General features: G+C 42.5%; 1 protein-coding gene across 2 annotated transcripts; it reads right to left on the minus strand.

Annotated features, from left to right (window-relative positions):
- Positions 1-23,050: 23,050 nt before the first annotated feature.
- Positions 23,051-67,465, minus strand: LOC147444199 (uncharacterized). 2 transcript variants are annotated; one of them, XM_086526903.1, is made up of 11 exons: positions 67,219-67,465; positions 26,642-26,893; positions 26,487-26,528; positions 25,479-25,599; positions 24,910-25,004; positions 24,672-24,756; positions 24,057-24,185; positions 23,901-23,979; positions 23,774-23,821; positions 23,572-23,679; positions 23,051-23,501 (listed from the first exon to the last, which is right to left on the minus strand). In XM_086526903.1, the coding sequence occupies exons 1-11, from the start codon at positions 67,359-67,361 to the stop codon at positions 23,443-23,445; spliced, it is 1,161 nt and encodes a 386-aa protein (XP_086383029.1). In that variant the 5' UTR covers positions 67,362-67,465; the 3' UTR covers positions 23,051-23,442. The 2 variants fall into 2 exon arrangements, with proteins under 2 accessions (XP_086383029.1, XP_086383030.1); XM_086526904.1 differs by having other exon boundaries at positions 26,642-26,890; positions 67,219-67,464.
- Positions 67,466-144,179: the final 76,714 nt, after the last annotated feature.

Consider the following 144,179-nt stretch of genomic DNA (forward strand, 5'->3'; position numbering starts at 1 on the left):
TCAAGCTCTACACATCTTGGCCACAAACGAGCATCTCAAACATTCTTCATCTATCACCCTGCCAGGCCATATTTAGAGTCCTTTCTAGACTATAAAATCACATAAAGCATACATCTCCGTTGCCACTTGCTGACCTAACAGTTGTTAACATTATTCATACGTTGACAAAAACTCGAATAACTATGCAGATTTGCATCTTTCACCCCGTGCCCGCAAAGCGGCCCGACATCCACCCCCTCTAAACGTGTACATCCTTTGGTATGTGCCAATCTTTAGAAGTCCTCCAAGGCGACATCATCATCAGAAGACGCACCCTCATCATCTAAATCCCTCTCTTCAGACACGTAGAAGTCTCTACACTCAACCTGAAGCTATGTATCCCTTTTCTTATACATTTTGACACGTTTTCCAGCAATTGGAACCTTTATCTCTGTATCGTCCAATTCGCATAAATTGTAGGTAGCATTAGAAAAAGCATTTTTGACCACATAAGGGCGTATTGATTATCTAAAGTGCTATCATAAACAAGAACCCAATCCTCTTCCTGAATAGCGCTTGGTTGCAGTCTGTGTCGTTTATCAAATGCATCCTTGTTCTTTAAACGAGCATTTCTCAGTTTTTCCTTTGCAGTTTCCACATCTTCATTTCTCCTTTCCAGTTGTTGAATCCTCAAAGCAAGTAGATGACTCGCGGAATTCTTTAAGTACTTGTAGTTGGGTTACCCTATGACAAACCACTCGTTGAGGGGTTCCTCTTCGCTTCTTTGGATGTTTCCATAAAAGCCCGTCCTATAAAAAATATCCATAAGCCTTCTTACGGATTCACCAAAACTTTTGCTCGATCCAGTCCTCCTGCTTCTCCAGTGTACTCAAATATTTCCCAATCAGCAACCATTCACCTTCATATTTATCTTCTGCAAAATACTGTAATGCAAAAACCATGGTTTTATATTCTACATACAATTTTGAAGAGGTAAAGAACCTTAAGCCCACGTCTTCATTTTCTGAAACCATAACCTCTTCATCCTCAAATCTGGCCCTGGACAACATGTCAGCTACCGGATTATCCTTACCTGCAATGTGATGAAACTCGGGATTTAATGACTTTATATATGCAATCCAACGTAGCATAGCTATATCTGGTGTAGAACAACTTTTGATCATCCCAAGTAATGGCAAGCAATCTATCTCCACTATTACAGAAGCACCAATAAAGTACTCCTTGTCGCACCTTAGGGCAGTTGCTATGCCCCAAAGTTACCTTTTTACTTGCGGATATTCTCTCTAACGAGCACTTAATACTTTGGCACCAAATCTGATAGCATATCTTTTCCCCTCCTCGTCATCTTGTCCAATAGCCCACCCAATACTTGTGAGACTCGTGTCAACCGTCACAATGATTTGCTTTCCACTTCTGTAATCTACTTTCCTTAAGGCAGGAGCCTCTTGTAACATCTTCTTCAGTTTTTAAATAGCCTTCGTGTGTTCTTCTTTCCAAACGAATTTTTGTTCCTTTCTGAGCAATTGGTATAACACCTCTACAACATGTGAAAAATGGGATAACCATATCAGGTAGAAAACACACGCACCTAAAAATCTTTGCACTTTTGTAATTGAATTGCATGTCTCTTTCATGTTTTGAATAGCATCCACTTTGACAGGGCTGGGTCTTCTACCATATGGTCCACATAAGTGGCCCACAATCAAGACTTCTTTTGCCCCAAACATAGACTTATGGCATGAGAGTGTAAGGTTGACCTCTTCAAGCCTTGATAATATCCTGTCACAATCAACAATATGGTTAGCCACAAACTATTTGCACCCCATCTTATCCTTGGCTTCATCTTTTTCATCCTCTTCACACCCTTTTATTGGCACATCGTCAATGAAAGGCATGGTAACCTGAGGAATGAAATCCTGTAACACTTCATTCATCCCATTCATCATGTGTGCAACTGAATTAGTTGCACCCTGTGGCAAGGTACACATCCTTACTAATCCCAAAGGAGTACGCATGGTTGTTAGATCCCTGCTTTCCATAGCTAGTTGAAACTGATCATAGCCCGAATACAAGTCTCCCATAGAATAGATAGCTCTACCTGCAAAGGCCTCCGCGAATTCATCAACCATTGGAACTGTTCCAACATTTCTGATAGTTACCTTGTTTACTAGCTGCATATCTTGTATAAACCTCAATGTACCATTCTTCTTGGGAATCGTAAACCACCTGTTAGAGTAAGGAGCACAAGAGGGCTCCAAAATGCCCATCTTAATCTTCTCATTTAGCAATTCAACCAACTTTGGAAGATGAGCCTTCGGAACAGGAATAAGCCGTAAATTCCAAGGCAAGTGCGGAATAGTACATATCACCATAGGAGCTACAACACAACCGATCTCACCTGGTTGGAAAGCAAAAGCCTTCCCATGCTTCTTTAACATTTCTCAAAAACATTCTCTCTTCTCAATTTAGAAAATCTGCATCACCAATCTTCAGTTCCTGTAGAATTTCTTCAGTAAACGAGTGCCCAATTTTACCTAGATTTCGGAGGATAGGTTGTTGAGACGCTTTCTCCATAACTGTATCACTCTCTTTTGGCAACGGAATTGGCCACTGGTCTGACCTTCTTTGCCATTGTTTTGTATTTTGTATTCACTTGTACCTCTTCTGCATCTAACTCTTCTTTGAATTGCAAAATAAAATCATACATGTTAAGAGAATTTACATTAACCATATTTACCCCAGCTTGACCATTAAATTGTATGACTGCATCGAGTTCTCCATTGTATCCACAAATGCGTATTCTTCAAAAAAAAATGAAATTGCTTCATCTGGATCTAGTATTTCACTTCCTTAAAGTATGCCTTAGACATCGCAAACATGTTTCCTCTCCCATTTACGCAAATCATTAAATTTTCTGTAAGATACCGAACCCTCTGAAGCCAATCCCAGAAATCCTGAAGAAAAAGTCTCTCTGTAGACATCTGTTGTCGAACACTTTGCAAAACCTGGCGAGAATCCGTAACACGCTGAATTCTGTGTTTTCTGCCCCGAAAATGCGCCAGTTCACCTGTACAGCGGTCCCCTCGCGTCCCCAAACCTCCTGGGGGTATTAGGGTCCGTTTAGGGCCGAAACCCTAAACCTGCAAAAATACACAGCAAGCTGTAATTCCCTGTTTTGGGCTCCGTTTCGCATGCCGATCGCATCTGTAGCAAGACCTCGAGCTCCCGCACCTGTAGGGCTACTTGTCCTTTGAATCGGACGAGATTTTTGACATGAAACCTCTCCGAATTCACCTGTACCGGCAAGGGATTAGCCGCTAGCTAATCCAGTACCTGTGCAAGAGGCTCTTGCCTCGACAATCGCGCATGAACCCACATAACTGTACATTGGTCAAATGAAAAGCCCACTAGTGGGGCATAACATACTACTCGTAGGGGAGAGAGAGAGAGAGCAATGCGTAGCGTGCAGGGCATCACTCCTAGCACCGCACTGTACATAAGAGGGAAAGGAAGCACTCCATAGCTCTTAACCTGTGTGACAGGTTGCAAATGAGGCCTCTCCCATCATGAAATTCGGCGCCACTTCTTCTTGCATGAGGAAAGTGCACAGAAATGTGCCACTTGGCGTGTTTACAAGCCATTTCCCGTTTTGGGGTTGCCGCCTAAAAATATCTTGACAGGTCGCCCAGTTGACTTCGTTTGCAGAGTTGTAAAATGTTCCCCTAGTCATACCGGAGGTAATGACACGAACACATTTCATGGCCCGAAATAGTCGTTTCCTAAATTTTAGGAAATGATTCCATTGGGCTCCCTATGGTCATCTGACCATCTATCCTCATTGGGACCACATCCAAAAGTGCAATGTGGCCCAACTGTCGGATACTTTCTATTGGTAGTCATACCTTGACTTTATTGAGTTCACTTCCTAGTATCCACAAACTTGCTAAGTGCGACGGGGGGACCTATGATGTGATCTTGCTCTGAGCCTAGACATCCTCTTACCATACGAATTCCAGTGCCGACCACTACCCATCTGCCGGTGAAACTACCGTTCACATTGGCCATACAATGTCCGATTGTTTGGTACTTCAAGAAGAGGGTCTCAAAAATAAAACAAAACCCATTGGTAAGAAACCAACAACTAAAGTTAGCAGTTGCCACGTCCTCGTGACATAGTTAGCAGTTGCCACGTCCCCGTGACATACCCCCCTATTGAAATCACAAACGTCCTCGATTGCATACCATAAATACACGCCGCTAATGATCTTGTGCTTTCAACACTCTTTTATCATCGCATGTATCCGCAAGAAAGGTCATAACACATAGATACAAATGACTTAATGAGGCCTTCATATTTTTGTCATTTCCATCTATTACACTGGATTCATATGTACATTTGATGTACTAGCTCTATCATTACCCCTCCTTTGCCCACGTTGGGTAGGGACATAAGTAGGCTGTAACCCAAAGGCTTCAAGGTAAAGTTGCAATACATTTGGTGACTCTAACAGTTCATGCTCTTCCATCCACTTTGCATCCATAGGCGGATAGTTCTTGAACTTCACCAAATAGCGTCTTGCAACTTGTCCTTTAACTTTTATGTCCTTATGTGCCAAAACTTGCTCAAGTACCAGGATCTCATCAAGTTCCTCAACTTCTGGCTGATCCTCATCCCGCATATCTTCTGGCACATCACCCACGAAGGGTCTTAGAAGACTCACGTGAAACGCATTATGAATCTTGCACGCATCAGGCAATTTCAGCCTGTAAGCCACATCGCTGATCTTGTCAAGCACTTGAAAAGGCCCATAGTAACGCATGCTGAGCTTAGGAAACAGCCGTTCCTTGCCCTTCATCTTCTTTAACCTTGCCTTTCGAACCTTAACAGAACCCAATCACCAGGTGATAGTAGCAATTCACGACGGTGACGATCAACAGCCTTTTTCTGCTTTGCCTCAGTCTTCTCCAAGGCAACTTTAATTTTCTTATACATCATCCATGTTCTCAACATATCGATCTGCCTCAAAGATCTTGTCCTTTGTATGCAAAATAGGAGAAACCTTTTTGCCGCCTTCAACAATCTCAAAAGGTGCTTTGCCAGTAGACGAATGCACCGTATTATTGTACGCATACTCAAGCATAGGCAAATACTGTTCCCACTTGCCCTTATTATCTGACACATAGCATTTCAGCAGATCTAAGACAGTAGAATTAGCATCTTCTGATTGTCCATCAGTTTGTGGATGAAACGAAGACAAGAACTTGAGCGTAGTGCCCATGTTCTCAAAATATCCTCTCCAGAACAAACTGGTCATGCGAGGATCACGATCACTGATAATCGATTGTGGCATACCATGGTACTTAAACACATTGTACATGAACAAGCGTGCCTTCTGATCATATTTTATCTTCGTCCTGACAGAGATAAAATGGGCCTGCTTGTTGAATCTGCAGATAATGGTCCATATACCATCATTCCCTGTTGGCGTTCTTGGAAGATCAAAGATAAAGTCCATAGCAATGCTTTCCCATGGCTTATCCGGAATCGGCAATGGTTGTAACAACCCTGGTGCCTTTTGCTTGTCAAACTTGACCTTTTGGCAAACTATGCATGCTTGCGCAAAGGCATCCACATCTCTCCCTCAAGGTAGGCCAACAGAAGAATGTCTCTACCGCTTTAACTGTTGCATCAATGCCACAATGCCCTGCATACGGTGGGACATGACTCTCTTCCATGACCTTATGTCGCAGTGGCCTAGTGACACAAAGTCTGCCATGCATCATCATAAAACCATCTCTGAGGAGGTAGTGCTCGTGATGTTGCCCCTCTTGTAATTGTTCAAAGATCCTTGCAAAATCTTCATCAGCAGTATATTGTTCCTTCATGTCATCTAACTCATGATGATAAGGAATTGACACAGCTGAAATTTGTGGCTTTCTTGATAACGCATCAGCCACAACATTCTTCTTGCCTTCCACATACATAATCTGGAAGTGGAACATGGAAAGAATGTTTGCCCATCGCATATGCTTTTCGGATAACTTTGACTGTGTCAAGAAGTATCGCAAGGTCTGATGGTCTGTTTGGACAACAAAATCAGCACCTAAGAGGTAGTGCTTCCAGCTAGAAAGCGCATGAATCACGGCCAAGAGCTCTTTCTCATAGACTTGCATAGTCCTCTCTGGCCCTTGCAAAATTCGGCTTTCATAAGCTACTACCCGTCCATCTTGCATTAGCACTGCTCCGATGCTACTGCCACACGCGTCACACTGGACCACAAATGACTTCCTGAGATCTGGCAAAACAATAACTGGATCTAAAATCAACTTTTCCTTTAAGAGACTAAAAGCTGAAATCTCTTTTTGGGTCCATCTGAAAGTGACCTCTTTCTTTTGCGAAGCGTGAAGAGGCGATGCTATCTCTGCAAAATTTCTAATAAACCTTCTATAGTAGGAACACAATCCCAAGAAGCTTCTGTCATCGTGCACAGGCTTCAAGTCTGGCCATGTCTTGATAGCTTCGACCTTTGCGGGATCCATTCTGACACCATCCTTTGAGACTATGTGGCCAAGAAAGTGGATCTCTTCGAGGAAGAATTCACTTTTCTTAGGATTGACAAGTAACCTGTGACTGTGCAGCTCTTCGAACACAATGGTCAAGTGACGCCTATGCTCCTCTTCATTCTTCGAATACACTATCATGTCATCGAAGAACGTTCCAAAAAATTGTTGATGCGAGCGAAAAATCCGGTCTATCATTTTGTTGAACGTGGCACGAGCATTTGTTAGCCCAAACGGCAATCACTAGAAACTCATAAAGACCAAATGTCGTTCTAAACGCAGTCTTGTGCACATCCTCTGGCCTTATACGAATCTGATGGTTCCCACTCTTAAGGTCTATCCTACTGAAAATTGCAGCACCCTCTAGACGATCGAGAATATCATCAATTCTAGGAATAGGAAACCTATTCTTGATGGTATTCTTATTCAACGCACGGTAATCAATACACATGCGCCATGAGCCATCCTTCTTCTACACTAGGAGCACTAGGGAGCAAAAGGTTGAAGAACTAGGCTGAATCAGCCCCTTCTCTAATAACTCCTCAACCTGGCCCATAATCTCTTTCTGCTGCGCCGCACTAACCCTGTAGGAAGGTCTATTTGGTGGGCTACACCCTGGTACCAAATCTATCCGATGGTCCTCAGGTCTCTCTGGCCGCAATTGTGACGGTAATGAATCAGAAAAACAATCACTAAACTTTTGCAAAAATGCTGACCTTTCTTTATCTAACACAGATAAATTTGACTGATCACTATCTGAGACATCAAGTGCAAAAATCAAGTACACAGAAAGATGATTATTTATTACAGAAGTGATAGCAGAAGCAGATACAATAGGGACCGACTCTCCTTTAAGCTTTACATCCAAAATGTGAGTTTTGCCCCTATGCTGTACAGTGATCTTTTTGTTGTAGACATCCAAGACTCCATGCACTCGGAACATCCATGGGATCCCCAACAAGGCGTCACAACCTTCCAGCGGCATGATGTAAAACTCTTTTGTGTCCACATACGACTGAATATGCAGACGCAGATTTCCAATGATGAGAGTAACACACTCTGAGTGGCCAGGGCATGCCAACCATGCCTCTACCGTGTACCCCATCTCTTCAGCTTTGATGCCCAACTTCATAGCTAGCTCTGGTGAGATAAAGTTGGCTTTGGCGCCAGGATCAAAGAAGATGAGTGCCGTCTGATCCCTAACTTTACCCCATGCCCTGCATAACTCACTGGCATCTGTGCTGGGCCTGTCACCCACCATGTCTAGCACTAAACCTGTCGTGGGTTTAGGCTTCTTGCCTTTCTGGTCTTCTTTATCCTCTGAGTCAGCTGGTCTTTTCCTTTGTGGACAATTGATAGAAAAGTGACCAGGCTGCTTACATATAAAGCATTTGTTCTCAGCCATTAGGATCTTCTTTTCCTCGAGTGACTTGCGCACAAAAGGCTTCCTTTTCTGTTTCTTTGCCTGCGCTCCAGAAGTCTCGGCTGAATCCTTGTCTTTGGTGGCCTTTTCTGACCCCCGTGACGCATCAGGAGCCGTTTTCACAAAGGGCTTCTTCGCTGAATTTTTCTTTTGCTGCCCTCCTTTGTCGCTGCTCGAAAATCCATTGTCCTCTCCTTTCAACAAGGTAAGACCAGTGTTCGCAACTTCCATAAGCTGAGTGAGGGTAGCCACTCTGTTCTTTGTACAGTAATCGCGAAGCCCTTTAGGCAACCCACAACAGTACTTCTCTATCTGCTCTGTCAATGGCACAAATCTGTAGGAGGTCACTGAGAGTAACGCTTTACAAAACCTCCTATTGTACTCCAGCAAGCTCTTGCACGAAGCTGAAGTACGTTGGTGCCAATCTGTCATGACGTCGGCTTCAAATTCATTTGACAGCCAAGCAGATGCAAACATTTGCTTGAAGTAAACCCAAGTGGCGGGTGCCTGCCCTTGCATTAACAATGTCGTCCACCATGTAAGCGCATTGTCCTTTAAGAAAGTGGCAGCTTTCCTGACCTTCGAGGCCTCTATAACATTCCCTCCCGCATAAGCTGTATCAAACTGCTGGAGGAAAGTGAGGGCCTTTGTCTTATCCTCGGAACCACTAAAGGTCCTGAACTTTACAGCTGCACCACCTTCTTTGTAAGCCTTCGGCGTCTCTAGTGCCCCCAAGTTGTCATAAGGGATGGTTTGCAACATGGGCACTGTAGTAGGCATGATCGGCATATCTTGGCCATTCACATTTTGCGTCAGAGGTGCGATATTTGGCTGCTGTCCAAAAAAACCAGCCATGCCAAAATGACCCTGTGGCATCCCAAACTGGTCCTGGTTGCAGTGAAAACCTTGCTGCATGCCGATACTACCATACATGGGGTTTGGCGTGATGCCTTGCATACCCCCGAAAACTGTTCCGGGCATGTACAGTTGACTTCCAGGCGCATAACCAGCCATACTTTGGAACACTGATCCACCCCCGAAATACCCAGGATGTACCATGGGTGGTGGAAAAACTGAGTGCATGGCTTGGTATCCACTTCCTTGTCCATTCAAGACAGTATGCTGGCTCTGAAAAGTGGCGGGTTGAACTGGCATAACCTGTGGAATAGGCGTTCTAGCCACCTGTTCAAGCACACGAGGAACCTGTTTTGGAGCCCCTGCCTCCGCAACATGCGAGTGTTCCCTTTCCTCCTGAGCCGCATGAAGTACCTGGGCTTGAGCATCAACAAGCTCCGTACGCGTCGTAGGTTGCCTTTTTGTTGTTGCACTGGTGGCGCTTGCAAGAACTCCATAAACCTTGGATTCTACACCAGCTAAGAAAAGACGTTCACCGCAGTAACTAAGTGAGTCTTGAACGCATCATCCTCAAGTTGCCTAGTCATAAAGCCTTGTAATACTGGAGGGACATTCACATTGACAGGAGGTACAGACTGACGTGGCCATGAGCTCTCGCCAATCTCAAAAACCATAGAGATCTCTTGCTTGTCCATTGAAGAGAAACCCTCTTCCATAATGCCCTTCCCCTTGTCGGCCATAGTGTAATCCCCGTGTTCCTGAACTCTATGTCTTTACCCAAAACAACCGAGGCTCACTCTCTGAGGAAAAAGTGACTGATGTCCCGGCAACGGAACCATGAAACCGGCCTGTGGGGCGGTAAGCATTGGCTTTCACCCAAAATTCTTTACTTTAGGCACACACAGAGTATTTTGCGAAGGTAACCTGTAACAGGGAATTAACACCTAAGTACACACACGGCTCGGAAGCTAGCATGCTCCGAGCACACGCCGACAACCTGTAGGCCCCAAAATTGGCGCCCCTTTCGGTATTTCTTTATTCTTTAACAGAGGGAATAAAACCTGTGATCTCCTACGAGCTACCCTGCACAATCTAGGCTAAGAAACACCTGTTCTGGCCCGATTTCAGCAGCATAACTATACTAGGACACTTCAAAGTCAGTATCCCCACGCAATAGGTGACTTTCCCGATGCATACGGACACTTTGCAAAACCTGGAGAGAATCTGCAGCACGCTGAATTCTCTGTTTTCTGCCCCGAAAATGCGCCAGTTCACTTGTACAGCGGTCCCCTCGCATCCCCGAACCTTCTGGGGGTATTAGGGTCCGTTTAGGGCCGAAACCCTAAACTTGCAAAAATACACAGCAGGCTGCAATTCCCTGTTTTGGGCTCCGTTTCGCGTGCCGGTCGTATCTGTAGCAAGACCTCGAGCTCCCGCACCTGTAGGGATACTTGTCCTTTGAATCGATCGAGATTTCTGACGTGAAACCTCTCTGAATTCACCTGTACTTGCGGGGGATTAGCCGCTAGCTAATCCACTACCTGTGCAAGAGGCTCTTGCCTCGGCAATCACGCATGAACCCACATAACTTTACATTGGTCAAATGAAAAGCCCACTAGTGGGGCATAACATACTGCTCGTAGGAGAGAGAGAGCAGTGCGTAGCGTGCAGGGCATCACTCCCGGCACCGCACTGTACATAAGAGGGAAAGGAAGCACTCCATAGCTCTTAACCTGTGAGGACAGGTTGCAAATGAGGCCTCTCCCAGCATGCAATTCAGCGCCACTTCTTCTTGCATGAGGAAAGTGCACAGAAATGTGCCACTTGGTGCGTTTACAAGTCATTTCCCGTTTCGGGGTTGCCGCCTAAAAATCTCCCGACTAGTCGCCCAGTAGACTTCGCGGCAGAGTTGTAAAATGTTCCTCTAGTCATACTGGAGGTAATGAAGGAACACATTTCGTGGCCCAAAATAGCAGTTCCCTAAATTTTAGGAAATGATTCCGTTGGGCTCCCTGTGGTCATCTGACTATCTATCCTCATTGGGACCACATCTAAAAGTGCAATGTGGCCCAACTGTCGGATACTTTCTGTTGGTAGTCATACCTTGACTTTGGGCCTTTATTGAGTTCACTTCCTAGTATCCACCAACTTGCTAAGTGCGACGGGGGGACCTATATGATCTTGCTCTGAGCCTAGACATCCTCTTACCATACGACTTCCAGTGCCGACCACTACCCATCTACGGGTGAAACTACCGTTCACACTGGCCATACAATGTCCGACCGTTTGCTGCTTCAAGAAGAGGGTCTCAAAAATAAAACAAAACCCATTGGAAAGAAACCAACAACTAAAGTTAGCAGTTGCCACGTCCTCGTGACATAGTTAACAGTTGCCACGTCCCCGTGACACAAACAGTTAGAAATTGAACTGCTTTCTTACCATCACGACTTATGATTCGAGCATACTCGGATCCATCATCCAAAACCTTGGTTTCCATCCTCACCGTCGTAATGTAAAGCTGCCCTAAGATGATTGAAGATGTAGAGTGATCCTACATGAAAAAAATTTGTTCATCGCTTACATCCCCTATGGTTATTTTAACATTAGGGCATGCACCATACAAATCCCCTAATTGTGCATTGGCAGCTCGGATAGGCCACCCATGTTCCACGTCAACATGCCACTTTCCTTTCAAGAACAAGCTCTTTGACCTAAGATTTACTTATGACCCATGATCTACCAATGCAACAACCGGCTCTTCCAAATCACATACCTTTATTAAAGTTTCAGTAGTAGCTCTGGCTCAATGATTCCTTGTAAAATGACTGCGAGGTATATATTCTCCATACTCATCCTCATGAAATCTGGCATGCTTTACCCATCTCGAAAGCTCATCGTTGTCCACTATACTTTCCCATTCATCTTCAACTAGTTCTTCTTCATTAACACTACCCATAATAGCTTCAATTTGTTCATAAATGCTCTGCACCCCCTTGTGTCTTGGTTGGGTCGTTTTCAAGCCCATACAATATTTGATGCTTTCTCTTCATGAGATCAATAATACTGTCATGAAATTCCCGCTTTGCAATACCTAGGATCTCGCCTAGGGTAAACTCCACCCTACCATGCAGAATGGGTTCCTCAAGTACCTTCTTCACGTCAGTAACCTGTTCAATATCAGATCTCAACTTATATAAAGGACCTCATGCTTTTCCTGCCTTTTTCTCCTTCTCAGTCTCATCCATTGAGATGTCGGGTGAGATAGGAGGTACTCCTCAGCTAGAATCTTTTCCCTTTGGTACCTTTGATCTTGTCGTCCTCTTTGAAGTTCCTGCCACATCCTCTTCCCTCTTTCGCTTCTCTTTTACAAAAGCCTCGTTGTTTTGAGATTTAGCTATGTATGCATATACTGAGAGGGAATCTACAAGGTCTTCCCACCCAATAGTCTTTCCAATACAATTTCCCACTTGACACAACTGTTGATACCCAACTTTTCCTTTTTTCTTTGTTTTCATAGCATACGGCCAGAAGGCCCCATTCCTATAAGAACCTTCAATTAGTTTTTCATGTCCTTTGTTCTTAGTTCTTCCATGCTTTTCTTCATACCACCTCTTTCATATTTTGTCTTTAGAGGTAACCCTGTTTCTCGCAAGTGTATCGGACCATCCTTCCAAAAAACCACATCTTTACGCTTGGCTTCAGCAAACTCCTTGCACTCGTTCCTGAAATGGTCAAGACTGTCACACCACATACAGTTCTGACTCCCACTTCCTTTTTGCGGACCGCTTTGTCTCAACCGGAAAGTTGAACCTTTCTCTTCAAGCTTCGCAGCTTTCAAATTAAGGTTCAATTCCTGAATCCCCTTCACAAGCTTATCCATGAACGACTCCTCTAGCTTCGACATCTTCTCCTTTATTGGCACAAGAACCTCGTCCTCCTTTTCTCCCACATCTGCATTCATTCCAACTGACCTATCCAATATTTTTTTCCGTTTCGCCACCATATTAACTGCTTCAATCACTTCTTTCCAGTCTGATTTTAGCCCCAATTCCCCCGTGGGATCCTCGAGGAGATCCACTAAGCTTTTTTGCAATTTTGGATCTGCAGCCTCCACAAAAAGTTCTACTTTCTCCAAATTAAGAGCAACTCCCTCGGTTGCAGACAATTGGGCAAATCTCTTTTCAAATTCTCTCAACAATTCAAGAGCAGATAGCCCCTTATTATGTTGTTGCACTCACTTCAGAAAACTCTTCTTTGTAACGTGCTCTTTATCCTCAAGAAAATATTCTTCCTTGAGAGCTTGTTTAAACGATGCCCACGTAGAACCATGTGCAGTTCTCAGTTCCTCAATCCGTGCATGTAGTTCAGGTACGACAACAAGTACAAAATTCTCCACTACAGCATGCTCCTTTGCTCCCTTGTCTTCCATAACCTGTTCATAAACTTTGCAAAATTTAGAAATATAACGACCTTCAAAGCGCCCCAATTTATCTATCACTGCTTGTCTAGCTTTACGAATTCGAGCTTCCATTTTTCTTTCCGAACATTGAGTCATCATTTGCTGATGGTGCATATATTGTTGATACATAAGTGCAGCAAATTGCTGCATTAACTGTTGCATGCCATTATCTTGGCCTACCAACATCATTGCTTTCGTCTACCCCGGTCTCGTTTCACGTCGGGTTCACCAAATTGTCGGAGTGCCCGTCTCTCTGCGATCAACCGGGAAAGCGTCGGGCTTCTGGTTGTAGACGGAGATTCAATCTAGGTGCAAACCAAGGGAAACTAGTGTGGTTAGGGCCAATTTATGATATAGAGGCGTTTAGAGAGAATTGCAAGAGGATAACACAGATCGAAACAGAGTTAATTGGCTGTAATTCAACTTAGAACAAATAGTAACACTTAATTTAAGCTAGCAATCAGAAGACGCTTCCATTAAATAGATATCTGTAACCCTTGATACAAATCGGTTGCATACGCCAACGTCGGTATGCCTATAGATTTGAAATCCCCTTATTCAGATATCCCAAGCCCGCTGAAAACAACCCTCATCTTGCCAGAAAAACTTCATCCTGCTCAGCCCTTCTCGTGCTTCCTTCTCTTCAATATCCCTCTGCTTTGCGAGCTCGAGTCAACTTCTGAAAACTCCTTTCTTCTTTCACATGTTTGCTCCCCTTCCTTGCATCAAGCTCTCGAGAAAGAGAGAGAGAGAGAGAGAGAGAGAGAGAGAGAGAGAGAGAGAGAGAGAGAGAGAGAGAGAGAGAGAGAGAGAGAGAGTTGGTCTCCTTCTGCCCTCCAAAAAACCCCCGCTCCTTCCTCTTTGTCCCCCTCCCGAAGAACTCCCACCCCTCTTTCTGCCTTGACCAAAAGAAACGGCCTTCTCCTCCTCCTTCCTTGGCTCTCCAACCTCGAATTCTAAAAACAAAAACTCGCTTCCTCTTCCTTCTCGGTTCTCTTCAAGAGCTCCCTTCCAAAACTATACGGAAAAACTGTCCAACTTCGGGCGCATGAGGACTCCCCTCCTTCTATCTTTGGCTCTCTCGTTCCTATTTTTAGCCCGTCCCTCCTTGGCGTGTGACGGCCTTTATTTCTATTTTCGGCCTCTGGCTTGCCCCCGAACTTCCCACACGCTCTCCCTCTTAACCGGGGCACCGACGGCGCCGTCGATACTCCCACTTTCCCTCACAAAAGATGTTTGATCCCAAGGGCGTGTGAACCGCACGCGGCCTACCATGTCATCAATCAAACCCCGTCCACTGCCGATGACAACAACCACCGCAGGCAAGACGGCGTGCCGTCGACAGGCAGCACCACCATGTCCCACAGCGCTCCGCCGCGAGCGGAACCCGCAGCACCAAACCCCATTGTCCACTAGCTCACAAGCTCCTACGCCTCATCACTGGCTATAGTGGACGCCTCACGTAGCTCAAATACTCCCAAGTTTCCAACTCGCGCACGCATGTGGGTTCATCCTACTGCCACATGGCGCTCCCCTGTTGATTACCTCTCACAAGGCCTTGTAACCCTCCATGCACTTCAAGATTTATTTTTAAAAAAAATCTTTTTCTTTTCCCTTACTTCCCTTGGCTGCAATTGGGTGCTCACCGATCCAACGATCGGGCCGTCGAACCCCGGCGGAATTCTTGGTTCCCGGCTCGAGCATGCCCAAACCCTGCCACCTTTTTACTTTCCCGTGCACTCTAACCGAGCCAAGTAAACAGAAAAAATTCACCAACTACCACCCTATCGGCAACTACCGCCACCTTCAAACTTCCATATCTTGCTTGTCCGGTCTCCGTTTGAGACGCCGTCGCTTTCTGCTAGCTCCGTACACCGCATAGAAGGCATAGAATCCTTAGCAAAGCTCCAAAATCATTAGATGACACATCTATTGAGGCAACCAACCCGACTCAAACCTGGCCCCCGCCAAAACTTTGATTGCTGTTAACTCGACATCCGGGACTCAGATTGACGATCTGAAAAGACTGACATGCTTCATAAATCAAGCACTACACACCCATAGCTTCAGATTGGCTCTGAGCACCTGTCATCAATTGGCTTGTCCGTCTCAAATCTGCAACCATCTCCAACTTCAAACTCAAATATCTTGCAGTCTACAGCTTCGTTTGACGAGTCGTCTGGACTTGTTCCTTCAGCACTTCAAGCTCTACACATCTGGGCCAAAAACCAGCATCTTGGACATTCTTCATCTATCACCCTGCCAGGCCATATCTGGAGCCCTTTCTGGCCTATAAAACCACATAAAGCATACATCTTCGTTGCCACTTGCTGACCTAACAATTGTTAACATTATTCATAAGTTGGCAAAACCTCGAATAACTATGTAGATTTGCATCTTTCACCCGTGTCCGCAAAGAGGTACGACAACGCAAGAAAACGCATACCCTTTTTATGAGAGGAAGTAAACCAGAAGTGCTCTAGTATGCGCGACATGAAGGCCCGAAGACAATGGGGTGGCCAATGCAACATAGGTAGGAAAATTTGCATGTATGCACCAAGATGGACTGCACTATTCTAATACAATAATTTTGCATTGTTAACTGACCAAGCCAGCAGATATCCAAGATGTCTCACAATTTGATGAAGCTTCACTATCTCAACTAGCCATAATACCGAGTGCCAATCCATTTGATGCAACGGTACAATTTAGATTTTTAGAAATTCGCTTGCAAACCTGCAACCAACTCATAAACATGTAGTGCTTCCATGATACATTGAACATCCTCAGGTCTATTTCTAGGACAAAACATGGATTCATCCGCATAAGCTTGCGGCACAAAATGATCACGAGATGGCAGTTCCAATTGATGTAAATGACCAGATGCCGTTAAGAAGTCCACATACAACAACAGAGGATGTGTAGCAATAGGATACAACATAGCATTCAAAGGGCAAACTTGCCTGACCGATCTACCGAGATCCCATTACCGAGTCATCTCACCATCAAGAATTCCGACAGATTGACTATTCTCATAAAGAAAATAGACCACCCGACACATTCTGGACCCAAAGCCCAAAGCCGTCATGATCTAAGCAATGAAGTCCCAATGAATAGTGTCAAATGATTTCTCTATATCAACTTGCATGATAAGTACATCTTGTCCAGTATATTTTGCATACTCAATTCCAATGAAAGCATTAGTGATATTATCCATAATTTTCCGACGAGGGATGAATCCATATTGAGCCGGATATATGCCAGAGAACAAATATCATTAATACAAGCAGCTATCATTTTCGACAACAATTTGCAAATGATCGGCATAAGCGTGATCAAACGCCAATGTGAGAATTATTCACATGATGTTTGCTTGAGCAACAATTTCACTAGTCCTTGTTTCCACGATTGCGGCAGAGATTGTGTAGTCCATGCATGATTTATCATGAAAAGTGGAGGCTTCTTAGGGGACTCCCAAAAGCGAAGGAAAAATTCAATCGTAAGATCGTCCATCCAGGAGATTTCCGATGACCAAGATGCAACAAGCTATCGTGCAGCTCAGTCTCAATAAAACTAGCCTCAAGGGTAGCTGCATCATTCATTGTCAATATAGGATGTGCATACAACAACAATAGTTCTCTGACTTGCAAAACCTCACTTGAGGGAGCCTCAGACCTCGCAAAAACCCGTTGAAAATGATCCACCATGAAATCCATCAATTGAATTTTATTGGTCGTCCATTACCTACTATCAACCTTAACCTTTTTGATAGATACAGATTGCCTCGAATGATACAAATGCTTAAAGAACTGCTTTGATGAACAACCTTTATCCATAAAGACATACTCTCTCAATCTTAACTTCCATTTTTCAAGTTTCCTCCTGTTATAATGCATCAAAGAGGCTGCACATAATTTCTCTTGTTCCGATTGAGTAAGTTGTCTAGTATTTGCAAGACTTTCTAAGGCTTGAGTAATCACCTTATCTTCCCGCACTTTGTCTCTCAACCGGTACATGTACCATGAACCATAATCCTTTATGACTACATGAATCCGCATGACAAAACGATACCAAGCCACATCCACATCCATAAACATATGAGAGATAAGTGGAGGAATCATCGCTTCAATCAAGTTTTGGAATGCCGTGTGTGAAAGATATGCATTATTAATATGTAGCAACCGCTTACGGGGAAGCGCGAAGTCTGCATCCAATGCCTCAAAATGGATCAAGAGCCAAAGAGGAAAATGATCATATAGCGTAAATGAGCGATCAATCCTCATATCACATGCAAACATATCATATTGCTGAGTGCCCAGTACATACCACCAATCCAATCCTACTCTATATCCTCAGTGAACATCATGAGCAAAAGTATACCTCCGCTTCGAGGAGTGAGTACTGGAGAAAAGATCCAAAAAACCTGTGTTATTGACCATAGCATCCCAGGAAGAACACTCAGAGTTCAACATATGCGAATGGCCAGTTGTATTGTCCATGTTTGTAGGCGCATTATTAAAATCCCCGTACCAAAAAGCATGCAAATGCTAGGAATATTTGACCTTGGCAAAGATGAGATAAGGCAACATAAGCATAGATATCAGTGAATTGCAAAATATTCCCTTGCAGAGACATTGAACAACCATCCAACGCCCCGCCGGGTCATTATGAGCCAATACTGGGTCAATTCATGACAAATACTGGCTCCAATTCATGACGCACCATCATTAAAACACCCGAAAAAGAGCCGGTACCAGCATAAGAAATCCAAAATCTCGCATAATACGATGATTGACCAACTAAGTCATGTTGATTATACTCATGTACTATATCTGCCTTTTTTGTATGTACATAATGTCATATTAACTTCCACTTGTCGTGGTTGCATAATCCGTGCACATTATACGTAAAACATCAGAGAGGAGAATGCATCTATACAATATTTACAAGAGAATCATGAAGCACAATCATCAAGTAGAATTGCCCATAGGCACATCCGCCTACATACTAACAGTCAATAAAGCGGATTCCATGTGCGTTCCTTGCGGGAGATTTTGATGCATCAACAACGACACAGATGTCGACCCAAGCAGAGCATCTTTATATGAGATAATCACTCTATCCCACTTTTCAACTAGCGACTTATGATTATGAGATGCAGATGCAGAAGTCCCACCACCTCTCCCATCCAAAGCAGGTACATAATTTCTTGAGACACGCAAAACTTAAGGCTTTGCATTCTTCTTGGGAGTTTGCCAACCATCCGTGGAATCTGCAAGTTTGGCTTTACCTTTGGTATTAACCTTCGCAGCAAGCTGCACATCATCCAAGCTCTTAATCGACTCTTTACCATGCCTATCTTTGGCCTCACAAACGAAGAGGAGGGAGAGGCAACATGAGTTCTAGCTGTAGGAACAGTAGATGGTGACAATTTGAACAAAGACTCTTGGCATTCAAACTGCATATGGCCAAATTTGCCACAGCTAAAACATGCACCTGCAAACTTCTCCCATTTGAGTTTAAATGGCCTTTTGCCTACCATTGGATCACTAGAGTCAACCATAATTCCTGACGGCGTCAGCTTGTCCATATTCCACAACACGCAAAATCATTGAACTTAGTATCCAAGTTTGAGGGGCATATCACTTTGCCAAACTGAGCAGCCCGAGGAGACAAGAAATGCTTCCAAGTCCGTAGAAATCCGACTATTTCCACCCAAATTGGGCACCAGTGCCGCATTAAACTCTAATAATCTTTAGTAAGCATCCATGGCAATACATGTGTCATTTGCATGTTGAAAAACAAAGGCGACATTTCCAACAAACACGAACGAGCGTCCATGTTTGCCAGTAACACCTCATAAAACGCGCAGGCACCAAAATACACCCCTTGGACTGCTTGTCTTTTCAATAGAAAATCAACCCATTGACCTGCATCTTGTGTCGAGGGCATCTTGCCAGGGAAAAACAAAATAACCGCATTCATAGCATATTGTGCAACAGGCTCTATAAGCTGATGAACCAGAATAACCACTTCAGTAGCGGGTTACTGGCCTTCCGTGGCATTCCGAGCATTTGCAAAATCCTTCGACAGACACTCTTTAATGATGTTTGCAACATCCGTCGAGGAAAGATCGACCTGTTTCCTACGCTTATATGCAGCTTCTTCTGCCATGACCAACCAATACCGCACTTTTTACAGACAAAGGTCTTCCTCAATTAGAGAGTACTACTTGAAACACACTAGACTATCACTCACTTTTTTGGTTTTATCAGATTTTCTTTGTACAAAACCAAAAAGTTGTACATGAACGTGTTTTCGATCTGCAAAAATTTGAACAAAAGAGTGTACCACAAGTGCTAACAGTTCTGAAACCCAATTCACTCCACCAACAATTCATTGGGGGGAAAACACGGGAGGGTAACTCTGCACAAGCTAAATCCATGCACGCTGACAAGCCAAACTGCAATCGGAGCAACACACCTTTAGACACGTGTACACACACACACACACACACACACACACACACACACACACACACACTTACTTTGTAAATCTTTGGGATTAATTTACAAGCGGGAAACCTCAGGGCGAGGAAAACCCATAGAAAAGAGCCAAAAAAAAGGCGTGAACATTGGAGTTTTCATGCTAAAAGCATACATAGGCAAGCTGATGCATGTTTGAAGTGATATCACCCGCTTCCCATGCAAAACGTAAGGATTGCCCAAGGGAAAGCTTAAAAAATTAAAGTGGATTTGCATCAGCACAAGCAAACATGTAGCTATTGCGTTGATGCCATAGGGTCCAATATGCCCAAAATCTCACCCACACAGTAACTTGATGGTTTTCCATACACACACACACACACACGCTCACTGGCTGTAGCAGCAGGCCACGCAGGTCGCAGACGAGAAACCAGGTGCGCAGCATATAGCAGGGCCTTCTGCGGCGGGCGACAGGGAGCATGCACAGGTGAGGTGAAGACATTGCTGGAGATCACACAGGTGGGCAGTGGGCGCCACACACACACACAGAAATGAAATGAAATGTTATATTAACGTCTTCAAAAGGCTAGAATGACCTATGAGACCAAACTGATACAAAAGTGGTAAATCTGTTACAATGTCTGGGTACCTTAGTACTAAAGTACTAAGTGTGAAAAGTGTGAAAGTGTGAAAATAAATGTGAAAAACTAAATACAAAGTATTAAATAAACTTCTTAGGAGCATTCTGGGTGTCTGGCTAGAATGCTTGTTGTAGTCTCCTCCGGTGAAGTGTGCTTCTACATCTCGGTCGTGGTCGTCTCGATTTCCTAAGCTCAATCGCCCTGTCAATGAGGGTGCCTTTGGTATGAATGTGGGTACTCCTTTGTGCTGGCTGTTAGCCTCTTGCTTCCCCTTCCACTCCTGCTTCTCTCGATCCGAAGAAATCTGTGATCTGCCTCTGAGGCTGTAGTGCTCTTTGTCTTCTCATTAGATTATCCCTGTGCCGATGTAGTTCCAGTAGGTACAAGCCTAAGCATCTTTGATCTTGGTATTGCATGACTCTATCTAGAGGTCCAAAGCCTTCTTTAAATAGGCAATGGAAATACCCACGTATCTCATAGTATACGGTGCAATGGCATATGTAGTGTAATTCTGTCTCCGGCTCCATTCTGAATAACTTGCAAATTCTGCTCTCAGGTGGGATCCCCCTAAATCTGCCAAATTCAATTTCCAACTGGTGTGAGGATGTACGAATCTGACCAATAGCACATCTCAAACCATGAGACAGGTGGGTATCCATGTAGCTCGGGCGAATCACAAATCCATCTTCAGATAGCTGTAGGAAGTTTTCTTTGTAGTCGGCCATCTTCGTGCCCTATTCTTGTGTAGGGTCTACCCATGTCCTCTTAGTATCCAACTGTATAAGATCCTGATGGATGATTTTATTAATCTCCGTTCGTGTAATTGCCAGTGATGGAGCCTCAAGAGAGTATTGGAAGGGGGGTAATCTTTCCATACTGAACCCGTGTCTCTGAAACCACGAGGACAGTTGCGCATACCAGCATGATGTATCCCCTTTCGTTGCTAATTGTCGAGAGGATTCGAGGGCCAGTCTAGTATATCGGCAATTATTTGTATCCCACAAACCATGTATAAAGGACATTGATCTGGTAAGAGCTTCAATTTCTATCGGAGGGGCAGCTAGTTCCGCTCGGGTAATCGCGTGTGGTATGGAGGCCTTGGCTCTAATCATTCGGGAAATCATAGATACCAAAGGTCTCTCCATTGACTTCCAATTATCCTGATCCACAGATGGTCCCCAAATCTGGACCCCATAAAGCATAGCCGAAGCCACCACAGTATCAAAGAGCCAAAGTTTTGTTCGTGGTTCCTGAAACTGCACTTGTGAACACATCCTCTCCAACCCTCCCAAGGCCGCAGAGGCTCTGGATAATCTAGCATCCGCTACTTTCTTAAGAGTAAACTTCGGTCCTGCAAATACCACACTAAGGTATGTGTATGCATCTATGTACTCTACTGTATCCTCGCCATATGCAAATGTAGGTGCCGATCTCCTAACCCACTGCGGTGTGGTGTTAAACACCATAACTTTGGTTTTACCCAAGTTACTGACAGTCTACTGTCCTCCGCGAATTTATGTAATGCATCTAGCTGCCTCTCCATCTGGTGATTCTGCTATCAATACAATATCATCTGCATACAACAACAAAGGGATCCATGACCCTGCAAGTTGAGCACCTCTGTCACCCTCTCTATCAATGTAATCTGATACCTCATCTATGTACATACCAAATAAAGTAGGGGACAGTGGGCATCCCTGCTTTACTCCAACGGTGGAATGAACAATGTCGGAATCCCCTTCTGGAGTACGTACATAACCAATTACCGACCCATATAAGGCCATGATCCCCCAAATAATCTCTTTGGGGACCCCTAACTCTTGCATCCTGCACATCAATCTAGCCCTTGGTACTGTATCAAAAGCTTTCCGAAAATCCACAAAGCAACAATACATCCTTCTCCCGTTTGCTCTTCCTTCCTCAATAATGGCTCTGAGCGTAAGAATATGATCTAAAGTGGAATAACCCCTTCTGAATCCAGCTTGTCCTGTTGCCCTTATGCCCTCATTCTCTGCCCATCTACTCAATTTTTGTTCAAGAATGGATGCATACAGTCGGGTCAATGTGTGACCTACCATAATGGTACGGTAGTTCCTTGGTATCATAGGATCCCCTGACTTGAAAATAGGTACGATAGTAGATAATTTCCAAGATTCATGTAATCCTTCACACGTGACCCGATTAAACAGACGAGCAAGGACTTCTGAAAGTAGATCCCTAGCATGGATCAGATGTTCTGCTACTAAACCATCATGATCATATACTCTTCTTGTCTTCATCTTTACCATTTCCGTAGTAAAGAAAGTACTAGTAGCAGGGCATGGCTCTAGCGGATCTAGTAGTGGAGGTTGTCCAGATACCATATATAATGATGTTACATATTGACCCCAAATCTCAGGAGAAGTAATCGTCGGAGGCGGTGAGTGCTCGTGAAATAAGCGCCAAGCTTCATGTGAGTCCTGACTCAAGAAGAGCTGATATAAATCCTACTCCAGATTGGCTAAAAATGCCCTTTCCTTGCGACGTACTATACGTCGAAGAGCAATCCGAGACTGCTTATATGTGATAATCCCGAGAGAGAGAGAGAGAGAGAGAGAGAGAGAGAGAGAGAGAGATGCTACACGTATGGTAATAGTACTGAGCTGAAGCCATGAATTCAATTAAAGCATTTGCTTATACACCTTGCGTGGCATGAAATCCCTTTAATATTGTGCCTTCTTGGCCTGCTAAAACAGGCCTTAGAGGAGAAGGGAGATAGGCATACAAATCTTCTTTTTGAGCTATTTTAGCCTGCCAAGGGGCACTCTTATGTGAGCTTCTCCTGTTTCAGAAGGCTCACATGAATCTTCACCTTGTTTCAAGAGCAGCAGAGGGCAAGCGTAGTAGCCAAGTGTTTCTGACATGGTTTTCATGTGTGGTTTATAGAAATGCCGCAAAAACATCAAGATGCTCCCTCCGCAGCTCCCATCGCACAACACCCAGTGTTTCCATGTCAAAAAATGTGCTGACACCACCACCTTAATCCAGCAGCAGCGAATCCACCATTGCGAGCACATGCTTGTAGTACTCCAAACCATCTGGTACGATCTAAAGTAAGACTCCAAAAAACTGCCGAAATCAACGGATTGAATGCTATGCAATTCTTACATATCAGGAGGTGATTTAAGAGGTGAAAAAGTTGGTAAACTTTCCGACGATCCAAAAAACCAGGTGCCCTTGGTAGCACAGCATGGTAGGAATCATAGAAGGCATCCGCTGCATTGACATCACTTTGCATGAGGAATGTGCACTTCCATTTAGCAAATTAATGGCAAACAACAAGACATGAAGTTCAAATGTAGTTACTTACAGAAACCTGGGAAACCCGGAACTGGTGCCCATTCCTGAAAAGCTAGGTCTAACAAAACAAGAAGCGATCACTCAGTGAACGTCCAGGTAAAGTAGAAAAGGACAAAATAGAGATTAATTTCAGTCACCAAATTCAGCATCCCCTATGAATGTTGCCGGATCAAACATGGCTACCTCTCCTTCTGAAGTTAAACCTGTATTTCCCATCTGAGTGGGTCATCCAAAAACAAATCTATAAAACTTGATAACTTCTAAGAGTGTGAGAGATGAATGAATAAGCTTACCCAGAGATCCCCATGCAGAAGACATGGCTTACAAGTGTAAGATCCCAAAATTCCTTCCACCCTCTTTAGCAGCATTCCTTCTTTTGACTGTAGCTCCGTCACCGTTTCCCCAAGTGCTACATGAACTCTCTAAAAGAACATGAAAATTTGAGCTCCAAAGAGAGCAGCTTTGCAGTACTAGAGATAGCTGAAGGAAACGCACACTTTCATGCACACCACATGAGATGGCTGAGAAAATTCAAAAAGCAGCTACAGAAACACGAACTCTCTTATTCAAATTAATTAGGATTAGCATGCAAAGAGCCTAGGTTACCATAGCCCATGAATCATGATTATATGATGCACATGAGAATCCACACTCCTAACTTACTTTTAAGACCTGATAATGCAACCCTTCCCTCATGACGCAGTAGTTCACCTTGTCGTACCCTCGTAAAAAATTGGCTCAATAGGAACATTGACAAAGAAGTTGAGATATTAAGTGTAGCTTTCAGAGAGACAACACAACACACAGATCTATCTTTGAAACCCTACACAAGTGCAAAACTCACATCTATTGTATCTTTTCAAACATTTACAATATCTACAAAAATTAACAAATGGTGAGGTTACTACCTTGAGCCTGTCTTTCAACCGGCTTTCCAGAAAAAATTCTGCCCACGAAGAAGCCCATCTATTTTCCAGTGGCATGACCCCCAGCCTGGAAAACCCATACATTCGGATCATTTGAAAACTTCTCATGTGGTTTAAATCATGTGGTTTAAAACCCATACATTCGGATCATTTGAAAACTTCTCCTACTAGTGTTTTCTTGAGAAAAATCAGTGAAGCAAGGTAATAATAATCTAGATACCTTGTGTCTAAAGAGAAGCCAAATAGATCCCCAACATCATACTGATGCAAAACAGCTAGGCTCCTTCCAAGTGCTTCTTGGCTCTTTTTCTGCATCTGCTCAAAGCATCAAAAAATGCTTCATTACAAATTTGTCAGGCATGAGAATAAATATGCTAGTAACAAAGGTCGTAACTCATGACAAATGATTAGAAAAATGATGGAAACATAAACTTATGATTGATTCTGAGAAGTTACTACGAGCAACTAAGATCCTCGAGATACCTACAATAGTCAACACAAAAGGTGGCACTCTAACCTTAGAAAGAAAACATCTTAAGCCAAATCAAGTTAGGGGTGTATCCATTTGTCGTAAGGTCCTTCTACACAGAAGTTAAGCTCTGTAGCTGACACTCGCTGACACTCAAATGCACAGCTTAAATGATACAAATATGACCAAGATGCTTGAGCCTACTATCTCTCCACATAATGCTCCTAGGTTACTTTCTGGAACCATCGTTCTTAAAAACTACTGTTAAACTTGACGAACCTGCTAGTTTTTCAGTAGACTGTCTCAAAGCAAGATGTTACCATGCCAAAAGGTCGAAACTGCAAGTGCTCCATTATAATGTAAGACCCACAATCTGGGAGATCCCCAAATCCTAGAGGTTGTGGAGCACGGATCGCTTGAGTTAGGTGAAGCTTCTGCAATCTGGAAAAATATGCTACGTACATTATGAAGGCAATGAATGGCAAAGATGACATGTCTAAACTTCACTACCATCATACCAAACCACAATTAAGCCCTGATAGAAGCACCTGGCTAGCTGCTAAACGCTATAAATGCCTGCTTACTACACCTTTTTGTTTTTTTTGTGTGTGCCATCAACAACTTCTCATACAACTATCGGTAAATGTCAGGCATTGTGTCATCACCACAAATCTACCACTCAAGTTTCCTACAAGGCAACCCATGGTATAGAGATCAAGAAAGATTGCACACCTGATAGGTTCCAAGGGAAAAAACCATGTACCCTAACACAAGATAACTACCAAGAGGACAAAGATGCGATTCAGAAAACTGCCAAATGCTACTTTTCAACAGATATTGCAAGTAGAATAAATGAACGCCTAATCTACCTCCAGCCGCCATACACATCAAACCCTGACAATATTACCCATTTAAGAGAATTTACCCACAACACGACATAACCCAGCGTAGAAAGCGTGCTATGCTATTGGATCAAGTTCCCCAGTCAAAAAGCTCTCCACGGCACCTTAAAAGAAGAGAAACATGTGCTGAAGAAAACTGAATAAGGTACTATTACCTAAACAATAGCCCAAACTGAAATTTTGAAACGTGTACCTTACAGGATTAGTGACAAGTAAATTTGTATGTGTATCAAATCTTTAAAAGCATTTTAGATTCAATAAGTTGTAAATAAAAAAATGTAGCAGGCTACGTTTTCCACTACCAGAACAGTGAGAAAAGAAGAAAGAGATTTTGATTGATAAAAAACCAATTCTCCTCTTTCTGGGACAAGCACAAAGCAATGATCAGGTGAAACTAGCAATTTTCACTTTGCCTAAAATACGCACCCTTCAAATTCACCTGCAAACATTTCGCTGGCTTTGAATGATCTGCGATACAGCAAGAAATGTTAATTGATGTCAATAATAGAGCTCTTCACAAGAGAACGAATATTTTAGTGTCCCTTGCAGAGATGTACATGGAAAGGAACAAGGTAAATCACCTGTTGACCTTGACAAAATAGCTTCTTTCTGTGCATTTAAATTGATAAGACTCATTGGTGCACCCACGAAAATGTATTGCTTTTGGCTTGCACACAAGGTCTCCACACCCTAAGCCCTTGAGATGAGACAAAACTTTGAAGTCTCCAGCATGTATCTGATCCCCACTTCCTCCAGACAAATCAGAGTTGAACTCAAACCATCCCTGGCACCAAATTGCTAACCCTTTTTTCCTTGATTGAAACTCCAATCTACTGCAGATAAGGCGTGATGCTAAATAACATATCAATTCTTATCACAGTGACACCAAACTGAAAACATTGTTACATTCAACCCGACTAGAAATAGCACAAACTAGTACATAACATAGTTGATACAAAAAGAAAAAAACTAAAATACATTTCAAAAGGCCTGAAATACTTTTAACTTACAAACTAAATGAGGACCTAAAATACCTGTAAATTTTACAAAATCAAGATGCATAAAGAAAGAGCTACCTTTCAAGCATATAGCAACACAAACACAAGTCAAAAACAACAAATTCTTAAATCCTATCTCTACAATATATTCATGCAATACACGACCAAAATTGAACCCAAACTTGGAAACTTCAGGATTTCATAACATATGACCTAAATTTCATCGCTTGTCCAAACAGGACATATGAGATTATCACCTTTATGATACATTGCTAGGACAACCCTAGTGACCTATGGCATTCACACAAACCAACCAACCAAGTTTCTATCACACTCTGGAGGTCACGTGTCAAGTGCAGCAGAAGGGTTTAAGGAATTTAGCTGAGATCTAGTACTTCACACGAACACAAGGTTCCTTTACTTCACTTGAAAGAATTGAACGCAATGAGAGAGAGAGAGAGAGAGAGAGAGAGAGAGAGAGAGAGAGAGAGAGAGAGAGAGAGAGATGAAATGTTATATTAAACGTCTTCAAAAGGCCAAAATGACCTATGAGACCAAACTGATACAATCTAGGTGGATCTAATACAATGTTTGGGTACAAAATAAAAAATGAAGTAAAGTAAAAAACTAAAATCATCATCATCATCAATATCCGAGGATGCCCGGCATTGGACGTTGTCATAGCCATAGTTACAGGGGACGGAGGGGACAGACCCTAGGGACGGGGGACGCCCGACTCCGGGACGGGGACGGGCGGGGACGGGTGGGGACGGATGGCAAAAGGGCTGCCAGGCCAGAACGCAGGCAAAACGTCCCCGGGACGGCGGGGGACGGCAGGGAACGGTAGGGGACGGCAGGGGACGGCAAGAGACTTTTTTAAAAATTTGAAAAATTGATCATTTCTAGTGGCTAGTTCCTCTCCAATAGCCATATGTTTGAACTTTGAAGCACCCCAATGGCTATAAAAGCCACCCTTTGGTCCTCATTTCTCGATGTTTTATAAGCACATTTGCGTCTATATCACTCATGTTATTTGGTCTAATTAGTGTAAATTTGTGGTCAAAGTGATGCTCTATGTGTGTTGCATGTGTGTAGGTCAAAAAATGCCAAAAAAAATCTTCTTTTTTTTTTGTCGTTCCGACCCCCGTCCCCGTTTCTTGACTTTTGCCGTCTCGTCCCCATCCCCGTCCCCGTTCCCGACCCCGACCCCGACCCGCCGTCCCATGTAACTATGGTCATAGCAGCTATAATACGCATACTTTATTTAGAATACGGGACGTCCCGTATTGAAACATGGAGGACGTCCCATAACGTTTTCTATTCTAGAGTTTTTTTGCTCAAAATGTATTCTATTCTAGTTCTCTTGTTAGTTGATCAAGTGTGTTTTAAAGCTTCATGGTGCTTGTTTATGTATGCTATGATTAAACATTGAAGAGTCATTGAGGAGGTGCATGACACGCTTCATTTGTCCTTTAATATTAAAGTATCATATCTAAAAAAAAGTTGACGTATTTTATTTTTTATTCTAAAAAATACGTCTAGTACGCGTATTGTACACCACGTATTAAACGTCCCGTCCCGTACCGTGGCTACTATGGACGTTGTCTGAGAATGTATTGCATTGGTCACTGAGTAGCATGTCAATGTCCGTCTCTGTAAATAGTCGTACTGGACGTCTCCCATGTCGTGCTAGAATAGTCCTAATCCTCTAATGGAGCCTCCGAAGATGTCGTGGTCGCCCTCGTAGGCATGGGCGTCTAGCTCTCCCGAACTCAATGGCTTTGTCAACTAATATACCTCTGGTATAGGTAGGCTATAAAGTCTGTTGTGAAGCTTGCTCATCTAACAGCCGAATCTCTACTCTAAAGAAGTCAGTGATCTCCCTCTGTGAATGTCTCCCACTGCCAGATCTCCTCAAGAGACTCTCCCTATGTCTGCGCAACTCTAGCAAAAAACAACCCGAGGCATCTTTGATCCTGATATCTTGTGACTCTAGCGAGTGGTCCAAAGCCCTTTGAGAATAGACAATGAAAGCGGCCTCGTATCTCATAGTGTACCGGGCAATAACATATGTGATGTAACTCTGTCTCTGGCTCTATATGACACAACTGGCAAAATCCTGGCCTCTATTCGTACTCTCCTAAATCTGTTAGTCTCAATCTCTAACTGATGCAATGACATGTCTGACCAATAACACATCCTATCCCATGGGATAAATGAGTGTGTCCATAAAGGCAAGTCTGATCACATATCCATCCTTTGTGAGTTGGAGAAGATGCTCTCTATAGAAAGCCATCTTCGTGCCCAACTCTTGTGTTTGCTGTATCCATGTGCTCCTGATATCTAGCTGAATCAGATCTTGACGTATGAGTCTAGTGATCTCTTTCCGTGTGAGAGATAAGGAGGGTGCATCCAAGGAGGCAATCTATCTACGTTGAAACCATGCGACTGAAACCATGATGTCATCTGCCCATACCAGCATGCTCTATCCCCCTATAGCCCTAGCTGTCAGGATGACTCAAGGGCTGGCCGAGCATATCTATCTCTAGGGAGGTCCCATAAACTATGCATGAAGGATACTGATCTAGTAAGTACCTCGACCACAAGAGGGGGGGCAGCTAGCTCGGCTCGAATAATCTCATGTGGCACTGAGGCCTTAGCCCGACTCATCTGAGAAATCATAGAGACTAAAGGCCTTTCCATATATATCCACCCATCAATGCTACCAGATCTTCCATGGTGGTCCAGTGAGGGTCCCCATATCTGAACTCTGTAGAGCATAGCTAAAGCCACTAAAGTGTCAAAAAGCCAGAGCTTTGTTCAAGGTTCCTGAAACTGAACATGGGAACACATCCTCTCCAATCCTCCCAAGGCTGCATAAGCTCTCGTCAGTCTAGTCTTTGCTGCTCTCCTCAATGAAAATACAGGTCCATTGAAGACTACCCCAAGATAGGTGTATGCATATGTATACTCCACCGTCTCCTAGCCATATGTAAATGTAGGTGCTGACCTCCAGACCCAATGTGGTGTGGTGTTAAACACCATAACCTTGGTTTTCCCGAGGTTAACAGACAATCCACTATCACGAGCAAATGTGTACAAAGCTTCTAAGTGACATAGCATCCCCTCCAGGGAGTCAGAAATCAACACAATATCATCAGCATCATATAACAATAGTGGGATCCATGTCCCTGCCAACTGTGCTCCTCTTATCACCATCCCTCTCAATGTAGTCAGAAACCTCATCCACATCCATGCCAAATAGTGTAGGAGATAGCGGGAAACCCTTGTTAGACTTACACCACTTTGCTGCTTCACAGGTCTAGGACATACTTGTACAGCTAGTATGTCTCTTGGCTGGCCACCCATAGTCTAGGTTATACCTAGTCCGGCCGTTTTGGGCCGACCGCCCACTTTTGTCCGGGCGCCCACATATATTTCGATATATCATTTTTTTGTTGGGTCGTGGGGATTTTTATCAGGCCTTGCCCTACCTCCCCTTGGGCACCTATTCATGGGGCCAGGGAGGTACCCACTTCCACATCTGTACTAAGGTTCTCTTACTCTGGTAGTCAATGGGGGGCTGATCGCCCCCTTTCCTACACATTTCGTTTGTGGTCTATTGTCTCTCTCTCTCTCCTCTTTCACGCTTCCGCACACGTCATTGTTGCTAAATTCGCTTTATTTGACAGGAAAATAATTCTAACTGAATTATTGGATTTATAAGTGAGAGGGTTTTCTCACTTGGAACACCAAGAAAAATAATTCTAAATAAATTATTGGAATTTTAAGTGAGAGGTTTTTCTCGCTGGAGACATTCGAGTACAGAGTATTTCTAGTGCGTCATTCAAAGTAGTGACAGAAGCACTGTGAACGGGAATATCTGTAAGTCCACCAGGCACGGGTACTTCTGATGCGTCACATCAGATGGGTGACAGGGAGCATCAGGAAGAAGTATCTGACCATCCGAGAACGGACATCTCTGATGCATCATAGGATGGGTGACATAGAGCATCGTGAAGGAGATTGTATCGTAAGTTTGGTAGGAAAAGACTAGGTGATGGGTATTCTTGACGCGTCACAAGGTGGGTGACGGGTGCATCGGAAATGGAATATCCATAGTTAGGAGGAAATTCCGAACTGTGTTGGAATTGTGCACAAGGAAAAGCAAGCACTTGAATGAAGATGGGTTCAGAGGAAACTTTGAGGAAAAACGGATGCTTTCTGAGAAAGCGGGATTGCTTTTTGGGAAGCGAATGCTTTCCCACGAGGAAGTTTATGTCTGCATTGCAACTGTGCATGTGATTGCATCTAGGGACACCTGAAAGCATTGTTTTTAACTTATAAGGTTTTATTGAGTTTTTGGGTAAATTCAGACTATTTTTAAAATACACCGGCCGCCCACTTAATAAGAGGGCAGCCATCTGATAAATAAGGCAACAGATCAGTCAGCGTTTCTTCTCTCTCTCTTTCTAGCAAAACATCACCCCAATAAATTTTATTTTTTATTTTTATTTTTTTAAAAGGAAAAACGGCCACAATCTCTACGCGAGCAGCCAATGCTCTGCTATCTTTGCCGTGGCTAGGGAGCTACAAAAGCATCACACGCCCTCTCTCAGAGGGAAGACCAATCTTTGCAAGGAGGAGATGCTACTGCAGATTTCAACCGTAAAGAAGACGTTGCTAGTGATGCCCATGGCTGCCCCAAGTGTATCCAATGTCGCCAGGACCCAGTGCGCGAGTTCCCCCACGAAGAAGTCCCTAGGGAGCGTGTTTCCATCGCGACAAGCTGCTGTTTTTCTCTGTTTTCAGCCCATAAACGTCGTAGACGGGGCTGATTTACTAGAAGGAACCCAAAAACACACCTCTTTCGTGTGTAGGATTGGAAGAGAGGATTTTCTCTATAGAGATCTCTTCTGGGGAATTGCTTTTCGAGAACAAAGTTGCGTTTCGAGCGTCGAAACTTTGAAGGTAACGATTTTCATGTTATGATCTCTAAGTATTTGTTTGCAGATGTACTTCCTTTTAAGTGAGGGAGTAGGAGCAGAGGAAGGCATGAGCCTCTGCAGGAGAAAGCGCTCTGAGAAACTAGAGCCAGATCAGCCCAAGGGTTTCGTACCCAAGTTTGGGAAGTAGATCCACGGATCGGAGAGAGGTAGTCTCTCGAGTTGTGATCCGAAAGTTGGGATTCCCAAGTAAGGACTTCGTGTTCGGGAAAGCAGAGTTGTTATGTGGGAAGAGGACTCTGGAAACAGAGTGGGAAAAGAGAGTGTTGCAGGGATGATGCCCTAAGTCTGGAAGGTGAGATCCGAAGGCGAGAACCTTAGTTCTCAAGGATTTGGAATAAAGAACGGAAGTTCCTTGGAATAGGGTTTTGCCCTAGGAATCAGAAGATGAGGCTTCCAGGAACCATCAAGTCTTATTCTAGAACGAACGTGGTAATACATTCAGTTCAAGTGCTTGTATAGACTTCTCCTCAGTAATAAAGATACTATTACGGGGGGGGGTACCAGCCCATCTTCTGGTCCCCAGTACTGTGTCGATCTTCTCACTCTCTATCTCTCTCTCTATCTATTTCTCTCTATATCCTCTGGCTTCAGTAATAAGTGATAAATCCTATTTATCCGAATGTATTTTATATTGTTTATGCGCTCCCGTTTGGGACACTCACTCTCACATGGTATCAGCAGCTTAGGCTTTCCATGGCCTCAGACAGTGCATCTCCGGATCAAGTTCTCCTCCCAAGATCAGCATAACCAACGTTTTCATGCAAATTCTGCCAGCGCTTTGCAAACAACAAGACGCGCGATGAGATCTGCATTTTTCGTCGCAAGGGATCCCCCTCCACCTGCGTCTTTGTAGATCAGGTCAGCGTTTTTGCATCAAGCTACTAGCGCTTCACTTTTAGGATCATTTCATTGCCGGAAACCTCCTCTGCTCCATCTACGTTTTTCAGCTAGATCTGCGTTTTTGGGTTTTCAGCCCATTTTCGGTGGTTTTATTGGTCACTTTGTGTCGTTAACACCTTTTAGGCACCTGTTTTTTCAACAAACAAAAGGTTTTTGGTGCCAAAAAGTGGAATGCAAATAGACCAGCGTTTTTGCAGCAGGAGGGCAACGCTCAGCTTCTAAACCCCGGATCTCGCCACCACCTACCTGGCTTTGCATCTGGTGCATTGCCGACGAGTATCCTCTCCATCTTCATCAGGTTTTAGCCACTACCCCTTGCTGTTTTCTCTGTTTTCAGCCCATGGGGCAATGATAGTGATTAACCACCCTTCCCATACTCCTCTACACCGCTTCGGACCATGCCGGGAGCGTACGAGCACGCTGAAAATCGCTGGACAGCAGCGTTTTCATCACCTCGCAATTGTGTTTTTGGGTGAACAGCAATCACATGGCTTGTGTTTTTCACAAAATGAAGTTACCTCTTGCCAGGACACCATCCGGTGGTGGGCCATGCGGTCTCTCAGTGACTGCTGCAGTACACGATATCTTCGACATCGGCTTGATCATCTACGGGCGTATGATCCTTGGGAGATCCATTCATTCCAACCATCATTCGGCGGTTGCACACTCCAGAGGGGGTGGTGACTTGTGGTTTGTTTTGGACACACCTATGCACTCATCAGAGGAGTTCACACGAGATATGGCCATGCTCATGGCATATGGGATCACAACATTCCCAAAGAAGACACCACCATCTTTGATGGATAGACACTTACCACTTGACCTTGACATGTCAGATCACTTGCTTACATAGGAGCATCTACATGGACTTAGGGAGAGAATCTTGGTTCTCTTCTTGGACAGGTTCATTGCTTGGATCTACAAACTGGAGTGGGACTTCAGTGCTTTGGAATCTCTTGGAGAGTTTACACGCAAGATGCCGGAGATTAGGCATCATTACGCGACTACATCCGGAGTCACCCGGAGCTTGGCATGAATCTCTTGGAGAGTTTACACGCAAGATGCCGGAGATTAGGCATCATTACGCGACTACATCCGGAGTCACCCGGAGCTTGGCTTGGATGCCAAGCTCCGGGTGACTCCGGATGTAGTCGCATAATGAAGCGGTTTGGTGGCGTTGTTGGCGCGGATTCTGTTGTGGTTGACACCGGAGGATTGGAGGCAGGAGATATACTTCTACAGTGCTAACTGCTTAGTCTCGCTTTCCTTGATTCGGAGAACGTTTACGGTTCAGATTACTACATCAGGCCTTCCTGGAGTTTTACACAGCTTAGCCACCTCGCCACACTAGGTTGCACGTTCATCGTTTTTCCCAAGTGGGTAGACGTAGAGGAAACTTGACAAAGGAATCCAAAACGAATACAAACTGCCCTAGAAGTAGTCTATTTTCTTATCTCTAGCGGCCCAAGTACGTCCATCCTTCAGCAATACTTGCAGCCCTCTACAAATCAGCCCTACCAAGTCCTAGAGATACAAATCACCCTTTTCATCCCATAAATCCCTAGTCCGTGTGTGTTCTTGTCACGTGTACATGGCTTTGTGTGCCACCTGGACATGCTTCATCGACTTCCAGAGCCAATTTTCCCCTTCTTCCTAGATAGGGATATCTAGAATCCTAGGAGGATTAGTATCGGCAATTTTGTGAGCTTGTCCACAGGACCTGCATGACCGGACAAGTCCATTAGATTAGGTTTTCCAATTTTGGAACCCTCTTGCATGAATGGTTTGTACACGCGTTTTGACAGATGTTATTACACTACGGTGGGCATCTGGCATCACAAGCATGTAGTTCTAGGATAGAAGAATCCAACAAGCCATTCCCCCCGTCAATCGGATTCCCGGATGGGTAGATGTGCGGCAGTTTCACCTGAAATTGGACCCACTGACTCAATTTTAATAAATCGATTTTATGATTTATTTGTTGGGTGAGTTGGTGGACAATTGCCCTACCTAGGCTTTAATAATTACTCAAGGCCTATACCTCACCTATAAAGGGAGCAAGAGAGCTCCCATTCTTGAGTCAAGTTGCAAGTGGAGAAAACACTTAGAAGAAGCAAAGGCCGGCCAGCGTTTTCAGTAGAGGGCAAGGCAAATCAGCGTTTTCGGCTTGCAACCTACCTTAGCGTTTTGGGGGCAAATCAGCCAGCCTTTGCGAATTCCAGCCCTAGCGCCAACAACTCCAACAGATCACGCCAGCCCGGTGTGGTGTGAGATCTTGTAGCGTTAGCCCGTCACGGTTGCGGCCCGGTACTTCGGCAGCCCATTGAGCCCTCACCTCGGCCATTCCCTCGCCATCATTGAGTGCTCCATTGCTGTCCATCATCGGCATTGTCAAGATATGGGTTTTCAGCCCTTCATTCCTCTCACATCAGGAGTGCAAATCAGCCCCTCGGTGGCCATCTGCAATCCCACATCGAGAAGGATCCAAGGTGCATCAAATCAGAGCCCCAGAGGTGCCTCATTCTGAGGAGTTACCGCGTCTACAATCGTCATTTGAGTCAGTAGAGTCTATAGTGAGGTATTGCATTGTGTGTACATTCCATTTACGCAATATAAAGCAAATACCACATCGGCAACGTTGTGGGGGGCCCTTGAGAGGGTTGCTTGGGACCCCATCGGGTGTCGCTCCTCTCCTCTCTCCTCTCTCCCTCCACCCATCTCTATTGCATTCTCTCAGCCCCTCTCTTCAGGGGAAAGTAAAAGTGTCACAATTGTGACTATGTTACAATATTACATCTACTCCTAGTTGCGGATACGCTAAGTGCCATGCCAAGGAGAACCCCTGGATGGTCATGACCCTTCGCTCAAGAGACGTGCCTCTTCGCCAACAGCCACACTCCTTCGACGACTGGTCACACCTCTTCGCTCTATGGTTGCGACTCTTCGTCCAATGGTTGCAGCTCTTTGCCGAAAGGATGTGTGTTTACTTCTAAAGTCGCGTCTCTTCACCATGAGACGTGTCTTTTCATTTGTGTCTCTTCGTCTCCTATATAAGAAGCCTATTGTACTCAATTTTGAGGCATTTAGAGGATTAGCACCACTAATCCTCACAATGGTATCAAAGCTAAATTTTTTCTTTGGACCCGAGGGCCAAAGGTTGTGAGCCTCTCACCCTCGCCGCTACACTCTCCCCCCTCCCCCCCCCTCCCGGAGATGCATGGCAGCAGAAGAAAGATGGTACATACGACCATATGAGGTAACTTGAATTTTATCACTCCAATTCTATATATAAAAGACAAAACACAGATATGTCTGTATGGCGTACCCGGTGAATGTCTACTGGTGACTCTTCGCGTGTCCCTTCCCTTGGGTGAGACCTCTTGAACCCACACTCCCACCCAATCATGTGAAAGGGCACGGACCCAGCAAGCAACCACACCTTCGCCCATGCTCGCACCCTTTCCCCAAGGAGATGTACCCCTTGGCGCACCCCTTTGTGGGCTGAATTTATGACATACGCTGGGCTGAATTTCATACGCTGGCTGAATTTTTCCTTGCCTTTCACTGGCTGCCCCTTGTGAAATTTTGCTGGCATGCCTCTTCGCTGCCCTTTATTATACGAAAAACCAGCAGCGCAACCCTTTTACGTACAACTCCAGAAACGTAATACTTTAAAAAACTCAGCCCAAAGTTTTTCATTTAAGTGACCGGCCAGCCCTTGGAAAAAAAATCCCCATGTGAACACATCTTTTAAGTGACCCTCTTGACCTCTTCAAAAATTCCCCAACTTACGTAAAATGACTGTAAGCCAGTGATTCCAGATTACACACGATGCCTTCTTTCATCCCTCCTCCAACGCTGGCAATCTTTCACCCTCTCTCCTGTGGCCAACAAGCAACATGTTCCCATATCCTTCCTCTCGTACATAGACACAATTCCGGATAAAATTCTACCCGTGTCACGTGACACATCCCAACCCTATGTGTCCGTGGAGTCGTGGACAAGCTACACCACAACAGGGTTCAATCAATTTAGATTAGCAATGATCTGGCACTTTTGTGAGTCTATTCGTAGACCGTGCATGCCCAGACACTTAGCATAGATGCATATCCTCCGGTTGCACACAGCATGATCATCGGAATTCCCATCAGAATCCATTAGCATCAATTAGGGGAATTTTCCAATACATTTAGCCTATTTTCCTATTTATTGGGATTTTCACTTATTATTTTTAAGTGACTTTCCAACAAAAGTAGGTAGGGCAATTTTGCTAAGTTAATATATAAGCAAACCCAAGTTAGCACTTTCTGGCAGAAGAGGCAACACGAGCACCTTGCTCAACAGGCAACTTCTCAGCAAGACCAACCCCGCGACTACTCTGGCGTTTTCTCCACAGAAGACCTAGCGTTTTTGCATCAGATCAGCCTTGGCGATTTGTGCACAGCAGATCAGCCCCGGCGTCGTCACGACACAGCAGATCAGCCTAGCGTTTTTGCATTTGCAGAACCCCCGCGACAGAAGAACCAATTTCAATCCCTGGCGTTTTTGGATTTCAACAGCAAATTAAGACCGGCATTATTCACCTAAAGTGTAGCAGATTCAGCCCGTAAAGACCATCAGTTTTCAGCCCTAAGAAACCTTATTTTTCAGCCAAGAAAACGCAGCCAAAACAGTCATTTTCAGCCACTGAAACAGTCCCGAAATTCAGTGGTTAGAAGATCTCAGATTTCAGCCATCGTCGTCGTCATCGGCATAGACCAAGTTGCATAGTCCTTTGTATACGCATTGTACACCTTTGTGCAATCAAGTAAACCACTCTCGCCGACGAGAGTGGGGCCTTCGGAGGAGGGTTTTACAACCTCTCGGGTGTCGTATCTCTTCTCTCTCCTTCTCTTAGTCTCATTCACTTGCACGCACAATCCACTCACTTTGTTCGTGACCACAGCACTCTACAAGACGGAAAGCTCTCTCTTTCCCTAAAGAACTTTTGGAGTGTTCTGCATTACTCAAGGAAAGAACCACAAGAATTTTTTTGCTTGTTGTGGTCGCACGAACCCAAGTTTACTTGGGCGTGGCGATTCCTAATTGTGTTTTGTTGAAGAGTGACAGGAATCCCAAGAAAGAAGGGCTTGTCTAGCCTCCCCTTGTGTCTCTTTTCACTCATTGAGAGCGGACCGTGCACTTAGCGGCCGGCCAATCGACGTGAGGTGGGAAAAAGCAACCTTGGTGTGAGCGCAAGGCCGCCAAGGGGTGCGCCCGCAGAAAAGGGTAGAACTCGGGTGAAGAGAAGATCCTTCTCCAACACGATTTGCAAGCGAAAGAAAACCTCAAGAACCCCAAGAACCCAAGACCCTCAAGAATCAAGAACCTCAAGAACCCAAGATTCTCACGAATCAAGGACCTCAAGAACCTCAAGACCCGCAAGAACCCAAGTTCCTCGTGGACTTAAGAACCAAGACCCCCAAGAACCCACAAGAACCCACGATTGCAGAATGGTCATCACTCGAAGCGGAATGGATACTTCGCTTAGAGGTGATGAGCATGAGAGAGACGAAGAAGAATTTTCCACACCAGGAGGTTTTTCCGACCCTTCCCCATCTACGACAAAGCTTGCACTAACTCCTATGGAGGCTTTGCAACAATTTTTTCTGAAACAGAAGTTAGAACGAGAAGCAAGAAATGCAGAAAGAAAAGTAGAAAGAGAGCGTGAACACGAAGAAAGAATGGCAGTCATAAAGCATGAGTACAAAGAAAGGAAAGCCGCCTTGTTGCAACTCTTTTCTCAAGTACCGGCACAGATGCAACAGAATCGGGAAAAGGAGACTCTCTCAGTCTCTCTTTCTCCACAGCATGACACACAAGATTTGCATGATTGTGTGAAGCATGATGATGATGATTTGATTGATAATGATTTGCATGATGATTTGAATGACAAGCATGATGATTTGGAGGACAAAGATAAGCATGATGATTTGAAGCACAATGATAAGCATGATGATTTGGATGCCAATGATTTGGATGACAATGACAAGCATGATGATTTGCATGATCAAGATGTGATTTCTCACAAGCATGATGATTTGCATGATCAAGATGTGATTTCTCACAAGCATGATGAATTGCATGAAGATAATATGATTGTTCACAAGGATGATGTGTTAGTGGATGCTTTTTCTAGCGAAGCTAACCTCGTTGTAGATTCGATCAATCACCAAGAATCGATCTTGGCTTTCGAGTCGAGGTCCAAAGAACCCCACAGGACGATTCGATCATTCACGACGAACCGATCTTGGCTCTCGAGCCTTGGTCCAAAGAACCCACACAGGAAGTATTATGTGTTCACATGATTGATACGCACGCCATGGAGATTCTTGAAGACGAAAGAAGCAGGACTCTAGACAAAGTTGAAGCATCAAAGGAGCTACAGAAGACTTTGTGTCGCTTTCGGCGCGGCCCAAAGAAGCAAGCGTTGCAGACCTTTATGAAGTTCAAGTACCGCTCGACCCACACAGCAGAGTGGGCCGGCGAAAAGTCCCTTCCAAGATTCCGGATGTTGTTGGCGATCTTCCTCGACGCCATACAGTTCGGTATCAGTACCTCACTTTGAAAAGGAGGGGATGTCACGTGACATATCCCAACCCTATGTGTCCGTGGACAAGCTACAACACAGCAGGGTTCAGTCAATGTAGATTAGTAGTGATCTGGCACTTTTGTGAGTCTATTCGTAGACCGTGCATGCCAAGTCACTTAGCATAGATGCATATCCTCCGATTGCACACAGCATGATCATCGGAATTCCCATCAGAATCCATTAGCATCAGTTAGGGGAATTTTCCAGTGCATTTAACCTATTTTCCTATTTATTGGGATTTTCACTTATTATTTTTAAGTGACTTTCCAACAAAAGTAGGTAGGGCAATTTTGCTAAGTTAATATATAAGCAAACCCAAGTTAGCACTTTCTGGCAGAAGAGGCAACACGAGCACCTTGCTCAATAGGCAACTTCTCAAAAAGACCAACCCCCGCGACTACTCTGGCGTTTTCTCCACAGAAGACCTAGCGTTTTTGCATCAAATCAGCCTTGGCGATTTGTGCACAGCAGATCAGCCCCGGCGTCATCACGACACAACAAATCAGAATAGCGCTTTTGCATTTGCAGAACCCCGGCAACAGAAGGACCAATTTCAGCCCTTGGCATTTTTGGATTTCAACAGCAAATTAAGACCGGCATTATTCACCTAAAGTGTAGCAGATTCAGCCCGTAAAGACCATCAGTTTTCAGCCCTAAGAAACCTTATTTTTCAGCCAAGAAAACGCAGCCAAAACAGTCATTTTCAGCCACCGAAACAGTCCTGAAATTCAGCGATTAGAAGATCTCAAATTTCAGCCATTGTCGTCGTCGTCGTCGTCGTCGTCGTCGTCGTCACCGTCGTCGTCGTCGGCATAGACTAAGTTGCATAGTCCATTGCATACGCATTGTACACCTTTGTGCAATCAAGTATACCACTCTCGCCAACGAGAGTGGGGCCTTCGGAGGAGTGTTTTACAACCTCTCGGGTGTCGTATCTCTTCTCTCTCCTTCTCTCAGTTTCATTCACTTGCACGCACAATCCACTCACTTTGTTCGTGACCACAGCACTCTACAAGACGAAAAGCTCTCTCTTTCCCTAAAGAACTAAAAGGAACCTTGAGCAATAAAGATCACTAATCTTGAGAAAAAACAACATTCATTCCGTTGCACCTAACAACCAGACAACCCTTCTCCGCGTTGGGTGATTGTGATTCCAGACACTCCCGAACCCGAAATTATCATTATTCTCGATTCACCGGAGCCAGAACCAGTTCCAGAGGGCGCTCTAGTTTCCGAGGGCGTTCCTGTTCCACAGGCTATACCCGTTCCAAATACTTTCCGCTCCTGAAGTACCCGTCCCAGAACCTGCACCTATTCGTTATTCCCTTTGAGGCAGAACCATGCCGAATTCTCAGGACCAAGGTGGTCAATCTGACGATGCCCTTACTCTTGTCAAGGAGCAGATGGCCACACTTTCCACAAGCCTCGCATCACTACACACTCGTTTGGATCAGATCCAGACGCAAAATAATTCTCGAAGTCGTTCTACGACTTCTCGCACAACTAATGTTGCTTCTCCACCACCACCTTCCAAGCTTCAATGGACAAACCAAACGAGCCAGATCCAATTGATGAGGTAGACAATCGCGAACTTTAATTACTTTAAAAAAAAATTAATGTTGCACAGAAGAAGAAACTGGACGTTAAACACCCTGAGCCCTATAAGGGTCGCTGCGACAAGCGCATGCTGGACCAATGGCTGTTCAAAATGGAGGTTTACTTATCAAACACAAATTTGGTCGAGAGTAAAAAAGTCGCACTTGCTAGTTCTTTGCTCAACAACACAGCATTTCTTTGGTGGCAACGACGAGTTGCTGATGGTAAACGCACACTTCTTGGGATAAATTCCGGCGTGCTATTCGCAAGGCGTTCGAACCTACCAATGCGGATTTTCATGCCCAGTCCTCTCTTCGCCGCCTGAGCCAGACAGGTTCCTTGGCCGCGTACATCACAGAGTTCCAAAGGCTAACTCTGGAGATAGAGACCCTTAGTCCCTCTGATAAACTTCACAGCTTTATCGACGGACTTGAACCCAACCTGAAGGACGATGTGCACAAGTACAACCCTACCACTTTGGATGCTGCAATAGCCTATGTGGAACGTCTTGGCGATAACCGGCACCCTACACGGAATTTTCTCCCTAGTGATAGATCTTCAAATAGCGCCCGCTTTTCACAACGTGATTGCAGAGAAAGTTATAGCCAAAGTTAGCAGCAACAATCTCAGTTCAAACAGCAAGCCAAGCATCTTATTCAACTTCAAGGTTCTACTCTTAAGATCGACAATCTCAAAGTAGATCTTCCTCAAATGTTTCTCCACTTGATCGTGGTAAAGGACGTGATTTTTCTCAAGATCGGTATTCCAATACTCAACAAGGCTCTTCGTCAAATGCTACTTCGACTTCAAAGAAGGAATGATTATGTATAATTTGCCGTGGTGACCGTAGATGGTATCAATGTCCAAAGAGACCAAATCCGTCTAATTTGAAAAGAAATTCCAATGCCAAAAACATCATCGAATTCTGAACAATCAGCTTCGGCTCAAGATAAAGGAAAATCAGTGGTCAATACAATTTATGTCTCAGAGGATACGACTGTTCTTATGAAGCATACCCAGTGCAATTCTTCAGTTTTGGAGCCTCTCTCAAAGCAAGTTTTGAGCCTTCTTGGAACTCTCAATGGTCGCTCCATCAATGTTTTGGTGGACAGTGGATGCTCGAATAATTTCGTCACTACTCAGATAGTTCAACAACTTGGCTTACCAACTCAGAAGACATCTCACTTATATGATGTGGAATTAGCAGATGGATCAACTTTAACTTGTGATGAGACAGTTCGACAGTTGCAGTTCGAGATTCAAACTTATGCAGATCAACTCGGTTTCAAAGTCATGCCTTTATCTTATTACGACATGATTCTTGGTCAACATTGGTTATTCCAATATGATCAAGCAATTAGCTTTCGAGAACATACTATCAATTTATTCAAAGATGGACGTGAACTGATTTTACACGAGCTTTATCATACGGAACAAGTGATTCAAGCCTCTCGTGTACTAGTCACACGGCATGATACAATGGAGTATGAAACGAATATGATCTTCGATGCAGATGTAAAAATTATTATTGATGAATTTTTAAATTCATTAACTTCTTCCAAATCAATTGATGAAGACAAAGATAATTTCAAGCAAGAAGTTTTTCCAAGTGATACTTCATTCCCAGACAAAGATAAGGACATAGTTGCACATTCTGAGTTAGAAGATGATTACGTTTTCTTTCATTCTTTGCTAGATGATGATATGCCAATTGTAAGTCATAAAGTGACAGTTTCTAAAGACGATTCTGAAGAATTTTAGGATTCATTATTGGAAGATGATTACAGTCTCAATCCAAAATTTTCTCTAGTGATTCATAAAGTTGAAGTTACCCTATCTGAAGAGTGCCTTGAGAAGATTTCCTCTTCACCAAATATTTCACAATTTTTGAAAGATTTTGAACCAAAAGTCATACAGCATATGAAGGATTTTGAAGGTCAATCCCTTGTTGCAGTCAACCTGATTATGCCAGATTCCTCTAAAAAGTCTTTGAACAATGCAATGACATAGGATTTAGCAGTCAAAGCAAAAAGGTTTCGCAAAAATCAAAGGTTCAAGACAAAGATTTCAGATGACTCAAAGACCGAAGATTTTCGAAGATTCAATCCTTCTCCAGAATTCTATCAACATCAGAAGTCATTTCTTTGACACGGCTCTCATTTTAAATGGGAGGGAATGTCACGATTGTGACTATGTTACAGTATTACATCTACTCCTAGTTGCAGATACACAAAGTGTCATGCCAAGGAGAATCCCTACGCTTGGATGGTCACGACCCTTCGCTAAAGAGCCATGTCTCTTCGCCAAAATCCACACTCCTTCGACGATTGGTCACTCCTCTTCGCTCTATGGTTGTGACTCTTTGTCCAATGGTTGCAGCTCTTCGTCGAAAGGATGTGCCTTTACGTCTAAAGTCGCGTCTCTTCACCATGAGACGTGTCTTTTCATTTGTGTCTCTTTGTCTCCTATATAAGGAGCCTATTGTACTCAGTTTTCAAGCATTCATTCAAGCAATCAAACTCACATTCAGTCTCTTGAGTCTCAGTTTGATCTTACGTATGAAGTTTTAAGTCTTAATTATAGAATTAGCACCACTAATCCTCACAAAAAGGAACCATCATTGAAGTAAACGGAATCACTAACGCAAGGAAAGAAGTTGAAGAATTTGAAGAAGTATAAAACTAGATCTTCACCATTTCAATTTTATTGCACCTGAAATTTGTATCAGAGTTTTGAAGATTTTACACTAATCCGCTAATCCCCAGAAAGTTCTTTTCTCTCATGTGTTTTTAGTTGTGTTGGTACCCTTCGGGGTATACTCCTCCTACTCTTGGAACAGTAGGCCTGCCATTGTGTGTAGAGCCGTGCACCTTGAGCATCGGAAAATAGCAACCAATTGTATACCGGGTGTTGCATGTGGGGTGCACCGACGAGGGGGTAGATAGTCTCCCGAAGATTAGTCTGCGACCTTCCTTGAACCAAGACTAAAAATCCTTGCATGGTCAAGACTCGTAGCGGTATGGAGACCTCCACCAATCAAGAAGGCGAGCAAGTGCCACCTACGGATCCTCCCATCCCTCCCCCAACCCTTCCTCCTTCGCCACCAAATCCCATGGATGCTATGATGCGGATGATGATGCAGCAAGAAGAGACACATCGACTAGAGCGGGTGGAAGCGGCGGAGCGTGAGGAGCATCGATTGGCGATCAAAGTCGAGGCTCGTAGATTGGAGAGGACAGCCATGCATGCTCTCATCACCACCTTGGCGGTGCGATCCTATACCCCTCCTTTGAAGCCCGATTATGACAAGCTTGCCAAGACCATCGCGGAGACGACCAAGGTTACACGATCGACTAATGACCCAATTCTCGAGAAGATCACGTTCACTAAGTATGATGGTAAGATGGATGCTATTGTCAGTTACTCGTGGTTGCATCAATTTACATCTTATTTTGCGGTTGTGAAAAAGTCTGATAATAACAAGGTTCTCTTGGCTTCCATGCATCTCACAGGTGATGCCATCACTTGGAAGGATGAGTAGATAGAAAAGGAGGAGGAAAGGAGGAGGAAGCCCATATGGCTGCCCATTCGGGGTCTCTCCTCGTTCCCCCTCTTGAGCTTAGTGAGGAGGAGTTTGAGGAGGATCTAAAGACTCGCTTCTTACCTCCACAATACTTGAAGCAATTGAAAGAGGATATTCAAGCTTTGTCTCAACAAGGTAAACCTGTGACGTCGTATGCTAACCATGTGTCGCAGTTAGGTGGACAATGGCGGAAATCGGATGAGCAAAGGTTAAGAGACCTTTCTCTTTGGATTGGACCACTCGATCAAGTTTGATGTAGAAGCCGGTGATCCAAAGACATTGCAAGCTGCTATATGCTTGGCTCAACCCCAAGAGACGAAGCACAAAAAGGGTAAGCTCAAGACGGCCTCAGGTAATGGTAACACGTCATCTCTCCCGAGGGCATTCGACTTCATCCCTCGAAGGTAAGTAAGGTAAGAGAGTGACCTATGCTTGAGACAGCATATGATATTCGCTCATGTTTGGGTTTGTGTCAAGCATACAGTTCTCACATCAAGCACTTTGCACATATTGCCGCACCATTGTCAGATTTGTTAAAGAGTGTCAAGACATCAGATTTGTGCATTGACCATAATGCATTACAATGACTAGAAATCCAAGCAGAAGAAGAGCATAATCCTTACTAGCAGACATAGCCTCAAAGGGCGTGTCCCGAAGACACCTATCAGACATGCGATCCCCATCAAACAAAGGCAAAGCAGGCAAAACGTCAACCGGCATGTGTTAAAGCTGTCTCCAAAACTGACGGTAATGCATACCCAACCCAAAACAACGAGCCGCAAGGGAAAACTGAAAAGTATAACCCGCATTATCAACGACATCCCCAACAACTCGCATTATCAATGACATCCCCAACATCTCGTACGCCACAACGAGAGAAGAAGTAGACATGGCAAGTGAGCGGTCGACCAAAGTAAGAGAGAATGCCTGACTCCAATGGAGGCTTCTCCAATGCTGCTGTTGACCAGACCATGATAAATGCACTGTAGCTTCCTTGCAATCAGAAATGAGACTGGAGGTGATAGGGCATCCAAGAACGTGCCCTTCCGTCCTGCCAAACACAACCTCCCAAAAAGTTCACTGCCAATGACCAAAGGAGGAGGTAACAACATGCCGACACAAGCAGACAAGCATAAGAGCCCACGACTAAGTTTGTTGCACGAGAGTCGACAGCAACATAGCTTTCCGCGCAAGAACATGTCGGTGCAAGTCCAAAATATTGAGATAGCCACATTGCTTTGAAGTGCAAAGTTTCTCCATCGACATCAAACGCAGGCCTTTTTTGTGAGTATGAGTGCGCCACAAATGAGTAAGAATCAATGACATAAGTGACGTGAGACAATGTCAAGGCTAGTACACTAACGGCAAATAGAACTGAACATAAGTCATCATGACACTCTGGATAATTCACAGCCGAACATGCAGTGGCCATGCACTACTACAAAAAAGGGGGTCTTCGACGCAGGTTTCGACGCACCCCGTCGAAAAAACCGTCGATATACGTGTTCCTACAAAAACGACGCTATACGTCGATATACGCATCGAAAGATACTATTATCGACGTATATTTCGACGGGCTTAGCGACGCAGATTGCGACGACCATAACAGAAAAAAAAATTATTGGACAGAGGACAGACAGCCTGGCCTGTGCCCAGTGAAAAGATGGACACAGCCACGGCTAGACTGTCTGTCCTCTGTCCAAGAAAGCGAGCAGTACCACAATCAACCGTGCTCCCGCAGAAATTTCGGCAGAGTTTCCTTCGTTTTTACATAAACTTTTCAAAAAAAACCATATCATGTATACGCCTCCTACATGCTATCCATATAGGATCTCACATGAGATTTAAGGCCAATGAAAGAAATGAAATGAACTTTGTGCAAAACCATAACCAACTTAAAACCATAACCATAACCAACTTAATTTGTGCAAAACCATAACCAAATTAAAACCATAACCGGCCATAACCATATTAATCAAAACCATAATGCAAAACCATAACCATAAACAAAACAATATCCATAAGCATAACCAAAAAGTTAAACATAACCATAAACAAAACAATAACCATAACCATGTCTATACAAAAATAGGAGAAATAACCATCTCTATACAATGACAATAACCATAACCATAAGAAAAACAATAATCATAACCATGTCTGAACAATAACTATAACCATATATGTCTATACAAAAAAGAGACACAGAAGTGTGTTTGTGTCTCTTCTGTGTGTCTGTGTCTCACAAAGCATATATATGAAATCCACTGATGACTAGGCGTCACAACCTGTACATAGGACAAGTCACAAAATTAGTATTGGTATTACTTCACATATACTTATTTAATTAAATCAACTCACACATAATAACGTCTCACCTCAATCGATCAGCGAGACTCTAAGACCTCCCAGTCTACAGGCTCTCCTGAAGCATCAAGATCATTCAATACTTCATAGATACCTCTGTGATATCCATCTGTCTTCTCCTGGCGTGTCGGGGTTCGATGCATCGCAAGATTCTCCGTTTATACAAAAATCAAAGTAATAAAAATACATGATTCATCACGTTTAAAAAAACGTCATAGCTAGGATTGAATTGGAAACTCACAAACTCATAGCGAAAGGTGTCGAAGCCTCTGCTGCCAAGATGAGATGTCCCCCAGTTTATCTGCTATATCTGCGCAGCCTGAGTCCTGACGCTGCTGTCTGAACCGCGTGTCCGCTGTCCGCTCATCCTCCCTGATCTACTCTCACGTCTCGTGTGGGATGCCCGAAGGCTTCGGCGAGCCGGTCCTGAAAACCTGCCGAGCTGCATCTCGTCAATGTTTCACGGTGTCCCGTACAACACCCTTGATCCACCTCCTCCGAATATGTTGCCTTTGAACCCAGAGCAAGCTGGTACTCTCTCATGATGGTCTCCACTATATAACTGATTTTGTCCTCATCCTGGTTAGGCCAAGGCGTCAGAATGTTGGTCGAAAACTGCAGCTCCGCGAGCTGGCGAATCCGCTGTCTCATCTCAGTCCCAACTCTATCCATATCAACAGAACCATCTACCCGTACAGTATAGAGCTTGGAGGCACTAGGATTGTGTGCCCCCCAAGGTGTGCCAAGAGGTGTGTCGAGAGGTGTACCTGGGTAGGACGGGAGTCGTGAGCGAGGAGGGGTCGAAGCATCTGTGGACCCTCCTCCACAGCAACCACCACCTCCACCTGACGATCGTCGAGATCGGCGAGTGCGCCTGTGCTGCGGAGATGAGGACGTACCCGCCTCTGCCGCACCCCTAGGTGTCGAAGCTGCCGTGATGGGAGACCTCGCAGGCGTCGTACCCGTAGGCGTCTCCCCCCCCTCATAGACGTCTCCCTCCCCTCATAGACGTCTCTTCCATAGGCGTCGGACCCTCGGGTGTGAAGCCCGGAGACGTAGTACCCGTGCCTCTGGCTACCGAGTACTGAGGCGTCTCCGGATGACGCCCAGTCAGATGGCAGAGGCATCTCAGTACTGGGTAGCCAGAGACATGGATACTACGTCTCCGAGCTTCACACCGGAGGCTCCGACGCCTAGGGGGAGGACACCTATGGGGGGGGCGCCTATGGGAGGAGGGACGCCTATGGGGGGAGGGGGACGCCTACGGGTACGACGCCTGCGAGGTCTCCCATCACGGCAACTTCGACACCTAGGGGTGCGGCAGAGGCGGGTATGTCCTGATCTCCGCAGCACAGACGCACTTGCCGATCTCGACGATCGTCAGGTGGAGATAGTGGTTGCTGTGGAGGAGGGTCCACAGATGCTTCGACCCCTCCTCGCTCACGACCCCCGTCCTACCCAAGCACACCTCTCGATACACCTCTTGGCACACCTCGGACACCTTGGGGGGCACACGATCCTAGTGCCTCCAAGCTCTATACTGTACAGGCAGATGGTTCTGTTGACATGGATAGAGTCGGGACTGAGATGAGACAGCGGATTCGCCAGCTCGCGGAGCTGCAGTTTTCGACCAACATTCTGACGCCTTGGCCTGACCAAGATGAGGACAAAATCAGTTATATAGTGGAGACCATCATGAGAGAGTACCATCCTGCTCCGGGTTCAAAGGCTGTTCCGAGGAGGTGGATCAAGGGGGTTGCACGGGACACCGTGAAACATTGACGAGATGCAGCTCGGCAGGCTTTCAGGACCGGCTCGCCGAAGCCTTCGGACATCCCACACGAGACGTGACAATAGATCAGGAAGAATGAGCGGACAGCGGACACGCGGTTCAGACAGCAGCGTCAGGCCGCGCAGATACGAAAGATGACCAGAGCGACATCTCATCTTGGTAGCAAAGGCTTCGACACCTTTCGCTATGAGTTTGTGAGTTTCCAATCCAATCCTAGCTATGGCGTTTTTTTAAACGTGATGAATCATGTATTCTTATTACTTTGATTTTTGTATAAACGGAGAATCTTGCGATGCATCGAACCCCGACACGCCAGGAGGAGACAGATGGATATCGCAGAGGTATCTATGAAGTATTGAATCATCTTGATGCTTCAAGAGAGCATGTAGACTATGAGGCCTTAGAGTCTCGCTGATCGATTGAGGTGAGACGTTAATATGTGTGAGTTGATTTAATTAAATAAGTATATGTGAAGTAATATCAATACTAATTTTGTGACTTGTCCTATGTGCAGTTTGTGACGTCTAGTCATCAGTGGATTTTATATATATGCTTTATGACACAGACACGCTTCTGTGACTCTTTTTTGTATAGACATATATGGTTATGGTTATTGTTCAGACATAGTTATGGTTATTGTTTTCCTTATGGTTATGGTTATTGTCATTGTATAGACATGGTTATTTCTCATATTCTTGTATAGACATGGTTATGGTTATTGTTTTGTTTATGGTTATGTTTAACTTTTTGGTTATGCTTATGGTTATTGTTTTGTTTATGGTTATGGTTATATGCATTATGGTTTTTGATCAATATGGTTATGGTCTTAATTTGGTTATGGTTTTGCACAAATTAAGTTCGTTATGGTTATGGTTTTAAGTTGGTTATGGTTTTGCACAAAGTTCATTTCATTTCTTTTATTGGCCTTAAATCTCATGTGAGATCCTACATGGCTAGCATGTAGGAGGCGTATACATGATATGGTTTTTTTTTTAAAGTTTATATAAAAACGAAGGAAACTCTGCCGAAATTTCTGCGGGAGTACGGTTGATTTTGGTGCTGCTCGCTTTCTTGGACACAGGACAGGCAATCTGGCTGTGGCTGTGTCCATCTTTTCACTGGGCACAGGCCAGGCTGCCTATCCTCTGTCCAAGATAAAAAAATTTCTGTTATGGTCGTCGCAATCTGCGTCGCTAAGCTCGTCGAAATATGCGTCGATAATAGTATCTTTCGACGCGTATATCGACGCATATAGCGACGTTTTTGTAGAGACGCATATATCGATGGTTTTTTCGACGGGGTGCGTCGAAACCTGCGTCGAAGGCCCCCTTTTTTGTTGTAGTGATAACCCAATCCACTTGTTGGGCATTGAGTAACATTCCATCCAATTGGATACCCCAAATGCCTCACAATCACATTCAGAGGAACAATCTCTCCTGGCCACAACAAATTATGCCAATCGCAAGAATTCAATGGCAAAAGATTCGATGGCGAAAACGAGTCGTCAGCATAGGCCTGTCCAATGAAGTTGCGACCCGACGGTAATTGCAGGCCATGTAGACAACCGGTAGAATTCAAATGATCCAAATGCATCAACAAAGGATCTGTGGTGATAGCATACAACAGTGCACTAAGAGAAACAAGGTTGTTTTCGTACGTACGTACGGTATGGTTCCGTACCGTACGGTACGTCCGTACGCACCGTACGATTCCGTACATACCCAGGACGAGGCCTTTAATAAGTCCACCTATCCTATACTGGTTATTATCACAACAGAGAATCAGAGAGTAGAACAGAGTCTCTGCACAGAGACCAAGGAAGGATTTGCCGCCACCGATAAGGTTCTTTCTCCCTCCCTCCCTCCCTCTCTTTGTGTTTGGAGTCTGCAAGGAGGCACTCTAGAGTCCTGACCTCGCGAAAGATTGTAAGTTTTGTATTCAACTTGGAAGTGTGCGTTAATTGTGTTGCAGAGTTATCTAGCGGTTACTTAACTTGTGGGGTGATTTTAAGTGTTTTTTGAAAGTTGTGGCTATGTTTAAGTATTGTGCAGTGTTTTTAAACTAGATAGGTTGTATATAAATTTGAAATTCTTTGTATTTTTAGCTTTTAAAAAATATACTACGAATTTTACGTACCTTATGGCCCAATCCATACGGTACAACGTACAGTACGTACCGAACACGTACCGAATACTACGTACCTTACAACCTTGAAGAGGAAAGCCCTCTCTAATTGAGTAACCAAGAGGCCAAGTGTCTGTCAGCTCACCGTCAAGGATCCCCGAAGACGAACTGAGAGCATACAAGCGTCGCATCGTGGCCGAAATGTAGTCCCACTCCACAGTGTCGAAAGCTTTTCAATATCAACTTGCATAACAAGTACATCCTGATGCCTGTACTTTGCGTATTCCGTGTCAAGTAGCACATTAGCCAAGTTGTGTAACTAATTGTTGACGTGTCAAAGCCTAAAGAATGGAGCCAACTTACAAATGTGGCCGAGAGGCCTAAACCCTAAGAAGAACAAGTAACAAAAGAGTCCTACCAACTTATGGGAGCCCCGTATGATAGGGCCCCAAGTGACAAAAGGATTAAAATAAAGCAAGACCCGCGCACACACAAAAACTGAAGACGTGGCAGATTTTCGAAAATTGCATTGGCATGATGACGTGGCAGGCTGTACAGATTTCCACGTTTTGCGTTGGCTGATGGCGTGGCAGCTGTACGAATTTCCGTGATTTACACTGACACCTTTTTGGCTTTGCTTTTGGACCAGATGCTTTTGAGTTTGAAGGCTTTTCACTGTAACTGCTTTTTAGGCCAAGGGCCTTTAAGTATGAGGTTAGGGCTCATTCTCTGGCATGCTTCCTGGCGAAGGTGTAGAGTCTGGAGTACCGGCTTGTACTGTGTTGATGCAATATAAAGAAATACCGAGAGAGGCGCCAAGGTTTGGGGCCAATACTCTCTGGGTGGAATTCCGCCACTCTCTCTCTCTCTCTCTCTCTCTCTCTCTCTCTCTCTCTCTCTCTCTCTCTCTCTCTCTCTCTCTCTCTCTCTCTCTCTCTCTCTCTCTCTCTCTCTCAATTCAGTTGTTATTGAAGTGCTAAAAGTCTGTTCAGTCTGTTCTTTTCTATTGACACATGGTGCCCGTCTTGTGACATGTCATTATTAATTTGACGAAGCGGTATGAAACCTATTGAGCTTAATGTATTCCTGCAAAAAGGTGATCCTTAATTATGTTCACTTACAACTTAGCCAATATCTTATACACGACAGGCATCAACGTAATTGGTCTCGAGTCCGAGAAATACTCACGAAGTGCCTGCTTGGGCAACAATTTAAGCAAACCCTCTTTCCAAGAAACTCGCAAATCTTGTTTTTCCCATGCCGCATTCATCATGAAGAGTAAGGGTTCTTTCGAAGTCTCCCAAACAGAGATTAAAAAATCCATTGCAAGTCCATCCCAACCAGGGGATGGCTAGTAGCCCAATGATAGCAACGCACTATGCAATCCAGAATCAGTGAAAGGTTCTTCAAGGGATAGTGCATCTTGAAAAGAAATAATCGGGCGCACATGAGAGAGTAGCAACTGTCGTGCTTGACACACTCCTAACAATTCCTGAGGAGGAGGAGCAAAAACTTGTTTATAATGCAAGACCATGGCATCAACAAGTTCCTGTTTAGAGGATGTCCAAGCACCTAAAGAAAGCTTGACATGCTTAATGCTCTGAGAAAGCCCCGTGTGATGCAAATGCTTGAAAAATTGCTTTGAAGCACATCCTTTATCCAAAAAAGCCCGTTGATTTGCCATTTTTCAAGCTTTCGTTTATCATCAAGTTGTATGCATACTCGAGCTTCACACAACTCCGATAATTCAAATTCAGATAAAGGCCAAATCTTGCAAATTTTGACAAACCTGCTTGGCACCCATAACATTGCCGCGAGTCCAATGTACGTATTGTTTGCCATAACCCTAAATAGCAGCACATTGCACTCGCATAATAAATCGAAACCGCGCAATATCAAGATCAAGATGCATGTGAGCAATCAAGGGAGGAACAAGTCCAACAATCATATCTTGAAAGGCCTCATGAGTAAGATGAGCATTATTAATAGGTCTATCACAAAGTGATTGCCCAAAGTACAAATTCAACAGCACAGGGTGATGATCAGACAACTGCATAGTAAAATCTATTTTCATATCACATATAAAGTCATCATACTGCTGTCTGTGAAGAACATACTATCTATCCAGACGTGCACAATACGAGTGATGAGAAAGCCGTGCCATCCGGATAAAGAGAACGCCACAAGTCAAGCATTTGTGCAGAGGCGAGGAGATGATCCTATGCTTGTCTCTCCACAAGCAACATATGGGAATTGCCTGTGGTGCTATCACCCACATCAGGAGTATTGTTCAAACCACCAGAAAGAAGTGCATTGTGTCACGTAACACATCCAACCCTATGTGTCCGTGGACAAGCTATAGCATGACCAGAGTTTAGTCAGTCAAGTCAGTCTAGAATAGCAAGTGATCTGACACTTTTCTGAGTCTGTTCGCAGACCATGCATGTCTAGACACTTAGATTAGATGCATATCCTCTGGTTGCACACAGCATGACCATCAGATTCCAGTCACATCCCATCAGTAGCATTTTTACAATGCATAGACCTACTTTCTCTATTTTTGACATTTTTCACTTATTATTTTTCAGTGACTTTTGTTGGAAAGTAGGTAGGGCAATTTTGCTAAGTTTGTATATAAGCAAACTAGAGCTAGCACTTTCTGGCAGAAGAGGCAACAGGAGCACCTTGCTCAACAGGCAACTCCTCAGCAAGACCAATCCCCGCGACAACTCTTGGCATTTTCTCTCAACATAAGGCCTAGCGTTTTTGCACCAGATCAGCCAGCGTTTTTGCACTTGCAGATTCCCGGCGACAGTAGACAGCACATCAGCCCTAGCGTTAGCACATTTCTCCGCAAGGTCAGTTTTCAGTCCTAGTGTTTTTGGTTTGCAGAACAACCCTAGCGTTTTTGCAGATCATTGCGACAGAATCAGCCATAGCACCAGCGTTTTCACTTTTCAGCCTTTAGCACTCGCAGATCAAGTCCCAAACCTCGCAGATCTCACTTTCCCGCAACAGTTCCTCGCCGCACGGTCAGATCCCGTGAAGTTTGCAGTTTCAACCCGGAAAACGGAGATTTTAGCATCTGCATTTTCAACACGTCGTCGTCGTATCATCCTCATCACCGTTGTCACCGACATAGAGTCAGAATTCAGCAGATAAAGATTTGCAGATTCAGCCCGTCTCGTCGTCGTCGACATCGTCAGCAAGTCCAAGCATTGTAGAGATTTGTGCAATCATAAGTAGACCGCTCTCACCATAGAGAGTGGGGCCTTCGGAGGAGGGTTTGACAACATTTCTGGTTTCGTATTCTTCTCTCTATATCTCTCAGTCTCATACACCTTCATTCACAGTGTTCATCCGCTTTGTTTGTGTCCATTGCACTCTCTCACTAAAGGAACGGAAGGCTCTCCCTTCCGTAAGTAAAAGGAACCCTTGAGCACAGTTCATAGCACTCATCTTGAGCAAAGTTCAACATTCATTCCGCTGCACCTTACACTGGTATCAGAGCTTTGGCAATGTTCTGTATCACTCAAGGAAAGAACCACAAGAACCACATAATTTTTTTTATTTGCTTGTTGAGGTCGCACGAACCCAAGTTCGCTTGGGCGTGTTGATTCCTAATCGTGTTTTTGAAGAGTGACAGGAAACCCAAGAAAGAAGGGCTTGTCCAGCCTCCCCTTGTGCCTCTTTTCACTCATTGAGAGCGGACCGTGCACTTGCGGCCGGCCAATCGCAGTGAGGTGGAAAAAAGCAACCTTGGTGTAAGCGCAAGGCCGCCAAGGGGTGCGCCCGCGGAAAAGAGCAGAACTCGGGTGAAGAGAAGATCCTTCTCTAACACAGATTGAAAGCGAAAGAAGAACCTCAAGAACTCAAGACCCACAAGAACCCAAGTTCCTCGAAACTTAAGAACCCAAGACCACAAGAACCCACTACTTCAGTGGATGGTCATCACTCGAAGCGGAATGGATACTTCGTGTAGATGTGATGAGCATGAGAGAGGCGAAGAAGAATTTTCCCCACCACGAGGTTTTTCCGACCCTCCCCCTTCCCCGTCTATGCCAAGGATTGCACTAACTTCTATGGAGGCTTTCGACAAAAGGATGATGGACAAGGAGTTTGCAGAAAGAATGGCGGCCATAGATCGTGACTACGAAGAAAGAGTGGCAGCCATAGAGCGTAAGTACGACTTGGAAGCCAAAGAAAGTCAAGCCGAATTGGATCACGAAAACAAAGAAAGGCAAGCCAAATTGGATCGCGAGAACAAAGAAAGAGATGCAGAATTTGATCGCGAGAACAAAGCAAGACAAGAACAGAGCGACCAACACATGAAAGAGTTCTTGCGACTCTTTTCTATTGTGCAGGTGCAGTTTGCACAGAATAAGGAAAAAGGAGACTCTCTCAGTCTCTTCTTCTCCAAAGCATGACACACAAGATTTGCATGATAATAAGCATGATGATTTGAATGATTATGATAAGCATGATGATTTGAATGATAATGACAAGCATGATGATTTGCATGATCAAGATGTGATTTCTCACAAGCATGATGATTTGCATGATCAAGATGTGATTTCTCACAAGCATGATGATTTGCATGAAGATGACGTGATTGTTCACAAGGATGATGAGTTAGTGGATGCTTTTTCTAGCGAAGCTAACCTCGTTGCAGATTCGATCAATCATGAAGGATCGATCTTGGCTCTCGAGCATAGATCCAAAGCACCCCTTCAGGAAGAACCGATCTTGGCTCTCGAGCCTAGGTCCAAAGAACCTTTACAGGAAGTACTATGTGTCGAATGATTCGTCAGCACGCAGTGTTCGAGTGTTTCATTCGTGATCGTTTCTTGTATTTTAGTCAGCGTCTATATATGATCCCTTTTCCTAGGCATGACATATTGTACATTGAGCACGTTTCACTCATGAATGAGCACAAATGTATACGGATTTTTCATGAAAAGCTGAAAAGTATGCATTCAAGGAAGTCACATTTCATGTCTCTTCCTTGGCACGACACAGTTGTAGAAAGAGCACATGAAAGTATGAGCACCAAGCGTGGGCATTTCCATTGGGTTTTGCCACAGTTGATTGATTTAGATCAGCACGACAAGATTCGATCTCATTGTTTGCGTGTGTGTGGTGAACAGGTTAGCACTCCGTCTCTTTGTTCATCTACATTGCATGCACAGTCTTTGAGGAAGACAAGATTTTTTCCACTCACTTTACATGGAATGGGTATGTTCATGTTTTTGTGTTGAAAGTGGTTTCAGGAATTTTCAGCCGTAGAGATTCTTGAAAAAAAAGAAGCATGACTCTAGACGAAGTTGAAGCATTGAAGGTGCCACAGAAGACTTTGTGTCACTTTCGACGCGGCCCAAAGAAGCAAGCGTTGCAGACCTTTATGAAGTTCAAGTACCGCACGACCCACACATCAGAGTGGGCCGGTGAAGAGTCCTGATGCTATTGGCGATCACCAGTACCTCACTTTGAAAAGGAGGGGATGTCACGTGACACATCCAACCCTATGTGTCCGTGGACAAGCTACAGCATGACCAGGGTTCCGTCAGTCAAGTCAGTCTAGAATAGGACGTGATCTGGCACTTTTCTGAGTCTATTCCCAGACCGTGCATGTCCAGACACTTAGATTAGATGCATATCCTCTGGTTGCACACAGCATGACTATCAGATTCCAGTCAGATCCCATCAGTAGCATTTTTACAGTGCATAGACCTATTTTCCCTATTTTTGACATTTTTCACTTATTATTTTTAAGTGACTTTTGTTGGAAAGTAGGTAGGGTAATTTTGCTAAGTTTGTATATAAGCAAACCAGAGCTAGCACTTTCTGGCAGAAGAGGCAACAGAAGCACCTTGCTCAACAGGCAACTTCTCAGCAAGACCAACCCCCGTGACAACTCTGGCGTTTTCTCTCGACAGAAGGCCTAGCGTTTTTGCACCAGATCAGCCAGTGTTTTTGCACTTGCAGATTCCTGACGGTAGTAGACAGCAAATCAGCCCTAGCTTAGCAGATTTCCCCGCAAGGTCAGTTTTCAGCCCTAGCGTTTTTGGTTTGCAGAACAACCCTAGCGTTTTTGCAGATCATCGCGACAGAATCAGCCATAGCACCAGCGTTTTCAGTTTTCAGCCTTTAGCACTCGCAAATCAAGTCCCAAACCTCGCAGATCTCACCTTCCCGCAGCAATTCCTCGCCGCACGGTCAGATCCCGTGAAGTTTGCAGTTTCAGCCCGGAAAACGGAGATTTCAGCATCTGCGTTTTCAGCGCGTCGTCGTCGTATCATCGTCATCACCGTCGTCACCGACATAGAGTCAGAATTCAGCAGATAAATATTTGCAAATTTCAGCCATTAGCATTTGAAGATTTCAGCCCGTCTCGTCGTCGCCCTCTCGTCGTCGACATCGTTGGCAAGTCCAAGCATTGTAGAGATTTGTGCAATCATAAGTAGACCGCTCTCGCCATAGAGAGTGGGGCCTTCGGAGGAGGGTTTGACAACATTTCTGGTGTCGTATTCTTCTCTCTCTATCTCTCAGTCTCATACACCTTCATTCACAGTGTTCATCCACTTTGTTTGTGTCCATTGCACTCTCTCACTAAAGGAACGGAAGGCTCTCCCTTCTGTAAGTAAAAGGAACCCTTGAGCACAGTTCGGAGCACTCATCTTGAGCAAAGTTCAACATTCATTCCGCTGCGTTTATTGCACATTGCGCAACCGGGTCCATGAGTTCCTTTACAGAAATACGGACTTCGAGAAGAGGAGGTAGAGCATTCCAGGCTTTCCGAGCCTCCTCAAAGTCCTCATACAAACAAGCTTTGATCTCCGATGAGGCCTTCGAGAAACTGCCCATGGATTTCCGACGCTTAAACACACACAACGAGTCGAACATAAAGCAGAAACACCTTACTTAAGGAGCAAGTACCTGAAAAACCAGCACGGAAAGAAGACTCAGATTCCAGAAACCTGCAGCGCTGTAGCTCTGAACTGAGACCGTACACAACTTATATACATCAAGTTGGACTTAGCTTTACTCTGTACAAAATCTCTGCACTATACGCAAAACACTTGCAGGTCTACAACCACGCAGGGCTACCCAACTGTTTGCTACAGCAGGAGGTGCCAAGTCGGAACAGTAGGGTGCAGACGCTACCACGCAGGCTAGCACTTGCAGGCCAACCTGCCACAGGACTTCTGAAGAGAGCAAGAGCAAGGACAAACACACCACGTCAGGCAGGGAGGTCGCGCAACAGCAAGATCGTGCTGGTAGATACACGCAGGCCTGCAGAAGGCTCACACCACACATGCTCGCGTCTCAGAGATTCGCGCAACAAAGGGCTCGTTACACACAGTTTTGCGCGCGCCAAACTCTCAGAAGTACACACCTCACGCTCTGCACACAGTGCACACACACATTGATCATAGTACATACACAATGCCCATACACAATAACACATGCAATCACATATTAAAGCTCTCAAATAATTGCAAGAGTAGAAATTAAGAGATAAGACTTGAAAGTTGAGCCATAAGTTATAACATTGAGCAAAATTTAGTTTTCGCTTGATTTTGGCTAACAAGACCCGCCAAGGCACTACAAAAAAACCGAAGGTGACATATACCATAAAGAGACTACAAAGGGGACAAGCCGCAATACCAAAATACCAAAGGTGACATATACCATAAAGGGATTACAAAGGGGACAAGCTGCGATACAAAAAGGTATGGATAATGGAAGGCCTAAAGTCTCAAGAGTCAAGACTCAAGAGCCACTAGGCTACGAAGCCTCCCAATTAGTAGTACTCGGCTGTATGTCATGCATATCCTTCCATGCCTCATCATCGAGCTCTACGTCCAGCTCATCCTCGACCATGGAGGAAGTACCTGGTGTCGGTGCCTATGTATCTCCACCTGCCTGAGGAGCCTCTTGCTCCAACTCCGACTATGTAAAAGGATTTGTCTGTTTAGTCGTACTTTTGCAAAGCATTTTCAAATTTGCGCTACCATCGACAAGATCATTTGCCTTCTCTATCCAAGCCAATTCCTCTTCTTGGAAGCAATGTGGCTAAAGATACTCCACAATTACTCCAAGCTGGACTGCCAAATGACCCCCACATCTCTCTATACTGTCTCAACTGATCCCTGACAATGCATCGCCCATCTCTGTCTAGAACCATCTTGTTTAATAACTCTGTAAATTGATTCATGACTTCTTTATTTGTCTCTTCCCCTGCACCTTGAAACTCTGGATCCACCATGTATGCTACCTCGTGTAAAGGAGAGGCATATGAATTCCACCTCGAGCTACAAAGCGCATGGATCTCTGTGTATCACTTTGCATCCGGCTCAAGTTGTGCAAGCTGCTCAATCATGCGGTCCATTGCCTTGCCAATGCAAGGGTCCATGCCATTCACAACCCACAAATGAATGACCAGTTTGACCTGTGCGTCTAGACTCTTGAACTCCCTCCAAAACTCAAGATCCTCTCTCTTCTCCATACACACAATCTCTGCAAGAGTCTTTGCGTAGGGGGAGGCAGTGAACTCATCACTGATGAAGACCCGTCGGACTGCATTTTGATTTTCATACAACCTACGCACAAGGAGAAAGTTGAATGCGAAGGGGATGTCTAAATACTTAAGGAGCACTTTGCCGCCCAACCTCTTCAGGTACTCACATCAAATGAAATTGTGATTGTTGATGAAATTCACAATCTTCACTGCATTTGCAATGACTGGTGCAATATTCTAGCTTGCTGATGTCTTTTAAAAGATTATTCAAGCAGTGTGCCATGCAAAAGCACATTGTGACATGCGGATAGTGGCCCTCTACAATAGTTGTTGCTGCCCTGTTTGATGACTCCCATCTGTGACAAAAGCCATTACATGTTTCTCCCCGATCCTCTCTATGGTTGTTGTCCACTCTGCGGCTAGGACGTCGGCGGACTTGCCACTCTCGGTGGTATCATGAGAATGCACAAAGTACATCTCTCCACTTGAGTATACAACGAGGCCATGGATGGATCTCTTCCTCGTATCGCTCCACCCGTCAGCAATGAGGGAAACGCTATGCTTTGTCCAATGCCGTTAAGTATTGAGCGTTGCTTACTCCATGATCGCCTTCTCTCGATCGAGCAAAGTGGTTCGGAGAGCCGAAGATGGTGGCACATAGCATGTGCCATACTCTCCTATCCATTGCACCATAGCTTTCCAATACTCTGACCTATTTCGATCACACGTGGAAGAGGTTAGTATCATAATTCATAGTTTAGAGATCATAATGGCAGAAAGGAAGAGAACGAAAGAAATGAGAGAGAAGATCGATAAAGTTTACCGAGCCGCGACAAATGGAATATGGTCCTGATAAAAGAATCCGGTAACGGCGAAATCCACCTCTTCCTTTCTTCTTTGCGTTCTAGGAGATGGCAAGGGTCCTTTGGCAACGAATCGAACCGGATGAAGACCCACCGGGTAGAGTGGAAGAAAAGAAAGTGAGGATCTTTGGGTCGATAGCTTTGCATGCGGACTTGGATTTATGGTTGAATTACCAATCCTTTTCCTCGAGCTCCTTCCTCTTCTTGGTGCTTACTTTGGTGCAAAATCTCACCTTATGTCTCCGCACTTGAAGAAAGTGTGCCCTCACTTTGTCATGGCCCCCTTTCCAATGGTAAGAGCATAGCTTGCATGCCAATGCGGGAGCAACTCTCGCCGCCGACAAGGTGCTCTCCAAAGTCACTTCATCCCACCGTGACCATTCCTTTGGCTTTTGAGTGTTGCCCGCATGAACGGAAGGGGTTGTACGAGAAGAAGAGGCCATGGATGATGCGAGAGAGAGAGAGAGAGAGAGAGAGAGAGAGAGAGAGAGAGAGAGACTTGTAGACTTGAGATTCAAGAGCTTCTTCAATGATTGAATCTTCAATGGAGAATGTGCGTCACGGAGAGAGAGAGAGAGAGAGAGAGAGAGAGAGAGAGAGAGAGAGAGAGAGAGGCTAGAGCTTGATAGGGCTAGGGGATAAGGCTAGAGCTTGTGGCATGTGCACAATGCATTATCACTTGTGAAGGTAAGGCGTGAGAGGGGTTGCATTTGATAGGGAAGAGCTAACTTTTTAAAAAAACTAACCTTCCAAAAATTTGCCCATTTATGACTGTTGGCTGAAAAATCATCCGTTGACCGGAATCTGCCAGTCCGGCAAACCGACCCGTCCCGTTCCAGTTTGGCATCTCTGTTTGGAACAGCCAAACGTTAGGAGGCGTTCTGGATAATCCCCCAACCCCCAGAACGCCGTTCCGACATTCTAGCCCCCTTGATAGGCATTCCTTAGTAACTCTGTCACCGGGACTTTTGATTTTTTTGGCACAGCCCAACGGCCCTGACATTCCTCCAAAGAAGCGCGACATTTGGAGGGCCTATATAAACAAAGTCACATCCTCCCAAACACCCATTTTGGCACTCTGTCTAGAGTCCTCACTAGAGCTAGAACTTGAGGTTTATCCTTGAGCTTTATTAGGTAATTTTTTTGTGTCCTTAAGAACATCTGTCATCCACGAATAGTTACCTCCTATAGGTGTCTATCTGCCAGGAAACAGATTGGGGTAGGGAGCATTCTCGTGGAGGGTTTAGGTGGTGCAAGTGCTTGGGGCTCATTTCGATTGTCTGAATGGAGCGCTCCTCATCACTACAACGGCATACTTGTATTTTACAATTAGTTACCTCCCCTGGTGTCTATCCGCCTAGAAACAGATTTGGGTAGCGAGCATCCTCATGGAGGGATTAGGTGGTGCAAGTGCTTGGGCTTGTTTCTATTATTAGAATGAAGCGGCTCATCACTACACCAGGGTACTTATATTTTACAATTAATTGCCTCCCCTTCGTGTCTCTCCGCCTTGAAACAAGTTTGGGCAGGGGGCATCCTAATGGAGGGATTGTATGGTGTAAGTGCTTGGGGCTCATTTCTATTGTCGGAATGGAGCGCTTATCATCACTATACCAACGTACTTGTATTTTAGGCCTAATTACCTTCCCTGGGTGTCTATCCACCTGGAAACAGATTTGGGTAGGAAGCATCTCCGTGGAGGGTTCGGGTGGTGCAAGTGCTTGAGGCTCTTTTCTATTGTTGGAATGGAGCGCTCCTCATCACTACACCGATTTCACGCTCTTTTTTGTTTTATTTTTTGCATATATATCACTTCCGCATCTTATTAATTGATTTTATATTGTATGTATGCGTAGGCGACTTGTGAAGTTATCATGGACGCTAATGCTTGCTCCCAAAACATCAATGAAGCTAGTCCTAGTCGCCCATCCACATGTGGTGAAAAATCAAACACAAAAGTTTCCACTGAAGGTAAGCGCAAGACCGCTGGTAAGGTGCAAGGGTCTGAGTGGCAATTTGTAGAGAATGTTAGATCATTTGTAGATTGGCGTTGCAAATTATATGACAAAGAAAAATAAGAGATACACCTACACTTTCTTGGGTTAGAGAACCAGGGATTTTATATTCATGTAATCACATGTTTTTTCTCATGATGACATTGTTAATTAACAAAATTCTCAATTCACAACCCTTCACATTCACAAAAAATGACCATGTGACCTGAAGGCTACCAAAGGGAGCAATCACTTTTGCCTATCGGTAGAGAGCCCTAGCCCGTCGTGTCCCTCCATGCAGCATCAACGACAGGACGAGTACCGCGCCCAACGGCCCAACGTGCAGCCTGGCGGGCCCTTTGGTTACTATAAGAAGGGGAGGGCCCCTCATTTTCACAACTCTCAAGCCCCCAAGCCCTCCAAAGCTCTCCTAGTGCTTGCCTACCTACTGCCTCTTGTCTTTTTCACAAGTAACAAAAAAAATCCACGGTATAATTCTTACAACTCTCAAGCCCCCAAGCCCTCCAAAGCTCTCCTAGTGCTTGCCTACCTACTGCCTCTTGTCTTTTTCACAAGTGAAAAAAAAAATCCACGGTATAATTCTTACCCTAGTCTTAGGTGCAATTTGTTTGATATGAATTTAACTTTAAATTTTTTTTAAATGTTTGCCTTTGAAGTGTGCCGATCTTGCGTTTCACGTTGGCATCGATCCTATTGCTAGCCGGAAGTATTTATATTGGGTTGGAGTAGTCATTAGTTTCATTGAATGATGCCCTACTTTTATAGGCTAGTTCAATGTTTGCTCTTGGCATCAGTCCTATTGCTGGGCTAGGAGTGTCGGTAGCTTCATTGAGTGATGCCTTGATTTTTAGGCTAGTTCAATGTTTGCTCTCGACATCATTCCTATTGTTGGGCTGAAAGAATCGTTAGCTTCATTGAGTGATGCACTAATTTTTATGCTAGTTCAATGTTTGCTTTCGACATTAGTCCTATTGTTTGCCATTAAAGTGTCGTTGACTCCATTGAGTGATACATTGCTGGTTAGCCTTTAAGTCCAAGTTAGAATTTATAAACATTAAAGACAGTTGTTTTAAAATTTTGAGCTATGTTGTCCTTGAAAACCATGAAACGTGTTCTCATTTTAGCCTCCTAGATGGATCCAGTGCAAACGAAGGAAATCAAAACAAAGATCGAGACTCTCATGGTCACGCATGTTTGTGCCCTCGCCATGCATGAGATTGCCATCGCTTTTTTGCCGACATAATTGTAGCAATTCGGTCACACTTCACAGCTTATGATGCAAAGACTATTCATAGGATTGTTGTGGGCAATATGACACAATGTCTAAAAGACTTGGGCATCGGTGCACCAGCAGCGGATCTAGCAAAGCTACAACATTAAACTAATATATGGCGTGAAGAGAGATCAAGATCTAAGAGAGCACACAATATTGATGTGCAAGATGTCCACAGCCACAAGGCTAGGACCATCTTTTATTCCGCAGTCACCTCTCAATATGCGGCAGTGTCAAGGTCTGATGAACAAGTAGGGACAGACCACGAGCATTTATTGCACACCCACTTCATGTCACAATGCGCCATCGGTGTTTACCTCATACCCGAGGCCATCAAGTAAGTTAGAAGGCTTAGCAAAGGTAGCTATAGAGTTGTATTAGAGTGCCATATTGAAGACGTCACTCGGTTGCCACCTTAAGTGCAGTATCTAGTGAAGGACTTCCTAGGAGATGAAGCGGAGAGGCACCACTTTTCTGCTCTATAGGCGAGTATGCAATTGTTTCACATAGGCATCGTAAGATGCATACCACAAACACACCAAAAGCCATGGTCCCTCACTCTTCTCTCACTTCAATGGAATGGATTTGGGCGACGTGTTGGAATTCATCCACCACCAAAGGGCAGATTTGCCAACATATTGGTGTCGCAAAAGGAAGCTCCTAGACACTCTCCCACAGAGGAAGAGATGGAAATGTCAAGCATATGCTTGAGTGGGCACCTTATTTAATGAATGCCTTTGGTGAAGACCATGGCGTATATGCACAACAAGGGAATCATACACTATGATTTGCACCAGTGGAACATCATGACAGATTTCACGAAGGAGGGTGCCTCGAATCAGCGTCATTGATTGGAGCTTGGCACTGCGAGTTGGCATTGAGCAGAAAGCAACCAACATTACAAACCTAGCTGATCACAAGATAGGCCTATGGAGGGCTCCTAAGCTTTTCAATCCAAAATCTACTTGTCCGAACACTAAAGCCAGTGATACATATGCGGTGGCTTTCTGCATCGAGCAATTATGTGATTTGTGCAAAGATTTTTCAAAGCATTACAATGTTCCTTGGTAAAAGCGGAGGCAAGTAGGGATAGGCATGATCGCCAATCTAGCGCGCAAAAACTATTTGAAGCCACCACCCACGCAAAGGAAGACTATGCAAAATATGAGTGAGCATTTTAATATGCTAAAGCTTAACCCAGATGTGTGTCTGCGGCCGCTAAGTGAGATGATGCCTAGATTCTAGAACGGATATGTTTTAGAATGATCCCAATTTATGACACCAATTTATATCTTATCCGATTTGTAGGCGTTGACGGATATGTTTTAGAATGATCCCATTTATTGTAAATAATTTTTTTTTAATAGTGATGGATTCTATTTCTATCTCTCTCATTCCCTCACTCTCTCAATACTTATGGTGCGAAGTGATTCAATACCGAAAGTGGTGTGGTGCGTATATGATTTAAAGTGGTGTGGTGTAATCATAAATTGGTTCAATTGATGTTTTTAAAGTTGACGACGGTCATGAGCTATCAATAGTGTGAGGTGAATAGTTTAGTGAATAATGTAAACCCAACATGGTGGTTGTGCTCTTGGTGTCAATTTATTCTATTGTACTTAATTACCAAGCAGTGGTATCACCTGTGGTCCGCATAATTAAGTGTGATGAATGTCGTTCAATTAAGACATTGTAAATTGTATTTTTATAAGGCATGGACGAACGCAAAAAAGCCAGAAAGGTTATATTGCTTGAGCACGTTACAACACTCGTGGCCCTGCTCTGCACCTGCTCCCGCAAGAATGCCAGAGAGAGCCCACGCTTCATATCTAAAGGCCCATGGCAATTCCAAAAGCAGTACATAAAAGGCTACAAGTCTAAAAGCATCTGATCTCCAAAAGCCAGCAGTGAAAGTAGCCAGCACATAATTCGGAAATCCGTACACCTGGCACGTCAGCAGCTGGTCAGTGCGATTTGCAGGCGTCCATACACTATGCCACGTCATCAACCAGTGGAATTTACGGACCCTCTGTACAACACCCATGTCACTAGTTTTTTTATGCAAGAGATTGCGTATGTGTGTGGGTGCTTTTATTTTTAGGTCCCGTTGGATGGGTACCATAAGTTGGTAAAACTTCTAATATTTAGCCCACTTGGCGAGGATCTTTAAGTTGTTAAGAACTTCGTCTTTTTCTGCTTCTTCTAGGGTTTAGGCCCCTAGGCCGAACTCTGCAGGTTGGCTAGGGTTAGGCTTGGGGAGCCCTGACCCCGTCGGATCTTCAATGGCTTGACACGTTGATAGCTTGTGACAACACACATGATGCACACCATGATGCTTTTGTAAGAGAGTTCACTCAAACATGTACAGAAGGAGCATTGGCCCAATCCTTAGGTGGCAGAAACAGGGCACGTATTGATGTTGATAAGATTGAGAGGAGCTCTCCCACATGCACGGCAAATCACATTGCCTTCTCATGTATCCACACACTCTTGGGTGAAAGTGCAGCAAAGGATTGCCGAGATAGAAAATACCCGCACTCTTATAGAGTGTTACATCTCCTTCAATGTGCTCTGGACTCACTAGTGGAAGAGAATGGTATAGGCGGTTGCGCAAGTTGGCCAAGTCTCTACTAAACAAAGATGCGCACCATAATGTTAGATGAGCATAGTGGGTTGATTGATAAAGCTTTGACACCTTTCAAGGCTGGATGGCAAAATTTTGAGTGCATAATTAATTTTGAAGGGTGGAGTGACATAAGGAAGCAACACATCATCAACATCCCTGTGTCGTCGTGTTTGGGCACCTACTTCTTGTGTGCAATGGATGCACAAGTGATAGGTGAGAGGATTGCAGGTGAGTTCATCGATGGCCATATATGATAGGCAATCATTAAAGTGGGGGCGGAAAATGTCGTGCAAGTAATCACGGACGCCTATAGGCTTCCTTTGACATGGTGATGAGTTCAATGCAACATAAAACGTATGGCACCTTGCAATCAAGCCACGCAACTCCACTTTCTTGTTATAAATTCAAGTCTCCCATAGTGAGACCCAAACAATGCAACTGAAGATAGAGGAAAATGCAGAAGGAAACAAAGCAAAAATCCCTTCATTAATATGACAGCACATCTCTTGCCACTTTTAATTAGTCAAAACCAAATCTTCTGGACCACCAATAGAGCTCCATATTACAGACAACACACCGCCACATGTGCTGGAGCACAGGGCAAGAAAAAATCAATGTTTGTAGTTCTTCTTCTTCTCCTCTCCTCTCCTCTCCTCTCTCTCTCTCTCTCTCTCTCTCTCTAAACTTAAGCAGCAGTATCCGTAGTCGAAGCCCAGCACAATGAGAGACCAAGACAACTCACAGAAAATTACTTGCTCACTACAAGTCGAACAAGAAGAAGAGAGACAAGAAGGGAAAAGGAAGCGGGGGTGGGGTAGTGTTTGTTGTTGTTGTTGTTGTTTTGGAGCGCAGCAACTTACTTAGAGGAGCTGGAATGGATGTTGAGCTGAAGGGACGTGCTGCTACGACGTTGGCATGACGAGAGCCAATGCGACTCTGCTGTTCTCATTTCTGCGGGATGAGGCGCTTGAAGCTTTACGAAGTCCAATTCCTGCCCGGGCATGGCCTGTCACACTGGGCCGCATGTGCCCTTCGTGCGTGAGAGCCTGCTGAATTACAACGGCTCTTGGAAATGGAAATGGTCACCCTCTGGACTAAGTGGCACGGGTCTTGAATGAAGACACGCCTGGCCGTCGGATGTTTAAAAAGTAAAACTCGCACATCCCAAGTGTAAACTCAGGCAAGCATAAGTATAAGTGAACAAGCATTCATTTCAGTGAAATAAACACGCACGATTAGCTCACTAGCGTACCACAACGCTCGTTTGAATTCGAATCCCTCGGGGTGACCCACCGCCATTTTTTTCGCCATCCGATCGCATCGAGATCTCCCCCGTTTGCCTTTCGTTGTTGATTCCATGGTGGGGTCTTCATTCAAGACTCCATGCCATTTAGTCACGAGTCACACTAGAGCATGCGAGAGAAAGTAGAAAAGATGTTGCACGTCCAATCAAATTGCAGGTTTAGCGAGGTTGGGTGGGCAATCTTCCTCACTATCTAACACGGGCATGGGCAGGAGGGGATCAATGGCCCACGCCCATCGGGTGCGATCTGAACCGTCCGATGTGGTTTGTGTAAATTCGGGAAAATAGGCAAATTCGGGTGCAGCAAAACTTGTAAATTCGGGCTGAGGGGATTCGGATTGTCCAATGCACATTTCTAAATTCCGGACATTTAGTAAAGTCGGGGCAAAAAGTAAATTCACACCCCAACGTCTTGAACCCTCGACCTCTCCACTTCAAGCCATGTGCCCTAACCACCACATTCTCATGCGTTTGTTGAAATATGGGGAATTTGAGTATGTGATATTGTAAAAGCGAACACATGTGTAAATTCAGAGCAATTTTGTTAATTTGGGATGTCTCAGTGCCACCAGATCTGACGGCCCACTATTGGTGCATCCCTGTTTTTCCCCTCCACCATTGATCCTGTTTGAAGCTGCTCGTGTGATATAGTGATGAGGGTGGGCAATTACTCGACAAATGAGGCCGGCATGCTTTTAGGAAAAGCGAACCGCTGAGGTGGACAACCAGGGCAGCGACCCATTGTGACAGGGAGATTTGTGGATGCAACGCCCGATCGGAGGACGAGAGGAAAAAGGACGTGCATGGTGCAACGCTAAACAAGCAAATAACATGCTACCAAGTTGTGCAGCTCTCTTTGCAGCATTCACTAGATTAGTAGATCATGAGCGGCTATTGAGCTTTCGAGCTGGTCACATGCAAATAAATGAGTCACTCTTGCTGCCACTTGGAGTTAGAGCATGCGACACCAATTGATCTCCTGAGAGAGAGAGAGAGAGAGAGAGAGAGAGAGAGAGAGAGAGAGAGAGAGAGAGAGTATCAATAGCGGCCACAAGATTTGCGCTTCCGTGCTCGGCAGACTGTAGGACTGTCAGCGATATTCCTTCAGCCTTCAAGGCCCTCGTGAGCTGTATTGACTACTGTGGCAAGTGGGCTTTAAGGCACGTATGGTAGCCTTTTGCACGTATGCCAAAATCTATGTTGATTTTGGCATAGTTACAAAAGGGTAGGCTTAGTAGAACTGACGAGGCTCAGTTATGCACGTGCGATTGCAATACAGGCTCAGTTATTTGGCTAGATAACTGATAATTGAGCCCCACGTGACCATTTTCTAAAGGGTTGCTTGGTTGCCTAACCTAGGCTATTCAAAGGACGCCTCAATACACCCACATGCATCCTCTCACTTCTATATCAATCTCTCTCACAAGTTCGCCCCTTCAAACTATTAAAAAGAAAAGGGTTATCCTCAGAGGCCATCATGTTGAGCTTGGGACTGCGTGAGCCTCGAGATGGAGTTCCATCATGCCTAACATTCTCTATTACCCTCTGTCATAAAATCTAATATCTAACCAACCCAAATGATTTTCTCATATTAAATTGATCACTTAATGTGGGAGAATAAACGGGAACAAGTGTTAAGATATAGATATGTGCTTATAGATCTATCTCAACACAGGGCCAATGGTAAAGGGGCCCAAATGAGAGATGGTCTATCAAAGAGCAAGGCTAACCAATGGAGCATAAGACCTTAGGATTAGCTTCATTGAAGACCTCCAATAATGTGTGTAAAAGTCCTTTGACCTTAGGTAAGCTAGGGCTGAGCTTGAGGCGGGAACTCGGCCCAAGCTCGAGGTGCTTGTCGTGCTTGAGGTGCTTGTCATGCTTGAGGTGCTTGTCATGCCTGAGGTGCTTGATTAAGGTGCTTGAGGTGCTTGACCTGCTACATGCTTGAGGTGCTTGACTTGCTACTTGATTAAGGTGCTCGAGGTGCTTTGACATGCTTGCCTGAGATGCTTGTGGGAACACCCCTAGTTCAAGTGCATTGTCATGCTTGATGACTAAGGTGCTTGAGCACCAAAAGTCAAAAGTATCCCTACAAGAGGGGGGGCGAACCCTTTTCCTAGGGGATAGAGAGAGAACACACACTCACACACACAAGGAAGGCCCAAGCTTGAAGAGGCAGCAGGGACACATGTCACGCCCCTACCTATGTTACCTTCATGAGATGCTTGAAGCCTATTGGTTGGCCACCCAAGGGGTCCAATAGTAATTTAGGATATTTAATTAATTGATTTAGCATATATCTAGCCCTCTCTCTCAAAGGGGAAAGGGGGACACTTGTCTCAAGGCTACCCCTACTGCTTGTAATGCCTCCTGCTTATGATTGGCTAGGCCTGGAGGGGTCCAATGAGCTTCAAGCATGAGCTACAAGGGGGGGTCGACCCAAGAAAGCTAGGGGGTTGCTTAGGGGGTATACTCACCCACACACACTCACAAACACTCTCATTGTGTGCTATGCAAAGTGCAAGAGCTCCCTCTCCAAGCAAGTAGAGGTTGAGAGCCTACACCAACACTCTTGGCTATGGAGTGCAAATCCAACCAAGAGCCATGCTTCAATGCTTAAGCTTGCCATCTCCTTCTTCTTCATTACTATGCTATTATGTATGCTAGCAACAAGAGTTATGATAAGTGAGGAACTAATTCTTTCTCCTACGAAATGTTTCATCTTCCTCTTCCCTACCCTCATTCCCTGCTAGCTCTCTCCACCTTCGAAGGTGTTTGAGGTCTTGGGATTGAGGCTTGGGATAGCTAAAGCTTTCTTCAAGTTTATGTTATGTTTGTGATGCATGAAGCTTTCCATCTTCATTGCATCACCTAGGTCACAAGGAACACAAAGACTATATTGTAACAAGTCTCTCTTAATGGGAGAAATCATAATACAAATGCCTATTGGAGGGGGCACCAGCTCCACATAAATCCGGTCCTCAACTGTTGTCATGTTCTCTAAATTCTCTCTCTTGCAAAAGTATTGTTCATGCCAAGTTAACTAATTGCTATGATTATGTTGCTATCTTCAATTATGTTCACCCGTTATGCTCACAAAGTTATTTCTCAAAAGTACTCTCATTAATTTCCGCTACTCTCAAGTTAAATAGGCCAATTACATTACATTGGTATCAGAGCATTTGGTTTCTCTTTTCTTGCTTAAGAAGAGAGGTCCTTAAGTAGCCTATAAATGGTTGATGTTGTTAATTATAATATGGTAAGTGGAACTGGGATCTATTATCGGTTTTGTTGAGCCCACTATGTGGGGGATGGTGCACACCTCAGGAGCTTTGGACTTAATAATGGAGTCTTTTTAGACTTGCCTACGGATTTACCATTATTGAGCCATAAGAAGTCCGAAAGGAGCTAGCCCTTGGCAACTCTGCTATGTTAGACCTACTCCTCTACTCTCTATAATTAACCACTTCGAGCCGTGGGTGTAGATAATTAAGAGCCGATTTTCAAAGGCTAAGAGGAGTGGCAACTAAGGTTTTGAATTGCCAAAGCATATACTAAGTACATACATAAATTTTGTTAACATGGCTAACAATAATCAAGAGAGTAGAATGAACATTAATAGATTTGATTTTGCACATGAAGGTGCTAATGATGATGCTCCCATGTTTGTGAATTATCTCGTCACTAGGTTGCAGCAAGCTATGGGCAACCCTGCTTTGCAAGCCGAAGTTACTCAACAACTTCGTGCTTATGGAATTTCCCTTCCTCTCCAAGAGGAGAGAGAGCTTAGGAGGCCTCTTGAAGAGACCCCCAAAAGAAGACTCTCTCCCATTCGAGAGGAGGAATCCAAAGAGCAAGAAAGCAAGGAAAGTTTAAGTTCCTCTGGAGATGTGGCTCCACGAAGATGGCGGTCTAGACAATCGCCTACTCCTCCCAAGAGGAAAAGATCAACACATAGTCCTTCTCCTCATCACTCTGAAAGGCAAGAGAGGAAACAAAGGAAGAAAAGGGCTAGGAAGAGGTCACCCTCTTCTCCTTCTTCTTCACCTTCCTCCTCTTCCGATGAAAGTTATGGCTATTCTCCTAGAAAATACAAGAGGGGAGGACATCGCAAATCATTTCCTGCATGGCGAAGGTCACAAAAGCTAAAGAAGTTCAAGGAGGGAGGAAAGAGTATCTCTTTTCTCACCTATGATGGCACCTTCGGTGCTACCGACAAAGTGTTGGCCTTCATCCAGCAATTTGATGCGGCCTTTGGAGATGAGGGCTTCACAGAGTCCTCCAAGCTACGCCATGTAGCTATGCACTTCCAAAAATCAGCTCGTCAATGGTGGGCTAGCCTTTGTGGAAATGGTGAAGCCCCAAAGACATGGAAAACTCTACGAGTTTCCATCATGAAGCAATTCCTTGCAAGCGATGCAAAGGACAAAGTGCTTACCAAATGGCCCACCTTGAAGCTCCTCTCCCATGAGTCTATCCACAAATATGTAGACAAGTTTTGGGATTTACATCTCAAGGCTATTGTCTTTCAAAAGATAGACTTTGCCGAGCAAAGGCAGCAATTCTGTGCGGGATTACCTGAAGAGATGGCCGAATACATCAACTCTCAACGGCCTGGTACTATTAGCGAAGTAATCCATCACACCATGGTTGCTTCACGCATCAATTTCCATGAAGGGGCTAGACATAATGTCAAGCCCATGGAAAACAAAGATAAAAATGATGCAAAGGGAAAAACCAATGTTCAAAATACTTCCCAAGCCAATTCCAACAACAACAACAATCGGTCCAAGGAGAAGGGAGTTTACAAAGGTAAAAACAAACTCTCTCCTGAAGAGCTTGAAGCTTTTCGCAAGGACCATAAGTGTTTCAAGTGTGGGGAGCAAGGACATGGCTATCGTTCTTGCCCCAAGAAGAATGCTCGCAATGAGACTCCTAGGACTTCTACCGTCGAAGCTCCAAAAGAAGATGCTCATTGCAAAGGATCATCACTTTCCTATGCTTGGGGAAAGGTAAGAGAGCATGATGCCTTTATCTTGTTTGACCCTGGCTCTACTCTCAACTTCATATCAATAGAGTTGGCCACCAAGTTGGGCATTCAAGCTTTTGAGATGGGAGATATAGTAGTGGCTGATGCAGCTTTCAAGGGACAACAAGCCTCCGTTACTCCCTTGATTGGGAAGCTGAGGCTTCATGTCCAAAGCTATGTCGACAAAGAAGACTTCTTCATCTCTCCTCTCCAACATGAGGATGTTATCCTAGGGGCACCATGGTTTGATCGCATGGCTGCCTACATGAAGTTCCCTGAAAGGAAAATCTACTTCACCTACAGGGGAAAGAACATGTATATAGATGGTGGTCGCACTATTCCACTTGTAAATCCTCTTGCTTTTGATAAGCCAATGAAGAGCTCAGTTTCTGCGTACATGATTTTTGTCAAAGAGTCTCTAAAAGATACTAATGTTTCATCAAATGTAACTAATGGGAATCAAGAAGAGTTAGACTTGTCTAATTTTCTAAAAGGATTCCAAGATGTGTTCATCGATGATATCCCTATGGACTTACCTCCAAAACGAGGGGATGATGACCATCGCATTGAGCTCCTTCCTGGAAGCTCACCACCTAACAAGCCTCCTTATCGAGTCTCACAAGCTCAACAAGAAGAGATCATGAGGCAAGTACAAGAACTGGTAGACAAAGGGATGGTGAGGCCTAGTTCCTCTCCCTTTTGTTCTCCAGTCCTTTTAGTGCAAAAGAAAGATGGTACATACCGTATGTGTGTGGACTATCGAGCACTAAACCATATCACTATCAAAAACAGATTTCCCATACCTCGGGTAGAAGATATGTTTGATAAGCTACAAGGCTCTACCTACTTCAGTAGGATTGACCTTAAGAGTGGCTATCATCAAATAAGGATAGTGAATGAAGATATCTTAAAGACCGCGTTTCGCACAACGTTTGATCTTTATGAATATCTAGTCATGCCTTTTGGCTTGACTAATGCACCAGCTACGTTCAATCGTTTGATGGAGAAAAATTTTAGACCATATCGTAAATTCACTGGAGTGTTCTTTGATGATATCATCATATACTCCAAGTCTTTGGAGGAACATAAGCAACATCTCCAAGTGATTTTTCAAACATTGAGGGAGAACAAGCTTTATCTCAAGCAAAAGAAAAGCGAATTCTTCCTTCAAGAGATTCAATACCTAGGTCATATTATCTCTAAAGATGGTATCCAAATGGATCCATCAAAGTTAGAGGTAATAAAAGCATGGCCTAACCCAAGAAATCTACATGAGCTAAGAAGCTTTGTTGGTATGTGCGCATACTATAGACGCTTCATAGCAAAATTCTCTCAAGTAGCAGGACCACTACACGACTTAACTAAGAAGAACGTTAAGTTTGTATGGACTGCTAAGGAGCAAAATGCTTTTGAAAAGCTCAAAGAGAAACTTACTTCCCAACCAGTCCTCGTGCTTCCGGATCTCTCAAAGCCATTTGAGGTCCAATGTGATGCTTGTGGTGATTGCCTTGGAGCAGTTTTGCTTCAAGAAGGGCATGCCATAGCATATGAGAGCCGAAGGCTCAATATTGATGAACGAGTCTTGGGCATTTATGAGAAAGAGCTTTTAGTTGTTCTACATGCCCTAGACACATGGAAGCACTACCTATTGGGGACTCCATTTATCCTACGAACCGACCACCAAAGTCTCAAGTATTTCATGGCGCAAACCAAGCTTTCCGACATACAAATGAGGTGGGCAAATTTTTTTTTGCAATTTAATTTCCATATTGCTCACATAGCTGCTAAGCACAATCAAGTTTCCGATGCACTTTCACGACGACCAAAAGTTAATGCGGTGTCTATAGCTACTCACAATGATCTATCCTCTATGATAGATGAGTATGCTATTGACCCTGACTTTAGAGACATAATGTCAGCCCTTGCTTTGGGGAAGAAAGAGGAACCATTCACCTTGCAGGATGGTTATCTTCTCCACGACAATAGGCTATGTGTTACCCATTCCCTTCGTGAGAAAGTTATGTATGAATCCCATGCTCCTCCATATGCGGGGCATAGAGGTATTCAACCTACTCTCCGAGGAGTAGAGACGTACTTTTATTGTCCTACCATGAAAGTGGACATACAAGAGTATGTATCAAAATGTGTAGTATGCCAAAAGACCAAGTATGATAGAGGGAAGCCACCTGGATTACTCCAGCCATTGCCTATTCCAAATTCACCATGGGAGAGTATATCCATGGATTTCATCTTTGGATTACCCAAGTCTATCCATGGGAATACAGGAATATGGACAATAGTCGACAGGTTTAGCAAGCAAGCACATTTTATTCCTGTCAAAAAGGCTATTAAGGCACATCAAATGGCAACTCTCTTCATATCTCAGATTTTCAAGCACCATGGATTACCCACATCCATCGTGTCAGATAGAGATCCTAGAATGACCAGTAATTTCTGGAAAGGTCTCTTTGAAAATCTAGGAACAAGATTGAATTTCTCTTCAGCCTACCACCCACAAACGGATGGCCAAAGTGAGATAGCCAATCTTACGATATTCGATCTACTCAAGACTTATGTTACCGAAGTAGATTAACGCTCACAATGGGAAAAGTACTTACCTCTTGTAGAGTATGCCTACAATAATACTGTACATACTTCTACGGGAAAAGCACCTTTTGAGAGCATTGAGGGAAGACCTAAAAGTCCCTTGCTACTCAAAGTACATGGGAAAATCTTCGCCGCCGATGAGTATAGCCGTGACTTACAAGAATCTTTTCAAAAGATTAGGGAGGCTATATCCATCTCTCAACAAAGGCAAAAAGCTGCTGCTGATAAGCACAAAAGAGCCTTAATGTTCAAAGAAAATGATTGGGTCTTACTCAAGTTTCCTAAGGCTCGATTAAGGCAAATGACGGGAAAAAATCCTACGGGCCATCAAAAGTATTATGCTAAACTAGCAAAAAGATACTATGGTCCTTTCCAAATCTTGAAGCCCATCAATGAGACGGCTTATCAACTCAAGTTGCCCAACCATTGGCTCATACACAATGCCTTTCATGTAAGCCTACTTAAGCCTTACAAAGGAGAGCCACCAACTGAACCAATCATTGAAAACCCTCTCGAAGTTGAAGACCAAGAAGAGGTGCTACAACCCAAAGCTGTCCTTCGGCATGAAGACAAGGTACTATGACATGGTAAGATTATCCGACGGTATCTTATTAAGTTCAAAAATTATCCTTTTGAAGATGCTAGATGGATGCAAGGAGTACAGCTTAAGGATAGTATGAACCTTGTCAATGCTTACAATACTACATTAGAGTAAGCAAATGTACAAATTTCTTTTAAATGACTCATGTTTTTGTCTTATAAGACTAGTCCTCTTTTTAATTGTGCACAAATTTAACTAGTATGCATGCTTAGAATCATGTTTGTGATGACGACGTCTCTCAAACACCAAGTAGAATTTGTCACTCTACTTTGGGAGAATGAAATGGACTAAAGAGCAGACATGCTTGCGGCAGCTATGTCTCCCAAGCACCAAATGGATTAGTCATCCATCTTGGAAAGTTATCGTAGGGTAAAAAGGGATCCTCTACCCGCTAAGTAAGATTGACTAATGACTAAGGCTTTATCTCTTCTACCTCATAGTCGAGGACGACTATGATTTCAAGAGAGAGGTAATGTCATAAAATCTAATATCTAACCAACCCAAATGATTTTCTCATATTAAATTGATCACTTAATGTGGGAGAATAAACGGGAACAAGTGTTAAGATATAGATATGTGCTTATAGATCTATCTCAACACGGGGCCAATGGTAAAGGGGCCCAAATGAGAGATGGTCTATCAAAGAGCAAGGCTAACCAATGGAGCATAAGACCTTAGGGTTAGCTTCATTGAAGACCTCCAATAATGTGTGTAAAAGTCCTTTGACCTTAGGTAAGCTAGGGCTGAGCTTGAGGCGGGAACCCGGACCAAGCCCCGCCTAAAGCTCGAGGTGCTTGTCGTGCTTGAGGTGCTTGTCGTGCTTGAGGTGCTTGTCATGCTTGAGGTGCTTGATTAAGGTGCTTGAGGTGCTTGACCTGCTACATGCTTGAGGTGCTTGACTTGCTACTTGATTAAGGTGCTCGAGGTGCTTTGACATGCTTGCCTGAGATGCTTGTGGGAACACCCCTAGTTCAAGTGCATTGTCATGCTTGATGACTAAGGTGCTTGAGCACCAAAAGTCAAAAGTATCCCTACAAGAGGGGGGGCGAACCCTTTTCCTAGGGGATAGAGAGAGAACACACACTCACACACACAAGGAAGGCCCAAGCTTGAAGAGGCAGCAGGGACACATGTCAGGCCCCTACCTATGTTACCTTCATGAGATGCCTGAAGCCTATTGGTTGGCCACCCAAGGGGTCCAATAGTAATTTAGGATATTTAATTAATTGATTTAGCATATATCTAGACCTCTCTCTCAAAGGGGAAAGGGGGACACTTGTCTCAAGGCTACCCCTACTGCTTGTAATGCCTCCTGCTTATGATTGGCTAGGCCTGGAGGGGTCCAATGAGCTTCAAGCATGAGCTACAAGGGGGGGTCGACCCAAGCAAGTTAGGGGGTTGCTTAGGGGGTATACTCACCCACACACACTCACAAACACTCTCATTGTGTGCTATGCAAAGTGCAAGAGCTCCCTCTCCAAGCAAGTAGAGGTTGAGAGCCTACACCAACACTCTTGGCTATGGAGTGCAAATCCAACCAAGAGCCATGCTTCAATGCTTAAGCTTGCCATCTCCTTCTTCTTCATTACTATGCTATTATGTATGCTAGCAACAAGAGTTATGATAAGTGAGGAACTAATTCTTTCTCCTACGAAATGTTTCATCTTCCTCTTCCCTACCCTCATTCCCTGCTAGCTCTCTCCACCTTCGAAGGTGTTTGAGGTCTTGGGACTGAGGATTGGGATAGCTAAAGATTTCTTCAAGTTTATGTTATGTTTGTGATGCATGAAGCTTTCCATCTTCATTGCATCACCTAGGTCACAAGGAACACAAAGACTGTATTGTAACAAGTCTCTCTTAATGGGAGAAATCATAATACAAATGCCTATTGGAGGGGGGACCGGCTCCACATAAATCCGGTCCTCAACTGTTGTCATGTTCTCTAAATTCTCTCTCTTGCAAAAGTATTGTTCATGCCAAGTTAACTAATTGCTATGATTATGTTGCTATCTTCAATTATGTTCACCCGTTATGCTCACAAAGCTATTTCTCAAAAGTACTCTCATTAATTTCCGCTACTCTCAAGTTAAATAGGCCAATTACATTACACCCTCTAAACCTTAGCTTGCTCACACTCTATCGATACCCACTCCACTAACCCCCTATTCCTGTGCAACTTTCCACCACTAGCCCGTTCTAAAATGCAAGGACATATTGTGTGCATGAGGAACACCGCAAGCACTCCCCCTATCCATGTAGATTGCTATGTAGGATGCCATGTGTGTGGAATCATGTGATAACCTCATGTGTTGGCATGTGATGCCTCGCGAGTCATGTGAAGAGTTAAGTAGAAGGTCAAGGGTCAATTAGCATCTTGCCCTTTCAAAGAAGAGTCAACTCCACTTTGGAGGGGTGTAAGCATTACTTGCTATCCCTATATAATAAGCCTTGTGATCACTTTCATATGTTGAATAATCAAGTTGTGTTTCTTTGCATTTTAGTCTATTGTGCATTGAGTTAACATCTTAGTTAATATCTTGTTAACCTCTATCTCTTTAATCATTGTGATTACATAATGAATGCCACATTAATCTATATAGACCCACCATAACGTTTCATGTGGTATCAATAAGAAAGCAATAACAAACAACAAGAGCAACATGGAAACATCATCAACAACGATGACAACAAAAACAATTAGAACCCAAAATATGTGAAACACTTATCATTTGTATTTCCCTCATTTGTGTTGTAGGGGAGGCTCAGGGGAGGATTTGTCTATTCCACCTTGTGTTTGGGGGATTTTGTGTTCTTTGTTCTAGGGGAGGTTTATGTGTGCCTAATGTTATGTGACAAGGGGAGGCAAAACTGTGTACCTACAACCTAGTGTGATGTGGGGGGAGTAGTGTGTGTTATCACTTCAACAAAACCCACACGAGGAGGGTTGTTTGTTGCTCCGCAAGAACTCCTCCTATCCATGTAGACTACCACGTAGGATACCATGTATGTAGAATCATGTGGCAACCCATGTGGTGTTGGCATGTGATGCCTCAAGAGTCATGTGAAGAGCCAAGTAGAAGAGTTAGCATTGAGTTAACCCCATGTGTTGGCATGTGATACCTCACAATATACTAAAGTATGCCGACATGCATATTGTAGCTATAAATAAGTATGAACTTGAATATGAAAGACGAGCATTATTAATGTTGGTGTGTGGTGCTTCGCCTCCATTAGAAATGTTGTGTAAGTGGTTTAGGGATAAATGGTTGATGAAATACAAGTGAATGCATGGAGGTGATTTAGATGCAGCTTTTACCTTTTGAAAAACTTCATTCTTTTTAAAGATGAAAGAATGTTTGTGCAATGGATGCTTAGACATTTTCCTCTCTACCTGTTTTGATGGACTCATTATCTCTATTTAGAAGGGAATAATCCTACTATATACCCTATTTGGATGGAATTTCCACACTTACCATTTCAAGCTATAATTTCTTGAGAACCATAGCATCCTTTGTTGGGAAATTTCTGGGTACAAGATCGTCTGAAGATTAAAACCCACTATGGCATCCTCAAATATTATTGGAAACTAATGCCTGAATTTGTTAAGATTAACCTGGATAATGGGACCTTCTTCCTTCAACCCATTTTTTTAAAACATTTGCCACTCGCCTATTTTCAATGTGAGTTAAAACCTCATAAGGTAAAAGCTTGCCCAACACAAAAACCTAGAGGGGTTACTTCAATGGCTTCACACCCCAGCTTCAGTTGAGAAGAAGGATCATACTACCACTGTCACAGAGAGAAAAACCAATTTATCTCAATCTACAGGCACAGTTAAAGGTGGAACCTCAATCTCTCAAGAAACAAAGGACACACAAAAGGATAAACAGATGCATAAGCCTCAAATACAAAGGAAACCATTATCTATAGATATGCATTACTAGCTCAACTTAATGATGAGGAGTTTGTCCTTGTGATGACCCCAAACTAATAGAAAGAAGCTACATCAACTCGTATAGAACCCACCTCTTCTCAACCAACGGTGACCCTAGCGTCAGAACTAGTTGAACAAGTCAGCCGGGTGGATCAAAAGACGGGAACATAAGTCCCTCCGCCAGCTACTCTCTTTCCATAGGTCCCTCAGGTGCCCTATCCCCTTGTGGGATATGAAATTTTTTAATTGTAGAGTGACCCCCCCAAGTCTCTCTCTCTCCCTCTCTCTCTCTCTCTCTCTCTCCCTCTCTCTCTCTCTCTCTCTCTCTCTCTCTCTCTCTCTCTTCACACACACACACACACGCGCGCGCGTGCACGTGCACGCACACACACACACACACACACACAACATCAGCACTAACTTGACAAGTACAAAGAATCATTCTAATATATAGAGTTAGAACTATGAAGTAAATTTGCAAGTACAAATTTGGAGGTACACAAAGGGCTTAAATACAATTGCTACAAATATGGGATCAAAATGTCCTCTGGAGAAAAATCATGAAAAATGTCCTTCAAATGAGGGTGGGGTGAGAGTTGTGTTGCGTGGGTTAAGCAAACCCTTATGGGGTGAATCATCTATCAACCAAGTGTTGAGAGGATCAAAAGGCAATATATTTGGTAAAAAGGTTTGTAAAACGATTGTACCTTTTGGATTTTGTAGGGTGGCAATGGCCCTCAATGGCCCTTTGGATTTTGTAGGGTGGCAATGGCCCTCAATGAAAACACACTTTTTCTTGATATACACAAAGTTGAATTTTGATTTCTTAATTTTGGCCTTGGTACACACCATGGCCATCAGTGGCTCAATGTTTTTGGGTTGCATCAAAGACCAAATCATAACCCTAAGTTGAGGAAGAAGAAAATGAAATTTGTTTTGGGTGCAAGGACAAACAATAACCGTGAGATTGCACTTCCCTCCTTTGCATTCCTAGTCACTTTTTGTAATTCACTTGGCAATGGTTTCTCTATTTAAGGGAAAGATTCCATAAAATGTAATCTAGAATCATCTGTGGTATGAGCAACTAGTCGATTCTAAAGGAGAGTATGGTTTGAGTTCTATGTGATGAGATGCTTCAATAGTCTTTTCCTTAGGTGTTTGTGTTTCAACCTTTTTCCATTTTGATTGAAGTGGTGGAATGAATGGTACTAATTCAATCAAGTCTTGTGTTGTTTCAATCAATTTTTTACACATATCCAAACTTCTTCACTCTACTTTAGAATGAGGACAAGTCGACCATCTTTGGGCAAATGTCTAATTATGGCCTCGAGGCTTACAATAAGTGTTTAAAAAAGATTCCAAGACTTTGTCAATCAACAAAGATTCTCCCATATGATAGTAGAGGGTTTGTTTTGCTCCACTAATGAAGCTTATATCTCCTGGTTTGTTTTGCTCCACTAATGAAGATTATATCTCCTGGTTTTGTTTTAAATGTTCTTGAGCTTGAGGAAGCTGTTATACCATAACTGCTTGTTCATGCTCTCGCTTCACTTTCATTTTTTTCCATTTACCTTTCCAAGTTTTGTGCTGAGCTCTAATAAATTTGCCATATCTTTTAGTTGGGTTCTTTGTGATTTCTTGCCTCTTCACTCTTTTCATTCATGGCTTCTCAAGCTTGAGATCTTGTTACCATGTTTATCATAGCAATTTGCTCAACATCTAAACCACTTCAGCTAGGTAGAATCTTGATCATATTCATTGTGAAGGAATGGATCGTAGGCGTGCGTGTGTGCAGTGAAGATTGGTCATGAATGGTGAATTTACTTCCCCGCCGCCTTCATTTACATCACTAGCTTCATGTTCGAAGTGAGCGAGCGAGCGAGCGAGAGAGAGAGAGAGAGAGAGAGAGAGAGAGAGAGAGAGAGAGAGAGAGAGAGAGAGAGAGAGAGAGAGAGAGAGAGAGCACGACACAGGGATGTGGGGTGGAGCTCCCAAATCTCACTGTATGAGAATAATGTGAGAATAAGTGAGAGCTCCTTATTCTTTGTATGTATAAAGAATAAGGAGATAAATGTGGACACTGAGCAACGGACACGGGCAAAGCAGGGTGAGGCACACCGCCTTTACCTAACATTTTCCTACTAAAGGATGTGTGCCAATAAGTGGCAAGAAGACTAGCCTACAACTAGTATATGCAAGAGGTGAGAGAAGACGGCTCTCAACCTATGCCCACTAACGCACTCCAAACACGTGAGTGCATCTGTAACCGCTCTAGTGGAAATGCAACATGCATACCACTAGGGCTAGAGGCACGATGACACTCCTTATGCAGGTATCGAATGATGACCTACATGGCTCCACAATGCACAATGCCAGTGTCAGTCATCGCACGATTGACAACTCCCACTGCACATGCACCAACTGCATAAGCAAGATCAGGTCTCGAGGCCATAAGGTCAGACATGAGAGACCCAAAAGCCGACAAAAAATGCACTATGTGTGCCAACCTATCCCTGTCAGCAACCTCAGTGCCATATGCATCCTCATTAGGAACCACCTGACTATGCATCACCATGTCAACATCATCTGACAAAGGAATATCTGCTGAGAATGACTGCAAAATTATAAAATCAGCACCACTACAATCACACATAGCTGTCTGAAGACACATCATAGAACAATGCATCGGTCTCTGGCTCAACTGATGTCACCTCAACTGATAGCTGACCAAGTTGTGCATCCCCAAAGATACCATTGTCTGCGTGAACGTCACCACAAGACAAATGCACAAGCTGCTCTCCATGTAGCACATCCGCAAAAGAGACACGCCTCGTCTCTCGCTTCAAACATGGCTGCAAATACACAGAGACTACACCGCCTTGTGTGTCAGAAATATGCAAAGGGTATACCAGACCACTCCTAGCACCTCTGGCTATCACCAGTGATCCCCTATGCATCTAAAATGACCACTCTCCAAGCATTACACAATGTCCTCTACTCTGCACAACTAATGCACTGAAATGAGACTCTAGTTGAGTCCTAGTATATAACGCACATCTCGTAGTGTAAGCAATGCACTGCTAGGTAAAGACATGCATACATCTCCAACACCCTCTATGTCATATGCTGAACCATTAGCAAACTGCACACAACCAAGTCTCACGCTAGAGAAAGAGAAATACAAATCACGACGTGGCGTCAGGTGAAAAACTACATGCTTGTCTGATAGAAAACACATAGACAATGTGCTATCCCAAGACACAAAGTAGTATAAAGGCAAGCTAGACTCAAAAGTGACATGCCCGTCACATGCATACTCTCTAGCATCTGTCCTCGTAGTAGCACCATGCATTGGCCTCTTGCGTTGCCTCATGCGCATGAAGCAACGACGCCTAATATGCCCATCGTGGTCGCAGTGCCAACATGTCAGTTATGATCATGAACGAGAACCGCCTCTAACCTGAAGCGTCTCCATATCCGTGCCAAAACTATGGCAAACAATGCTCAAGATCACAAGACTCTCCCACTAGAGAGCAAACCACAGTCTCAAGCAAAGAAGGTGAGCAAATGGTCAAGCTCACTAGCCTTTGCAATAGGCATACATTTCTGACAAAATTTTGGTAGAGTTTCCTCTGTAACTGGAGCAAAAAACTCAACTATAAATGGCAATGGAGACAACAACAAATGCCAAATGGCCAATCCAAGAATTTACTTGTTTGGAATCATCTCATAAAGTCATACACTGAGCCAAACTGCTCTAGCCAAAACTGATGCCAAAATGTGTCAATGACTGAACAATGTGCCTAAAAATCGTAGCATACACAACCTGTGTAAAAGTGGCAGTCAAAACTCAACCACTATCAAGAGTAACAAGAACTGTACTTGTAGAGTAACACAAGCTCGTGTATGGCTAAAAAATATGGCTACAAATCAGTCCCAAAACAGCCCCAAATTCAGCTCTCAAATAGCTGAAGAAATAGTTCACTACTGTGCCGCAAATTAGCTTACAATTGAGCCATACATAGGCACCTGCAAAGAGGGAACAATGACTAAAAAAATTCAGCTCACAAATGATCCTTAAACCTGCCTATAAACCTGTCAATGTGAGAGCCAATCTTGATCCCAAACTATGGCGAGTAAACTCTAGCCACTATCCCACAAAAGCATACACAAAGCAAAATCTCAAAACACCTATTGTGTCAAAAACGATATGCAAGCCAAAACATTACAGAAGATGTTCTCAACTACAAATGGCAATACTTGTGGGAGTACTAAAGTCAACTTGTAGCTGGAAGTCAAAAGTGGAAGCTCCAAATGGATGAGCACTCACAGCTCAAGACAAAGAATGCAGAGCAAAACACGCTCGCGATGCACCACCCAAAAGGAAAAACACTGCACGCAAATCCTGAGTGCTACAAGCAATTGCAATCTCGATTGCACCAATGATGCGCAATAAACTGTTGGGAAAATGTCACCAGAGTTTTGTTAGCAAAACGGCAACAAAACCAATAACCAAAGGTACGGCACACTCAAAACCATGAGCAACCAAAGCGCATCAAACCGCACTCCAAATGTATGCACCAATGTCCACACTTTGCATACATCATTGCAAACACCTGCAAATCTAGTACACAAATTATACGTTGTCGAGAAATTTGCGGTCTTGCGAGGAAAGCACCGAGCTTATGGCTGTGAGAGTTTGTGAGAGAACTCAACAAAAACTATATGAAGGAGTTAAACCATAGATGCCATGAAGACTAGGTTTGGACAGAAGTGCAATCAAAGAAGACCCACTCTTTCTCTCTTGCACTCACACACACAAAGAAAGAACACAAAAGAGAATGTCAAAATAACACAAAGATGAAAACATCAAGGCTATGGTCATATCGTATCATGGGTAGTATGAAAGGGTTAATAGATGAATTACTGGCATTCAATCTTGGCTGACCAAATAGGCTACGAATTGTTTTTTGGAATTGTAGTTTTGTGCTTACCATAATATATATATTTTGCCTAGTGATTGGGATTAATTGTATGTACAAATCCTCTTAGTTCATAGCAAGATAACTACGCTTACATTAAAAAAAAAATTATAGTCTATGAGAGGTAGTATGATGGGATCCAGTGATAGAAGTATTTCATTGAGCCTTTCTCGGCCAAAGAGAAACACTATACGTTGTTGAAAGTGTATTTTACGGCTAATCCATACGTTAATTCTAATAGATCGTACAGAGTGAAAGCGATAGAAATTATCATCATGTGGATTATTCATCTAGGATAGTATGTGAGAAATGTAGATATGAGAGAAGTGAAGATATGAGAAGTTTCCCTCCCAAGCCCTATTCTTGCCCGTAGGCAATAAGGATACTGCGGGGAGAGATGTACCTGTAGCAAAGAGAACCTAGAATTTGTAGAGAGGATGAATTACTAAGAATGAGAGAGATAGGTTTGGTTAAGGAGATGAGATTAAATACATACATATATATATATATATATATATATATATATATGAGAGAGATAGGTTTGGTTAAGGAGATGAGATTAGATACATATATATATGTTGGATTAGAGATGAAAAAGAAAACAACAAGAAATCAAGAAAACATCAATGTAGAACACATCTTACTTGACAAACCCTTCGGCACCATTATTGATGGAGAGAGAAGAAGAGGGGAGAACTCCACTTTTATTGATACGCCAAGTCCAAGACCTTATTTGATTAGAGTTGATCTTCCAAGGATAGCGTACAAGAATGGATAGTCTTCCTCTAGGAGAAAGTGTAGGCTTGGGCTTATGTTAATGGCTAAGTACAATTAGGCATTACTACTCACTCCCTCAAGAATTCCTTTCCTCAATGGCTTGAATGCTTGAGTTCTTTTCAAGGAAGAAGAGGTCCCCTTTTATAGGTGAAGGGAACCCCCAAGGGTTTACACAAGAAGAGAAGAGCTAGTGTGAATAGAAACTGGAAAAGTTGGAAATGAGCTGTCCCTGCATGATGTGGGCAGATTGGGGTCTAGTATTTTGATCATATCTCCTCAATCGTGGCTCCAAATAAAAAATTAAAAATATGGGCAGAAAATTCAGCTCATTAGCTACGATTTTCATTTTAAAATCGTTTTCCAATTCAGATTGGAACCTTGTGTAAAAAAATCATCAAAATAGGATCCATTTCTGGTAGCAAAAGTCTTCCTGTGGTCCCCTTAGCTTAGACTTTCATTTGATTCCAAAGGACACCTCATGCCATATGAAAGCATGACATTGCTCCTTGAAAAATCTTTGTAATCATGCTTGCAATAATGCATTAAAATAAGTGTATCTTTGAAATCATGCCACCTAGTGTGCCACTAGGATTTGATTCCCTCCTAGTAGCTATTTAGAAAGAAATATAAGAAAAATACATAGAATATATATATATTGGAGTTTACCCTAGATATAGGATCTAGCTAAGGTGTGAGATAATAATGAGATAGTAGAAATAAAGAATCAATGCTTTTTGCCCCAAGTTAAAGAGACGGAGCTATTGACGCTTTTCCCATAGTATTTTCTGATGGTAAAGTAAGAATAGGTTACGCTTGAGATAAATAATAGGATGAGATAGAAAGCATATTATTATACTTAAATATGCATATGTACATTATAGAAAATATAACTATGTATCTAAAAAGTTACAAGATATCTCTTGTAGCATGCGTTCCCACTATGTACGTGTCACAGCACGACAACGTGCTCTACCTATGATGGCCCATGCTCGAGACATACATTGTCGAGCTCAAACTGCAATCACATGAGTCTCCTTGAGCATCTGACCATATAGATCATACATCGTATCCTCCCACCTGTGAGCTAATACCACTCTCACATCCGAGAGCAAACCATGTGTGGAATCCTCGACACACAATAAACAACTGTTGCTACAAAAATTTTAGAGGTAAAAAATAGTCCAAATGGACATCACCATTGCGTCCAGAGAATTCCAAAACCCTAAGTTATACCCTAACCTTGACATATATCACATTCCGTATGCAAAAGTTATGCAAAAAACACTGTTTTGGAACCCGAAAAATGAGCTGCGAAGATGAAAATCTACATTCTTCCTACAAGTATGGCTGCAAAAAAGCATACACACTTGCAATACACCCTCCTGTCAAGCTTGGGAATGTCTCTCAAGCTTCCATGAGCACAGATCTGGTGGTTGCTCACCAACAGCTGCTATGACCACAGCGCTGCGGATCCGCGCCTACATCGTCTCTCTGACCAAGTTCTAATACCAATTGTGAAGAAATGGATCGTAGGCGTGCGTGTGTGCAACAAAGATGGAGAGAGAGAGAGAGAGAGAGAGAGAGAGAGAGAGAGAGAGAGAGAGAGAGAGAGAGAGAGAGAGAGAGAGAGAGAGAGAGAGAGAGAGCATGACATAGAGATGTTTGGTGGAGCTCCCAAATCTCACTATATGAGAACAGTATGAGAATTCTTTGTATGCATAAAGAATAAGGAGATAAATGTGGGCTGTAGGACACTGGCCGTCGGAAACAGACAAAGCACAGTAAGGCACACCGCCTTCACCTAACATTCATATGTGTGTGCTCAACTTTAATAGGGTGCTTTGGAAAATTTTCAATGAGATGCATCTTGCCACCACAATCTAGACAAAATCCAAATACCCTCAATATTTTTGTTTCATGTGGATATTTTCTAATCCAATGATCACCTTCATACTCATATTATGGTCTTATTTGTTAAGGTTGTTGTGGTGGTAATAGTGGTTGCCCTTGTTTTGTTGGATTCATCTTATGTTTGTAGTTTGGATTAAATATGAACATCAAAGTATTCTTTCTCATCAAGTAGTGATCTCTTGTAGGCTAAGGCACATATGATGGCTAACTATTTGGCCCATAATTGGGCCATGGAGAGTATGATTCTCCTCCATATAACCTTCACTATGATCCTTGTAATGATCTATAATTGGCACACATGCTTGAATTTTTTGCGACTTGGTGGGTTGAGTGAATTCAACATAAAGTCTATTTCAGTTAGCAATGGAGGTTGATGTCCAAACACTAGTTGGCTTCTCACTCTATAGCACAACATTGTTTTGTATAACTGGATATCTAGGTGGTGGTGGTAGATTCATGGGTTGTGGATTGTATGGTCATTCTGTGACATAGTTACGATTGTAAGATCACTCTTTTGTCTCATGGTTTGTTCACTTTTGTTTTATCGCACACCATTTTGGTCATCGTGGCACATTTACAACTAATGGTTTTGGTCAAGTGTAGCATTGGGGTGTCAAATAATCACCCGCACAAATGTCACACTTCCTTGTTTGAGATTACCTAGCCTTTTTTACTTGTCTAAATAAATGGTTCATTCTTCTGGCTACCTCTTCAATTACTAGATCAACATGAGCTAGCGGTTGTGTTGTGTTTGTCTGTCAATTTGCAATTTCATTTGCAATGGAATATGCACCATTGGTTAGGTCTCCATTTCCTCTAAAATATCACTATAAAATGTGCAAATTTCAACAGGTACAAAGCTTCGAAGCTTCATCAATCTTACAAAACCCTTCAAATAAAGACGCTTTTTGAAAAAAATTCAGACCTTCAATGAAAAGCACTACCAATCTGTCTTGCTGTGGTACCTCCCTTGGTAGGCATCTCTAAAGGTATTGTTTGAATCTCATAGAAGCTTATATCCCCTTCTTTTTGTTCCTTTGTTTGAAAGCATAGATCGTTGACACAGTGTCATGCTTTACTTCCCTTTCGAAAAAATTCCTCCACAAACTCAATTAAGAGATTTTCAATTGTAGCAAACACTTCTCGAGCAAGGCTGGAACCAAATGAAAACTATTCCTTCGAAGGTCAATGTGAACCCTTCATATTGAGTATGGAAATCATGCACTTGCTCTGCTCTCAACTTGCTTGAAGAGAGATACATGTGCATGAGGATCTCCAAATTCACCATGCTTTTTTCTCACACATTTTCCTACCCATGATGGTTTCAATTACCATAGCTAAACAACATATCTTATCATTCTTGAGTATCTAGTGAAGTCTTCTAAAAAAAAAAAGGTGTTTTAGTGGCCAAAAGTGCAAAAATAAGCTGCAAAAAATTGTGTTCCTACTTTGGCTTTGCTCTCCATGATGCAATGTCAAGGCTTCCATTGGCACTGCCCCTGTGCTATGATACCAGTTGAAGAGCAGCCAATGCCGAAGTTGTGTGGTGCGAGTGTGCGTGCAATGAGTGCAGAGTGATAGACTATATGTGGGTGGAGTACTTACTACTTAAATGAGTGAGGCCCCTTATTCTTTTATGTAGAAAGAATAAGGTCAATAATCAATGAAGTTAGTGGTCAGTGAAGCTAGTGAATGGTCGAAAATCAAACAGTTGACGCAAGGCACATGCCGCCTTTACCTCAACATATGTGAATACATGAAGGTTCTTTAGGTCATCAACTCTATAACATTAGGTTCTTCACATTTATAGAAGTTATGTTGATTTCCATTTACAAACTTATATAGGACCATATATGCGTATTCCATCCACACTCTCATTGCTTCATTTGTTTTGATGAATCTCGCATTAGGTTGTTGATTAGAGGAGGTTTCTTCTTTGGTTTTTCATGGATTTTAGCTTTAGTTCCCATCATACCCCATTTACCAACAACTATATGGGTCAAATACATTTGACATTCACATCCATCATTGTCAAAATATATATCTTTGTTGTAATCCACATGCATTAATTCCTTAACTCAATGGGCCTATCATCTACCTTGATACAATAATGCTCCATTGAGTCTTTGCATATTTTGGCTCCTTGGTCATTATCAAGCAAGTATTGCAGTATCATGAGTTTTATTTATGCTTTGGCACTACAGATCCCCGTAATCTCAACTTTTCTCTTAAACTCACATGTGCGGATCTATCAGACACGATTTGGTAAGAGACATGCTTCCTTCATGAATGATCTCTAAAGTCTTAAAAAAATCCTAATTCCCACTCTTTTTGGTCGATAAGATGCTACCCCTATCTCCGGTTGGATTCCACTAATACAATCATCTTGATCTCAAAACATGAAAATTTACAAGAGAAGGCAACACATAATCCCAACTTGTTACCTGATTTTGGAGATTTCATGTATCTCCTTCCTCATTGAATGATACTTGATGGCTCCTCAACCTCGTTCTTGGCTCATTGATACTTGATGGCAATCCTTGGCTCTTCAACCTAAAACTTTGTAGTACTCAACAATTCTTAAATTAACTAGCTATTTATAGTGTGAATTTATTAGATATTGTTATCTTATCAATTCCAAACTTCAAAGCACTTCTCAGCTTGGTTAACACATTTATATTTGTTCAAATTTGAATTGGAAAGCACTAATAGGTTCCTAGACACTACAATTATTTAAATGGTATGAACCTTGTCTCAAAGTGTTGCAAATGATGGACTACAATCCATGTTTAACAACATCTAGATTTGATCTCTTAACATCTAGTCACACACCATGTCTAAAGGCTACATATGAAACCTTTTCTAACTTTGACTTCTTTTGATGGGTCAAATCCCTATTCTTTGGTCTACTTGGTAGTTTTTGTACACTTTCTTGATTTTGGCAATTTCCTTTGATTTTTAGGTCTTTCTGATGACCTCTAACCTCTTAGATATGTTTCTCATGTGGGCTCTATGTGATGAGTCTATTTCTAGCCAAAAATCACTCCCGAAATCTCTCTAGGAGTGATGGATCACGATCCATCATTTGCATGATCTGGATTTAGATTTGTACTGCATGTAGATGTGCGCGTATGTCGCATGTGCCAATGCAAGGAACTTGCCGATACACTGTGTGCGAGCCACAAATGACTCCAAGCACACAACAAGCCTAAACTCGTAAGCTCAAAGATGGCGTTTGTGTGTCACTCACCGCTCTACGCTTCCTGTCGTGGAGGATTCCTCACCGCGAAGAAGAGGGAGACGCCGCAACGCCGTGCTCAACTGTCTCGCCACCGTCGTGTCACCGCAATGCTCGATCGCACTCTCTCTCTCTCTCTCTCACGCATACACACACACACACACAAGGAGATGAAGAAGAAGAAGATGGAGATGGAGCAAGATCACTCTTCAATTGCACAAATGAGAGAATGAGTGAATTTTAGGTTTAGTTGACTTTTATATGAGCTTGTCCCATTCACACTTGGGCGCCCATGCTTAGCCAACTAATCCCTTGAATGTTCCAGTTAGAGTGCGCCTCTCATCGGCGATCACTCTTACCCTTTTTCTATTGGACCGACAAGCTCGGTACCTGACTCTACCAAGTAAATAATACAACATCCGTCGTAGGTGATAGGGTGTCCGTGAGCCGTGAGGGTTAACATGCCCCCCTTCCTGATGTAGATTCTGTCCTCGGAAGCTATTGAGTTGAAGCTCGTTCGTCGAGGTGGAAGAGCATTTGAGATGAATGTCCTATTGGACCGACAAGCTCGGTACCTGACTCTACCAAGTAAATAATACAACATCCGTCGTAGGTGATAGGGTGTCCGTGAGCCGTGAGGGTTAACATGCCCCCCTTCCTGATGTAGATTCTGTCCTCGGAAGCTATTGAGTTGAAGCTCGTTCGTCGAGGTGGAAGAGCATTTGAGATGAATGTCCTTAGCCTTCTTCAGTCACTCCAAAATCAAACAACATTGGCATAGTAATTGTATTCTCATATACACTTAAAAAGCATATGCAGTTGTAAGCAGACACATTGATTGGTAGCATAAATCTAAACCATTTGTCAGCAATAAACATTAAATTGCAATATAATCAAACGCATAAAAAGTTGGGAAGGTAAAAAACTAAACAAGTTCGGGGTCGCTAATTCAACGATCGAAAGGCACTAAAGATCGACTATTAATACCATGGGTAAGCTTCTCAATTTTCTCTGGTCAATTAAGTTGTTTAATCGCGAGAGCCAAGTATTTCATGTTCGAGGGCTGACTAGAGGCTATACCTAGAAGACCTTGTAGTTAAGCTACGATAAAAGGAATTTCTCATGAAATCATCGCCTGACTGATTACTTTTTCTTTGACCCCCCAAAGTCTTTTCACAGTGATTCAATTTTGATGTGTGTGCTTATTTTGTATGCCTTGGGTTTTTTGCTTTTCAAGGAAAAACGCCCACGCTCGGAACCTCTAGGGCTCTAGTACTATAGGCGATACAGGTGAGTGAAGTACCAAATCAAGATGAGATTTCTCTTCCAGCTTAAGATTTTTACATTGTGGCACTTTGATTTTTTGTTTGTTCGTTTTCAACATTTTAATTTTGTAACTTTGGGGGGTCATATAACACTGTTACCCTCCCTAGGCTCATCACACTAGTAAACTCCCTTTATAATACTTAAGCTAAAGGTCAATAGGGACTAAGCCCACTAGAAAGCCCTAGTACATTTCACACAATGCTACCTAAATCGGATTAAGAACCTAAGTAACCATTAATTATTAGGAAGGCATTCCCCATGGTATTAAGAGAAGATCTCTAAGACCTAGCTTGGTCAAACTAGCTTAGTCAGACTGCTTGATTTTTAAACCTAGACAAGTGATTATGACAAAAAAATTACATTGAATTGAATGTTTGATACTAAGCAAATGCACTGAATATTATGCTACCAATCACAATTAAAGTAGATAAACATGGATGCAAAAAGATAAGGGGCAATGTTAATGGACAAAAAACACCTGTTTGCGTTGATAATTGCACTTGATTTGAAGAGTGAGTCGAGATAAAGATTCCATGAAGGTCCAAATCCTAACAACAACAACACGCTCCTGTACACACTAGGAAACACAAAGAATACCTCTAGGAGGCACATCAGTGAGAAAAGGTACCAACACTTATTGAACACAACAAAAGAACCCTAACCTAATTATTTGCACTCCCCCTAGAGAGTCAAGGGAATAGGATATTGTAGAGATTGGGGGGAAATCCTAAGGCTAAACCCCTATCCTCGTCGTTGAGATAAAAAAGTCATCATCCATGAGACCATATGTGCCATCCGTGTAGTCATGTAAATCTTCTTCTTCAGCATAGGTACCCATGTTTACTAAGAAGGTCACTAAACGCCTATAGTCGTCTTGGTCAAAAGGGTAGGCTTGTGCAATGGGAGAAACGCTCTCTACTAAGTATGGGTCAGTCGTGGTCAAGAGACGTATCAGCCATTCTAACTCCTCGAAATTCCTCTCACATGCTAGCGTACCTACCAAATCCCATTCACATTCAAGCACCAGAAAGACCATGTGGAACATTTGTGAAAAGTAACGAGGGTACCTCTCACCCAAGGCAGGAGTGGATGACTCTAGCGTACTAGCCATATCTGTACACACAAATAGATAATGGTTAGAGTGCAAATATTACAAGGGTCGTGTTCTTGTGCATAATGTGTTTTTGTGATTTTGTGTTACGGCTCTTGCTCTTTTACTTTTTTATTTTGTTTTTGTGAGTATAAGGCTTCATATATACATTCCCTAAGATTGAAGATGAAGAGGTGAGGGAGGAAGGTTGAGAGGGAAGCAAGTGAATGATGGATTTCAGCAAACACTCCCCCCCTTCCTTGGGTAGATCATACCTTTTGGAATGATGTCATCACCTTTTGAAACCAATTGTTCCAAGTTGTTATGGGTGAAGGCTTTAACCAATAGTTCTCGACAGCCCTATGCGTTTCATCTAGTTGCAAGGGTGGTAAGGTACTCTCCCATGATTTTATTTGCAACATTGTTGTAGGTGGTGAACTTACAACGGGAGGTGCAAACTCTTTCTTGCTTGTATGGATATGTACAATGTTAGGTGGAGGTTATGTCGAAGCTTCTATTTTTGTATAGGAACTAATTGAAGAGCAAGAAGCTTCATTTGATTTCCCTGTTCTTGAGCTAGGTGGAACAAACCGTTCTTTCTTTGGTACCCAAACTAGCTCTGGAGCAAGTGTGTAGCATTCCGTGATTTTTTCCTTTCTACGATCTTCAATTTGTTTTGGAGCCACAGGATTGAGCTGACATGGGCCCGGTGACAAGTAAGAGCACAATTTACGTTTTGGCACCCAGATTTGATCATTTCCTTCATAGTAGCCTTGGGCTTCCAATAGTTTTTAAGAATCCAACGCAATATTTCTTTACATTTCTTGGCGCGAATGGGACATCTCTTACCAGGCTCCTGTCTTTTAGCACTGGCTATGGTTGCTAAAGAAGCTTTCGGGACCCACTTGTATGTTTTCTTTGTTATATTGGGATGGGTCTTGTGTGTCTGAAGCTTTATTTTAACTACATCAGTTGAAGCTCTAGAGAGTTGGGCTATGGGGACATATGGTTCAACCTCTTGGATATGCAATGTTTTGGGTTTTATTTCCTTAAGAGGCAATATCTCAGGGACTATGGCTTGAGTGGCAGGTCTAAGAGTTGGTTTCTGTGTTGTGACACCCCCTGTCCCCCAATCAATAGTGCATTTGATCGCTATCATCCACGTGTATCCTAGGTTTATATTACCCTCCATAGTTCCAACAGGCATGACCAAAAAGTCTTGAGCTACAACCCCATTGTCATAACTGACAGAAGTGTGCCAGATTCCAAAAACTTTAGTTTTTTTCTTGTTGACACCCTTGACTTGGATAATACTCTCAGATAGAGGTGGCTTTCCTAACTGACACCTCACCCCATATCATAGCAGATTATATTTAGCACCCGTGTCCAATAAGGCGTTATATAGCACTTTTCCATAGGTGCTGTTAAGCTCAATAGGGTATCGTAGACGTGTGTCAGAGTCCAACCGATCCTCGTCGGCTTCAACGTTGTTGGAGGCTCGCCATAGCATAGGCAATCTCCCACAAAATCTATCAATCCGGAGAGAGAGAGAGCATGACCCGGCTAGGGCTTGGAGGCATCACACAAAGAATGTGCGAGAGCGTCATCGGATGCAAAGATTGAGAGGATTCAAGAGCGTGCATCCTCCAATGCAATTAGAAATCATCCCAAATCAACTAATGCTAATCGCACATCAAGCATCAATTCAAGCAATCATCTACACACATCAAGCAACGAAGTGAAACACACTAATCTTGGATTCTCTCAAGCACAACTCTAATTACATGCATTGACGATTAAGCACACAAGATCGCATTCAAGTCGGCCACCCCAACCATGCCCATCATGGTGTCCAAATCAAGTCACACATAATCAAATTAAGCTCAAGGCTTCTTAAACCTACACACACACAAGCACACCATTAGAGGACAACTCTAAGCTCTCAATCACGAGTATGCCCACTCCGCTTAATCGAGAGAGTTAGATAAGGACTCCACTAATCGGAGTAGCTTAGCATAAGTAAGAGTTAGATTAGAGAAGATCAACACTTCAAAACAATGAAGGAAAGTAGAGAAACATGATTGACAATATAATGAAGACTATATTAATTAAGAGAGGATTACACTAATTACATGTGATTAGAACTAGCCTTCTAAGCATGGGCATTAAGCTCAAAGGCTAAGCCATCAAGACCTCCTCTAGGGAGAGAGTTCTCAAAAGGACCACTCAAGAATGGCCTCTCATTAAGCATAGGGCTCTTTTATAGCTTTGGGCCTCAAACCCTTCAACTATGGGATAAAGTGAGCACTCTAGCTTAAACTCATACAACTTTGGAACTCCTAAATGAGCCCAAGCCCTATACAATGAAAAGTAAATATTGTGCACTATGGCACATCCACAGCTTGGTGCATAATTGGTGTAGCCGTTAGCCGCTACTAACACTCCCCCCTTCCTAATTTGGCGCACGTCCTCGTGTGCCGGTGAAGCAAGACACGGTGACATGGTAGTAAGCAAGTCCATGGAAGAAATGTTGAGCTGCAAAACATAAGAACAAGTAATGAGCATCAAAGGCCACCAAGAATGAATAAAACATGAAACATAAATGAACAATCATGCAAAGTGATCTTTTGCTTCTAAAAAATGGGTCAATCATAGTAAAAAACTAGACAACATAAAGCAAAAAAATACTCAAACTATTGTGAAGATTAAACCACTTGAAATTTCAGTTTTATGTATGAAACACAAGTAATCAATTATGACCCTAGGCTAATGCAGGTTTATAAACCTACTAGCCTAAAAACTATGTGAACAATCTTAATAAATCATTCAAGTCTATCATGTCTATGGGCTATAAAAAAGCTCCTAATCTATTAGTACATTGTCAAAGTTTTTTGAAGCTCATGGAAGTTTTGATTTGGTCATTCATTGAAAGATTAAAGCACAATCACAAGGCTACCACCCCAAGGCAAGTATAGGTGCGACTCTCGGCTCCTTGAACCCTCAAGAAGGTGTTCCAACAACCTACTAGCTTACCAAGGCGACAGCTAACCCCTATCAACCCAGAGCATCGGTTTAGGGCCTTGACCAAGCGAGCCAAGGTGATTCCCCTCGCCTACCAAGTGCCAATAAGGCGCTTGGCCTCACAAAGACACAACATCACATATAATTTTTATTTTCACGTGCCTTAGTAGCTTTTTTGCTACTTTTTTGGACACTTTTTTGCTTCATGATTCATTTTTTAGCACATTTTTTATTGCTTCCAACTTGAGATACTAATGGCAATTGGACTAAAAAAGACTAAAGCCTAATCATAGCCCTAGGTCATGAAAAAAATGAGTGGAATATTAAGACTATCACTAAGAATCTAGGTCTAGCAAGAAACGAGCCTACATTAACCTAAGGTCAAGGCCAATTACCTATGATGAACATACATAAAACCTAATTTTTTGATGAGTTTAATTTTCACAAAGCAAAGTGTTGAAACTTTAAAATGCCTAGCTTTCGAACATGAAAAACCCATAGCTTAGAAACAGATTCACTTAACCAAGCAAGAGAATGAACAAAAGAGCAAAATCATGGAAGGATTACACCTATTCATGCTCTTTGTGCATCCTTGAGCAAGCATCCTTTGTGTAGAAAGTCTCTTGATCCTTTTTATTTGCAAAAGAAGCCTTTGGAAGCTAAGCGTAAACACCAGCTACAAAAGCCAATTATTGAAATCCAAAAGCACACCAAAAAACATTAATGAATACCTAAAGCTAGGGTCTTGCATACCCGAATTTTCCAAAGGGAAAAAATCCAAGGGAAAAAAATGCCTTTGGTTATGCACATGATGCTCTTTGATAGCAAATTTATGCATACATAACAATTTTGAGAGAAATGAGCTTCTACATAAGCAAACTTTGCAATTTTTACCATCTCTCATGCATGAAAAAGTCGATTAACTTCTAGCTCAATGAGATATGGAATTTAAACAAGCCAAGAGCTGAAAATAATGCAAATTTATGAAGTGAAGTGGCTTTTCAAAGCTAGATTTAACATTTCAAAGCTTTCCAAAAAGTTGACTAACAACTAGCTCATATGAAATTTTACATTTTTGAGTGCAATCTATGAGCTAGAGATGACTACAACTTGATGAAATGAAAATAAATGGCTCTTACTAGCCAAAGTATGTACTTGAAAGCTCAAAAGTTGGCTAAACACTAGCTCAAATGAAAAAAATTGCATTTTTAGACCAAGCTATGAGCTAGCATTACAACTTTAATCCCAACATTTGGAATGGCTCTAATTAACCAGATTGTTGCAATAGATTGCAATGGTGACCCCTTCTTGGATCATTTGGAATCACACATCTTCCACACCCCTAAAATGAAGCTCAATTGTTAGTGCTCTTAAACATTTTTTCATTCAAAGTAGGCACTAAAAGCATGCTAACTCACAAGCCCAAAGTTTTGGTGCTCTCTTTTGTCCATCAAACAAGATCAATGTTAGTGCTTTGCAGTGATTTTTGCATTCAAATAAAGCACTAAGAATTCACAAGTCAAATTTTTTTTTCTTTTCTTGGTTTTGGCCAAAGAAAGCTCAACTTTTTAGTGCTATGGAAGGAATTTTCGTTTAGATCAAGCATTAAAAATGTACAATCAATGCCAAACCCAAGCACAAAGTGCCTCAGCCAAGGATCAATGCACTGGTCAATGGTTGCTATAGAAAGTGAAAGCTGCATGTATATCACAAAGAATTTGTCTTTGAGGTCAATGAAACTGTAAATCAAATCGAGCATTAGACGAGTGCGGAAGCCAAAGACACATGTGCAATGAAGTTTGTTTAGGCATTGAAATGCTCAAACAATCATCACACAATTCGATGCTCACATTTTTACTCATACATAGCAACCTAGAGTAAGAAAAATAAAGCACTTAAGATTTTTGCAACTCGTGATGCATGGCTCTTGATAGCCAAATTTTGCATTACAATTCAACTTTTTGCCCCTTAATAGGCATTCGGATCCTCAATCTACTCTCATCCTTCACTTGTTAGTGCAATGTAAATTTATTGTGTCGTTCAATTCAAGTGCTCAACAAAATTATGAGCCACAAGGCCTAAAACCCTTATGTCATTCATGAAAAAATACAAATCATCATGATGGAAAGCACATTGTTCTGATGCGGCAAATGTTTTCATACAAGGCATGTAACAACAAAATCTGATTCAATCCAATTTTTAAGCTAGCCTCTTGCAAAGTTTGATTTATGTTTGCCTTGGTCTCTTCTTGTCGGCAATGGGCTCAAGGCCATCAAGTTTTTGAGCTCGGCGGTGGGAGCTCCCTCTTAAACCAATTTGTATTTGCTTTTATTATTTATTTATTTATTTATTTTAATTTTTAGCTTCTGGCGAGTTGCGACCTGGGCATTAGTTTACGTGTGTGTTTGGGGTTCGAGCGCGTCAATGCAGGCTGAGCCGAAAAGCTACCAGCGATGCAGGAATCGAAAGTAGCCTGCGGGTCCCAGCTAGAGTAGCGTGTGTGAGTGGGGTCCAAGGACCATAATCGCAACAACATGGTGTGTGTGTATTTGCCAAAAATGGCGGGCCAATCGAGCATGGCGAGATCTGAGAGGCGGGGTCATGCTCAGTTCAGATGTGTCTTGTTCGCGCAGGTCATGGCCGTCTGCGGAAACAATGTTGTGTGTGTGTGTGTGTGTTTTAAGCGCTCAGTTCAAGAGCTAGAGCCTTGAAGAAGTGGGAGAACAAGAGTGAGAATCAAGGGACTCAGCTTTGGCAGATGATGGTGTTCTGGACAGCTTGAGCCGGTGTATAGCATTACAGCTGCCTCAAACTGAGCCAAACCATGAGCATGAGTGTGTGGGTCCTTTGAAGCCCCAAAAGCGAGCTCGCAGGCTGCAACAACAGGTCGTGCTCGAGGTGAGAAATCTAGCCACTACTTGTGTCGAGCCAAAGGCGACATAAGACAAAATAACACTCTGGCTCGTTCCTGGCAGAACCGAGCATAGCGGTTTTCTCGAATCTCAGCGGGGCTTCCAATCGTCCAAAGAGTGTGTGTGTGTGTGTGTGTGTGTGTGTGTGTGTTGATAATCAACAACTATAGGCAGCGGACTTGGGATCTGGCGTGGCAGTAGGGGCCAGGCGAAAAAGTGTGTGTGTGTGGGTCTTTGCAAGCTAAGTGTGCGCTACAAGCCAGGAAGAGCCTTGTGGGTGGGTGTGGGAAGCGCCAAAGTCGGCAGAGCCTTGGTTTTGTCTTGTAGTACAAAAAAGGTGTGTGTGGAGTGTGTGTTCGGTGCCAGCACTGAAGGCAACTTTTGTTTGCTTGTTTTTTTTTTTTTAAATGAATCTTGGAATATTTCTTGCTTAGAGAGTGTTCCCGTGATGACCTAAGGGCGATGATGCATTCTTGAGCTTGAGAATAGCCATTGTAGCAAACTTCTTAGGCTCTTTAGAATCAAGGGAGAGATGAGAGATCATGTGTGGGAGGGACACTCTTGTATCAAAGTTCACGGTCATAAATACATGATAGAAAATGAGGATGCCTCAAGTCAAAAAATATCAAAAATCCATTCCAATGCACACTTTGGATCGAAAAAATTCCATGCACAATTGTTAATCCCAATTCCATCAATTAAAAATTGCATATGCAGAAAATGATCAATCCAATCTTTATTGGCTATTTTCAACCGAATTATCAATCATCGCAACTCATTGGTTCATATTTGCTATCCACAATTATGCAGACGAAATTGGCACAAAACAAATCATTGCAAAATTAATCGCTCATCTCCAATTCAAATGATTCAAACCCAATTAGGATTGTCATTTATGGTTTGCATAGCCATACACATTCATTTACATCAATACATAGGCACACATTCAATCAAATTCCCATCAATTTGGATTCAATGCAATGGTAGTGCATTAAATCATCCTCAATTGTGTGCAATTGAGTCATCTCAAATCAATAAATCATACATGTACCAAAATTTAGGCCTTAATCATCACCATTGGCAACCAAGACCAATTATTCATCCCCAATTTAGGCATAATTGGCCATTACTTAGGCACACACACCTAAATTTAGGCCGTCGATTTGTGCAAAAATTTCATTCAACACTCATTGCATTTGATCAATTGCACGCTTGATCACACATTCATGAGTATATATATGCTAAATTAACTCAATTTTAATTAAAAATTGATCCAATTTTAACTCAATTCAGCATTGCACACACACAAAAATTAGGTGCACAAATCCAATTTTTTCTGCTCAATTAGCAACGAAATTAGGCCAATTCCTAATGCTTGCATACACATTTATTGCAAAATCATCAATCTACAAGCATTTAGGCATACACTTTCAACAACGTATAGTGTTTCTCTTTGGCCCAGAAAGGCTCAATGAAATACTTCTATCACCGGATCCCATCATACTACCTCTCATAGACTATAATTTTTCTTTTGATGTAAGCGTAGTTATCTTACTATGAACCAAGAGGATTTGTACACACAATTAATCCCAATCACTAGACAAAATATATATACTACGGTAAGCACAAAGCTACAATTCCAAAGAACAATTCGTAGCCTATTTGGTCAGCCAAGATTGAATGCCATTAACTCATCTATTAACCCTTTCATACTACCCATGATACGATATGACCATAGCCTTGATGTTTTCATCTTTGTGTTATTTTGACATTCTCTTTTGTGTTCTTTCTTTGTGTGTGTGAGTGCAAGAGAGAAAGAGTGGGTCTTCTTTGATTGCACTTCTTTCCAAACCCTAGTCTTCATGGCATCTATGGTTTAATTCCTTCATATATTTTTTGTTGAGTTCTCTCACAAACTCTCACAGCCATAAGCCCGGTGCTTTCCCGGCAAGACCGCTAATTTCTCGACAGCGTGCTTAAATACTATGCAATCCTTAGCTTGATGACCATACCTCCCACGGGCATTGCAGTTCCCATTGAATTTTACTCTAAAAGTAGGGCATTCACTGGTACTATGCGGTCCATAGCATACTGAGCACCATTGTTGCTCCCTTCTTGGATACATATGATTGTTTTGTGGAGCACGATTATCTCTAAGACTCTCTTGAATAGCCTTGGTGAGATCTGCTAAAGTCATCTCATATATCTTTGGCTCCTTAGCAATAGGCTTTAGGGTCATTGTCTGATGCCCCGATGCTTGTGAGCTAATAGCTTTAGGCTCAATAGACACTCTTTCTCCTTGAATCATTAAATTATCCTCCAATTGGATCGCATTGGTGGTGACTGCTTCCCAAGTGGTGATACCTCTAATGACTAGGCCATTGTAGATATCCTCATGTCGTAATCCCCTAATGAATCTATCAAGCAATTGATTATTATTGAAGCGCTCATTTGGATTACAACGAGAATTCAAATGCTTCAAGCGACTAATAAAGTCTCTCACCGACTCTCCTTCCTCTCGTTGGGCTTTCTAGAGCTAAGAGGCTACACCCCAAAGTACTCCCTCTCGTATGTATTCTTTCAAGAACAGTCTCCTAAGAGTAGGGTAAATCGTTTTTTCTTCCACCCTTAGGGTTCTATACCAATCCCCAGTCTTTCCACTTAAGGTTAGGCTTAAAGCATTGCTCTTATGCAGGTCACTGTGTTCTCCTAGAGAATCACATATTTGTTCAAACACTTCGATATGCTTTCTCACATCCCCGTCCCCTCTAAATTTTTGTGTGATCTTGGCTATTTGTACTGCCTTACTTCTACGGTCTCTATCATGCGTGTTACACATATTCTCAGCAATTGAACGACCAATAGCTTGAGCAAATGTTGCCAAGTCACCTAAGTTAGCAGGCACCATGGGTGAAGGCGCTCAGAGACTATATGTGGAGTAGGTATTGGCATTGGGCTTGGCGCATAGGAAGCCCTTGGGTTCCACGTTGGGTACGATGTTGTGCCATGTGGTGGCCCAAAGTTCATATGTGTGGCCTTAGGCATAGCAGACGTCGGATGTGACATGCTAATGGTAGCCGGTATAGTCCCATAGAAATAAGAACTTGGGTGTTATGGTTGTGGAGCATAGGTTTTTGAAACAATGGGAGGGGCAGGGACTACATGAGTACGAGGACCCATGGGTGTATATGATTGGTACACACTTGTAGGTACTATTGGAGGCATTGAGCTACCATGTAGTGGGGCTTTACTAACAAATGAGGTCCATGGCGTGTTTCTCAGCATGCCCATCATTGGGGTAGCCATGGTAGTCGTGGTGTCATCAAGGGAAAGATGAGCTAGACTTGGAAAGGTAAAGCTATCACTTGTGGGCTAAGATTGCACTGAGACCCCTGGAGAAACAACATATGGAGGATCCATCAGACTTACCGAGGGAGTCTCCATTTGCGATAAGGTTGGTTGTTTAGCCTTTCCTGTATCCAAGAATATCATGAGACCCGTTGAAGGCATGTTGATCTTCTTGTTCTGTCTCTCTAACTCAATCACCTTATGGATGACCACACAAACTCTTTGTTGTTGATCCTCCACACTAGTAGCACCCATTGTGGATTGTAGGACATCTAACCAACCCACGTGATAGGTGTGACCTGTGTATAGGTCGGTTAGAGTTTCCGTTTGTAGTTCGTACTCCCAGTTCTCATTTAAGAACGCTCCATCTAGGATTGAGGTGCTAGGGGTGTCCTTTGAGATAGATGCAATGTTGCTTTCTAGGGGTTGGCCAGTTGCTAACTCAGGATCACTTGATTGCTCTCCTAGCAAAGATATTAACATAGGAGCTTTCGATTTTAATTCTTTTCGTTGCTCCGCCTTGCGTAAACTCTCGATTTCCTTTTCCCTTGCTGCAAGGATATATCACTCAACCTCTTGCACTTCGGCAACGCTTCTACCATCGGGTAATATGACCTCGGAGGGGAATAGTTCTGAAGAGTCAGGAGGTGCAGTGAATGAAGTATTCACGTGCACATTCTGTAAGGGTATAGGGTCTATGTTGGTCATGAATAGAGAATTTACTTCCCCACCCCCCTCATTTACATCATTAGCTCCATGTTCGGAGCGAGTGGCTCTACTAAAGGTTTCCTTCAAGCGGCTAAGCACGCTCAACCCAGACCGTGGGCCCATGGCATGCATGTCTTGGCTTGAGCTATCGAGATTAGGCATTGGGAAACCATCCATGACGTCGTAGTCAGAGGAAGAGGTCTTGGTTTGTACTACCTTGGGTCCCTGCCGAGGGGCCGGAACCTAAGGTAGGTGGATAATGAGAACTCGCGTAAGTCAAAATTCTTCTAGTTGCTCTGTCTCTAGCACACGACCAGAGCACAGATGCATGTGCCTTTGACAACCTACAAGCATCGGCGAATAACCTTGAAGGTTAACCGCTTACTTTTTTAGGCGTTCGTTTTCATTCGTTTTTTATGTTTTTTTATAATTTTGAATGATCGATTTTTTGATTAAAGTGTGTGATAGCTCAAAACAAGCGTATCACTCAGAGGGTCGCAGTGTGCTTTATAGCACAACGTTCGGTCACCTGAAGCTCCGTTGGTCCTCAAAAAATCGATTTTTAGGTACGTGAAACTAAAATATGTAATTTTAAAGGGCGATAGATGCCTAAGCTTGAGCGTGAGCTTGGGCTTGGGTCTGGGAGATATTCCCGATGCCGGTCCTACCTTTAAATTTTTATTTGTTTAAATTTTTTTAAAAAAGGATAAGGTCGCCGCGGCCTACGCGAGAGCACAGACACACTCTACCTACCTACTTTCAACTAATACACCTACTGTTACACACTAACACACTTCACTAGCTCTCACAGATCTACTTCCTACTTACTGTACATTACATTACACAAAACTAACAACCTTAATACTAACACCTTACACAGAGAAAAAACACAGTACCTTTGAAAACTCCATTAACAAAGAAATACACAGTAGCAACACAAAATCCTTCTTCTCAACACACACACTCTCCTTCCTTACCTTGCCTACAATTGAAATTGCACCACAAAAGAAGCTCAAAGTGCCATTCAAGCTTAGTGTATGGCATTCCCTGGCAATGGCGCCAAAAATGTGCACGTACGTCGCACGTGTCAATGCAAGGAACTTGCCGATACACTGTGTGCGAGCCACAAATGGCTCCAAGCACACAACAAGCCTAAACTAGTAAGCCCAAAGATGGCGTTGGTGTGTCACTCACCGCTCTACGCTTCCTGTCGTGGAGGATTCCTCGCCGCGAAGAAGAGGGAGACGCCGCTACGTGGCGCTCAACCACCTTGCCACCGTCGTGTCGCCGCAATGCTCGATCGCACACACACACACACACACACACACTCTCTCTCTCCCTCTCTCTCACGCATACACACACACACAAGGAGAAGAAGAAGAAGAAGATCGAGATGGAGCAAGAGCACTCTTCAATTGCACAAATGAGAGAATGAGTGAATTTTAGGTTTAGTTGACTTTTATATGAGCTCGCCCTATTCACACTTGGGCACCCATGCTTAGCCAACTAATCCCTTGAATGTTCCAGTTAGAGTGCACCTCTCATCGGCGATCACTCTTACCCTTTTCCTATTGGATTGACAAGCCCGATACCTGACTCTACCAAGTAATTAATACAACGTCCGTCGTAGGTGATAGGGTGTTCGTGAGCCGTGAGGGTTAACAGAAGATAAGGTCAATTGCAAGTCCTTTGGAAACTTTGAACACTGCATCTTACCCAAAATACGGCCTTCATAAAATTTCTTAATAGGTGCTTCAAGAGGCAGCAAAGAAGCAACCATATCAGATTTTTGCAAACGCAGCAATTGGCAAAATTTAGATGTCCAAAACGTGCATGCCAGAGTTTTGAATATAAAATAGCCTTAGAATCTACAACTGCATTTACAAAATTCTTCCCTCACTTGTCATACAAAGTGAGCTTATACAACCCACGACATAAAATGCATGATGCAACAATCTCATCACCACGAAAATTGACAACATGAACTGTACATCTTTCATCCAATAATTTCACAACAATACCAAGTCTAATAAGTGTAGATATAGACAAATGTTCTTCTTCATTCAGGTACATAAAGTGCATCAACAAGTGTGAAAGAACTGCCATTCACAACAGTCAGCACAATCTTTCCAACTCCCTTGATCGGATAAGAGGCATTGTTGGCACAAGTGACTGAATTCCCATGAGGGACATCCTTGAGAGAGGTAAAGAAGTCAAGGTGAGAGGGAATGTGCTTTGTAACACACTATCAAATTACCACACAGGAGCATCTATAGAAAATGACATACATGCATCATGGGACAGAAGGATCATAAGTGAATTCTACACTAAAAGCCCATTCTTCATTAACATTACCATCACAATCTCCCTTTCACAGAATACTCAACAATAGCTGCATTTGTAGTGGAACCAACCTCTTTCTTCTTAGACTCTTTTGCCTTCAACTTAGGACACTGTTTGATCAATTGATCATTAGCTTTACAATAAAGGCAATACATCTTCTTTTTGCCCTTTTCACCAAAATTCCCATACGATTTGCTGCCAGTAGAAGCATTAGGAACAGATGATTTACCACTTGCAAAAGAACCATGAGAAGTGGCTACATTGCTGTTACCACCTTTTCTCTGAGCAGTAATAAAGGAATGTTCAAATTTAATGGTGTTTAGGCCTTTTTTTTTTGGATAGTGACTCTTTCAATAGCAATGTGCATAATGCATCAAGCATGATAACTTTTGGATTTCCTTGGGTCATAAGTCTCCAAGTATTAGCAAAAGTCTAGTAAGAATCTGGCAAAGCTTCAAGAACAGCCTACATAAGAGAACTGTAAGAAATGACTTCGCCTGCAAAAATAAGTTTCTCATTGATATTTTTGACACCAACAAGGAAAGTGTCCATCTCATCTTCCTCATGCATAATCTTCGACTCCAACTCTTTACTCAGCAATGCAATTTTAGCCTCATTATGCCTTGTTGGATAATTTTCTACATCAAATGGTAGCTTTGTGACTTCCACCACAACCTCTAAATTCCACAGTCTAAATTCAACAGTCTACTAGAAGACATACTTTCCAATCTTATGCTGAGGAATTGAGCATGAAACTGCTACCATTGATTGCAAAAGTGCATCTATATGTGCAATTATCTCATCCATGGTTGCCTACATTGTTTCTAACATTGTTTGTGTCTGCCCATACACAAACAATGCAAACAATCTTGTGTGAAAAGAGAGTACTCACTTGTGGATGTTGGAGAATCAAAATAGGAGCACCTCGAGGTTTCTAGTAGAACAACAACCATAGTTGATGGAGAAGGTGTAAGTGAAGAAGAAGGTTGTTGTGGTGAAGGTGTTGTCATAGATGGAGGTAGAGGAAACTCTGTAGGCCAAGGAGCGAGTCGCATGAGTCTCTACAGGTAGAGTAAAGGATCGCACACTCTTCTCATAGTTATATGCACTCTCACCACCATGAATGCTCCACTCCTTTCCTACCTCAAACTTATGCACACAGTCTACTATGTGTTTTTCATGAATTAGTGGGTCTATATCATTATTATTGACAAGATTCTTGATTTGCTCATGTTTCAATCTCTACTATTGCCTGAACTGAAATCCTACACAGGTAGCCTACTGGTTGTTGCAGTTGGGATTTTGTTGCCCTTAATTCCACTAGTTGGCCATAGAACATATTCAAAGGCTTGCCTGAATCTAAATGTACAATGTGTAAACCTATTCAAACCATTGTCCAAGCTGAACTTATCTAAAACTAAAATATTTTGATTATCTAAAACTAAGCCCCTTCATTGTGCTGATCTATTATTGGGATACATCCAAACTTGGTACTGGTTATCTAAAGTATGATATCTATTGTTAAATTGGTTACTTGAAATTGTGCTATCCAAGCGTTCATCAGATAGTTGGGTTTCTTCTATTACCTTTACTTCGTGACTTTGATTGATGATTACTCCAAGCATGCATGGGTGTATCCGCTTAAGATGAAATCCAAAGGGTTTATTTACTTCAAGCAATTTCTAGCTATGGCTGAAACTGTCTCTAAATGTACTATTGGCACCCTTCGTTCCGCTAAAGAGGGGGAGTATACGTCTCATGAATTTAATGCATTTTTGGCTAGTTTTGGGATAAAACACCAATGTACAGTGCCGTATACGCCTTAGAAAAATGGTATTGCTGAAAGGAAGAACAAATCGCTTACAAAGATGGCAAGTTTTACATTCAAAAGTCAGCTCTGCCACATTGGTTTTAGCTTGAGGGCATCATTTGTGCCACTTATGTACTCAATAGGTGTCCTACGTAAGCTTTGCAGTATATGACTCCATATGAAGCATGGCATGATAGAAAGCCCATCTATGGATCACATGCACATTTTTGGGTGTTTGGATTATGTTGTAACTTGTGGTGCCACAAACGTAGCACAAAAAATTGGATGGCAAGGCTATAAAGTGCATTTTGTTTGTTATAGTGCTAAAAGAAAAGGTTACAGGTTGTACCATCAGCAAAAAAAATGTATCTTGGTTTCACGGGATGTTGTGTTTGTGGAAGATTTTGTTCAGCCCTCGCTATCATGTAGTAGAGACAATAATGTAAGCTCACAAGATATTTATGATACTTTATTGTCTCTTTTCAATGGTGGAAGTTCAAATGTAAATTCCAATGAGGCAAATGTATAGCCTATGGGGGTATTTGAACATATACAGATCAACCAATTTTTGATGCAGATGTACATGATATACTTGATGAAGAAAGGCCTGAGAATGAGCAGGCTAGAGGTTTGCCAAAATGGCTGGTGAATACTTTGCATGACATTAAATTGGATGCACCTTTGTCTAGTTGTGCTCCTTCAGGTTCTCGCCATGCATCTTATGCATCAAATTGCTATGCTTTCACTGTTTTGAGTTTATGTGGTGTTGAGGAACCTCTGTCTTTTGATGAAGCACAAAATTCAAAAAATTGGTTGGCTGCCATGCAATCACAATATGATGCACTTATAGAAAATGACACATGGACTTTATGTGATTTGCCTCCTGGACAAACGACCATTGATACAAAGTGGGTTTACAAGTTGAAGCATAAGCCGGATGGTGAAATTGATTGCTATAAGGCTCAACTTGTTGCAAAAGGATATGTACAACAGAAAGGCATAGATTATGAAGAGACCTTTACTCCCACTTATCGTATGACTACTGTGCATTTTCTATATGCATTGGCAACTCATTTTGGTTGGGATGTACATCAATCAGACATTGTTACTGCTTTCTTGAATGGTGATATATTTGAGGAAGTTTATGTAATGCAACCTCGCAGTTTTGTCAAGAAATGACAAGAGGATCTAGTGTGCAAATGTAAGAAATATCTGTATGGGTTGAAGTAGTCTCCTCATGCTTGGTATGAGAAAGATGACATTCATTTGGTCAAATGAGGCTTTTGTAACAGTCCAACAGAAAGCACTTTGTATGTGAAGCGTGGGGGTGACGTACTTCTCATCGTTGTTCTGTATGTGGATGATTTGCTGATCATTGGTTTGAATGAGGCACATATTGCTGAATTTAAGGCTGATTTGAATGCTACTTGTTGCAAGATGAAACATTTGGGGCTGTTTCACATTACTTGGGCATACAGTTTAAGTAGTGTGATGGTGGTACTACCTTGTGTCAGACAAGTTACATAGAGACATTGCTAAGTTTTGACTTGAGGATTGCAAACCTATTGCCACTCCCATGGAAATAGGTTTGAAATTGAGTCTTCATGATGTTGATGATCTTGCCAATGTCACTCTTTACCAAACTACTATTGGATGCCTTTTTAAAAAATGCAATTTGAGACCGAATATTTGGTTTGCAATCTCACATGCCAGTAGATTTATGCATAGCCCAAGGTCTAAGCATTGGTGACAGGTTTTCAACCAGATATTTCGCTACTTGAGGCGACACTTTACTTCTTGGGTTATTTTATCTCAAGATGGGATCATTGCCACCAGATTTACATGCTTCTTTGGACTCAGATTGGGCTGGTTTTTTTTTGACACGTGAGTGTCCACGTGTGGTTTTTGCTTCATGCTTGGCAGTTCGTGCATATCATGGTTGAGCAAGAAGCAACCTACTATGGCCACTTCTAGTTGGGAGGCTGAGTAGAGGGAAATCTTCATAGCTACGATTGAGTGTGTATGGCTTAGATGCCTTGTGGCTAATTTGGGTGTTGGATAGGAGATTGCCAACATCATCTACACTGAGAGTCAGAGCGCATTGGCAGTTGCAAGGAACCCAATTTTTCATGGTTGCACAAAGCACATTTAGGTGCATTGTCACTATGTCAAAGAGAGACTCTCAGTAGGAGAGATCAACTTGGCTTATGTGCCAACACAGGACAACCTTGCAGGCCTTTTCACAAAGGCATTGTTTCATGAGAAGTTAATTTTTTTTCAAAATTTTCCCCCGTGCATCCTATATATGCCCATCACTCTAGAGCTATCTATTCAATCGGAGCTATGACAGACAAAGGTCTTAAAGTAGAGTTTGAAGAAAGTTGATGTCTTATCAAAGACCCAAAGAATCACTACAAAGTGACATATAAAGGAAAGAAGTATGGAAATCTCTTCAAGATGGATGGACTTACTTCAACACTTTCATCTAGAGATGAGGAAAGATTAACATCTCTTTTGTCATAGATATTAATTTCTAACATTCTAAAAGTATTTTTTATCTTAATTTGACCACTTAAGTATAATGAAAATAAAAAGAGAACAAGTGGAATTGATTAAGTATTGATGGACCAATAGGTCAAGGCTTGGGACCAAAAGGGAAAAAGTACATAAAAGAGCAAGGGTAATTGATAACTAGTTATCTCAGTCATAGGTACAAGTCAAGGAAGGATAAATGCATCCTAGACAGCCTTGATAAAAAATGCATGACAAAGGAGATGATTGAGAGCAATTATAGGAGTCTTAAAATAGAAAGTGGTTGTGCTAAGCTCAAGTTATCAAAAGAACTCTTTAGACTCCAAGTATAAAGTCTTGGAAGCCTTAGGGTGAAATTATAATTGTCTAAAGTTAGCAAGTTTTGGGAGCAACTTGGAGACACCTCCAAAGCATTGCCCTAAGGTTTCCAGATTGGGGTAAAGTTTTAAATCCCAAAGAATGAGCGTTATTTTTACCAAACTTTATCCTAATTTAGTAGGTCCTCAGTAAGCAAGTAGGCTGTAGCCCTGGGTCAACTTCATAAGCCTCCAAGGTTTGTGCAAAGGTCGTGCACCTGAGCTAATTAATAAAAGGGTAAGTTTATGATTTTTAGTAAATGAAAGGATTGGAAAGATAAGATAGCCCTAGAGTGATGGGCATATATACAATGCACAAGGGAGAAAACCTCCTAGTGAGGGAAAAATGACCCGATGGTCCTAAGTGTGCTCACACACAACACTACCACATGTATATGGTTACAAATCCCCCTTGGGAGTGATGTAGTGAACTAGAGCTGGCACATAGAGTATAGGGAAGTGCCATGCCTTGAGGACAGGATCGGTCCACAAAGCGGAGCAAGCCCAAAGCTTTACGAAAAGCTTCAAAATTCTCACGAGACAATGCCTTTATGAAGGTTGTCCTCTATTGACACATAAGCCAAGCTGATTTCTCCTGCTGAGAGTCTCTCCCTGACATAGTGATAATGCACCTCAATGTGCTTTGTGCAAGCATGAAAAACTGGGCTCCTTGCAACTACCAATGCGCTCTAACTCTCAGTGTAGATGATGTTGGCAGTGTCCTATCCAACACCCAAATTAGCCATAAGGCATCTGAGCCATACACACTCAACCGTAGCTATGAAGATTGCCTTGTACTCAACCTGCCAACTAGAAGTGGCCACAATAGGTTGGTTCTTGCTCAACCATGATATGCACGAACTGCCAAGCATGAAGCAAAAACCACACGTGGACACTCACATGTCAAAACAACCAGCCCAAATATGAGTCCAAAAAAGCATGTAAATCTAGTGGCAATGATCCTCCCATAAAACAACCCAAGATGTAAAGTTCCACTCAAGTCGCAAAACATCTGCTTGCCAATGATTAGACCCCTGGGCTATGCATGAATCTATTGACCTGTGAGGCTGCAAACTAAATATTTGGCCTCGTACTGCATACATAAATAAGGAATCCAACAATTTGGTAAAAAGTAACATTGTCAGGATCACCAAGATCATGAAGACTCAATTTTAAAATTGCCTCCATGGGAGTGGCAATAGGTTTGCAATCCTCAAGTCTAAACTTACATAGTAATGTCTCTATGTAGCTTGTCTAACACAAGGAAATACCACCATCACGCTGCTTAAACTGTATACCCAAGTAATGATGCAACAACCCCAAATCTTTCATCTTGAAAGTAGCATTCAAATCAGCCTTAAATCCAACAATATGTGCCTCATTTGGACCAGTGATCATTAAATCATCCACATATAGAACAACAATGAGAAGTAAATCACTCTCACGCTTTTCATACAAAGTGATTTTTAATGGACTATTACGAAACCCTCATTTGACCAAATGAGTGTCATATTTCTCATACCAAGCATGATGAGACTACTTCAACCCATACAAATCTTTCTTACATTTTCACACTTTATCCTCTTGTTCTTTCTTGAAAAAACCACGAGGCTACGTGTCACCACTCAAGAAAGCAATAAAATGACTAATTGATGTACATCCCATCCAGAATGAGCTGCCAATGCACATAGAAAACAAACAGTAGTCATCCAATAAGTGGGATCAAAGGTCTCTTAATAATATATGCGTTTTTGTTGTGCATAATTTTTTGCAACAAGTTGAGCCTTATAACAATCAATCTCTCCATCTGGCTTACGTTTCAACTTGTAAACCCACTTTGTACCAATGGCCTTTTTGCCAGGGGAAATTCACATAAAGTCCATGTGTCATTTTCTATAAGTGCATCATATTTTGATTGCATGGTAGCGATCCAATTTTTGAATTCTGTGCTTTATCAAGACATGTGAGTGCATGAATGCGGTGCATGTGCAGAGAGTGAGATGGGGGGGGGGGGGGGGGGGGGGAGAGAGAGAGAGAGTACATAGGATGTGGGTGGAGTAGCTCAACACTATCTGTGTGTGAGAGAGCCCCTTATTCTTATATCTAGTAAAGAATAAGGTGTGTACAAGTAATGGGTGAGAGAGCCCCTTATTCTTATATCCAGTAAAGAATAACGTGTGTACAAGTAATGGGTGGTTAAACATCTCTGGAGTGTCCAACTATGGTAAGAGGCACACAACCTTTACCCCAAAAATCTCCCACTTAAAGGCATATGTGATGATAAGTGGTACTACTATAGGACCTGATAGTATATACAATAGGTAGTAAGGGAAGAAACTTGTCTCAACCTATGTCTATTGGATCTCTAGGCTCTAGCGGTGTGCAAAAGCATATATCCCTACTAGAATCAGCATACATACTCTACAGGTATCCTGTAATGAAATGCACTGTTCCACAATGCATCTTGCTAGTATCAATCATCACACGACTGACAACCCCAACTGCAAACAATCCCACTGCAGCTGCTATGTGGAGCCACAACACTAAGAGGGAATATATGAGAGTCCCAAAGGCTGATGATAAACACATAATCTTTGCCAGCATATCCATGCCAATTGCATCAATGCCATGTGTAGTGATCTCATCCAATCTATCCATAGTAGTAGATATCTCGAACCTCACTACATCACCACCAGAACTAGGTGCATATGGATGCATCAATCCTGACTCCAAGGAAGTTGTCACTCCCTCATCATCCAGAGGGATTGTATGCTCATGTCTTGGCATCACCATATCATCCTCTATCATGAGCATGTCAAAGAACTCCATATCCCTCATCTCCATGGTAGGAGGCATCTTTGTCCTAAGAGGATCAATCTGCTATGTCTTGCTAGACCATGGCCGCTCTAACTTTGCATCTATAGACATGCCATGCACAACAATCTGGAGCTCATCTACAAAAGCGCATGTCTGTAAAGTCACTGAGAATGCACTGTCTCATACATGTAGCTCACTGTTCCGCTCTCTGATTGGCAAAGCCTCAAAATCCGTCACTACTATCACTTACTACTCTAGTCATGAATCAAAGAGCTATCGCACTCTACATGTGTGTCCTCAGACCCTGCATGCACAACAAGAAAAGTGTCATGCTACTCATTATTAAAGTGTACTCGTCTAGACTGCAAAAATCTACATGGCAGTGGACTCATAAAGACTATAGCATCTCTGACACAAAGAACGTAAAGAAGAGTTGAACCAACACCATGATGTCCTTGTGCTATCACAAGCAAACTTCTCCTCATCAAGTAAGATTCATCAGTCCACTAAACATGACACCCATGATCTCTAAGATGCGAGATGGAGATCAAACTCCTACAAGCATCAGGCACATGTTGAACATCATGGAGCACAAGTATACTCCAATTGGTGATCACAAATGAATGTCACCCACACCATGAACACCATCCTGTCTCAAAGCACAAAATGTGCTAAACCACTCTATGCAAAGAGTAGCATGGCATAAAGCACTACTGTCCACTTGCTAATCATGAGACAAAGTCCATGTATGTCTAGGTGGACATATAGAAGTAGGAGTGTCTACCACACTTGTACTCTTAGCAACATCCAATGGAATCCTCCATTGTCTTCAACGCTTGAAAAATTCCTCCTCATGTGCCTTGGTCTACCACAATGCCAGCAAACCACATGTTTGAGCCTCTAAGATTTGCTTGATATACCAACCTGTGTATCCAATGATGAACTATCATTGCAAGATGCCATAATTGAGCACAAAATGAGTCTATAGATCAGCCCACACAATGTAAATGCATTGTCCTCAAGAGCAAAACGGCTCAACACAATGCAAAAAGAAAACTAGTTGATCAAACACCTACCACCAAAACTATGGCAAACATCGCATAAAGCGCATAACCCTCTGCCAAAACCAAGAACCAATCATGCATAAATAGTGACCATATGCAATGAGAGTATAAGCAAAATGACCATCCGCATAGGCACAAGCCAAAATTTGGCTAAAACAACACTCTAGCACTTGCCACAAAACACATAAAACCTGGCAACAATTTGCTAGTCTCTCCTCTGTAACTGGAGCAAAATCTCACCAAAAAATGAGGAAGTAAACAATGCCAAAACACTATGGCACAATGCCAAATACAATGGCAAACAATCCGGGAATCCCTCAACTAGAATCAATGAGCGTAAGCTCCCGCAGTGTCACTACATGAGTTGTACCTGCTTTACAAGACACTGCAAACCTATGAGCTATTTGCCAAGAGTCACCCAATGCCATATTGAGGCATACACACACTAATCTCCTACTTGTATAGAATACCGTTGATAGCCGTTTTTTCGGCTCTTTGTAATTGCCACAGTGAGTTACCTCACCCTACCAAAATCACCCAAACACTGTGGCTATCCCTACCATTTCACCGTACATAGGCGTGCGTGAGTCACGGGACTTTTCCCATATCTTCTTAAAAACCCTCAGCTAGCTAGTCACTGGGCTAGGTGAGCCAAAAAAAATAAAAAAAATAAAAAAATAAAAGTATATTATGGCCTCTTTGTGTGTAAATATTTCATTGTATATATGGCCTAAATATAGGGATTTTTTATAATTATTTTGGTATTTTATTTAAATATTTCTACTTAGGTGTGTGTTTTATTAAACCTATGTACACCTTCTTTCATCCTCTTACACCATAATTTTATTTTTTTGCCAATATGTACATACTCTAACCTCATATTTTTCCTTTATACAAATCACTCCCACATTTTCACCCTCACCCTCGTGAAAACAAAAAATTGATTTCTACTCATTGGTTACTTTTATTATATTATTTACTTGCATACATTTTCCTCTTTCACCCAAAATAATTCAAGGAGGGACCATATCATATGATTCCAATATCTTTCCATATCCATAACTCCTCCATATTTTTATTATTATTTTTACTCATTATTCTAACACCATGTGCTCATTGAGCTAAAGTCCATGAATAGTCCATACACTAGTCCCACCATGTATATATTTCTTATTTCACCAATAATCCTCTTCCATGCATGGGTCAAGGGCAACTTGAATGCTTTGTATTATAATATGACAAAGGAGGGGCTCACTCTTGGATGCATTGTACAAATTCAACAAAGGACGGGACCACTAAAAGACTTTTGCAGGCCTAAAAAACAGGCTTTTTGGTGAGAATTTTGGCACCTATCTCCACTCCAAATTTGGAGCGGTGGTCAAAAGAGAAAATGTAGCCCACGCTCTGAATAATCACCCCAAATTTTTTCATGATTTTTGGAGCTACCAGCTGTGAGCTATGAGTTTTTTAGTGGACCCCAGTTTTCCCATGCTATGCAGCCACACTCTCTCTTCCACTTTATCATTTTCCTCTTTCACACACACTTCTTCACTCATCATCCCCATCTCTCTCACCACTCCTCTCTGCACACTACTCACCTTCTCCTCAACCTTGAAGAATAAGAGAAACCATGGTGAACTCATACCTCCCACACACAATTCCATTCCAAAATTGACCACCTAGTCTCATTTTTCCTCCTCCAAATTACCCATATCTATCAAAAAACCACAAAATTCAGCCTCTTCTCTTAAAAGACAGCATCATGGTGGTTGATTACTCAGCTTCAATTACCTTGTCTCTCAAGGAAGGTCAAGAGTGGAGAAAAAATGTACCATCAAAGCTAGTGGACCGTCAACAAGCGTCAAAATTGGCCCTACTCAAGACACTTGGAGCATCAACCTTGTAAGAAATCCACCTTTTCTTACCTCTTAAGAGTTTTTCTTCCTTATTTGTATCCTACATGGATACTCCCATTGTAAATATTCAATTCCATTTGTAAATTAATACTAACTCTACTAACACTAACCCACTATGAAAAGTCCTATCACCTCCATTTCTCTCCTCTCTCTTTCCCCACCAACTTCTTGATAATTCCAAGCAAAAGAAATTAGATAAATTGCTGAAAATCTAACCCAACCATGGTTAGAGGAGTAACCCTAGCCTTCAAAATTTCTATAAAAGGAGGGTGTAGCTAGCATAAAAGGGGGGAGCCATAAGCAAGAGCACTATGCTATAGCTTGAGAAGCCAAGCTCAACCTCTCTAGAAGGAGCTCTTGAGTGGAAGCTCATTGTCTTATGCATGTGCATGTGTTGTAATAGGGGATTAGCAAGGGAAATCTATGCCATTGTAAGAGAGAGAGTGATCATTCAATTGAGAGTAGGAAATCTATCATTTCTCCTACTAGTGTAAGCCCAACATTCGCTGAATCAAGGAGGGTGGATTTGGACTAAGCTTGGATACTTTGTCTCCCTTCCAACGTGAAGCAATGGACAACAATGATGTGTAAGTGTCTTGGTGTTTTTTTTTTTGTTAAGTTCTTGATAGCTTGTCTCTGGTGTTGTCATCAATCTAGCCATAAATCCCACATACTGTAAGAGGGCGACAGGGTGGAGAGGACTCCCCTGGCCTTAAGACAGTGATTGGGGTGGCTTTTCTTGTGATGTGTTGTGGTGAAATTTACGCAAGCTATGTTGAATAAGTACTAATCTCACTTTGATGTGTCATGACAGATTTGTAAGAAGGTATTAGTGCAACAAGCACCCCCTCCCCCTTTCTCTCTCTTTCTTAAATATATAGTTGTGTTTGCTTGATCATCGCCGATACGTTTCAAAGCAGCCCGAGCACTATCTCTCTCTCTCTCTCTCTATCTCTCTCTCTCTCTCTATCTCTCTCTCTCGTGTTTTAGTGTGTGAGAGTATTCCATTGGTGTTAGGGTTAGTGTAATTCCTTACTTGTTTGTGGGTTGCTCTAACGATTCTCCTCTTTTGCGTCCTAGTTCGCTCTTAAACTAGGTGGTGCCCCTTGTGTAGTTGGGATTTGACGGTGGGTTTGCTGTTTTGGTTTGTGTTGTGTTGTACCCCAGCCCCATTGAGCAGCACGGGAGCCTTGAAGGGTGTCTAGAGGCCACTCTTGTTGTTGCCCGCCCCGGACCGCCTCAAATTGGTGCCCCCACTGAGGACGGCTTGTGTATTTTTGTGTAGAATCAACCTTTAGCATAGTCAAGTAGTTTGCATGAATCACGAAGCTTTGTATGATCCCTTCATTCCCATTGCAAGGCAAAAGGTACACATAATTGTTAGTACTAAGTTGCAATTTCAACGTGTCATTCGTAGAATTTTAGGTCCTCTTAGGTTGGCCGAGATAAACGCTTCAGTAAATCCTTTTATTTTGCCTCTCATTAGGTACGACCTTAGTTTGGACGTCTATATTTTTGTTTTGTTTTAGGCATTAGGACATGCATAGGCCATGGATAATGGCCCAGGAATAGAGGTTTTTCCCTTTCATTTTACTCCACACATTAGAATAAACGTTGCAATTAGTAGAAAGATCCATTTTCAACAACGAATGGTGTTCATGTTTGGTGCCCAAAGAGCAGGAGAAATTCTTGCATCACCAAACCCTATGATTCTACCTCTCATCAACTACCACACTTCTTTTGATGTACATGTGTTCATTTTATTTTAAAATGAAGTGCAGCCCGGCAAAGTAGTGTGTATGTTTGTTTTTTCTTTGTCCAAGTTGTTACAAGAAACAAAAAAACGATCATTTGTTCTAACTGGGAATGTGTGTGCAGTGAAAGTTCAATCCTTAGAGATCTAGCTCTATTACCAATTGAGTTGCAGGAGCAAGTAGTAAGGCGTCTCCCTCATAACAAGAGGGTGGTGAAGTTAAGACGGAAGGTCCTACGCGTTGATTCCATTTTCCTCTTGTTGTTGGGCAATAAGGAAGACCGCACATTCATCCAACTAGTGTGTGCCCTAAGATTGGCAAATAGAGTGAAATTTGGCGTTTGGCGAGTGCATTTCACCATTGAGGAAGACTCTTCAGGAAACTTGCGGCCAGAGTTCATGCTTCATAGACTCACATTTGGTGAAATTTTCCCTCATTTGCGTCTTATTAATAGTCTTCCTTTCGCTTTCAACAAAGGAGATAGGGAGCTATTCAGAGCTTGTCTTAATAAAGAGAGCATAGAGAAGATTGCAAATTTGTATAAATTCTCATCCTTCTCTACTTTCTATGACACTTTGTTCATAGAGACATTGTAAATCTCTTTATGCTTTTGAATGATTTAACCATAATCCTAAGGAGTTTTTGTCCAGGAATTTTGTAGCACAAGTGGAGTCTTTAAATCTTGCAAACTTGATTGGACTTGATGAGGATGTTCTTTATGAAATTGTGAGAAGGTTGCCTCACTCCGACTGTGTGGAACTCGAAGGAAAGGAGCTCCTAGTCAATTGCTACTTTCTCACGGCCTTCGACGAGCATGAAGATCTAGTTTTTATACAAACCGCTTGTGCATTGGGAATTGTAGAGCAAGTGCAATTTATCACTTGGGACGTGGTTGCTCTTTTGGATCCAGAAAATGAAGTTCTAGAGATTTCTGTTTATCGCCTTAGCTTTGAAGAATTTCAACCCTTCTTAGAGCTCATCAATAGTCTACCCTTTTGTTTTGATCAAACAAATCGAGACCTTATTGAAGCTTGGATAGCTGAAGAAGAAAACCTAGAGTGGTATTTTCTCACTTCTTCATTTGCAGGCGAGTGGTTCTAGATCTCTATTGTATCCCTTATTGTAACTCGTATTGTAATCTTTCATAATAATGGAGAGCCAACGCCAAATGTCTCGATATCCTCTTTTCTTTGGAGAGCCTGGAGAGGATGCAGAATTATTTTTAGCAAATTTCAAGATGTCTTGCCGTATCAAGAGGATAGTAACCGATCAAGAACGTGTAGAAATGTTTGAGGTGGTCCTTAGGAAAGATGCTAGTACTTGGTTTGACTCTTTGCCTGAGGAAGTTAAGGGGAATTACACAGAAGTTTTGAATCGTTTTAAGAGATACTTCTTTGATCCCCAAAACACTCAAAAACTATGGCAAGACATTTTTTCTCATAAGCAAAAAGACTTAGATGACTACTACTTGTACAAGTAAGAGTTTCTACGTCTTTGGGCTCTATGGATATGAAATGTTGCTAACCCTGGTGATGGTGCATAATTTTTAAAGAAGGAGAGGTTCATAGCCGGACTCTTTCCTGACCTTAAGGTAAAAGTTGAGGCGGGTGCACCTGCTACTTTTGATGCAGCTGAAACTAGGGCTGCTGAGAAGTATAGGAAACTCAAGTGCTTAAGGGGGGAGGTTCCAATAGAAGGTCTTAGACCCAAAGGTAAGTCACAAGCATCAACATCGAGGGAGATTCCTGAGGTAACGGCGGAAGTAATTGAGAAGTTAAACGAATCTTTAAGCAGCCTGTCAATTCACCTTGCACAAGCTGTAGGTCCAAAGGGACAAGCAAAGAAGTCTGAAGAGTGAGATCCACGACCTAGGAGAGTCTTGCAATGTTGGAATTGCGGAGAGTCTGGACATGGGATGTATAATTGTCCTTGGCCCCGTGGGGAGCCAGGGAGGCCTAACTTGAATTACCCAGTGATGAATGCAGGTGAAGGAACTGGTCAACAACCAAGGCTTCTACAAAGGCCAAATGGACCAAGACCACCTCCACAAGGGGTAGAAGGAGTTCCACCTTTGCCAGATCCAAATGTGCATGTGGTAGAGGTGACAAATTCAAATGAGGTTGACATGGAAGCCAATGGAATTAAGCGTGGCCGAGGAAAAGGTAAAGAGAAAGAAGGAGTCACATCACAGAGTGACCATGGACAAGGCAAGAAGGCAAAGGGAACCAAGGAAACCAAGAGGACTCGACGTCGTATCAACCTCCAAGACTTCCCTCTTGGACATGGTATGGCTCCGTACAACTTGTTGGAAGACATGAGAGGTAAGGGTCCTGATATTTCATGGCCTCAATTTCTTGCATTATGTCCACAAGTTAGGAGGGATTTAACAAGTGCAGTTAGCACTAGGAGAAAGGTAAAAGAGACTGTGCCTGTTGTAAAAATTGCACAAGCTGAAATGAATGAGGACATTACACCGGTGCTAGACTGTTACATCAAAGGGAGATTGGTTAGGAAAGGTCTAGTGGATGGAGGTGCCCAAATTTGCATCATGACAGAGGGACTCATGCAAAAACTAGGCATGCACATCCATGAGACACCTGAAATTAGGGTCAAGATGGCAAACAATAGCAAGGCTAGGTGCGTAGGCATTTGTAAAAATGTTTTTGTGGAGGCCTTTGGCATTAAGAAGGCAGTGGATTTCTATGTCATGTCTACCAAGGGAAATGGTTACCCATTTATCCTAGGAAGACCATGGCTAATGAAAATGCGAGCTTTGCAGGATTGGGAGAGTGGAAAGCTAATTTGCAGGAATGACAATCAGAAGAAGGTTGTCTTTGACATGAAGGAGCAACGCCAAGAGGAGCTCCATGAAGAATCATCTCAAAGTGAGACGGAAGAAGGTTGGACCGATAGCACTTCAGAAGAAGAAAGTAGCGGCAGCATTACTGAAGAGGAGTCTTCCATTGAAGTCATGGGGGTAAGGTTTAAGCCAAGCAACCAAGAGACCTCTTGTCAAGGCTTGGAGGAGGTAGGTCCTCAAGAGAACGAAGGTGATCAAGATGAAGGGATGCTGGAAGGTATGCTATCAACAACACTTACAAAGGATGAAAGAGAGGAGTTCAAATGTGTGCTAAGGAAGTTTCCTAGGCTTTTTGCTAAAGACTACACCGATGTGCGTGGAGTAGATGCTGTTCAACACAAAATTGATTGAAGCCAGAGGCCACACCTAAGGCTCAGAAGCTACGAAGGCTAGGAGTCATCAAGGAGTAGGCTTTACTCAAGGAGGTAAGAAAGCTTCTAGCAGCAGGGTTCATTTATCCAGTGGAGAATTCAGAGTGGGTCTCTCCTGTTGTTGTCACTCCTAAGAAGAACGGCAAGTGGAGGGTGTGTGTGGATTACCGTCCCCTCAATGAGGCAACAAAGAGAGATCACTTTCCCCTCCCATTCCAGGATGAGATACTAAATGAGGTAGCTGGTCATGAGAAGTACACTGTGTGCGATGGTTACTCAGGTTACTTTCAAATAGGGATTGCACTGGAGGATCAATTGAAAACAACCTTTATCACTCCTTGGGGTTGTTATGCTTTTAGAGTCATGCCATTTGGTCTGACAAATGCTCCTGCAACATTCCAACGTTTCATGAATATGGTGTTTCAAGCATTCTTTGGAAAGTCAATTAGGGTGTTCATTGATGATTTCTGTATTTATAGCTCAAAATCATTGCATCTACAAAGGGTAGAAGAAGGTTTAAAGAAGCTCTACGACATGGGAGGTCAACTCAACCCCGACAAGTGCCATATAGGTGAGGATGAAGTAATCTTGCTTGGTCATAAAGTTTCTTACAAAGGCATTGAAGTGGATCCTTCGAAGGCAAAGGCTCTTATTGAGCTACCATCACCCAAGAGTCTTAAGGAGGTCATCTCATTCATTCAAAAGGTGAAGTATATGTCACGCTTCATTCACTTAGCCTCGGAGTTACTTCACCCTTTGCAAAAGTTGACACAACAAGTAGAATTTGCATGGTCTGATGAGCTTGAAGAGTACTTTTGTAACATTAAAGTCATTTTGTCAGAGCTACCAACACTCATGCCTCCTTGTTGGGAGTACACATTCTTTGTTAGCTCTAGTGCTGGGAAAGAAACAATTGGTGCTGTGTTGCTACAACAAGATCCCCACAGTACAAGGATGCGACCCATCTACTTTGCTAGTAGGGTCATGAATGCTTTGGAGAGAGACTACACAGAAGCAGAACTCATGATGCTTTCTCTCATGTTTGCGGTGAGAAAGTTTAGATCTTACCTGCTACCAAAACCTTTTGTAATTCTCACTGCAGAAAATTTGTTCCCTTGGGTGTCATCTCAAATGAATCTTAGTACTAGGATCTCAAAGTGGATTATGGAGTTGCAAGAGTTTCAATACTCTTTCAAGGTAGAAGATAGTGTGCGTGCACAATTGGCAGGGATTCTCACTTATAGGGTGCACGAAAAGGAGATTAAGGTGCCTGAAGTAAAGACCCTACCATTGCCACCACCAAAAAGTATTCCTAATGCTTTTACTTTGTTCTTTGATGGAGCTTTTCGTCGAGCCACAGGAAAAGCAGGGGGAGGGCTAGTGTTGCTCAACCCAAGTGGAGAGGTGGTCATGAAAGAGAAGTTCAATCTACCAAGTTCAGCTAGCAACAATGAAGCAGAATATGACACTCTACTTCATGGTTTGAAGATGTGCATTGGCCAAGGGATACAACGCCTCATGGTAAAGGGAGATGCACTTCTCATTGTTAAACAGATTTTAGGCATTTGGGCATGCAAGAATGAGAGCTTACGGACAAAAGTTCATGCCATTCGTAGATTGTTTAATCAATTTGAAGAAGTGCAACTATATCATATTCCTAGGAAACAGAATGAAGATGCTGATTTACTTGCACAACAAGCCGTTGCATGTGTAAAGAAAGAAGTGCAGGTCATCATGGTGGCGGCTGTTGTGAAGCAACCGAGGTACCAGGGATTGGAGTCATTGGCTCCCATCATTGGCTACATTTTGGAGGGTGAGTTTCCACCAGACTTCACAAAAGCTCAGAAGAGGAGACTCATGAAGAAGGCAAGCGTATATCTCTTCCTAGAAGGCTCCCTCTATCAAAGAGGGAAGGATCAAGTGTGCAGACGAGTACCAACTATCAAGGAAATTCCAGCCATTCTAAAAGGTTTGCATGAAGAGGCATGTGGTGGTCATTTTTCCCAAGAATCAACTATGAAGAAGATTTTGCTTGCGGGGTATGTTTGGCCAAGCTTGCATGTGGATGTTCAACATTGGTGTAAAAGCTGTCACAATTGTCAGATAAATGGAAATAGAAGGTTGGTGCATGGCCCGAGGCAAATAGTGCTTGCAAATGGACCCTTTGAAAAGTGGGGCATTGATGCTATGGGTCCTCTGCCTAGGACAAAAAATGGTAAACTCTACATTCTAGTTGCTGTAGACTATATGACTAGGTGGGTGGAAGCTCAAAGTGTGGCAAGAGTGAATGAGAAGACAGTTAGCAAGTTTGTGTACACTCACATTTGTTGCAGATTTGGCACACCTTTGGAGATTGTTTCTGATAATGGTCCAGGGTTTAGGAAGGGCTTGCTCACAGAAGTTTGTGAAGAGCTTCACATTCTACATCGTCATAGCACACCATACTACCCACAGTCAAATGGTTTGGTGGAGAAGGCTAATGGTGTCATTGCAGGAATCATTAGAAAGATGGTGCAAAACAAGACAAAATTATGGGATGACTTCTTGGATGGTGCCTTGTGGGCATATCGAACCACATATAGGGAAGCCACGGAGTTCACACCATTTCACTTGGTCTATGGTCAAGAGGCTTTACAGCAAATTGAGCTAAACATTCCAACAATGCGACTTCATGGCAAATCAGCACAAGATGATCAAGAGGTATGGATGGATCGATTTCTTACTTTAGTGGAGCTTGAGTGGAAAAGAGAAGCAACATACGAGTGCTACAAGAGGAAAGCCACACAAGCGAAAGAAACGCACGACAAGAAACTGAAGGACAAAGGCATCAAGGAAGGAGAGCTTGTGCTAAGGTATGACAATCGACTTGACAATCGTTTTGATGCCAAGTTTGAAACAAGATGGCAAGGGCCATACATAGTCAAGAAGGCTTTCAATTCAAGTTACTATCAGCTTATGGACTTGAATGGTAAAGAGCACTCCAGGAAAGTAAACGGGTATCGCTTGAAGCCCTATTTGAGTCGCCTTCTACCAAAGGATCTACCAAAGATCTGTCCAAAGGCCGCTGTCTTATGTAAGTATTGTTACATGAAGCATGAGTGTAACTCCAGCCAAAATTCTGAGGGGCTAAACAATGAAGATCTCGTCAAGGACTCTGAAGCACTCTCTTTGGAAAAGATGCTCTATGATGGTACATGAATATACCATCATCCAGGGGGAGGGCTAATGATAGCCGTTTTTTCGGCTCTTTGTAATTGCCACAGTGAGTTACCTCACCCTACCAAAATCACCCAAACACTGTGGCTATCCCTACCATTTCATCGTACACAGGCGTGCGTGAGTCACGGGACTTTTCCCATATCTTCTTAAAAACCCTCAGCTAGCTAGTCACTGGGCTAGGTGAGCCAAAAAAAATAAAAAAAATAAAAAATAAAAGTATATTATGGCCTCTTTGTGTGTAAATATTTCATTGTATATATGGCCTAAATATAGGGATTTTTTATAATTATTTTGGTATTTTATTTAAATATTTCTACTTAGGTGTGTGTTTTATTAAACCTATGTACACCTTCTTTCATCCTCTTACACCATAATTTTATTTTTTTGCCAATATGTACATACTCTAACCTCATATTTTTCCTTTATACAAATCACTCCCACATTTTCACCCTCACCCTCGTGAAAACAAAAAATTGATTTCTACTCATTGGTTACTTTTATTATATTATTTACTTGCATACATTTTCCTCTTTCACCCAAAATAATTCAAGGAGGGACCATATCATATGATTCCAATATCTTTCCATATCCATAACTCCTCCATATTTTTATTATTATTTTTACTCATTATTCTAACACCATGTGCTCATTGATCTAAAGTCCATGAATAGTCCATACACTAGTCCCACCATGTATATATTTCTTATTTCACCAATAATCCTCCTCCATGCATGGGTCAAGGGCAACTTGAATGCTTTGTATTATAATATGACAAAGGAGGGGCTCACTCTTGGATGCATTGTACAAATTCAACAAAGGAGGGGACCACTAAAAGACTTTTGCAGGCCTAAAAAACAGGCTTTTTGGTGAGAATTTTGGCACCTATCTCCACTCCGAATTTGGAGCGGTGGTCAAAAGAGAAAATGTAGCCCACGCTCTGAATAATCACCCCAAATTTTTTCATGATTTTTGGAGCTACCAGCTGTGAGCTATGATTTTTTTAGTGGACCCCAGTTTTCCCATGCTATGCAGCCACACTCTCTCTTCCACTTTATCATTTTCCTCTTTCACACACACTTCTCCACTCATCATCCCCATCTCTCTCACCACTCCTCTCTGCACACTACTCACCTTCTCCTCAACCTTGAAGAATAAGAGAAACCATGGTGAACTCATACCTCCCACACACAATTCCATTCCAAAATTGACCACCTAGTCTCATTTTTCCTCCTCCAAATTACCCATATCTATCAAAAAACCACAAAATTCAGCCTCTTCTCTTAAAAGACAGCATCATGGTGGTTGATTACTCAGCTTCAATTACCTTGTCTCTCAAGGAAGGTCAAGAGTGGAGAAAAAATGTACCGTCAAAGCTAGTGGACCGTCAACAAGCGTCAAAATTGGCCCTACTCAAGACACTTGGAGCATCAACCTTGTAAGAAATCCACCTTTTCTTACCTCTTAAGAGTTTTTCTTCCTTATTTGTATCCTACATGGATACTCCCATTGTAAATATTCAATTCCATTTGTAAATTAATACTAACTCTACTAACACTAACCCACTATGAAAAGTCCTATCACCTCCATTTCTCTCCTCTCTCTTTCCCCACCAAACTTCTTGATAATTCCAAGCAAAAGAAATTAGATAAATTGTTGAAAATCTAACCCAACCATGGTTAGAGGAGTAACCCTAGCCTTCAAAATTGCTATAAAAGGAGGGTGTAGCTAGCATAAAAGGGGGGAGCCATAAGCAAGAGCACTATGCTATAGCTTGAGAAGCCAAGCTCAACCTCTCTAGAAGGAGCTCTTGAGTGGAAGCTCATTGTCTTATGCATGTGCATGTGTTGTAATAGGGGATTAGCAAGGGAAATCTATGCCATTGTAAGAGAGAGAGTGATCATTCAATTGAGAGTAGGAAATCTATCATTTCTCCTACTAGTGTAAGCCCAACATTCGCTGAATCAAGGAGGGTGGATTTGGACTAAGCTTGGATACTTTGTCTCCCTTCCAACGTGAAGCAATGGACAACAATGATGTGTAAGTGTCTTGGTGTTTTTTTTTTGTTAAGTTCTTGATAGCTTGTCTCTGGTGTTGTCATCAATCTAGCCATAAATCCCACATACTGTAAGAGGGCGACAGGGTGGAGAGGACTCCCCTGGCCTTAAGACAGTGATTGGGGTGGCTTTTCTTGTGATGTGTTGTGGTGAAATTTACGCAAGCTATGTTGAATAAATACTAATCTCACTTTGATGTGTCATGACAGATTTGTAAGAAGGTATTAGTGCAACAAGCACCCCCTCCCCCTTTCTCTCTCTTTCTTAAATATATAGTTGCGTTTGCTTGATCATCGCCGATACGTTTCAAAGCAGCCCGAGCACTATCTCTCTCTCTCTCTCTCTCTCTATCTCTCTCTCTCTCTCTCTCTCTATCTCTCTCTCTCGTGTTTTAGTGTGTGAGAGTATTCCATTGGTGTTAGGGTTAGTGTAATTCCTTACTTGTTTGTGGGTTGCTCTAACGATTCTCCTCTTTTGCGTCCTAGTTCGCTCTTAAACTAGGTGGTGCCCCTTGTGTAGTTGGGATTTGGCGGTGGGTTTGTTGTTTTGGTTTGTGTTGTGTTGTGCCCCAGCCCCATTGAGCAGCACGGGAGCCTTGAAGGGTCTCTAGAGGCCACTCTTCTTGTTGCCCGCCCCGGACCGCCTCACCGTATAGGACCTAAGTGCAACGTGTAAACACTACCTAGATCGCATCAAATCATGTGCATAAAATTGTTGGAATTTGTTTTCCAGAGTTCCGATATTACAATGGCTATCAAACCCAAATAACCAACAACAAGTGCCAAGCTCAAACAAGAGCAATAAATGCACATTAAACCACGCCCAACATACATGCATACACCTCTGCTAAGCCGTGTATCACTCTCTCCAAAATTGGCTCAATCACACGAGACAACACGCATAACCTATGATGAATCCACTCTCAAATCTTGAGAGTCCACAAGAGTGCATACATCCACCAAATGTTCTCAACTTATGCACATGAATTTGCTAAAATTTTCAACCCACACTCTCTTCACTCAGAGCAAACCATAAATGTGAAAAACAAGAGAATGACAAAGCTCAATCTGAGCTCTTTGAATGTAGAAAATCACCACAATATGCATGCATGGTCTGCACATTAACTTTTAACTTTTCGAACACCTTGCAGTGGATCAACGCATATCTCTCAAACCATTCAAAATTTGTAGAAACTTCCTTCTGCAAAGTTGTAGATCTCAAAAAAAGGTTGTGAGACATTAAAATGGACGTGAAATGAGATGTTTTTATAGGTCAAAACAAATCTGTAAAATTTTGCAGTTGTGTACCCTAGACCTGCAGTCAGTCTGCCAAATGTACAACAAAATCCATGTTGGATTTGGAAAAATTTCAACTGGGCTTATATGATGACACATGTTCTTATGTCAAAGGGAATTTGAAATTTTGTGCAGGGAATTGATGTACATTTGCCTTCTATGGATATAGGCTATGTTGAGGATGTTGCAGGTTTTGGTGGTAGGTCTGAGGTTGCTAGAGTTGTTTTGCCTACAACTGAGCAATCTCATTGGGATGCTAGAGATGCACATGCTCATGCATTGATTGCACTGTTTGTGAAGTGCACTATTACTCCTCACATTCACACATCTAAATTAGTAAAATAGGCTTGGGATATTCTAGCTGACCTTCATGCAAGTCACAATGAGGTTAAAATTGCATTACTCCATAAATTTCTCGAGTCCAAGATTATGTATGAGGAAGACGACATGGAAACTTTCATTCAATTTTGCAGGAGAAGTCATTTTTGATAGTTCACTTGTGCTGACAATCCTTGATGCATTGCCAGACTGTACTTGGAGACTTATGACCCAAGGAAACCCTGAAGTAGTCAAGTTTAATGCATTATGCGCAAGAGTCACTTTCAAGAAAAATCAGGGCTAAATAGCATGTAGTTGAACATGCTTTTGTTGCTGCTCAAAGAGGAGGTGGTAACTGCAATGTAGCCACTTCTCATGGTTCTTTGGTGAGTAGAAAATCACCTAGTAATAATTCTTCTACTGGCACTCTCCTCAGGAAATTCTTGTGAAAAAGGCAAAAAGAAGATGCGTTACCATTATTGCAAGGCTAATGATCACTTGATAAAGCAATGTCCTAAATTGAAGGAAAAAGAGGCATTGAAAGAAGAAATATGTTGGTTTCACCACAAGTGCAACTATTGTAGAATCTTTTGCGAGAGGAGATTGTGATGCTGATTTAGATGCAGAGTGGGCGTTTAGTGCAGAGTGTAATTATGATTCTTTTGTCCATGATGCATGTATGTCAATTGTTGTAGATTCACATCTATGGTACTTTGATAGTGGTTCTACAAAGCACATTACTTCACATTGTGACTTGTTTACCTCTCTTGAGGCTGTCCTCATGGGAATACATTCACTATTGCCAACAATGCCTCTTATCCAGCAAGGGAGTTGGAAAGATTGTGCTAGCTACTATGAATGGCAGTTATTTTTACACTTATTGATGCACTTTATGTACCATGGATTAAAAAGAACCTTTTTTCTATATTTTCACTTGTGAAACTTGGTCTTATTGTCAAATATGTGGATAACAATTATATAGTTCATGATCTAAGTTTTGGTCATGAAATAGTTGCATCTAGCATTTTGTGCCATTACGGGCTGTATAAGCTCACTTCGTATGAAAGTGTGGGCAAAATTTTACAAATTCACTTGTGTATTTACAACCTATTGCAAATGAAAAACTTTGGTATGCACGTTTTTGGCATCTGAATTTTAGCAGTTTGTTGCGTTTGCAAAAATGTGATGTGGTTGCTTCTTTGCCGCCTCTTGAAGCACCTTTGAAGCATGTTTGTGAAGGTTGTATTTTGGGTGAGATGCATCATTCAAAATTTCCAAAGGATGTTTCAATAAGGGCCACATGCAAATTGCAACTTGTGCATAGTGATGTTTGTGGGCCTATGCAAACTCCATCCTTAGAAAATTACCTATACTTTGTGACTTTCATTGATGACTACTCCACATATGCATGGGTCTATCTGCTTAAAGTTAAGTCCAAAATGTTTATGTGCTTCAAGCAAATTTCTAGCTATGGCTGAAAATGTCTCTAAATGTAGTATTGGCATGCTCCATTCAGATCGAGGGGGGGAGTATATGTCTCATGAGTTTAATGCATTTCTGGCTAATCATGGATAAAACACCAGTGTACAGTGCCATATACACCTCATCAAAATGGTGTTGCTAAAAGGAAAAACAGGTCGCTTTTTGGAGATGGCATATGTATGGTCAAGTGTCAAGCTTTGCCACGTTCATTTTGGCTTGAGGCCATTATGTGTGCTACTTACATACTTAACAAGTTTCCTACAAAAGCTTTGCAGTCTATGACTCCTTATGGAGCATGGCATAATTAGAAGCCATATATTGATCACATGCACATTTTTGGTTGTTTAGCTTATGCTTTGGTGCCACAAATGCAATGCAAAAAATTGGATGATAAGGCTATTAAATGCGTCTTTATTGGTTATAGCACTAAAAGCAAAGGTTACATGTTATACCATCCAAAAGCAAAACATATCTTAGTTTCACAAGATGTTGTATTTGTGGAAGATTCTATTTAGCCTCTGTCATCATGTACCAAAGGCAATAATATAAGCTCATAGGATATTTATGACACATTGTGGCCTCTTTTTAATGGTGTAAATGAATGTAAATTCAAGTGAGGCAAATGTACAGCCTATGGGGGTTTTTGAAGATGCTACGGATCATCCCATTAATGATGTTGATATACATGATGTGGAAAGGGCTGAGAATGAGGAGACTAGAGGTATGCAAAAATGACTGTGCATACTTTGTGTGATAGTAATTTGGATGCACCTATGTCTAGTCATACTCGTTCATGTTCTTGCCATGCATCTTATGCCTTAGATTGTTTTTCTTTGGCTGTTTCTAGTTTATGTGATGAGAAGGACCCTTTTTTTTTTTATAAAGCACATAATTTAGAAAATTGGATGAAAGCCATGCAATATAATATGATGCACTTATAGAAAATGACATGTGAAATGTATGTGATTTCCTCCTAGAAAAAAGGTCATTGGTATAAAGTGGGTTTACAAGGTGAAATGCAAGCCGGATAGTGAGATTGATTGCTACAAGGCTTGACTTGTTGCAAGAGGTTATGCACAACAAAAGGCATAGATTATGAAGAGACTTTTGCTCCCACTTGTTAGATAACTAATGTTTGTTTTCTATATACATTGGCAGCTCGCTTTGGATGCGATGTATATCAATTAGGAACCGTTATTTATCTATCTTGAATGGTGATATATGTGAGGAAGTTAATGTAATGTAGCTTCGCGGTTTTGTCAAGAAAGGACAAGAAGATAAAGTGTGAAAATGTACAAAATCTTTTTAAGGGTTTAAGAAGTCTCCTTCTTCTTGGTATGAGAAAGCTGACACTCATTTGGTTAACCGAGGCTTTCATAATAGGCCAATAGAAAGCACTTTGTATGTAAAGCGTGAGGGTGATGCATTTCTCATCATCGTTCTATATGTAGATATTTGTTGATTTTTGGTTTGAATGAGACACACATTATTGATTTCAAGGCTGATTTGAATGCTACTTTCAAGATGAAAGACTTGCAGTCGTTGCATCATTACTTGGGCATTTAGTTTAAGCAATCTAATGGTGGTATTGCCTTGTGTCAAACAAGCTACATAGAGACATTACTATGTAAGTTTGGACTTGAGGAATGCAAACCTATTTCTACTCCAATGGAAATAGATTTGGAATTGAGTTTTCATGATGCTGGTGATCCTACCACTATCACTCTTTATCAGACTATTGTTGGATGCCTTATTTATGTATCTAATACGAGACCATATATTTAGTTTATAGTCTCACATGCTAACAGACTTATGCATAGCCCAAGGTCTAAGCAATGGTAGGATGTCAAGAGGATTTTTTGCTACTTGAGTGGAATTTTACATCTTGACTTGTATTATCCCAAGGGGGGATCATTGCCACCAAGTTTACATGCTTTTTTGGACTTAGATTGGGTTGGTTGTTATGACATGCAAGTGTCCACAAGTGGTTCTTGTTTCATGCTTGATAGTTCATGCATATGATGGTTGAGCAAGAAGCAACCTACTATGACACTTCCAGTTGTGAAGCTAAGTACATGGCAGTCTTCACAGCTACGGTTGAGTGTGTATGGCTCAAACACCTTTTGGCTTATTTAGGTGTTAAAGAGGACACTCCCAACATTATCAGAGTGCATTGGCAATTTCCAAGAACCCAATTTTTCATGCTCACACAAAGCACATTGAGGTGCATTACCACTACGCCAGAGAGAGACTCTTACTAGCAGAGATCAGCTTGGCTTAGGTGCTAACACAGGACAACCTTGCAGGTCTTTTCACAAAGGAATTGCCTCACATACACAATGCACAGGGGAAAAAATCTCATAGTGAGGGAAAAAATGCCCTGGTGGTCCTAAGTGTGTTCACACAGATCACTACCACATGTATATGGTAACAAACCCCCCCTGGGAGTGATGTGCTGAACAAGAGCTGGCACATAGAGTGTAGGGAAGTGCCATGACCTAAGGAAACGATCAATCCATTAAGGGAAGTAAGCCCAAAGCTTTGTGAAAAGCTTCAAACTTCTCCCAAGACAATGCCTTTGTGAAAAGATGTGCAAGGTTATCCTACCTTGGCACATATGCCAAATTGATCTCTCCTGCTGGGGGCCTCTCCCTGACATAGTGGTAATGCACCTCAATGTGCTTTGTACGAGCATGAAAAACTAGGTTCCTTGCAACTACCAATGTGCTCTGGCTATCAGTGTAGATAATGTTCCCACTGTCTATCCAACACCCAAATCAGCGATAAGGCGTCTGAGCCATACACACTCAATCGTAGCGGTGAAGATTGCCTTGTACTCAGCCTCAAAACTGGAAGTGGCCACAATAGGTTGCTTCTTACTCAACCATGATATGCATGAACTGCCAAGCACGAAACAAAGATCACTCTTAAGTAGCCTATGAATGGTTGATTTTATTAGGGTAAGTGGGACTGGGATCTATTATCGGTTTTGTTGAGCCCACTATGTGCGATATGGTGCACACCTCGAGAGATTTGGACTTAATAATGGGGTCTTTTTAGACTTGCCTACGACTTTACCATTATTGAGCCTAAGAAGTCCGAAAAGGTGTAGATACTTAAGCGCCAATTTTTGGAGGCTAAGAGGAGTGGCAACTAAGGTTTTGAATTGCCAAAGCATACACTAAGTAAGTACACAAATTTTTTTAACATGGCTAACAATAACCAAGAGAGTAGAATGAGCATTGATAGCTTTGATTTTGCACATGAAGGTGCTAATAATGCTGCCCCCATGTTTGTCAATTATCTCGGTACTAGGTTGCAGCAAGCTATAGGCAACCCTGTTTTGCAAGCCAAAGTTACTCAACAACTTTGCGCTTATGGGATTTACCTTCCTCTCCAAGAGGAGAGAGAGCTTAGGAGGCCTCTTGAAGAGACCCCCAAAAAGGAGACTCTCTCCCATACAAGAGGAGGAATCCAAAGAGCAAGAAAGCAATGAAACTTTAAGTTCCTCTGAAGATGTGGCTCCATGAAGATGGCGGTCTAGACAATAGCCAACTCCTCCCAAGAGGAAAAGATCAACACACATTCCTTCTCCTTGTCACTCCAAAAGGGAAGAGAGGAAACAAAGGAAGAAAAGGGCAAGAAAGAGGTCACCCTCTTCTCCTTCTTCTTCACCTTCCTCCTCTTCGGACAAAAAGCTATGACTATTCTCCTAGAGAATACAACAGGGGAGGACATCGCAAATCATACCTTGCATGGCGAAGGTCACAAAAGCTCAAGAAGTTCAAGGAGGGAGGAAAGAGTATCTCGTTTCTCACCTATGATGGCACCTTTGGTGCTACCAACAAAGTGTTGGCCTTCATCCAGCAATTTGATGCGGCCATTGGAGACGAGCGCTTCAGAGATTCCTTCAAGCTACACCATGTAGCTATGCACTTCCAAACATCGGCTCGTCAATGGTGGGCTAGCCTTCATGGCAACGACAAAGCCCCAAAGACATGGAAAACTCTACAAGTTTCCATCATGTAGCAATTCCTTGCAAGCGATGCAAAGGACAAAGTTCTTACCGAATGACGCATTTTGAAGCTTCTCTCTCATGAGTCTATCCACAAATATGTAGACAAGTTTTGGGATTTACATCTCACGGCTACTGTCTTCCAAAAGATAGACTTTCTCGAGAAAAAGCAACAATTTTGTGCGGGACTACTTGAAGAGATGGCCGAATACATCAACTCTCAACGGCCTGGTTCTATCACCGAAGAAATCCATCACACCATGGTTACTTCACGCATCAATTTCCAACAAGGGGCTAGACGGAATGTCAAGCCCATGGAAAACAAAGACAAAAATGATGCAAAGAGGAAAACCAATGCCCATAATTCTTCCCAAGGCACTTCCAGCAACAACAATAACAATCAGTCTAAGGAGAAGGGAGTTTGCAAAGGCAAAAACAAACTCTCTCCTGAAGAGCTTGAAGCTTTTTGCAAGGACCATAAGTGTTTTAAGTGTGGGGAGCAAGGACATGGCTATTGTTCTTGCCCTAAGAAAAATGCTCGGAATGAGACTCCTAGGGCTTCCACTATTGAAGCTCCAAAAGAGGATGCTCATTGCAAAGGATCATCTCTCTCCTATGATTGGGGAAAGGTAACGGAGCATGATGCCTTCATCTTGTTCAACCCTAGCTCTACTCACAAATTCATATCAATGGAGTTGGCCACCGAGTTGGGCATTCAAGCTTTTGAGATTGGAGATATTGTAACGACTGACACAACTTTCAAGGGACAACAAGACTCCATTACTCCCTTGATTGGGAAGTTGAGGCTTCATGTCCAAAGCTATGTCGACAAAGAAGACCTTTTCATCTCTCCTCTCCAACATGAGGATGCTATCCTAGGGGCGCCATGGTTTGATCACATGGCTGCCAACATGAAGTTCCCTGAAAGGAGAATCTACTTCACCTACAAGGGAAAGAACATGTATATAGATGCTAGTGAGTGTGGTCATACTATACCACTTGTAAATTCTCCCGCTTTTGATAAATCAATGAAGAGCTCAGTTTTTACGTACATGACTTTTGTCAAAGAGTCCCTAAAAGATCCTAATGTTTCATCAAATGTAAATGGTAGGAATCAAGAAGAGTTAGACTTGTCTAATTTTCTAAAAGGATTCCAAGATGTGTTCATCGATATATCCCTATGGACTTACCTCCAAAATGAGGGGATGATGACCATCGCATTGAGCTCCTTCCAGGAATCTCACCGTCTAACAAGCCTCCGTCTCAAGTTTCTCAAGCTCAACAAGAGGAGATCATGAGGCAAGTACAAGAATTGCTTGACAAAGGGATGGTGAGGCCTAGCTCCTCTCCCTTTTGTTCTCCAGTACTTTTAGTGCAAAAGAAAGATGGTACATAACATATGTGTGTGGACTATCGAGCACTAAACCATATCACTATCAAAAACAGATTTCTCGTGCCTCGAGTAGAAGATCTGTTTGATAAGCCACAAGGATCTACCTACTTCACAGGATTGACCTTAAAAGTGCCTATCATCAAATAAGGATAGTGGATGAAGGTATCCTAAAGACCGCGTTTTGTACAACGTTTGGTCTTTATGAATATCTAGTCATGCCCTTTAGATTGAGTAATGCACCAGCCATGTTCAATCATCTAATGGAGAAAATATTTAGAGCCTATCGCAAATTCACTGGAGTGTTCTTTGATGATATCATTATCTACTCTAAGTCTTTGGAGGAACATAAGCAACATCTACAAGTGATTTTTCAAGCATTGAGGGAGAACAAGCTTTTTCTCAACGAAAAGAAAAGTGAATTTTTCCTTCAAGAGATTCAATACAATTTTTTCGTACCTCGGGTAGAAGATATGTTTGATAAGCTACAAGGCTCTACCTACTTCAGTAGGATTGAACTTAAGAGTGGCTATCATCAAATAAGGATAGTGAATGAAGATATCTTAAAGACCGCGTTTCGCACAACGTTTGGTCTTTATGAATATCTAGTCATGCCTTTTGGCTTGACTAATGCACCAGCTACGTTCAATCGTTTGATGGAGAAAAATTTTAGACCATATCGTAAATTCACTGGAGTGTTCTTTGATGATATCATCATATACTCCAAGTCTTTGGAGGAACATAAGCAACATCTCCAAGTGATTTTTCAAACATTGAGGGAGAACAAGATTTATCTCAAGCAAAAGAAAAGCGAATTCTTCCTTCAAGAGATTCAATACCTAGGTCATATTATCTCTCAAGATGGTATCTATGTGGATCTATTGAAGTAGAGGTAATAAAAGCATGGCCTAATCCAAGGAATCTACATGAGCTAAGAAGCTTTATTGGTATGTGTGCATAGTATAGACGCTTCATAGCAAAATTTTCTCAAATAGCAGGACCACTACATGACTTAACTAAGAAGAACGTTAAGTATTTATGGACTGATAAGGAGAAAAATGCTTTTGACAAGCTCAAAGAGAAGCTTAACTCCCAACCAATCCTCATGATTCCGGATCTCTCAAAGCCATTTGAGGTCCAATGTGATTCTTTGATGAGCACGCGATGGTGTGTGCAAGTGATAGAGCACGCGAAGAAGTGCAGGGCTTGAGATTTGGAGTGGGGTGAAGGCTTGCAGAGCAGGGAACGCTAGGGAACGAAGAGAGAGAGAGAGAGAGAGAGAGAGAGAGAGAGAGAGAGAGAGAGAGAGAGAGAGAGAGAGAGAGGTAGCTCACGATTTTTAAAGGGGAAGATTAGAGTGAGTTATTTTCTCATCTCTTCCCTTTATTATAAAGTATAGGACCAATTTTAAAGTTAGTGGCCAAGTTCAATGTGAACTTGGCCAAAGGTTAATAACCTTTAAAAATATACACAAAGGGGGCCATTTGGGCCTTTAACCCAACAACCTCCCACTTAAAAGGCATAAATGGCGCCTTTAAGCTACATGACTCCCACCATCTGTATGCATAGCTGATGTTGTGCTTTGGATAAGCACTTAGTGAGAGCATCGGCTGGATTTTGTGATGTATAACCCTTAACCAATGTAATAAGGCCATCCTCAAGCACTTCTCTTATGAAGTGATACTGCACATCAATATACTTTGTGCGTGCATGAACATGAAATTCTTTGCTAGACATATGGCACTCTGGCTATCACAACCAAGCATAGGTGCTTGCCAGGCAAACCAAACTCGCTGCATAGACGTGCTAACCAAATGGCTTCTTTGGAAGCCTTAATGGATGAAATGTATTCAGCTTCTGTAGTAGACAATGCAACGATCTTTTTCAATCTAGAACACCATGAAACAGCACCACCTGCAAGAGTAAACACATAGCCACTTGTGGATTTCCGTGTATCCACATCACTAGCCATGTCAGAGTCACAAAATCCCTTCAAATCCATTGGTCCTTTACTATAGCAGAGGCATTTGTTTTTAGTCCCTTTCAAGTACCTCATAATGAACTTCATTGCATCCCAATGCAACTTGCCTGGATTAGCCATAAACAGGCTCACAACTCCCACTGCATGGGCTATGTCAGGCCTAGTAGCAACCATAGCATACATAAGTGAATCACAAGCTGAAGCGTAAGGCACACTTTGCATGTCATTGGCTTCTTCCTTTGACTTGGGACAATCATCCTTGGAGATCTTGACATATGGCTGTAATGGCACGCCAAGAGGCTTTGCTTCAACCATGTTAAATCTGTCCAGCACCTTTTCAATGTACTTTTCTTGCGACAAATACAATAGGTGCTAGTCTCTTTGCCTTCTAACACACACTCGAAGTATATGTTCAGTTGCCCCAAGGTCTTTCATTGAAAATGCAGATTTCAGCTGCCCTTTAAGAGCATCAACAGTGCTTCTTTTCTTTGTAGCTATCAACATATCATCTACAACAATGGTCTGCATGGCTTCTTTTGTAACCATGTTTAAGCATGAAGCGATCAAACTTCTTGTACCATTGTCTACATGATTGTTTTAGCCCATACAAGCTTCTATTGAGCATACATACCAAATGTTCCTTGCCAGGAATAACAAAACCCTCCGGTTGCTTCATGTAAAGCTCTTCTTCCACATCACCATGCAAGAAAGCGGTATGTACATCCATTTGGTCCATTTTCAAATCAAGAGCAGCCACTATGGCAAACAATACACGCAAAGTGGTCATCTTCACAATAGGAGAGAACACTTCCTGAAAGTCTATGCCCTTGGTTTGAACATATCCCTTTGCAACTAGCCTTGCCTTATACTTGGGTTTTGTATCAACAGTCTTGATTTTATACACCATTTGTTAGGAATAGCTTTCCTTCCTTTGGGCAATTCCACCAAGTCCCAAGTATGATTAGCATGCAAAGCTTTAATCTCTTCCTGCATAGCAAGCTCCCACTTGTCGCTGTGCTCACATGTCTTTGCCTCTTTATATGTAAGAGGCTCTCCCTCATCTGTCAACATAATGTAATGCAAAGAGGGATCATATCTACTCATGGGCCGTCTTGGAAGAGTAAACCGCCTCACCCAATGATCCACATTATCCGGCAATGGGTTTACATCAGGTGGCATGAGAAAATCATCAACAATGGGCTGATGTACATCATTTTTAGCACCATTTTCAGCATTGTTTCGTGGCTGCAAATGCCCTTCAAGAGCCTCAATTTTCTATCCAACATCTTCTGGCTCAAACACGACTGGATCATCTACATTTTCAGCCATATGTGGTGCATCCTGAGGGTCAAGAATAAGCATAACAGGTGGCTGGTCATGCTAAAATTTGACCCTTTTATGGTCATGTTTTGAGGCACAATTGTTTTGAAGCAGCCTTGCCTCATTAAAAAAAACATCTCGACTGCATACAACCCTTTTGAGCTGAGGTAACCAAATTCTATAACCCATTTCGCCTTCTTCACCATATCCCATGAAAAGGCCTTTAATGGACTTGGCATCTAGTTTACTCCTCAACTCAGGTCTAACATGCACAAAAGCCTCACAACCAAAAATGCGTAAGTGATCATATGAAGTAGGCTTGCCAGACCAAACCTCTTCAGGGATGTCACCTTTCAAAGACATGTGAGGGGATAGATTGCATATATGCAATGCAGTTTCCAAAGCTTCTCCCCAAAATCCATAAGAGAGATTAGCTGTGGACAGCATGCATCTCACCCTCTCACAAAGTGTCCTATTGAATCTTTGAGCCACACCATTAGAAGAGGGCCTGTATGGCACAGTAAGCTCCCTCTTAATGCCCAAATTTTCACAAAATTTGTAAAATTCAGCACTTGTGAACTCCCCCCCATTGTTCGTACGCAAGCATTTTAGTTTTCTACCTGTTTGGGTGGTCACAAATGCATGAAATTTCTTAAACGCAGCAAAGGCTTCATCCTTAGATTTAAGCAAATAAACCCAAATTTTCCTAGAATGATCATCAACAAAGGAGACAAAATAGCATGCACCTCCCATAGACTTAGTAGGCATGCTACATACATCAGAATGTACAAGATCAAGCACGCAAGATTTATGAGAGACACCGGAGTAATAAGAACGCTTTACTTGCTTGCCATATTGAAATTCATTACAAAAGTCAAGCTTTAGCATCAAGCTTGTTCAAAGTACAAAGCTTAGAAAGGCCCTTTTGGCTCATATGGCCAAGCCTCTTGTGCCACAACTCCATGTGAGAATTAATTTCAGCCAATGCAATAAACTTGCCTAACATGGCCTTTCCATGCATGCAGTAAAGTGTCCCTTTCTTTGTGCCCTTTACAATTAGCCTTGAGCCTTTAGTCATTTTCCATGATCCTCTCTCAAACAAGATGCTGTAACCATGCATATCCATCTGACCAACAGAAAGCAGACTCTTCTTGATTCCCGACACATATCTAACATCATGCAAGACAAGCTCATTTGTGCCATCTATGGAGAGATGCACAGTGCCAATACCCTCAATGTAACATGCATGAGTGTTTCCAAGGTATACATGGCCATGCTTGCCTGCATCAAAAGTAGAAAAACACTCCTTGATAGGAGTCACATGAAATGAAGCACTGGAATCAACTATCCAAGTTTGGATAATGCATCATTGACAGTCAACAAAGCATCAATAAGATCACTCTTGGTGATCTGCATGTCCTGTGAATGAACATTAAGAGAGGCATCAAGGTCATAAGAATCATCATTTGACAAAGTGGCACACAAGATGTCCTCTACATCTGACAGCTCCTCAACAACAACACTAGAAGCCACATTGGCCTTCTCTTTGTCCTTTGAGCTATCCTGTGCATCTGTCTTGACTTCCTTCTTCTCTTTCTTTTTGTCTCCGCCATTCTTTTTCAGTTCTAACTTGGCTTTATAGTACCTGCAAAAATAAGGTTTCTTGTGACCTTTCTTGCCACACTGATAGCAAGTCACATCACCCTTGCCTTTGCTGGCATTTCCCCTTTCCTTACTCTTATAAGCTCTTACTCCTTTGTGCATAGACACTCTTCTTCTCTGTCCTGCCTCTAACCATGTTGGCAGAGCTGCCTCTCTCTCTCCACTTGCTTTTCTCTTGATTTCCTCATTCAAGATAGAACCCCTAACACCATCAAAGGTAAAATTGGGATTATTGGACAATGAAACTACCAATGTTTCCCATGACTCAGGTAAGGTCATAAGCAAGAAGATAGCTTTCATCATATCATCAAAAGGAGGCAAGCCTGAATCCTGCGACAAAGTACCTGCGAACAACGACAAGTGCTCTGCAGCACTCTTGGACTCATCTAGTTGCATGCCAACAAGTTTTCGCATCAAATACACTTGGTTGACAGGCGTTGTATTCTCATACATTCCCTTTAACTTCTCCCACACATCAAAAGCACTTGTGAGACCTTTCACATCAATGACTGTCTCATCGGTCATGGCCATTTTAATGTATGTAACAGCCTTCCTGTTCAGGCTAACCCATGCTTCATCCGTCATATTCTATGGCTTTACCTATTCAAGTGCCCCTTCACAATCCTTAAGAAATAGGATTCCCTGGATCCTGTCTTTCCAAAGGTCGAAACCTGTTCCATTGAACCTCTTAATCTGGAAGAGATTCTTCACATCCGAAGAAGATGAGTCCATAGTGCACGAATAAGAGGGCTAATACACTGAATGTTTGGGCAAAATGCACAAAAACCGGATTATAGCCTCAGAGAGGTATGCACTACAGCTCCAAATGGTCACAGGAGCAATTTGGGGCAAAATAGGTCGATTTAGGCACCAAAAACAATTTCTGAAATTTATGCGCAGGAAATTTCAGCGAGTGAATTTGTGCTCAAAAACAACAATTTTAGTTGTTTTTAGCCTCACAGAACATACATAAGGCCAATGCACAGCCTTTAGAAGCATGTATGAGCAAAAATCCCAATTTGTAGCATTAAATTGCATAAAAATGAGCCACAAATGGTCATACATAGCCGAAACTTGTCAAATGTGTGTAGATTGCATCAATTTGCACTTTCCCCAATGTAGTCGCATCATAAAAACACTTGCAAAAACCTGCGTAAATCTGAAATTTGCTGAAAACACTTGTTTTGGACCTGTTTTTCGGCAATTTCAGTGTTTTCGGGTAGCGAGGACCTAGCAAAGATGTTCCCACACCTTAATACATGATTTGCAAAACTTGTATTTTGCTATCATAACCTGTAATTTGCTGATTTTGACCTAATTGCAGCCTGTCTAGGTCAATTTGACTTGCTGGGAGCTCTCTAGTGTCCGGGGATGAGTCCTTTGGCGATGAAATTGCAAAATCTCGCGTGAAAGTTGACCTCCTTGGCTAAAAATCAGCGTTTGCAGGTTTGGGAGAAAACCCTAATTTGGCTCTGATACTAGTTGATGAGCACGTGGCGGTGTGTGCAAGTGATAGAGCACGCGAAGAAGTGCAGGGCTTCAGCTTTGGATTGGGGTGAAGGCTTGCAAAGCAGGGAACGCTAGGGAACGAAGAGAGAGAGAGAGAGAGAGGTAGCGCACGATTCTTAAAGGGGAAGATTAGAGTGAGTTCTTTTCTCATCTTTTCTCTTTATTATAAAGTATAGGACCAATTTTAAAGTTAGTGGCCAAGTTCAATGTGAACTTGGCCAAAGGCTAATAACCTTTAAAACTATACACAAAGGGGGCCATTTGGGCCTTTAACCCAACACGCTTGTGGTGATTGCCTTGGAGCCATTTTGCTTCAAGAAGGGCATGCCATAACATAGCTCTCAAGAGTGGAAACTCAAGAATGAATCCTTAAGAACGAACCCTCTTTGCACAAAAGGATTTCTTATAAAAACATGCACCACAAGCCTTTCTATTATGGGATTAAGTTGAGCCCTCTAGCATATACAATTTGGAACTCCCAATGAGCCCAAGACCTTATACAATGTGAATAGGAAATATTGTGCACATCCATAGCACATCCCTAGCTTGATGCATAATCGGTGTTGCATGTGTTAGCCGCTGCTAACATTCCCCCCTCCTAATTTGGCACACATTCTTGTGTGCCACTGAAGCAGAACACAATGACATGGTAGAAAGCACGTCCATGGAAGAATGTTGAGCTCCAAAACATAAGAATAAATCATGAGTATCAAAGACCAATAATGATGAATAAAATATAAAGTACAATGAACAATCATGCGAAGTGAATTTTTGCTTCTAAAAGATGGGTCAATCATGGTCCAAAACTAAACAACCTAAGGCAAAAAAACACCTAAACTATCATGAAGATTAAACCAATTGAAATTTCAGTTTTATACATGAAACACAAGCAATAAATTAAGACCCTAGGCTAATGCAAGGTCATAAACCTTCTAGCCTAGAAACTATATGACCAATCTTAATGAATCATCCAAGTCTGTCATGTCTACGGGCTATAAAAAAGCTCCTAATCTATTAGTACATTGTCACAGCTTTTTGAAGCTCATGGAAGTTTTGTTTTTGTCATTCATTGAGAAAAGTAAAACACATCACAAGGCTACCACCCTAAGGCAAGTCTAGATATGACTCTCGGCTCCTTGAACCCTCGAGGAGGTGTTCCAAGAATCTACTAGCCTACCAAGGTGACGGCTAACCCCTATCAGCGTAGGGCATTGGTTTAGGGACTTGACCAACCGAGCCAAGGTGATTCCTCTAGCCTACCAAGTGCCAATAAGGAGCTAGACCTCACATAGACACAAAGTAAACATATAGATTTGATTTTCATGTGTCTAGTAGCATTTTTGCTACTCTTTTTGGACACTTTTTTTGCTTTTTGTTACATTTTTTACACTTTTTTATTACTTCCATTATGAGATTGCTTATGGAAAATGGACTAAGGGACTAAAAACCTAATCATAACCCTAGGTCATGTTAAAAACGAATGGAGTATAAAAACAATCACTAAGAGTCTAGGACTAACAAGCAATGATCCTACATTAATCTAAGGTCAAGGCCAATTACCTATGATTAGCACACATAAAATCAAATTTCTAATGAGTTTAATATTCAAAAAGAAAAGTGTTGAAACTTTAGTATGCTTAGCTTTTGAAAATGAAAGAACCTTAACCTAAAATCAAATTCACTAAATCCAAGCATAGAGGGTGGAGAGATAAACAAAAGAGTAATATCATGGAAGGATTTCACCTATTTATGCTCTTTTGAGCATCCTTGAGAAAAGCATCCACTTTAGTAAAGCCCCCTTGATTCCTTTTATTTACAATCCAAGCTTCTTGAAGCTAAGTGTAAACACAAGCTACAAAAGCCATTTATTGAAAGCCACACAAAAAACATTATTGAAAACCTAAAGCTAGGGTCTCAAATACCCAAATATGCCAAAGGGAAAAGCCCCAGGGGAAAAAAATGCCTTTGGTTATGCACATGATGCTCTTTAGTAGCAAGTTTATGCATACACAACAAAATAAGAGAGAAATTGTGCTTCTTCATCAAAAATTTTGTAATTTTTACAATTTCTCATGTATGATTCAAAGTTGATGACTTACTAGCCCAAGTGAATTGTGCAATTTAAAACAAGCCATGAGCTAGAAATAATGCAACTTTAAATGAAAAGAAGTGAATTGGCTCTCGATAGCCAAATTGTACAATTGAAAAGCTCTCAAAAGTTGGCTAACAACCTTTTAGTGCTATGCAACGATTTTTAAGCACCAAAATGCAACAATCAAATGCCAAGGCTAAGCACAAAGTCAGAATCATTCATCAACTCTTCATCAATGTAACTCTCGTGCCCGCATGCATAATATCCCATTAAAGAATTCTTCTTCTAGTGCAATGAGATTTTTTGATTAAGGTGGCACTAATCCAATGCAAAAGCCAAAAGTTGGGGGCAATGAAGTTCCTTCATGCCTTCAAAGGCTCACACGATCATAGCACACATGAAAGTAATTTTCATGACTCTTGGATAACCATAATTTATGATACATTACAATTCCTTTCTTGATCAACAATCGAGTGTCGTCTATCCATCAGGATCAATAATTAGTGCATTAAAGTTTTTCAGTATTCAAAACAAGCACTAAAAACATCACACTCAATTACCTCAAAAATTTTACAAATGTTTTTGTCAATGAATCAATGGAAAAATAAGCTCCTGAATATTCATATCAATCCTTGACAAACTTTTGTGGTCCTCAAAATCAAGAGGTGATTGTAATAGACAAATGTGCCCATGAAGGGAGTGGGGTGATAGGTGTGGGAATCCCCCCCTCCTCGGAGCTTTGATTAAAAAGTCAATGTTATATATATATATATATATATATGTATGTATATTTGTTCTTCGTTAGCATTGTACAGAGCGAGAGACACGGCCAAGGAGTTATGTTAAGGCAGTGTGTGCGAGAGATAGGGCC

The sequence above is a fragment of the Adiantum capillus-veneris genome, chromosome 13 (assembly GCF_014529385.1).
Source record: "Adiantum capillus-veneris isolate H3 chromosome 13, ASM1452938v2, whole genome shotgun sequence".
In the NCBI taxonomy this organism is placed as follows: Eukaryota; Viridiplantae; Streptophyta; class Polypodiopsida; order Polypodiales; family Pteridaceae; genus Adiantum; species Adiantum capillus-veneris.

Coding starts and splice junctions, on each gene's coding strand:
- LOC147444199 (XM_086526903.1), bottom strand. CDS start 67,361: ATGCCCGGGCAGGAATTGGACTTCGTAAAGCTTCAAGCGCCTCATCCC. Junction 25,005..25,478: donor AGTTTCGACCTTTTGGCATG/GTAACATCTTGC, acceptor TGCTTTGAGCAG/ATGCAGAAAAAGAGCCAAGA. Junction 23,502..23,571: donor CTTAAATCACCTCCTGATAT/GTAAGAATTGCA, acceptor AGATCGTACCAG/ATGGTTTGGAGTACTACAAG.